The 144179-nt window shown below is 38.7% G+C and overlaps 2 protein-coding genes across 6 annotated transcripts in view; one reads left to right on the top strand and one right to left on the bottom strand.

The window, feature by feature from the left end:
• LOC139756364 (tetraspanin-1-like) overlaps positions 1 to 23263 on the top strand; it is a 109952-nt gene extending 86689 nt beyond the window's left edge. Inside the window, exons 2-5 of the mRNA XM_071675736.1 lie at positions 14873 to 15067; positions 15229 to 15402; positions 16703 to 16912; positions 19440 to 23263. Of these exons, the coding sequence (XP_071531837.1) occupies positions 14873 to 15067; positions 15229 to 15402; positions 16703 to 16912; positions 19440 to 19592 (732 nt within the window). The 3' untranslated portion in view covers positions 19593 to 23263. The remainder of the gene's footprint in view (positions 1 to 14872; positions 15068 to 15228; positions 15403 to 16702; positions 16913 to 19439) is intronic.
• Positions 23264 to 61549: 38286 nt separating this feature from the next.
• Positions 61550 to 140047, bottom strand: LOC139756362 (uncharacterized). Of its 5 annotated transcripts, none has more exons than XM_071675732.1 (10): positions 139653 to 140044; positions 131188 to 131306; positions 129462 to 129548; positions 120411 to 120512; positions 118011 to 118160; positions 104173 to 104214; positions 81545 to 81787; positions 74921 to 75108; positions 69786 to 69928; positions 61550 to 62986 (listed from the first exon to the last, which is right to left on the bottom strand). In XM_071675732.1, exons 1-10 carry the CDS (start codon positions 139931 to 139933, stop codon positions 62920 to 62922), a joined length of 1422 nt encoding a protein of 473 aa, XP_071531833.1. In that variant the 5' UTR covers positions 139934 to 140044; the 3' UTR covers positions 61550 to 62919. The 5 variants fall into 5 exon arrangements, with proteins under 5 accessions (XP_071531833.1, XP_071531832.1, XP_071531834.1 ...); XM_071675730.1 differs by lacking the exon at positions 61550 to 62986 and adding an exon at positions 67820 to 69450 and having other exon boundaries at positions 139653 to 140046; XM_071675734.1 differs by lacking the exon at positions 61550 to 62986 and adding an exon at positions 67841 to 68591 and having other exon boundaries at positions 139653 to 140045.
• Positions 140048 to 144179: the final 4132 nt, after the last annotated feature.

Here is a 144179-nt window from a genome sequence, read left to right as displayed (position 1 = left end):
AGGGGGAAGTGGAGAGGGGGAGATGAAAGAGAGGGAGAGAAGGAGGGTGAAAAAGGATGACGTGAAGGGGAGGAGAGTTAGTGTTGATGGGGAGACACTTCGCTATCATGATGGCAACTCTCTTTTTTTTTCGAGGGTTGAGGAGTCTAATGTGAAGAAGTTTTCGCAAGTTAAGATCTCAAACGTATTCATTATACCGAAAACGTCTCTCAGATCTCCTGTAAGTCACACTTACTGAGAGCATGATTTCATATCTAAGTCTTTCTCTATAAAGCGTATTTCTGAATGATGGCATTAGTTTTGCTGCTCTTCTCTGAATTCATTCTTGGTTTTCCTCGTCTTTCTTCATTTTTCGTGATCAGCAGTGGAACTGCACATACCCAGGGAGGTATGACTTGGACGGTCGCAAAGAGGGAGTGTAAATTGCATCTTCCATTCGATTAGTAGCATTTCTTGCAACGAAATCTAGCTTTCTATAAACATCCCTGTAAGCAACTTGGCGTTTTTTTTTTTTCTTTTTTTTCTGGTTGAGGTCATTTTATGATAATAACCCCAAGGTCTTTTCGTTCTTTTTCTTCTCATTATGGTTTAACGAGCAATTTAACATTCGGTGTTACTATTTTTCTCGTTAAAATGCATTACTTTGCATTTTTTCTACATTAGGGCCCATTACCCGTGTCTAACCACATCATTAATTTGCCTGAATTGCTTTGAAGTCAAGCAGTCGTCTTTGGACAGGGCTTCATGTCCTTATTTCGTGTCCTCGGTAAACTTTAATAAAAGTCTTGTGCTAAGTCCGGTGTTCAGGCCGTTGACGTAGATGAAAAGAGTATGGGTCCCATGACTGAGCCTTGTGGCACCCCACTTGTCACGTGGAGCCAGTCAGATGTTTCTCTGTGTAACATCACGTGTTGTTTCTTGTCTGAGAGCTGAGAGGGTAAAGACTTCCCTTATAGGAGAGGTAAGAGCTTTTCGTCGGAGAATGAGAACCCCTTATTGCAGGGTGAGGACTATCCGTATATATGGGAAATATCTTGCTTACTGGAGGATAAGGACTGGAGTATCCTTGTAGGAGGGTATCAATATGCCCTTCACCCGTAGTCATAGAAGTGCTTTATCTATACGTATCAATACAAACAAAAGTCATTACATGAGATCAGTCTGTCCTCTTACGAGGGGCTGTCGTGGTGTGCTGTGATGTGGTTTTAAATATCAAAGTTTGGAATGTCCTCTGTTTCAGGATTTGTGTTAGGGTTATATAGAGGTCTTAGTCCACATCCTCTTATAGGCGTGTATAAATACATAACTATGATAAAGATCTATTTATCTATATGTTCATTTATAATTACCTCAGGACCAATACTTGTGGAAGTGTCCTGGTGTTACCCAGGGCCTTTAGGAAGACTCTTGCAGTAAGCCATACATAGATCTAGCTGTATTTTCAAGTGCGACCCTGAAGGATGAGTCAGATCCTTTCTGTGGAGTCCTGGCGGTTATGTGGGTGGTCAGACCCCATATAGTGAGGGTATGAGATGCCTGGAAGACAGCCTCGTAGCGTCATGTGGTGGCAGTATTTATCGTCTGGTACGGCCAAGATCTTCCGGGTGTTAGGCCCTTAGCAACAAGCGATGGAGGTATGTAAAGGTCAAGTAGTTATTGTGGAGGGTGGGAGATGGTGGGGGAGGTTCGTCCAGTACCTCCCCCGCGCGTGTTACGTGGGGTGAGTTACGGTCAAGTGAACTTTGGCACCAAAGACGAACACAAGATTTCTTTCGTGCTTATGCCCTCGATCTTGGCGGCAGGAGCCCTTAGCACGACGGTATGAACCTTCATTATGACGGTACGATCCTTGAGCACGACCTGTACGATCTTGGAGCACGAAGGCACCTTCAGTGAGAGCCCGACCTTTGATTTGATGCAGAAGGGTTAGGTCTCTCATCGAAGGTCAGGACATCATGCCCAAGGGTTGTACTGTCGTGATCAAGGGTCGTACCTTCGTGCCGAGTAAGTTAAGGGCCGCCATACTCAAAGGGATGCTCACTCTTGGATACTGAACTGTCACTTGCGCTCCATAACTTGCAAGAACCTTGTTATTCTCCACATAACTCTGGACATGAACGTTGGCACTGTTGTACCTCAAGTCTTGCACTTGCACTCTTCTTAAGCACTAGCATGCCTTCCTTCACTCTGATGACTTTCCTTCCTTCACTTGTGGCATTCCTTCCTTCACACTGGTGGCATTCCTCTAAATCTGACACTGACGTCCCTTCCCTCACTGTGGTGTCATTAGTGTGAATCTGGCACTGGTATTCTCTCGTCACTCCTGAAAACCTACTGGGACAACATTAACCAGAAGCATCTCAGTCCTTGTCTCTACCGAGGGGAGTTGTGCTGTTCGCAGTTAGCCAGTAGCATTACAGTTCTTTCCATTGAAGTGAAATTAGCCAGTAGCATTACATTCCTTCTCTCTGGTCAGTAGAATTAGCCACAAGCAGTACAGTTCTTTTCTCAGTCCAGTGGGATTGGCCAGTACAGTCCTCCCTGGTCAGTGGAATAAGCCAATAGTATTACAAGGCCTTTCCATGCAGTGGAAATATTCTTTCCATTCTGTCAAATACGCTTTTCTTTCTTTGTCTTATAGTCTTCATATATGTGGCATATACTTGTATGTTGTAGGATACACTTAGAAAAGAAAATGTCTTGATTATCCTGAAATCTAGGAAAGGAGGTATGGGTTAGATCATAGGGTAAGCTCTAAGAGAAGGCTGGAAGGAGTGTTTCTTACATTTCTTTGAAATGAGAAGGTGGAATTATCTCTTAATGTGGCCTCTTAGCGCGTGCTTGCCCAAGAGAACTGTTTTCTTGGTACGGATCGAAATTCCGAGAAGTGTTGAAGAAGCAGAGTCGTTTTTCTTTGGCTGTCGCGTGTTCTAGAAACGACGAGAAACTCCTACAAAAGATACACGAATCGTCACCGTCAAGCCGTTGAGGACTCTAGAAACCTGTGTGTCCTCTAGACTTAAAAGTATGCTGGAGGGACGTAGAACACTCTTCTGGGTACGCCAACCCTAGAAACCTATCTAGATGAACCCAAGGCAGTACGTACTTAAAGACCCTACAACCCTGTCTTCTAAGAAGGGAGACAGTTTCGTGTTAGTTGTGTTAGTTTCCTCGATTTTTTTTTTCTTTTAACTGCCACTTGAATTCTAGAAATGACGTCATCCGGGGTTATGAGTTTAAAACCCCCAGGACTTGCCTGCGCTCATAACCTGTCAGAACTGGTTAGTCTTGGGTTGGAATTTGAGAACGAACACTGCTAGATTATCATTATTATTATTATTATTATTATTATTATTATTATCATTATTATTATTATTATTACTATTGTTGTTGTATTTCTTCACAGTGTGGTGGGTATAAGAGAGAAAATGCTGATGGGTATCAAGTGTGTGTGGGAGTGTACAGCTATGTTCACATAAATGGCCACACGCTACACTTGCTTACGTACTGACAAGTACACTGGCACAAGAACACACTACAGGAGTGTGTATCTGCTGAGTCCCTCTCCCATCTCTCTCTCTCTCTCTCTCTCTCTCTCTCTCTCTCTCTCTCTCTCTCTCTCTCTCTCTCTCTCTCACACACACACACACACACACACATTTTACACTATCATACTAAAGGTTGGTGAAGAAGGTGGATCTTCTGCCAGGAGTGAAGGAGGGGCTTCTTCTATGGACAGAAGCTTATCTTAGTGGAAGGAAACAAAGGACGCATACGAAGGGAGACTTCTCGAAATAGGTGGACGTCACCAGTGGCGTGCCACAGGGTTGTGTTCTGAGACCACTGGTTTCCTGAACCTATGTAAGTGACTTGCCAGAAGGATGGGAATCACACCTAAACATTTTTTTGTAGATGATGCCAAAGTCATGAGGAGATAGAGAGTTCGGGAAGTGACATCTACCTACAAAAGGGTATATAAATTCAACCGTGTGCATGTAATGAGGATGGTATACAAAGAAGGTCTCACTGTGAATTATTAAAGGAAACTTTGTGTGAGAGAGTCTTCCCTAACAGTATCACATAACAGATACTGACATATCTCGACTGGAAAAAGTGAAAGACCTGGGAGTAATCATATCTGGAGACCTTACCTTATGCGAACATAATGGTGCAACAGTTGCCCGTTCCAAAAAAAAGATGGCAAGATGGATCTTGCGGACTTTCAAGACAACAGAGGAAAAACCAATGACACTTCGAGGAGCTAATACTCTCACGAATAGAGTACTGCTGTGTGCTGACGTCACCCAAAAAATGCCGGGCGAATCTGCAGAATTATTAAGTGTTCTGAGAACTTTCATGGTCCGTATTGGCGTTGCAGAGGAAATGAAGTACTGGAAATTATTGGAATCACCGAGGCTGTACTTTCCGAAAATCCCAAAAAGGATGGTCCCCATCCTACACACAGAAATAATTCCCTATTGGCACGACGGGCATGAAGACAGTAAACTTTTTTATCTTTAAAATTAAAAAGAGATAAGACTTTGAACGTCTGGGACGCATGACTCTTCGACACGTTGATTGCAACCGTCAGAAATATAATGAGATGCGCTATAGAGAAATTAGGAAAACTCTGGACGAGTATTTACAGAGTGTACCACACCAGCCAGGTTATGGTGGTGGCTAACGTGGGCCTCCTGAACGAGGCCTCCAACAGCTTGGTCGACCAGTGACCCAACTCAGTGAGGAGGGATGCTCTAAGGACCAGTCTTTAAGATTTTAAAATATATGGATGACGCGGATGGCGAACAGTTAGTTCATCGAGAGATGCGGGAATAGAATAGCCAGAAGACATAACATGAAATTAAGTAAGTAAGAACCGTGTTAACAAAGACATGAATTAATACATTATAATACTAAAGAGTTGGATGAAGAAGACGACTGGGGACGTGATTAATGCAGACGGCCATACATAAACTGAAGAAAGTGTATGATGGTAGAGAAAGTTCAAGAGATGGGGCCTTACAAGCGTAAAACTCCCTCACCGTCTGGTACTAAAAGGTAATTACACACACACACACACACACACACACACACACACACACACACACACACACACACACATGGCCTACTTGCCTACACACGTACCTCTGAATATTTATGAAGTATTACCAGTCCGAACATAGGCAGAAACAGACGCGCTCAGCCTAGGAGAGAAGCAGACAGGTGTCTGCTGCAAAGAAGATAAACTGTCGAAGACATATGCAGGAAAATAAGACAGATCCCTGACCGTACTTAGACGGAGAAAAGACGGACACAAATGACGAAGACACAAACAGACGGAGACGGATGGACAGACAGTAAGTATAGAGGACAAGTGTAGATACACAGAGGGCAGTCAGACGAAGACAGCCTCAGACAGATACACAGAAGGCAGACAGACGAAAAACAGCCCCAGACAGACTAAGAAAGAAATAGCCAGAGGAAGACAGAAGGAGGAAGACAAGCACAGACAGAGAGGCAGTAGCTGAGCGGCCATATCTGCCACACCCACAAACATTCTGGGGCTCAGGGCTGGACGCGCCAGAGAGGGAGAGGGAGAGAGTCTGTTTCCCTCAAGTCTGTTGCCCTGGTCTGGTACTCCCTAAGCTCAGTAGTACACGCACACGCCTTCGTCACGTGCCTCCATCCTTGCCCAGGGTGGCGTAGGGACGTAAGAACCGGGGAAGGGAGGGAGGCTTTTTTTGAAGGGAGAGAGAGAGAGAGAGAGAGAGAGAGAGAGAGAGAGAGAGAGAGAGAGAGAGAGAGAGAGAGCGTGAGGGGTGTATGTGTGCCCGCGCACGGACGGGCGAACCGAACAGAGGGTATTGATCCAAGCGGCGGGGGAGAGGGGAGTGGGGAGAGGCAAGGGATGGTAGGCTGCAGCTCTCACAGCCTGCAGACCCTTGGGGAGAGCAGAGTACTACCAGCTGCTAACTAGGAGTAGTGGTAGTGGTAAGGAAGCCAGGGCGGGGTGGAAGGAGAGGGGAGTACAGGGAAGGGGTGGGGGAGATGTGAGAGTGATGCTGGGAGAGGGAGGGAGTGAGCGCCGATGATCAACAAGTGAGGGCCACACCCCATGGGGTCGACCAACCTCTCCACGCTGTCGCTTCTCCACGCATGTCGGCTCCTCATGTCCCAATCCCTGGCTCCTGATATCCCTACCCCTGGTTCCCTAATGTCCCAACCTCCGGCTCCTTATGTCAGCCATCAACCCTCGGCTCCTTATGTCCCAGCCCCTGACTCCTGATGTCCCAAATCCGGTTGCTGATGTTCCAACCCTGGCCACTATAGTCCCAAACCCCAGCTCCTGGTGTCCCACTCCCCGGCTGCTGATGTCCAAAACCCGGCTTCGAACGCCCCCATCCCCGGCTCCTGAAGTCCTAACCCCGGCTGGTGTAGGAGTGGCAGACGTCACCTCACGTCTCTTCCATGGGGGAGGGGGGGGGACTGACTGACTGACCAGTGTTGGACTAAGGAGAGGTCCGGCATGGAACAGGTCGACTCTCCCTCCCGTCCTACGTCAGCTCTTCCACTCTTCGGTCTCTGCCGTCCCACACCCCATCCTCCCAGTGCTGTCTGTCTTGTCCCACACATCTGCCGCTCCCCAATCCACCAGAAAGCTTGGCATTTTATTTTCTTTTAACCTGTCATCATTCTGGCTTGTATATATATCTCTCTGTATTTGTAATTCCCAAGATCTTTGTGTTACCGTTTTATTAACACGTTCTGGACGCACACAGTTTGTGACATGTATACACGTTGTTGTTCATACATGCGACTTGCATGGTGTGTTTCTGTACGATTATCTCCATCTATCATTTCACCTGTTCACTTTTTGTGTGATGTTTTCTTCGTCTGTTAACATTTTTCTTAAGTTCCTGTTCAGTTACCTTTTTTCCCAGTGTGTGTGTGTGTGTGTGTGTGTGTGTGTGTGTGTGTGTGTGTGTGTGCGCGCGCGCGCGCGGTCTATTTGTAATATCTATTTTCACATTACTGGGAGGGAGATTAACAATTGTTTAGCTCCCATGTATTAAACTTAATGGAAAGTTGTGCAGCTGTTTTAAACTAATGTACTTTTTCAGCTTTCGCAGCTTCGCCACAGATGATTCCGTTGACCAACTACGCTAGTGTTGTACACATACTTCTTTATATCTTATTCTTAAGAAGCTGATTGCTAATTTCTTGTTATAACATCTGCTTCTTCTATCCTTGAATCTTTCGAGGAACTCTTGACTGGCGATATCTTCAAACCGGTTAAGAAACTTGAAGGTTTTGATCATTTCACCCCTTATTCTTCTTTCTTCCACGGTGGACAAATTTATGGCCGCTGATCTGTCACTGTAATAATTGTTTGTAATAATTCTGGTACCATCTTTGTTTTCCTTTGGACCTTTCTATCATTTTTCTGTACTTCTTTGAGTAAACTTAGGGAAGCATATTCTAGCTTTGGCTTGATATCCACTGTGGATGATTTAGTGAATATTTCCCTCTCCATGTTTTCAATGCTGTTTTGATTATTTTTCCGGCCATCTGTGTGTGTGTGTGTGTGTGTGTGTGTGTGTGTGTGTGTGTGTGTCTCCTTTTACAATCCGTCTGAGTTAGAGCCGTGGCGACGTGTTAAGTCCCTCTCTCACACACAGAGAGTCCTGCAGCTCATTTTCTTCGCGATAACATTCGTACCGAGGCTTTGCTTCGCTCTGCCCCATCCTCATTACTTGACGTTAGCTTTGCTTGAACTTTATGAACCGTGAATGAAAATGAAAGAAACAGCGGATGAGTTTTCGTTTAGCTTCCCTCGGAAGGTAAAAAAAAAAAAAAAAAAAAAAAAGAACCCTCCATAACTCCACCTCCTGACCTCAGCATCATCTGCGAACGCGTGCAGGTAAAAGTCCAACCCTAAGTTGTTTACTCACTCGGGAACACAGCAGTGGTCCCAGGACTGAGCCTTGCGGCACGCCGCCGCTGCTGCTCTTGACCCAATATGAGAGGGGGTTCCCCCCCTAACGTACGTCCTCACTTCCCTTCCACTAAGGTCATTTCCAGTCCAATGAAGTAGTCTCCCCCCCGTTAATCCTGCCTGAAGATTTAGCTGTCATTACTATCTGTGTATTACGAGGTTATGCCCCGCCCGTCTGCTTGTCCAAAGTGTAGTGTATCTTGATAGTTGTTCGAGACATAAATATCCCATACGAGACATTTGAGAGAGAGAGAGAGAGAGAGAGAGAGAGAGAGAGAGAGAGAGAGAGAGAGAGAGAGAGAGAGAGTGTCCCTCATGAGCCCCAGAATACCCAATACTCCTACTACTACACTATAATATTGATTTCCCCCTCTAAGCTCACCTGGGTAGCCATTCATTCACGTAGAAAAAAAAAATAAATAAAAAAAAAAAGTTTCCCCACAGCAGTGTTTTGGGCCGACTATCCCCCACAAACATATGATATTACACATCGACACGATATGCGCGACATCTCACATTAGCCTGACCATTCACGTGAAATACGGTCCATAAATTACACCTGCATATCCAAAACTCTGAAGGTAACGTTCCCCCCTCCATTCTGGTCCAGATCAAGGGAATAATAATAATAATAATAATAATAATAATAATAATAATAATAATAATAACATAGTGACAGATAATAACACCAGTAATAATAATATATTTCTATGATAGATAATAACAGTAATAATAATAATAATGATAATAATAATAATAATAATAATGATAATTTTTTCAATTAGCCGCAGGCAGTATACGAACATATATAGAGAAAATACATAAAACATTACAAAGGAATTCAGACTGCAACAGACCACCGGGTTGTTTCGAGACTTGTTCGTGATAGCGAAAGATATCAGAATTCTACTCACAGATTAGTGCCGTAAAAGTTAGAAGACGTACAGATAAGATAATAATGTGCAAATTGCCATTGTGCCTAAAGGGGGGGGGGGGGTCGTAAATAAGTAACGTATTAAACGTAATGTGAGAAATAGGTGATCGAAAACGGGATGTTGAGAAAACTTTACACAAAGTCAGAGTTAATTATTGAGGATTTTCACGAATGTTGGGGTTGTTATTGTAGCGGAGTGTACGAACTCGGATGGGCACCATTGTTGTTATCTGTTGGGGTGCTCAAACTGCAAACTGGGGACGTGGGAGATGACGGTGCCGTGGTGGTGCTGGACTACACCCGTGGAGTCGGTGAGATTCACGTAGAGGGAATGTTAAGACCCAAAAACATCGCCCCAGACGCTTTAACATAACGTGAAGCTTTTTGATATAGGTGTTGCCTTCATCATATTCTCTTTTCCCTTTACTGAGGAGTATCTGTCACGTTCTTTATTCCTTAGGGGGAGGGTGAAACCCAGGTTTATTCTATGTCATTCGTATGTATTTATTGGTAATTACCCCATGGCCAATTCTTGTGAACGAGTCCTGGTGTTCCCCAGGACTTTCTAAAGGCTCCTGCGGCCCAAGGCAGCGCTTTATCCAGTCGCAGGGAAATGTAGAGTCCTTTGGGGTGAGAAGTTCTTTGGCGAGACTTTACTCCCAATGATACAGCTTCACCAAAGGTGACTTTTCACACGTATATATACATAAATTCGGTGCAATATACATGACAGTCAAAGAGCGGATGGGGCCACCTCCCCGTTCGCTCCCGGCGCCTCCCCAACAACGCAGGAAATGGCGAACATTACAGTCAGATTCATTTATTCATGTGTAACAAATGACAGAATGTTGAAAGAAGATCCCGGTGCATTATGGGAACCAGTACGCCTTGCCATCGGTATTCCGAAACGATGAAATATTCTCGCGATGTGGGAACAGACGCGGCCTCGATGCTCGCTTGTTTAATGGAGGGCGACAGGGCACCGCTGTGACGTCACGCGGCACGGTTGCCGGCTGTGTGTTTTCAAGAAGTGACGCAACCAACCCGCGCGCGCTCGTGTCCCGGAGTTGGTTGGTTGGTGGTGGTCGTCCACCGTCAAGTTTATTGGGCATGTAGACGCCAAGGGGCGGATTGGTGACGTCAATCAAGGGTGGAATGATGTCGGGGATGTAAAGGTACATCACAACATCAGGGGTGGGATGGTGATGTTGAGAGGGTGTGAAGGCAACATTAGAGGAGAGGGCGGGTGGCATCAGGGACGGGTGAATGATCAATTGATCTACATTTCTTCCCCCCCAAAAAAAAAAAAAAAATTAAATCTCCCAGATTGTAAGTAGTCACAGTGTCCGAGTGTCTGTCTGTTCTGTCTGCGGATGTTTGCCCCATTGTTCAAGGAGCTCTGTCCCGTCTCTTCCTGTCCGTGGACATTTGACGGTGTGTGAGGGTTTGTTTGTCCCCGAGTCCCGTCCCATACAGTCTCCGCATATCGTCCAGGTCGTACGCGTTACAGTACTATCTCACTCATGGGTGTTGGGAATTACTCATTAATTACCTCTCATTAGGGAAAATTATGCGGAGGGAATAATGGTGAAGGAATTGTGAACCGGAACGCGGAAGGTAGTTAGCATTATTTGATTTGCATTTTATTACAGTTTTCAGTTTTAAGTTACGATATTTTTTTGGTTCTCATTTTCTTCGTCGTCGAGTGTAAGGTTTGCCCGAGTGGATTTGGCGAGGGTGAGGGGCATCCTTGTACTCACGCCTCCACCTTGTGACTTATCCAGTGCCCTCTTGCCCCTATGGGGAGGAGGGAAAAGGGGAAAGAGGAAGGGGGGCTTTTGGTTTGGGCTGTGACAGGTACTGCGACACGTCCAGCACCCTGAATATTCGCCCGTTTTCTTTACTCCGTTTTTTCTTACCGTCATCCATTATTTACCTGTTTCTCGCCATCCTCCCCAGAATCGACCTTGAGACCTGGCCGTCAGTACGACCCCTTCCATCCCCCTTGGAGTCTCTTCCCTCTATCGCCCCTCTCCCCCTTATCGCACACCTAATCCCCTTATTTGCTACCCTTTAGATACTCCCCACCCCCCTCGTGTGTCTCTTCCCCGCACATCCCCCCCCGTGTGCGTGTCACCTGTAACCTTTCGCCCCCCCCCCCCTAACCCCGGGGAGAGCCACCAAACCCTGGGACCCCCCCCCCCTCACACACACACACCTTGAACCACCAGATTCTGGGACTCCCACGCCCTGAGAACCACACCACGGGACCTTACACACCCTGGGGCCACCTTGCGTACCCTGGGACCACCATATCCGAGGGCCCCACACCCTGGGACCACCTGTAGCCAAGAACCAGCTCACCAAACTTGTTACTGTGGCGTTGTTGTTATCTGGTCCTGGCCTGGTCTAGGATGAGAGAGAGAGAGAGAGAGAGAGAGAGAGAGAGAGAGAGAGAGAGAGAGAGAGAGAGAATCAAGTGGCTTTGGGAAGCTGTTCCTGGAGCAGTGGCACCCTTGTGGTCGGGTGGGTGTGCACCCGACGCTGTTTACAGCAGTCGGTGGCACCCTTGTGGTCGGGTGGGTGTGTACCCGACCTCCCGACACTGTCCCACGGTCAATAATTTCCCTCCTCGCCTCTGTGCAAGAATCAATACTTCTCTTAAGTGTCTGTCTTTGGCCATCAATACTTTCAGTATTGCCTATTGGCTCTCATACGAATATATATATATATATATATATATATATATATATATATATATATATATATATATATATATATATATATATATCCTATCTTCATTCCTTTACTTGGGTTGAATTTTACTAACCGTGTACCAAGGCCAATTTATGAGTCTCAAGGGATCGTACCGTCGTGTCCCTTCGTGTTCATGGGTCGAACCCTCGTGTTCGGGGAGTTCAGGGACTTGTTCTCGAACAGTCCGGGTAGGACCTGTGGTGTATGATAATCATAGTCGTCGCCTGAGAAATCATTCCTCGAGAGGACGAGAGTGCGTTAGGACATACTCTCGGGCCGCCGACGTTTCTCGACTGTCCTCGAGCACGCCATCTACCTCTTTAGTTACGAAGCTTTTGGTGAGCTGAGCTACGTTGTCAGGAATGACCCTTACACGGGGCCTCTGTTCTGATTTCCTCCTTCCACATTGTGAGGTCAATAACTTTATCGCCCACCGCTTATCAAGCGCTGGGTGTTATCACAATCTATTTTATCAAGCGCTGGGGTTGTCTGCTTCGGGTGCAGTCACAATCTATATATATATATATATACGTATGCTTCCGCCTGAATCGTATCATCCGAACATGAACTGGAAACAATTTTTTTTCCAGTGCTAACTAAGGAACCAAATATAATGAATATGGACATTTGAACAGATTGTGCATTAAGTGTATTTGTCGATCAGAACCCTGTATTGATCGATGGTATACTAGAACCCTGGATTGATCGATGGTACACTAGAACCCTGGATTGATCGATGGTACACTAGAACCCTGGATTGATCGATGGTACACTAGAACCCTAGATTGATCGATGGTACACTAGAACCCTGGATTGATCGATGGTACACTAGAACCCTGGATTGATCGATGGTACACTAGAACCCTGGATTGATCGATAGTACACTAGAACCCTGGATTGATCGATGGTACACTAGAACCCTGGATTGATCGATGGTAAAATGAAAGAATTAATCTTATGTCTTTCTTGGTAGTTGCTGGAGTCGAGCTCAGAGCTTCCTAGTGTAGGTGTGTGGGTGAAGGGAAGGCAGTGGGGGGGGGGGGGGGGTGCTACATGTCCGCGTTTAGATATACATGCTACAAAGACGCAGGTGTGAACACAAATGCGCACATATACACAACCCGAAGAAAAAATGTAGAGTAGTGAGAATTAGGACAGAGTGAATGAGGTTCTCAGTATGGTTATCATCTTGCAGGAAAAGAGCTTCAAGACTCTTGTGTGTGTGAGAGAGGAACTTGTTAGTCGTCACTGTCCTAAGCATGTCGCCAGTGTCCTGTGTTATGTGAATAGTCAGGAAGACAAACTGTTTTCTGGCAAATGTCAGAATAGTCTTCTTGCACATGGATTGAGGAAATATTTCTCAAGCTGTCTTCAGATTTGCCCACCATAGGAAAGAAAAGATTGAGGAGTAACCTGATCACAGTCTTTTAAGTTTTTGAAACACTTCAATCACTTTGAACAGTTCGCCGAGATACGTAGGGATAGAACAGCCAGAGGACTTTAACAAAGGAATAGCAAGAAGGTACGTAAGGAGAAAGCAACCAGAGGACTTAACACAAGAAAGGCAAGAAACTTATTAGAAAAAAAAATGTAAAGAAGTACTTTTATCGTATTATTGGTGGATGAATGGATTAGAATAACTGAGGTCACGCGTAACACACCATTTATTTAAATCTCCGGCAAGATAACCACACTTCTGTTAAATGCTTAAGGTACTGGTTAGCTATCCCGAGCGCTATATATTAGCAAGTAACGATTCTCTACCTATAAAGTCTCTCCCATCACCTGAATCTGTCCTTATAAACTGTTAAAAAACAATAATGAAGATAGTCTATTTGCGTTCATATGGTTAGCGACGCAAGATCCCTTCGTTTACCTCCCGCCTGTTCCCAAAACTCCCTGGAGTTCCTGAAATTGGTGCTTCCTGGTAGGCCAACTCGCTAGAGCTCAGTGTCAGCGCCAGGGGGCAAGTCCCTCTCTCGTCATTCTCAATGAAATAGTTGACATTGTATTACTATCAGCCTCACTCTCCTCCTGTGTCAGCTAACATTCGTGGCTGTTTCCGATCAGCAGGTATACCTGAGTTGGTGTCTCATCACGGTTGTCAGTCAGTCAGTCATTTAGCCACACTGGTGAGCTGACAACGCGGTCGGTCAGCTACAGTGGTGAGCTGACAATGCTGTCATCTCTTAACTTCGGTGGTGAGCTGACGGTGCAGCCAGATATCACCAGGTCAGCAGGTCAACTAGCAACTGTTAGCACCCAGATCAGCTGACGACCGAGCTGTATTGATCAGCCCATCTAAATCCGCTTGACCTCTCTAAACCTTCACGTGTCAGCAAGCCAGCTTCCACACCTCTAGTCTGACTCACTGATGGTGGGCTGTAGGTGTGATTACTATTTCTCTGTAGTGCGGGGAAGAGTTTTACACCATGTTGCTCCCTTTTCTTAACACTGTATGTACTCCTGTTTATCAATGCATGCACACACACACACACACACACACACACCCAGCTTAAGCCAAGTACCCATTTATCGACCAGCCCCGAGGGGAGGATGAACACCTGTGTTGAATGAGGGCCGAATGCCACGCCTAGAAATTGAACCCATGCGGGGCAGACCTGGTGGTCCGTGTTGACTCATGGTCAGTATCACAAACCAGGTGTGTGTAATTGTGTGTATGTGTTTTACCGTACTGAGCCAGCTCGAGGATCAACAAACCAATCAAGCAGTCTGGGTTGGGGAAGGGGTGTAGAAGACCAGCTTAGATTTTTTTCAAATTTGAGGCCTAAAAATGCAGGAGTGTGAAGTATGCAAGAGGTAGAGCAAATTGGAATGATACAGGGAACATATGCTGTCAATGTGCTGAACCAGAGCAAATGAAGTCATTAGGGGAAACTGCATACAGGTCTGTGGGGCTTCTTAACACCATTGTATCAGTCCAGCATGTTCTAGCATAAATTCTAATGATAAAGATGAGACCTTGAGACCTGTGCATAGCTTATATAGGATGAGGTACTGTTTCTGAAAAGAATCATTTTACTGAAGAATGAGAATTTTTCAAATATTAGCACTGTGAATAGGTTGCTGATGTAATGGTTGGATGAAAACAGGAACTGCCTGCTATGTGCTGGTATGACTTGCATTTTTCTTCATTCTAATGTTATTATGTTCTCTACTTGCAGCTCCTTGGTGGTACTCTGCTCGGCACATCACTATGGCTGTACTTGGATGGTGCTAACATGGCCCCAGTGACACAGGATATTCAGGGCTACAATTATGTTTTGTACTTCTTCATGGCAGTAGGAGCAGTTATGTTCATTATGGGATTCCTTGGGTGCTGTGGTGCCTTCCAGGAGTCCCAGTGTATGTTGGCCACGGTAAGTCATAATGGAGTATTTGGATGATGATGCGTGGTATTATTGTATCAAAAATTTAATATTTCATGACTGTAATGTTTTAGATTGAAGAGGTTTTATTTTCATGCATAGTTACAGTATAATATTACTGCATAGTACATGTAACCTTTCTTTCTCCACAGTTCTTTGCTCTAGTGTTTGTTCTCTTCGTTGGTCAAATTGCCGCTGGCATTTGGCTCAAGACTAATGAGGAACGGTTCACAAAATTGGCTATGGAGTCAGTGGCTGTGTCCATTAAACATGACTATAGCAAGAATGAAGTCAAGACTGAGGCCTTTGACATTATTCAGTCCAAGGTAAGAAACAAATGGTTCTTCACCATTTTCTGGGTGACAATAGGTTGATTTATGCATTATCATATTACTAAGTTGTATCATTACTGGAAGAAAGTATTGAAGAACATAATATCTTCAGTACAAGTAGAATTCAGAGGTAACTCACAAAAGTAACACAGGTGAGTCCACTTTATTATTGTCCTCCACGAAAAAACTTTTGAATTTATCATTAAGGTCCTTGCATATGTTGTATTTTCAGTAACCTATTTTTGTATGTGCTAGTGTAGTCATGCATGTGTGTGTGCATACACATGTATGCATGGGTTTGATAAGAAATATATATGTAGGTAATGGAACATATAGCTGAGGAGGACATCAAAGCTTATGTTGTTTTGTGGATGAAGACAAGACTGACATCAGTTTTCTTTAATGACTTAAGCAGGCACATAAATTTCCTGGGTTTTTGAAAATTGGGTATTCTTCAACTAAAGGGAAGAACAGTTTCATATGAAATGAAAGAATGTCATATGAAAATAAGAGAACAGAGAAAAAAGTGAAATAGGACTTAACATACCCTTGGAGAAATAGCCTCTGTTAATAGCTGAGACAACGATGACTTCTATGCAGCATAGTTTTATGACATGTCTCCACTATGTTACTGACATTTAGCTCATCAGTATCATTCTTTACCATAAAAGTTGTCAAAATAAGTTAATATCATAATCACAAGCATCCTCATTACTATGGAGCAAACACTGCCCAATTTCATATGCAGTTAGTGGTTTACTGTGGTATCCTCTCGTGCATAATTGTAGTGTTAAGAGACCTTGACATCTCACATTACCTCTTTTGAAGATTCAAAATTTGATTCCTGGCACAAATGCATGAATCAGTGATCTACATTATGTGAAGTCTCCTATACTGAGCACCATAGATCTACAAAAGATCTGGTTAAAGAGTTAAAATACTTTTTACATAAAATTTGTTTTCAGTATATGTCAATGAAATACTGGAACTGTAGTGATCTTTCACTCCACACTGCCTTACCCAGAAATTATGTTGGTTTCACAACTTGAGTGAATTATTATATTGTAAAGTTTATGGTACATAGTACTTAATGCTAGGAGAATATACTGTAATGGATCTGGAGTGAGACATATCTTTATCTGTACTATAAAAGCCATTTCATATGTTTATATTTGTTACTGGTATTGTTTGCTTCTTTACCCACTCATTCAAGGAAAGTGGCGTATTGAGAATCTTCCCCAACAATTGTCTTAAATTTTCATAATTTTTTGACTATTTTCATTATGCTTTTCAGCTGAAGTGCTGTGGCTCACAAGGACCGACTGACTGGGCTGAATCTCGCTATAATGGTGCTCATGAAGGTAACAGCTTGGAGATTGGAGTTGCTGGAGGCATCGGTATGTATGCCGTGCCTCCCTCGTGCTGTGTGAATCCGGGTACTGTTTGCGATACTGTTCGCCAATTGTCGATTTCAGGCATCATTCCAGGAACCATCCACACAGACGTAAGGCAATATTTTTTGTTATTTACTTGACTCAAACTTTCTCTAATAACTTTGGCCCTTGGAGATAAAAGTTGACTTGCCACACAGGATTGTGATTAACTTAATGGAACACTTCTGATTTTTACTCCATGTTTATTGGCCTTGGTTCAATTTCTTGAGCAAACAAAACTTCCATCTCTATTAAGCATGGTATTAACTTGGTCAGCTGTAGATTTTCATAACCTTCAACCTCATCATTTCCAAAACAGTTTGGATGCTATGTTTTTATTATGAAATGTCAGATATTCTAAGGCCATATTTTAGTTATAGGACTTAGAATCCAGCCCTAGGAAGCTGAATGTCTGTTGAGTTGCTTATAGTGTTGGAATATGATGCTTAGAGAGCTGTTTGAGGAAAAAAAGAGCTGCATATACTCTAATAGGTATGACATGGAGTTGGCTTTCTGCGGTCCACACTGCCATAGATAAGCAATATTTATGAGGAGGACTATGCATGTAAAGGGTAAAGAAATGTTTCAGCATATGTATATATAATGGGAATGAAGTTTAACCCTTCAATGCCAGGCATTTTCACATGAAGACTCCTTATGCAACATCGGGGGTCTTTTTATGAAGCACTAACATTTCATGGGCCTTGTTTAAATCCCCTACAAATATTTTGAAATTTGCTAAATGTCACCTTGCACTGTTGATGTTTTATTCAAGGAATATCATCCAACTGCTTGAGTGAGCAGAGGAGTAACAGCACAAATTAGTTGGAAACCAGGCAGTGGGACAGACATCCAAAACAATCGTAATGTGTAAGTTAAGGTATTACTTAAAGGTTCAAGAGTTACTGGTACAGTACAAGATGGCCCTTTAGGTTATATATAATGGAAATAATCATAATCAGAGGAAAAGATGCCTTCCCATTAGATTCAATAGTTTATAATCATCTGAAAAGCTCTATAAACCTGGTTAAACATTGTCAAGATAATCTAAGTAGATTTAAGGTGGTGCAGGAAGTAAGCCCACTTGATTTTGATGTTCTAGTAATGGTGAATATAGCACTAAAGGAATTAATGAAAGCATATATGGAAGAAATAGACATGGATGTAAAATTTAGTAGGTGTTCAGGCCACTACATCCCACTTATGTGAGAATTAGCAGCTTGAAGGTTTGATGATTTATTATCTATATCTCTCCCTCTATAGCTGTACTTTGGAACTCCTTTAACCCCTTACAGTTTTTTTACTCCTACAATCTCCTATTTTGAATAAGGCAGATAAATCATCACTTGAAGAGCTAGAGCCTTTTTTGATCATTTTTCATCAGGCCCAACCTTGATGTCGGTATCTTGGCTTTTTTCTTTTTTTCTTTTCTTTTTTTTTTTTGTAAAAGGGAAAAGGGCAGATGCACCATCACTATTAGATCTCATATGTACAACAGTATGGATGTTGGAAATATCAACTCTTGAACACAACTGTGGGAATGTTATTATGCAGTGCTTGTGTTTGAGTTTAGTTGGCAAGGAAATGTGAAGAAATATCAAAGAAATTATTAGAGAGGAATCAGAATGCAAAGGGAAATACAAAGAAGGAAAATTTACAAAACAGATTAGTCTTTAGGAACAAAAACCAGAACATGGATTACCATAGTCAGAGTATAAAACTATTACACGAGTTTATCTGAAATATAGTACAGTCTTGCAGATAAGTGTCAGTAGTGGAAAATGGAGAGTGGGATTTAGAGAAAAAGACATGTTCACTAGATTTCAAAAGATAATAAAGAAATAGGGAGTAAATGGCAGGCAACCACTAACTAGGGAAGAAGTACCTGTTGGATGTCCAGTAATGGCAGTAAAGTGAGCTAGCACTGTAGCAGCCATCACATTCCCCTTTCAGGCCCAAATCACTGTCTTTGCTATCTGCTATGTGTACCCATGGGTTACTGGCATTCCATTAAAAAAAAACAAATATTTTTCATCTCGCATATCTCTTGATGGCATATAAGACACGACTCTATTCATAACATAAGTTTTTGCATTTTCATTTACACAAACTGGCAGCCACCAAATTATATATCTCTGGCAGTGTACTGTAATGGCACCAATGGTCGAGGAGGTCTGTATAGTTCCAAAGGCCCCCATGACTATCATTAAATGAATGGGACCCACTCAACCACTAATGATAATGCTCCTAAACAATGATCTTTCTCTGTCCATTTTTTGCAGTACTTGTGACAACATATCTCATCCCCATTCTTGAACACCCTCTGACTACTTTCTAACCTGATGTCTCTCGTACCCAGCAGTTTACAGTCTAAGTTTACCTCACTTCACTTTGAGTTTACTAGAAACCACTCATCTCTCTCCCTTCCTTCATGCACACATGCCTTGCTCCCAGTAACATTCCTCACTGCATAAACAAATTTACCTATTATGTTTGAAGTACTTTCCATGCCTTAGTTAGATATATAACATCATTATACCCCTTTGAGATTTGAACTTGTCAAAAATTAATGTTACATTTATACTCTTTCCTCCACAGGGCTGTGTCAAGAAGATTCTGCAACTGATAGTGGCCTACAGTCTTGAAATACTGGGTGTTTTGCTAGCCATTCTGCTGATTGAGATTCTGGCAATGGTGTTTTCAATTGTTCTCTGCTGTACTGTCCGTCGCATTGACCATGTTAAGGCCTAGGAGGAAAACAGCTCCCCAATATATGACCTGGGGATGGAGAGTGAGGAAGATGATCCTACCGTCTAAGAAAATATAGCTTTGTTTTCCAACGTTAGCTTGAGAAAGAATTTTGATGCTTGGTTGAAATATAACCTTTTTTTATTATGTCATGCTAGGAGGATGTTTATCTCTTTCTGAATGCAATTTGGATATATATATATGTGCATTTAATTTGAAAGTTGTATGGTCTAAAAACATTTATAAGCATAAGAGTATCTCATGAAACAGCTCTACAAGACTACACAACTGAAAGGAACTGGAGTTCTTCATTTAAAACTTATGTCATCTGGTGTATGAAAATATTTCTTATTTCTCCAGATTTTGATACCAGTGGATAAAACAAGAATAGTCATTTACATTTTCTTGTAATTTCTTCATTGTGTCAGTATTATGAGTACATGTTAATAACAGTTTAATGAGAACATAGAAAATAAAATAGTAGTAGCTGAAGACAAAAACCTATTTTTATATTTACTGGATTAAAGAATTTATTTACAAGGAGGAATTCTTATGAGTAAGAAGCAGATGAACAGGTTTTATGACATGATTACTTTGCTGTCAGTTTATATGTAAAATGGTGGCTTGATTTCATTATTTTTGTGATCTCTTTCAATACTCCTATTTGTTAACATTTAATTGAAGCGCAAAAGGTTTTGACAACTGGTATGCCCTTAGTTTGCTGCACAAACTATTGTAACTAATAGGGTTGCTTTATAGGGCAAAACTTACTGGATTTTGTTCTTTATGTTTTGCTCAATCAAGGGGAATTCCTCTATGCAACTTAAATAACTGATGTACTGTACCTTTGTGGAGTGCTGTTTGAGATCATAATTGTTGCAGTTATTTATTGTTGACTCAAGTTAGATGATTTTAAGTCAGTTGTATTTATTTCATAATGTTCTTTAATAATGCTGAACTAGAAATAAGGAATCACACATCACTGTGGCTAAACATGATCAATCTATCAGGAAAGTAGCAGTACATTGGCTGGTTTGCACAGTTTCCTCCCGCCAGTGTTTTTATCTCAAACTGGCCATGCAAGAACCAAAGCTTTTAAATAATTTTCACTTCTGTTAGTCTTCATCATAAATATACCTCTGAGGACCTCTTTTGTTATGTTTAGAAACCCAGGAGTGAGTGATAGCATTGTGGTGTGTCAGTTATGGTCAGGAGGCCAGACAGTGACACTACTGCAGCCATTTAACTTTTCTGTAAATAACGAATACTAAAAGAGATGATCACATCAAACATGTACCATAAGACACAGTAATCCTCTTGCACACCCTGATAACTATCAGTGATAAGAGAAGGAATTTGACATTATGTACATGAATTGTGCACCAGTCATTAAGGAATGGAAATTTCATACTTCACTGTATATATGTAAGCATGTAGTTTACTTGTATACTGTACATATTGATGTACAGGTGCAGTGTAGTTACATATGTTGTACCTTGACATCTTGATATTTACACAGTGTACTTCTATATGCTGTACATGTGTGCTAGTATTCTTTGTAAATTTTCCAAATGCATACAACAGGGATATTTTGTGCTGTAAATGTGTGTGCACATTGTATTATGAATATTGAATGTGACTGTTTGTCATGAATTAGATAATAAATTACCATTTTTCCCATTATAATTACTGAAAATTTTACACCTGGGTAAGAAAAGTTCTGGTAATTATATATGTAAGTGGATTCAGTGATAAGATAATGTGTAAGTGAAGAATAAGTGTTGGATTAAAAACAGAGCTACTTCTGTATTTATGCCCATTTTGCCTTAACTCCAGTTTGACATCAGTGATAGATACACAAAAATTTGGACGTACAAGAAAATTTTATCAGCATTTTCAAAACTAAATCTTTTAGGGGACACCCTATTCATGTCTTTCGTAGTTCCACAGACGTCATATGTGAGGGCTGGTGATAAATGTCGCTCTGAATGTGTTCCCTACCATATATATGGATATTTGGATGTGTGTTCATGAAATGTTTTGTAATTATTGGTGTTACATTTTGAGTAGATATTAAAAATTTTGGGGTAGTAACTTTTATTTCTGAGATGTGCAGTGCCAAGCAAATTCATTTCACAAAAATAATTTATCAAATGAGTTATTTATGGGTACATTTAACGTCTTAGAAGATGGAAAATTATTTTTATTATTGTGTAACTGATATTTCTGTTAGGATGTAAGTTGGTAGGATAATATATCCTTATTTTGTTGGTATCCCCATATTAGGAAGATATACTTATTATTAGACAGTGCATCTTGGAATCCATCATTAAGGAAGATCATTTTACATAAGTTACTGAAAATTATAGTAACGGCATTTTAACATCAACTAGCGTTTTGACTGAAAGGACTTGGGGAGGAAGGGGTTTCTGCAGTCATACATTTTCTGAGAATAACTTGGGTGTTTAAAGACATGGTAAAACATAGTCTCAAATAGGATATCGGTCATTTTGTACAAAGATTTTATGTACCTAGTTCTTATTTAGACTTACATAGCCATTCAGTGTGTTCATATTACAACTTACTGTTCGGGAGTGATCAAGAAAGCATTAGAAGTCTGGGGTATAGCAGTTGTTAGCTTTCATATTACTGTATGAAGAAAATAGTCATACAGCTTGTAAATCTTTAATTCACGAACTACAAGTTTGTCACAGTGGGAGATGAATATATATTCCAGGGTGCACCTCTCCTTGTAAATAAAACACAGTCTCTGCATCAAACTCCATACACAGCATGTAGAAACCAAGTGAAGGATTCCTGTCTAATTTTTGGAGTTGATATAATAATGTAATGGACTTGTAAGAGAGAATCACAGCCCACATTTATGCATAAGATACCTAAAGCAGGGTGATTGAAATGAAGGAAGGACAAGTTTATTCTGACACTTTTTTTATACCATAGTTGAAATATGAAGAAATGTGCGTTGTGATCTCTCACCAACTCACAAACTGACATTTGTTCTCAGTTTGTCTCCCTTTCTCCATAGGGTTGCTATTGGTTGCACAAATGGATACTATAACTTCATGGTTGACATAACTTGTGGGTTTTGTCAGTATGTTGTTGATTTGTTTACATGCTTGTGAGAAGCAAGTTAACAGTCAGTAAACATCTGTTAATGGACAAACAAGTTCCATCATAAGCTTAGGAGTCATGAGCTCTAATCAGTTTGGTTTCACCAGGGTGTTTTAATTATATTATTACACAGAAAATGTCTCAGGGTGAAACCATATGTAAGGCTCCAGTATTCTAGGCTATGACAATCTGTGAGACCTTGAAGCACAACTTGGTGCTAGATGCTCGTGCTGATTACCTGCCACAGTGCTGACCCCCTCCATAAAGCCCAGTCAACAGCACTAATGCCAGACTTGCCACCAAAGTCTGGATCTTTCACAGACAAAAACCTTCATCATGTGTGCTATGTGCTGGGCTTGCTCTCTAAAGCAGATCTGTCAAAGTACTTTTTAATGTTATTGTTTGCAGCATTGGACTTACTGAAGGGTCAGTGCTGTCTTCATTGCTATTCCCATGTCAAGATTTTTTGTGATGTCTACTCATCAACTTGTGAAAACTTCCAAACTTGTTTGTAATCATGCTAGAATAAATAAGTAACCTCATGTTTATGTCTCATTTGTCAGCTTTTATCATATATAACACTAAAGTAAAAGTACTTCACTTGTTATTTCTTCTCCTTCAGTTAACCCCTGCACTCTTCCATGATTCCAGATATACTTTCTCCTTTTCCTATATAACCTTTAATAGTGTGATAAGATTATAGAAGGATCAGAAACTGGGAAAGATACACAAGTAAAAGAGTGATTTTTTTTTTTTTTTTTTTTTTTTTTATACTTTGTCGCTGTCTCCCGCGTTTGCGAGGTAGCGCAAGGAAACAGACGAAAGAAATGGCCCAACCCCCCCCCCCATACACATGTACATACACACGTCCACACACGCAAATATACATACCTACACAGCTTTCCATGGTTTACCCCAGACGCTTCACATGCCTTGATTCACTCCACTGACAGCACGTCAACCCCTGTATACCACATCGCTCCAATTCACTCTATTCCTTGCCCTCCTTACACCCTCCTGCATGTTCAGGCCCCGATCACACAAAATCTTTTTCACTCCATCTTTCCACCTCCAATTTGGTCTCCCTCTTCTCCTCGTTCCCTCCACCTCCGACACATATATCCTCTTGGTCAATCTTTCCTCACTCATTCTCTCCATGTGCCCAAACCATTTCAAAACACCCTCTTCTGCTCTCTCAACCACGCTCTTTTTATTTCCACACATCTCTCTTACCCTTACGTTACTTACTCGATCAAACCACCTCACACCACACATTGTCCTCAAACATCTCATTTCCAGCACATCCATCCTCCTGCGCACAACTCTATCCATAGCCCACGCCTCGCAACCATACAACATTGTTGGAACCACTATTCCTTCAAACATACCCATTTTTGCTTTCCGAGATAATGTTCTCGACTTCCACACATTTTTCAAGGCTCCCAAAATTTTCGCCCCCTCCCCCACCCTATGATCCACTTCCGCTTCCATGGTTCCATCCGCTGACAGATCCACTCCCAGATATCTAAAACACTTCACTTCCTCCAGTTTTTCTCCATTCAAACTCACCTCCCAATTGACTTGACCCTCAACCCTACTGCACCTAATAACCTTGCTCTTATTCACATTTACTCTTAACTTTCTTCTTCCACACACTTTACCAAACTCAGTCACCAGCTTCTGCAGTTTCTCACATGAATCAGCCACCAGCGCTGTATCATCAGCGAACAACAACTGACTCACTTCCAAGCTCTCTCATCCCCAACAGACTTCATACTTGCCCCTCTTTCCAGGACTCTTGCATTTACCTCCCTAACAACCCCATCCATAAACAAATTAAACAACCATGGAGACATCACACACCCCTGCCGCAAACCTACATTCACTGAGAACCAATGTAGAAGTGATGTAGAAGTGGTAAAAAAACAGTATCTTCCTAGATAGGTCTGATGAATTTCAAAATTCTCTGTACAACTTGTGTTCTCAATAGGGCTGGTGACAGTGTACTCAAGAGCAATTTCTTAACAATTATGGCAGTCCCATTTTATAGTTATTTCCAAAAAGAATATGAAATCAATGTAATATGTGTTTAGGCAACTGACATGAGATGTATCTTGCAATTGAAAGCTAAGCTACCAATGTGAGGCCAGACCAATGGGCATTTCTCAAAATCTTTCATCTATCGTATCATAATGTTTCATACAAAAAGTGATAAGAAGCTTTTTTTCCTGTGTGTACATATCTCTAATAATATGAAAAAGCCCTCTTTTTCATAGTAGGGTTGCTAAAACACCTGAATCCTTGCATTTTCCACACTTCCTTTCAAATGCCTTTGTCACAAATTTTGTCTTTACAATAACTTGCTGATCTATCCTTGCCTTACGATTCTTATTTTTTGTTGTTGTTGTACTGACTGGTCCCATAACGAAAATTCTCTCTAATAAGAAACACATAACAGGTGAGTATGAGAACAATTACTTCATCAAAGAGAAGGAAGCAAGAGACAGAGAGGGACAAAACCCATGCCCAATAATTATTCTGAACCTGACAAAATTATTCCTTGGAAAGAGCAATAAAGGGAGAATTCAGTTAATATGTCAAAGTAGGCCTGAATGCCCACAACCTTGCTCATTAATGCCTGTCGTGCCATTTCTTCCTATGAAAAGTCAAATTTTCAGAAGTGAGAGTGGTGCCAAACGTTATCCATGGGAGGTTCAAAAATAAAAGTGGGGATAGGGGAGAAAGAATACTTCCCACGCATTCCTCACGTGTCGTAGAAGGCAACTAAAGGGGATGGGAGCGGGGGCTAGAAACCCTCCCCTATTTGTATTTCAACTTTCTAAACGGGGAAACAGAAGAGGAGTCACACAGGGAGTGCTCATTCTCCTCGAAGGCTCAGATTGGGGTGTCTAAATGTGTGTGGATGTAACCAAAATGAGAAAAAAGGAGAGATAGGTAGTATGTTTGAGGAAAGGAACCTGGAAGTTCTGGCTCTGAGTGAAACGAAGCTCAAGGGTAAAGGGGAAGAGTGGTTTGGGAATGTCTTGGGAGTAAAGTCAGGGGTTAGAGAGAGGACAAGAGCAAGGGAAGGAGTAGCACTACTCCTGAAACAGGAGTGGTGGGAGTATGTGATAGAGTGTAAGAAAGTAAACTCTAGATTGATATGGGTAAAACTGAAAGTGGATGGAGAGAGATGGGCGATCATTGGTGCATATGCATCTGGGCATGAGAAGTAAGATCGTGAGAGGCAAGTGTTTTGGGAGCAGCTGAGTGAGTGTGTTAGTAGTTTTACTGCACGAGACCGGGTTATAGTGATGGGTGATTTGAATGCAAAGGTGAGTAATGTGGCAGTTGAGGGAATAATTGGTATACATGGGGTATTCAGTGTTGTAAATGGAAATGGTGAAGAGCTTGTAGATTTATGTGCTGAAAAAGGACTGGTGATTGGGAATACCTGACTTAAAAAGAGAGATATACATAAGTATACGTATGTAAGTAGGAGAGATGGCCAGAGAGCATTATTGGATTATGTGTTAATTGATAGGCGCACTAAAGAGAGACTTTTGGATGTTAATGTGCTGAGAGGTGCAACTTGAGGGATGTCTGATCATCATCTTGTGGACGCAAAGGTGAAGATTTGTAGAGGTTTTTAGAAAAGAAGGAAAATGTTGGGGTGAAGACAGTGGTGAGAGTAAGTGAGCTTGGGAAGGAGACTTGTGTGAGGAAGTACCAGGAGAGACTGAGTACAGAATGGAAAAAGGTGAGAACAAAGGACGTAAGGGGAGTAGGGGAGGAATGGGATGTACTTAGGGAAGCAGTGATGGCTTGCGCAAAAGATGCTTGTCGCATGAGGAGCATGGGAGGTGGGCAGATTAGAAAGGGTAGTGAGTGGTGGGATAAAGATATAAGATCATTAGTAAAAGAGAACAGAGAGGGTTTTGGATGATTTTTGCAGGGAAATAATGCAAATGACTGAGAGATGTATAAAAGAAAGAGGCAGGAGGTCAAGAGAAAGGTGCAAGAGGTGAAAAAGAGGGCAAATGAGAGTTGGGGTGAGAGAGTATCATTACATTTTAGGGAGAATAAAAAAAAATGTTTTGGAAGATGGTAAATAAAGTGTGTAAAACAAGGGAACAAATGGGAATATCAGTGAAGGGGGCTAATGGGGAGGTGATAACAAGTAGTGGTGATGTGAGGAGATGGAGTGAGTATTTTGAAGGTTTGTTGAATGTGTTTGATGATAGAGTGGCAGATATAGGGTGTTTTGGTCAAGGTGGTGTGCAAAGTGAGAGGGTGAGGGAGAATGTTTTGGTAAACAGAGAAGAGGTAGTAAAAGCTTTGTGGAAGATGAAAGGCGGCAAGGCAGCGGGTTTGGATGGTACTGCAGTGGAATTTATTAAAAAAGGGGGTGACTGTACTGTTGACTGGTTGGTAAGGTTATTTAATATATGTATGACTCATGGTGAGGTGCCTGAGAATTGGCAGAATGCTTCCATAGTGCCATTGTACAAAGGCAAAGGGGATAAAAGTGAGTCCTCAAATTACAGAGGTATAAGTTTGTTGAGTATTCCTGGGATATTATATGGGAGGGTATTGATTGACAGGGTGAAAGCATGTACAGAGCATCAGATAGGGGAAGAGCAGTGTGGTTTCAGAAGTAGTAGAGGATGTGTGGATCAGGTGTTTGCTTTGAAGAATGTATGTGAGAAATACTTAGAAAAGCAAATGGATTTCTATGTAGCATTTATGGATCTGGAGAAGGCATATGATAAGAGTTGATAGAGATTTGTGAAAGGTATTAAGAATGAATGGTGTGGGAGGCAAGTTGTTAGAAGCAGTGAAAAGTTTTTATCGAGGATGTAAGGCATGTGTACATGTAGGAAGAGAGGAAAGGGATTGGTTCTCAGTGAATGTTGGTTTGTGGCAGGGGAGCGTGATGTCTCCATGGTAGTTTAATTTGTTTATGGATGAGGTTGTTAGGGAGGTGACTGCAAGAGTTTTGGAAAGAGGGGCAAGTAAGCAGTCTGTTGTGGATGAGAGAGCTTGGGAAGCGAGTCAGTTGTTCGCTGATGATACAGAGCTGGTGGCTGATTCGGGTGAGAAACTGCAGAAGCTGGTGACTGAGTTTGGTAAGCTGGGGGCTGATTCGGGTGAGAAACTGCAGAAGCTGGTGACTGGGTTTGGTAAAATGTGTGAAAGAAAAAAGCTGAGAGTAAATGTGAATAAGAGCAAGGTTATTAGGTACAGTAGGGCTGAAGGACAAGTCAATTGGGAGGTAAGTTTGAATGGAGAAAAACTGGAGGAAGTGAAGTGTTTTAGATATCTGGGAGTGGATTTGGCAGTGGATGGAACCATGGAAGTGGAAGTGAATCATAGGGTGGGGAGGGGGCGAAAGTTCTGTGAGCGCTGAAAAATGTGTGGAAGTCGAGAACATTATCTTGGAAAGCAAAAATGGGTATGTTTGAAGGAATAGTTGTTCCAACAATGTTAAATGGCTGCAAGGCATGGGCTATAGATAAAGTTGTGCGGAGGAGGGTGGATGTGCTGGAAATGAGATGTTTGAGGACAATATGTGGTGTGAGGTGGTCTGATTGAGTTAGTAATGAAAGGGTAGGAGAGATGTGTGGTAATAAAAAGAGTGTGGTTGATAGAGCAGAAGAGGGTCTTTTGAAATAGTTTGGTTACATGGAGAGAATGAGTGAGGAAAGATTGACCAAGAGGATATATGTGTCAGAGGTGGAGGGAATGAGGAGAAGTGGGAGAACAAATTGGAGGTGGAAAGATGGAGTGAAAAAGATTCTGAGTGATCAGGGCTTGAACATGCAGGAGGGCGAAAGGCGTGCAAGAAATAGAGTGAATTGCAATGATGTGGTATACCGGGGTCGGAGTGCTGTCAATGGATTGAACCAGGGCATGTGAAGTGTCTGGGGTAAACCATGGAAAGTTTGGTGGGGCCTGGATGTGGAAAGGGAGCTGTGGTTTCGGTGCATTATACATGACAGCTAGAGACTGAGTGTGAATGAATGTGGCCTTTGTTGTCTTTTCCTAGCTCTACCTCGCGCACATGTGGAGGGAGGGGGTTGTTATTTCATGTGTAGCGGGGTGGCGACGGGAATGAATAAGGGCAGACAGTATGAATTATGTACATGTGTATATCTGTATATGTCTGTGTGTGTATATATATATGTATATGTTGAATTGTATAGTTATGTATGTGTGTGTGTGTGGACGTGTATGTACATGTGTATGTGGGTGGGTTGGGCCATTCTTTTGTCTGTTTCCTTGCGCTACCTCGCTAACGCGGGAGACAGCGACAAAGTATAATATAATAAAAAAGTAAGTACTATGGAACGACACTAGTTACTCCAACATATACCTCTGGTATGTTTCCTGTTACCTTCCACTCAATGTTTGATTCATCAAATGAGTCCAATGCTCGTGCATGCCTAAAAATCTGTCATTTTTAACTAGCCACGGGTGTGGGATTGTTTCAAACACCTTTGAACAGTACACAAACATAGTCAATCCTTGAGCCATTTATTTTTATCAAGCAGATAGTCGATGACAAAAGTCTAGATTTGTCATGCATAACACCAATGCTCTGAACACTTGCTGCCTTTTGCACATGTAAGTAATCATCTACTTATTGTTCAAAAGTCTTTTCCAAAGTATTACACACTGTGGTTCATCAGAACATTTTCCCTCCTTTTGTGAAAGCAAGCACAAAACTTGCCTTCAGTAGCTTCCTTAGCATATCATTAATTCCTTTCCCATTCCTATCATCACTTTCCAAGTCCTCGGGTATGTATGAAGAGCCCCATCTGTGAAGAGCCTTCATCTGGTAAATGTGTTTTATATGGATCAAGATCCTACAATATCTTATTTATACTTTGTAGCAATATTGATGCTTTCCAGTTTTTTCCCAAGCCCACATAATCATTTTGAGAGGTAAAATTTCCTCCATTGCAGATCCTCTTAAGAAACTGGCATTCAGTTACTCAAAGACTTTAAGAAATTGGTATTTAATTCCTCAGCTTTCTCTTCAGCTTTCATAACCCTTACTTCTGAGTCCTGGGGTTCAATAATTTGCTCGTGCTCTTGATAAATATGTGGAACAATCTGAATTATAATTTGCATTTTCCACAGTTTTTTTTTCATAAAGCTTCTGATAAATGTAACCATGATGACTTGGCTCATAAAATGGGAGTAAATGGTAAAGTATGAAGATAGGTCCACATCGTCCAACTATAGATAAATCATTTCATTAACTAGGCAATATTTGGTGTTTCCAGTGTAAAATGCTGTTCCTAAAGAACTTTACTTTTATCTCTGTTGCTTCTTATTCTCATATCTGACATAGTTAATGTCATCTACCTATTGTTACTTACGGACTGTGTTAAAAACATAAGTTTGGTGTGCTTGATACCTTATCGATGTGACCTATACAAGTTCCCCCAACAAAGCTAACTTATGTTTAGTGTGAGCTACAATTACAGTAAAAACTAACCAAACTAACCAAAGATGAAGATCCTTTCTGTATGAAACTCCCATGCAGAAGTTCCCTGAAAGAATGTTCATTCATAAAGTTCAAGTGGAAACTCCACTGTGAAGAGTTGAGCAAAGAGACTTATGAGTTTTAGTCAAGAATGCCTTAGTGACAGGTGAACCCCGCCCAAATGAAGCTGTGATGATAGCAAGCATATAGGACAGCTTAGTAACGACTTTCTAGTGGCTCCAACCCTGATGTCAAGACTGCATATACCAAAACCCACTCCCATGATTGCACTGAATTCTAGATCATCCCTGTAAAGTGCTTAACTGGTATAATACCTTAGGACCTCATCTTAGTACAATCTATTATCAGTAAATGAAATATAATTATGTAGAGTATTACACAATGATTTTTGAAGAGATTCAGTATAGCAATAGATAAAGTACCTAATGTGAAGGTTTTCTAAATATGACCATGAAAGAAATAAAAGGCTTTTCTCTAGAGAGAAGATTGTGTGTAGGTTGTTTAAAAGGGTGCATAACAGAAAGGACTGTTATAAGAAGATATGATAATTCCAACATTACTTCACAATGATGCATACATATAAAAAGCAAACAAAAAGGACACAAAAGCCACAAGATAGGAATCAAAGTAAATCTGTAGTTTCAAGTTAAGTTCGGACTGGAAATTTTGAGATAAATATTCAATAGGTAACACTCATTCCTTGATCATACCAATACAGCTTCATTACAAAGGTAATGCTGAACATGGTATTGGATTATGTCTTCTTCAATAAACAGCATGTTTCATCAAGGACACCACTTATGGAGTCCGTAGTCCCAGTGTCCACCTGGAGAGAGCAATTATGAGGGGAGAAAAGAAAACCACAGGTGATAAAGTAAACAGTCTAGTTGTTTGATCTGATTCCTAGACCGGAAACCATACGAGAATGGCCTCATCTGAATGAAGTCACAAGCAACTTTATGCCCTATATCAATGATGTGGAAGTTGGTCTCCTCACTGGGTTCAGTTGTATGCAAGTGATCAGCCTTAGGGAAATAATCCCGGGAAAAGATGAAGACCCTCAAGCTGCGAGGGTTGTGCTTGATTAGGGTGTTGTCAGCATGTGAATCCAAATTCCAAAATGGAAGTGCTTGATCTACTATCCTGAAAGTGTGATATGTTTCAAGAAGTAACATCCAACCATATATCCAGCACAAGTGTACAAAAGACTAAGACTGAAATGGAAAACTGGTAATCTTACCTTGTCTTACGAAACAACATTTTTAGGAAGAAAATAAAAGGGTTTCATCAGTTATCAAAGGGAAATCATGAGATGCCCTTCCGACGGAGAGAAAATGAGATGAAACAGTTAAGCTGCCAAACAAAAAAAAAAAACTCAAAGCCAATCAAAGAAGCATGGCAATATGTACCATCAACCATGGTATGCCAGATTTATGAAAAACATCAATAATAAGGGAAACAGAAAAATTCTAGCACGAGTTGTCCTCAATTGACAGTCTTACCTAGTATATCCAATACCTAGTTTTCAACATCCATGGAAGCCTGGTCAAATCAGTGGTATTCACCTGTACTGCTTGCTGCATTAAACATTAACACATCACTGAATCAGTATCTCCATTAGGGCCCACAACTAACTAACAATTCAACAGGAGTGTTGTGCACGTTCAGCTAAATGCCAGTGGCAATCATTTGTGACTTTAAAAAAGTGTTTCAAAATGTAAGAGTAAAAGTGGAGTATTGCTTCCCTTTTTTGTGGTGGAAGGATGGAAACAATAAAAATGATGTGACAAAATATAGAACAACTACATCATATTTGTGCAAAATCATCTCAAAGCACTACTAATTCTGCTTTTAATACTATTACTGGTGAATATGAAGGAAAGTAAGGAAACGAAGCGACCAACTTCATCAGATGTGGAGGTAGAAATAAACTTCCAAAACCTATGTAAATTAAGGTAATGTAAGGAGAGACTTTTTTCTGTAGTTTATCCGTCTATAGTTTTTACTCCTAAAACCTTGCTACAGTGTTTAAAGAATTTTCTTTCTAACAGATATCAACCAAATCTACAAAAAATATAAAAGTTTAATGTATGAAATTTTACAAATGCTAGGGGAAAAAACGAAAAATTCAAGTCACTTACCAGCAAGAAGGGAACAACAGATCATTATATGAGAGATGCATGAAATATTTAAGTGTAACAATGACATGACCTGTCTTGGATAGCAATAACAAAAAAGCAATTGAATCTACAAAGATCACACATTGGGTACTGATAACATTCAAAATGAAAAGCAGTGATGGCTGTTTAAAGTGCTTACTGTCTCCTACTTGGAATACTTACATGTGCAAACATCACCAAAGAGGGCTGAACAAACTGCAGAGATGGAAAAACCCTGAGGTACCACTCATACATTTAGTAAAATATCTCAACAACTGCAACAAGCCATAAGCTCTAAAGTTGTACACACATGTTCCTGAGATATTATGCATAATGCATCCAAACCATGGCCAACCATCTTCAGCTAAGCCCTACACACTAACCCCAGAGTTAACTTTGCTTCATATACTCAAGTTTAGTCCACTGATAGCACTTTGCTCCCCCATAACCTACCACCACCACATCATTCCATTTCATTTTATCCACTTGTCCTCCTGCCTGAAATGTTTAATACCCTGATACCCTAAGGCCTCCATTATTCTATCCTTCTACCTTTTTTTTGGTCTCTTCATACCCTTTATTGTGCATTACAACCAAATGACAGTACGATATTCATTACTTTGTTTTCTTCCCCCTTACTGCCTCCACTCTTGACATATCCTCTTTATCATGATGTCTCTTCACTCATTCTCTCCATGTGTCATCATTTCAGTTTACTCTGGTCCACCTCTCAATTTAGCCTGCACTCAGTAGCTCACACACACTTCCCTTACATTGCCCTTCCTTACATTACCAAGTTGCTTTACAACAAATATCTTCAGGCATTTCACAACATACCCTGGTTAAACGTATTTTTTATATATAAGTGACTAGTGGGAAATACAGAAAAATAAAAAAGTGCTGTATTTAAGACAGAACAAGCAAAATGATGTACTATCTTACATTAAAATGTATACTGTACTCACCCATCTGGTCTGTTGGTCGCCTTATGCTGACTTCTTATAGCACTGAACTAGCCACTGCCTTACACTACATACTGTACTCGCTTTGTTTTACTGCACTTGTATTTCTATTTTCACTCATATGAAAATCATGTAGCACATAAAAATGTACGAAAAACAAGTCATCTTACTGCACAGTATGTAACAAATTGACCAATGTATTTCATGTTAGTTCACTTAAAACTTCCAATCATCTGTCATTCAAGTTCTTGACAGAACAGCCGCAAAACTTTTAAAGAACTACAAGCTAAACTTTCAAATGATATCATTTACTATTGTCAAATTTTTCACCGAGTACACATGGATGACATGTTGTCCAATAAACAAATTTTCTCACATGAATAAAAGAACTTTCATTTTCTTTGCTAGCTATCACTCAACTTCTTCACTGAATACACATTTTGTAATATAAACGAGAAAGAACTTGAATTGTAAGTCGAAAAAAAACTTTTTCATCACACTTTAGAAATGAATTTTCCTCTTCGAGAAATTGACGTAAACACAATTCACTTATGTAATTACACTGTCAAATGTCTTCTTAAGGCAATGGTTTGCTGCATCTGCCTTTTTTAAGAATGCCATCTATATTATCCAGCTCTACGAATAAAAATCAGACGGTGTGCGGCCGAACGACATTGTGGGTATGGGGTTCGAACGACATTGTGGGTACGGGGATCGAATCCACTGAAAAAGTGAGACTGTTCGAGTCACCAAGTGCTGGTGGTATAGGGTTGGTCTCCCTTGGTGTAGAGCTGGGCTCCACTGAAGGTGTAAGCTTCATTATAGGTGTTAGGCTGGTCTCCAGTGTAGGTGTATGACTGGGCTCCAGTGTTAAGTGTAGTTGCTGAGTTCCAATGGAGTAATGCTAGGCATCACTGAAGGGCTCAGCTCACCCATGTGTGAGACATGGCTTCACTCTAGGTTTAGAAATTAACACACTGTATTTAGGACTGAACGATGATGACAGGGTGACAGTTGCTGCGTACTCTCAATATGCGGTCTCGAAAAGCCAAATATCTCATTGTTTTTTATAAAGGAAACCTGAAATATCAGTTATGGTATACTTTCGAAAAATGTAACAAACAGCTGTATTTTTATCAGCTTAATGCCGAGTAATTATCTTTTCCTGTGTTGCTGTATCTACCTTGGAATTTTCCTTTGATATCTCATTTCCACCAAGATTCATAATTCAAATGTGAACAACGTCAAGCTGGTCACCCACTCCTCTAAAGTCCGTAACAGGGTTGTTGGCAGAAGCAAATCGTAAAACGTCATTGACCTGAGTTACGTGTCTGACTGGCCTACAAATAAAACATTCATATTCTTTGTAGTCAGACGAGTTATCCGCGAACATACTAGGCCACAATTTTCCATCGTACACGACCCATAGATGCACCTCGAGCCATGTAATCTGCATCGTTTTTTTTTTTTTTTTTGAGTTAGTCACACCATGATCGAAGTCCACCAAGTGCAGCTGAAGGTCTCGTTTAAATGTATATTTTACATTTTGAATGATTCCCCGGTCCATTGGTTGGATAAGGGATCTATAGGTATCTCCTGAGATCAATTCAGTTTTAGGGTATGTGCCATACAAGTATCATGCAGAATTGCTATTGAGTCTAATGGCATATCAGTTTCTCTGAAGCCTGACGACCTCAAGCACAAAATGTTGCTTGAACCATTAACGAAAAATATCCATCCATTACCTTACGCTTTATCACGTACAAGTAAATGGGTTACACCTTTTGATGTTCGTGCCTAAAGTTCTTACCAAGGACACTGGGCCTCTGCTCGTGTTTTCGGCTGCATTAACAATCAAAAACCAATGATAGTCGATACCTGCTAAGTCTTGAAGCATTCTTTCCATCCAAACCTGCCAACGTTAATGTGGGCAATGTACGTCATAACAGCTCAGTTTCAACGCTGTTAATCTGTCCCTGTGAGAACATACTCCAGTTGGGCAAATATGATAAAAGTTTGTGTTGTGCGACAATACGATTGACTGATAGTTGCTTACCGGCTATATTCAAATGACTGATACCATTTTTTTTTTTCTTAATCTAGTTACCATACTTGGTCAAAGTTACACTTCAAGTCCCATCTTTTCATATAACTCCTTGACTTCTCGGGTAAGTATAGGATGTGATACGCACTCCTTCCGACAGATAAAACTTACATCATTCGTAGATCACTTCTCGAGGTTATCTAAGGCTTGCGTAGGCTCCAACTGTCCTGGTATGGGCGTCAACAATGAAGTTCAAGTGTAAAGTTTTGTCGCTTGATGTCATAAATCGTGGGTGAACTTAGACTCGGTCATTGTTCTACTCAACCGTATCTACATCTTTGTCTTTGCACTACAAAAGCACACTAATATCCTATGAAGCCATTTTGATGGGCAAAACAATAATGCAACACTCTGTTAAGCACTGAAACATGCAAAAATTACACATCCACGATATCGAGACACTTACAATGTCAAGACGCGTTTCAACAACGCTTCGATCATTTTGGCAAACTATTTGCTACGTACTGCAGTACATTAATTTCAGCATTATACTATACCAGTGACATATCAAATATATTTGCTCACTCTGTAGTATATATTCTTTGCTTTTAAAAGATCATATCTAATTTATAAGGGAAAATGCTAATTTGAATGGTGCATACCCTACATTTCTCCCGCCAATCCCTTGTTATACATTAAATTCAGCGGCATAGACCTTTTTTTTTTACATGTGAAGTGCGTCTTAAGAAAATTTCCTTATATATATATATATATATATATATATATATATATATATATATATATATATATATTAATATCACTATGTTACACATTTCTTTGATGTTCCCAGTACCTGAGACATATCAAACTATTATGGATATCTGTGGTATATCCTGAATGTATGTTGGACTCATCCATTGTTTAACTAAAAACTAAGATTTAAAAAAACAACAACGATAACATGATTTACCCAAATCCGACTAAATCCACCTAATCAAATTCACCAAAATTCAATTAATGCCAAATCTACCAAAACCTAAGTACAATTTGTTGCGTCCGCACATAGTCGTGGTAAATTCTAACGCAAGTGCAATTATTCAGCCATTGAGCAAGAGGAAATAAGACTGTTGTTGGAGAGAAACAAGTCGGCTTCTTCTGTAAAGTTTCTATTCACTAAAGGCGTCACCAGAAACAGAAACACATACATAAAGTTAAGCATTACTAATAGAGGAAGTGTTACATCGATTCTAGACAGTTTACCAAATGACACATTGAATCAATTACATATCAACGATGAATTTAAATCACCTTCTCCCTCTCAACATCAACTGTTTTTCAAGATGTCCTCGTGGGGCATCTGAGGCACTCAGACCATAATGGTAGGGGTGCATCTGGTGAATACGGTTAAAATGTACCAGTAGCATCTTCAGGGATTTCAATGCTCTCCACTATAGAAATGTTTGAAGTTACCTTGCAAGTACGTATTGAGTACAGAGTGGGAGGCTAGACTTGCCCTCTGCCAGTCGCCTCTTAAGGGTCAGGCACTAAAGGCTAAGAAGTGGCACTTGAGTTTGCTGGTTATGGAGACTCTGTTGCCATGGCCATCCCTTTGAGGGAGTTCCAGTTGGGAACAGGCATCAGAGACATAAACGGATGGATAGATGGCATGAACAAATAATATGTCCCAATCAAAGCCATCTCAGATGAAATAAAAAAGTTAAGGATGAAGAAGAAACTAATGATGCCTCTCCCAAGTGTTTGTAGACCTGAATCTTTAAGGGAGAAATATTATATGAAGAGGGAAAGAAAGAAGAAGAAAGAGGATTCCACAGCTTACCTGTCTGATGGAAGGAGGAGGTTGCATAAGAGTCAGTCCCCAAGTGTTATGCAAGTAAACATTGTCAGACTTTGAGAAGTTTTACTTGCATGCCCTGAATATACATGATAAACAGTACTAACTGATAATATTTATATAAAATAAGGTAGATTTGGATATATCAAATGATCTCTTACAAGATACATTTTGTAAACTGCAAAACTGGATTTGTACTTACTTGTTGATGAAGTTTCTTGCTTTCTGGATTCTGAACTGCTGCCATCACTTCTACAACATTCTCCATAAATCTCCATTTGAGTAAGGCCTTTCAGCATGATCAGTATTCCACAACCATGAAAAACTCATCAATCTTTCCATCAGTTTACTCTGAGGAGACCCTTTTCAATGTTGGCTGACTGTTAAGATGTCATTTCAGGGATGTCTTATCTTCCTCGCACATAATAAAAAGAGGGGGTAATATGAATTTTTCATGATTAACTTTGTGACATGGCTTATGTTACAATGCTTGCCTCTGTGTTGGTGATGCATTGCATTTAAGATACAAGTTTATAATTTTCTATTAAAGCAAGGTTTTCCATTTTTGAGACAAAATTATTTAACTTAAGGACAATTCATATAAGGAATAGCCTGGAGACCATTAAGAAAATCACAAAGACAATGAAAAAAGAAAACATCCCAACTCCAAAATCTTTCACTTTTCAATATGGATGCAAATTCATGTCAGAGTCATTAATCTGCAGTCTATTAGATAAAAGATGAAACAATTGACCTTTAAAATATCAGTGCAAGACTGTACAAGTAACATCCAATGCATCTACAATGTGGTTAAAAACACTATACACAAAATAGTATGAAGTACTCACACATATTCTGCCAAAATCAACAGACATACTTATCATCTAGATGATTATTCAAATTTTTCTGCTAGTACTGTCTGTGCTGCACACTCAACTCTTCTATCATTTAGTGTGAATTGTGATTGATACATAACTTTTAATCATTCTAGATAGAGCCAATGAGGAAAGCAATGATGAATCAACCTAATACTAACAAGGTGGGAGATTCTTTAACATAGTCCCCCCTATCCAAGCCTCCGATTAATAAGTTTTCTCAAGAAAACCTTCCACTCACACAAATGCTTCCAGGAAAGTTTAGAAAATAAGTATATAACGCGTCCTGAAAGTTTCAGGAAATAAGCATTAAACAACACAAGCAAATGAAGAATCCACTTTGATAGTGCAGCAAAAATGAATAACTAGTTTGTTTACATAGCGAGAATGGTTGATATTGCCAAGGTATTAAGTAAACTGATCACAATATTCAAAAGTTTTTGTTCCATCTATTTGGAACTTCCATGACTCATCACATGGGTTACAATTAAGGGTTTCAATGTTTTTTCTTTCTTAAAATGTTCTGCAAAAAGTGACATTTACACCACTGACACACATGGCCCCAGATTACACAGTATCAACATAAATCTAATGAGCTCATATCTCCACAATAAATGTCTTAAAAGTTGGTCTTACCTTCTGAACATGAACAGTGAAATGTAAAAAAAAGGATCATTCACATTTAGCTTTCGAATATCTTACATCTCACTACAATGGTTAACTTTTTGAAGTCTGGCTGGCATTTTTTAACATGTTAATTCTACCTATGTGTACCAAGTTGTAACTTACTGCTACTCTTTTTCCCTATCCATGTTTTTTAGGCACTCGTAAAGAGGACTACTATAAAAGATGATCATGTTGGCAGAATGTTAATATCATGGACAAATGGCAATTAATAGCAGTCTCAGAATTAAAAAAATATTCTTTCCAGTGATCTAACAGTTCCTTACTAAACATGTGGCTTTTATGCTGTTATATAGTGAGTTTACGTGCAATAACACTGAATATCGCTCTTACACCTCTGAAAACAATTAATAATTCCATTTCATCAATACATTGCACTCTAGGATATAAAACAATGGTAAGCTATTGACTTTATTAAAAATAACAGGTCTTCAGATTCTGAAGACACAGGACTATAAGCAAAGCATTTGTTACTAGAAAGATTAAACACTATAAAATTAGAATGCAATAAGCAACAATATTCAATAAAAATTAGTGAAATAATCACTAATCATAAAGTAAATAAATAAAAGGCAGTTTTAAATCATCTCCTTGCCCAAATTCCCCATACTAATATGATTTTAAGCATACTATATTAGTGGTGGGACTGGTACTAAGACACTTGGAACCCCGCAGGTAATGAAGAGGCAATTTTGGGGGTAAGGGAACACTTCATTTAAACTGGAGCATTTTATCAATTTCTACCTAATATCCAGTACTTAATTTACCTCAATTAAGGTTCAGTGGCATAAGCAGAATCTTACTCAAACACAGTGATCACTTTATAACTACCCACATTGGTGTGGATGACCCAACAGTAACTCTTGAAACATTTGCCATAAATACTTCCACACTTGGTATGTTGTCCCAATACAAAAACTATAACACACAAAGTCTGGTACAGTAATGTTATTCTCAGTACAGTAATATTTTGTTTATTTCTATTTCTTGATACTGTACTATCAAATCCATTATGTAATTTAGAAGCAATGAATCTTTAGGAACAGGAATTATCAACATGCATTAAATTCTGTCATAAAACTTCATCCAATTATAGTAATTTTTGTTTATGTAACACCTATGATCAAGGTCTAAAGTACAGCAGGAAACTAAAATACTGTACATACAAAATAACTGGTGTCTCCATACCACCTTCTACAGAAACAAAGCATAACAATAAAGCATGTATCTGGTAGATTATTTTATCTAAATTTACACCTAATTTTTTAAAGTTTAACTTATTTTTGATTAGCTAAATCATATTGGATATCTGGGGAATTCAATTCTGGCAAAATGCCTTGAGGATAGAGGTTCTTTTTAAAAGAAAGAAGTTTGATACAATTTCAGCTAGAATAAGTGTTCCATAGGTTCTTTCGTTTACATCAGGTGGGGGTTGAAGATAAAACATTCAAATGAGATCAAGGGCCACCAGTAAACTGGGTTTTACATGGCTGGGTTACATACAGTTTGGTTTAAACAGGTTTATTTACATTTAAGTCTCAGGCTCACAAACTTTGGGTTATATCAAAATTGGGAATTCTCATTAAGCTAAAAGGATAGCTAGAAAAGTGGTGCATAACTCTTCATCTTCAGGGGCTTACTTTTATTGATCACTGGCAAATTCTAATCTGCCTATCCTACAGAGATGATAGAGTTTGGGAGACAGTGAATGGTATTTAATGTCTAACTACTTCTTTTATGTTTCATTCTCCTAAAGTTTTATTGGGTTTAGCTTGTATTGATGAGGATTACACACATGAACATGCAAAATTGTCTAAATATGCATTATTTCAAATTAAACAAAATGTCAGATAATACTCTCTCAGATGTACATTCAACAACCAAGCCTGTTAGTGGGTAGAAGTATTAATACCTCGGTAAAGTGCTTTATGAATCTGGAAGATTGAAGGAGTTTATGAATGAATAATAAAAGATGAAAGACTGCAGCACCTTTGAATGAATAATAAAAGATGAAAGACTGCAGCACCTTTGAATGTATATTCAATATTACAGTATGTTATTAAGCTTGCTTAACATGCTTATGCTGCATGGATGAAATAAAAATCATGAAACAATAAACTTAACAATACATATATATATATATATTAAAACTTAATTTGAACTGAGGAAGAGCAGGGAAGGGGAAGGAAGAGAAGGAGGAAGAGTACATGGGAAGGAGAGATAACAGGAGACCTGAAGGTGAATAATGCAGTTATCTGTACAACAACAAATAAATATATATCTAAATATAGTGGTAAATACTGGATAACAAAGAAAGAGGGAGGGAGGGAGGAGGAATGAAAAGTTATATACTGTTGCATTCACATATTTTCCCATTTTTCATAATATCCAACTGCTTATAACTGAAAAATACATTAAAAAGTAAAATAAATAAATAAATAAATATATCTTGATGGAGCAGGGGGTAGCGATGCTATTTCCTGTGTGGCAGGGTAGCAACAGGAATGGATGAAGGCAAGTATGAATATGTACATGTGTATATATGTTTATGTCTGTGTATGTATATGTATGCTGTTATGTATATGTGTATGTATGGCCATTTATGTATATGTACCTGTGTGTGTATGAGTGGATGGGCCATGCTTTGTCTGTTTCCTGGTGCTACCTCACTGACGCAGGAAACAATGATTAAGTATCAAAATAAATTATATATATATATATATATATATATATATATATATATATATATATATATATATATATATATATATATATATAAAGATATGAATGTATACACACATGCACAAATACATAAAATTAATGGGAATATCATGATGCACTGAAAACACAAGCTTAGCTCATTTACTGTGACTGCACTTCATGTAAATCATTTCACAAGTATGAAATGAAGAATGTAAGTAGCATAACCTTAAATACTTTACCCTTTAAAAAGCATAACCTAAAATACTTTACCCTTTAAAATCTAGATGGCAAAAAGTTGGGTATTCATTGCACAGTGTATTTAAGTTTGTTAATATTGTAAATATAATTCTACTCTTTAAAATGAAAAGGTAACTACTCCCACTTAAGTAAGCTCTTTCCTCTATCTTGTGAGGATAGTCTTCTCTAAAAATGACTGGACTATACATTCTTCTAATCTCTGGGAAGCATTTCCAGATACTCTTCAAACAATGTTTCAAAATGGGTAAAATCTAGTGTTACCCATACCATTCCCCCTGATTGCCTTAGCCATCACACAGCAACACTGAAACAATGTTTTGATATATATATATATATATTCAAAACAGGCCTGCAGCTTCTGAACACAGAATGGTCTGACCCATAAATGCCTAACTATTAAGGAAAGAAGTAAAGGCAATAAGGGTGTACACTATTCACTTAATGCAAGAGTTTGGAAAATGGCTCAAGATATGTAAAGATCTTAACAAACCTATCCTTCAACTTTCATAAAATTCAAGTTCTAATGATAAATGTTCTATGTAGGAAATACCTTGCACTATTGCCAAATGGGACCACTATAAATGTCTTCGTATGTTTACTATTAGGACATACAGGGATGTAACATTACTAGTCCAGAAAACATATGGATTACTAATAATTTGCCATGACCTTATATCACAGGCTTATTTGGCTTTGTGCTTATCATCCTCAAAAATATGTAACTGATGGACTATCAAAGCACCATTGAAAGGGAAGGAAAATTACTAAATTCATTCTAACAATAAACAGGTGTAACAATCAAAAACCAAGTTGTTAAACTAACATGACTTCATCCCATTTAATCAAAGATCAACAAATACCAGTACAGCTCACCAAGGATCATCAGCATAACTCCTCATTCCTATAAAATATCCCAATATGTACACTTCAAAGTTATACAGATGGAATTAACTGACTCTTTCTATTTTAGGCCACATTGTGAGTGAAAAGTCAAGTTTGGTGAGGTTATATAATCAGAGTACAATCTCATCAAAGAGCTTTTCACATCAAAATTAATTTCTTCACTGCTACCAAGTGCAGCATAGCCTTCAAAGTGCAGGAGCTGCTTGGGGTTATAAAATAATCATAATGATAATTATACAGATACACATGAAGAAATAATTTTAGCATATTTGCAAAAATTTTTCTCTTAATACATTTAGTGCCTCTATTAATATATATATAATGGGGCTGATTGAAAGATGGCAAATTTGAAACCTGCACCATCATCCATAAACCATGGAGACTCATAAAAAGTTCGAAAAAAAAGTTTTATGGCAGAACCCTTGCTTACCCAAAGACGAAAGGAATCTGCCTGTGCAGCTGAGTACCTATAACTGTGAATGCTATAGACATACGTCTTTCATGACAAATAACCTAACATATTTGAACTTTGCTTTTCTGTGATTGGAGAATTGTACTTTTATGTCCTGTACTGATGTGTATAGTACAAAAATAATTGGAAAACCTAAAAAAAATACCAGTGACAAATACTGATATATAGTATCTTTAAAAGTTCAGAAAGTCTCATGGCATATCAATAGACTGCATGAAATCAACTGCTGACATATTTACAATAAAAACTATGTGGGATCGTAAGTTCCAGACCAGTAACCTCATTATAAGGGGTAAATTTAACCTTAGGCCATATTACCAATGCCTTTGACAAAACAAGATACAGTCTGCCCAAATACTATCCTGTAGTTAAAGATTCAACAATTGATATCAGATATTTACATGACCGCATTGGACTGCAAGATGAATATATCAAGAACAAGCGAAGGTAGTTGATGTAATCTGTAGGGATAACTCAAGATATGCTGGGTGCATGTGAAATAAGGCTGAAGTGTATAGGACTGTTTCATGGGAATGGACTAAAATGTGTCAAATCAGGCATTTGTGGAAGGTCCTGATGGTCATGCACATGAAGATGACATCTGCTAAATGATGGGTGGTATGAATAATTGGTTACATGAAAAATTGAGAAACTTCATAATTAGTAACATTATTGTGGACAAATGTTCACTAACTGTTACAATTATTTATACATCATAAAAAGACAACAACAAGAAAAAGGTTCAAGCTACATTATGCGATGAAATTGGAAAAACAGCTAGTTCTATGGAAAAGCTTATTATGATGGGTGATAAAAAATGAAGGGAAAGTGATGCTATGGTTGAGGGCAGTGATAGAAAGGTATTACTGAGGATATAATAAATACTTATAGTACCTCACAAAGAAATAATAATGGTGGAAGTACTAGCAGAATGTGTCAAAGTGTTAGGCATGCCTTTATTATTCATAACTAACTGCCTCTTCCATCTTGGCAAAAGAAAAACTACTTCAACATACTAAATAAGCAAATGCCTAACTTACTCAAAAGTAAAATTAGAATGAACCTGAGAAAATAACTGAATAAAAACAGTGACTACCCATACAGTTAAGGTGCAATAAGCAATGAAAAGTAAATATGAAAACTCATTCATCTATCTTTCCATATATTATATTCTCCATCCCCATTTCTATGGAGTGGATTAGGTACAAATACCATCTGAAAACATTCATAGTCATTCTTAACCTATGAATAAAATCAGTGGGCAACTCAAATAATCAAGGTGTAATAAGCAATGAAATGTAGTACTTTGAAATAGTTTGGTAATATGGAAAGAATGCAAGAGTTTACAGGGAGAGTGTATAACAGTACAATTAAAGGGGTAAGCATGAGAGGAAGACCACCTGTGACGAGAAGAAATAGAGCAGAAGAGTAATTCAGGGAGAGAAAGGGGTAAGAATTAATGGAATGATGTATGAGAAGCATGTAAGGACGGGGATAAGTGGAGATTCTTTTGCCGTGGCCAACCCCCTGACGGGAGTTCCAGGAGGGGTCTGGCATCAGAGATATGGATTGAAAGATAAACAAAAGCAATGAAAAGTAAAGTGGAAACATTATTCAGTTTCAGGACCCCCTGGGTCCCTGCAACATGAAGACTATCCTCCAGTCAAGAGCAGTAAAGTTCCTTGATGAGACTGCTTCTTATTTCTATTCACTGATAAAGATACAGTGTTGCTTAGGTGACTTTTCACTTACCATGTAACCTCATGAATGCAAAATTCATTCATTAATCTATCTATGTCAGTCTATCATCATTATATCTATTTTCAATGCCACAAGGTGGAATAAATACACACAACCTTTAAAAACACTAAAGCAAATCCTCAACCCATGCCCATTGTGTTAAAAAATGAACTTTCACATTTATTGAACCGCTTCAAACTTTTTTCAATTTGCACTAAAACTTTATATGTCAAGTGTGACCAAAACCTCATTCCACATTACCAGAAAACATAAAATGCTTCTATTGCATCCAGTCTCCAATTACTCGATCAGCATCTTCATTTGAACCATCCCTATTCCTAATCACTTCTCTCACTGTATTTAACCAACTTTTCTTCAGTCTACTTTTCCTCCATGTACCTTCAAATGTACTACTACATATGAATTGACCGGTTCACCATCTCTCAGTGTACTACAAGGATATTCTATCCTATTCTTTCATCCCCGGATCTTACTAAAGATCTTTTTACATATTCTTCTCGCATCTTTATGTTGTCTGTCCTATTCACATAGGCTTCTTGCACAGCTCTATGCTCAGATTTCTTGTATGCCTTCTTCTCCCTTGCATGACAATATATAAACTCATCCAAAACTAGCAGTTTCTTACCATGTAGGTGAAAATTACACAAAGACCATCTTCTCAAAACTTAGAATCTACCTTTATTTGCTTTAACTATAAGCATCCTTCTCATAAATACTGGTACAACACTGAAATGGCCCACAATTTCATCCAGTAATTCCTGATTCTGCGATCAACACAGCATCATCTGCAGACAATGAATAACTATGGTGACATACAAGCACTCCTACATGTATTTCCACTTACACTTTTTCTAAATCCATAAGTACTCCACACAACTTTTTCTCCTGAGCTTACTGCATTACCTGTCTAAATGCAAAGATTTGGTTTCCATACCCTATTTCCTTCCTAAAATAAACAGGTTTTCACCAACAAGGGGTTCGTCAACCTAATTAACACAATCAAAACTATCCTACCAAACAAATTTCCAATTTGAGTAAGGAAACATATTCTTCTGTAATTCTTACAGTATTTTTTAATACCTTTTTTCTATAAAGCAGAATCATTACAGCCTACATCCAGTCACCCTACACACTTCACCATCTCACTCACCATTCCATCTACACTCTTAGGCTTTCCATTCTTTAAAATCAGTTCCCTCTTCTCCCATATATCTATTACTGTCCCTCATCTCTAATTCTGCTGTAGCAACAGAAAAATAATTTTCACAATAATTTCCCATCAATTCTGTACAATATTCACTCAAACTCTTACAAAGTTCATCCTTTGTTAATAATTAGCATTCTCCCAGACTTTTGTAATACAACCCTGCTCCTTACACTAGTCTTAATTTATTTACCTCCTCCCATAACAATCATTTACTTTCCTTTAAGTTCTCATTGTTTTATCCTGAGAAAGCCTCATTTGCTTTCCTTTATTTCATGTACACTATCCTCAACTCTTTGCAACAGGACAAGATCCTTCCCATTCAAACCAATCCTTAACTAACCAGCAACCCGAAAACAGAAAAAAACCTACTCAATTCAAATTTCATCAACCTAAAAAAAAAATGCATTCCCCAAATCCCTATAAAAGCAAAAATTATGGAACACATAAACATTGAAATAACCTAACAAACATCAACTGCCCTTCCAACTCGGTCATAAATACAACCAAAAATACACTCATCTGAAACTCATTCAATTCAATATATCTCATGATCCTTCATGCCCATGATGCAACAACCGCAATGAAGACACAGAACACATACAGATCAACTGCCTCATACTCTACACTCAAATATACACACACATCACTACACTTCATGACCTGCAGTCCTATGTGGACATGATTATTTTCCCAAGAACTGTGGGAGCCCCATATACGATAGGAGGCAAGGTAGGCATACCAACCTTTGTCTTCTTTTCAGGAGTTTCTGTTCTCATCTATTCTATATCTCTGGCACCCATTTCCCTTCAGGAACTCCCATCAAGGGGTGGCCACAGCAAAGGACTCTCCACTTATCCCTGTCTTTGTGTGCCTCCCTCACATACATAATTTTATGCATTCTTCCACCATTTCTCTCCCTCTAGTACTCTTCCACTCCATTTCTCCATATCACAGGTGGTCTGCCTTTCACATCAACCCCTTTAACTATACTCTTTCTCCTTGAAAATTCCCCTTTTTGCATTATGTTTTGGCCTATCTATCACTTTATAATTTATTCCCTTTTTATTCCCTGCCATACCAAATCCCTCTTACTTTTCCTAATTTCTTTCTTCATTCCATCCTCTCATACCTGTGACTCATTTCATGTCCATGTTTCGGCTACATAGGTCAGGGTCAGACCTATGCTGTCCCCTAATCACTCCTTTTTTTCCATACTTACACCTCTAACCTTATATCCTGTACTGCTCTCTCTCTCTTATCTTTCCCTCCATATCACCAAACTTACCCAAGATAACTCCTATTTATTTCGATTCTCTCACTTCCAGTTTTTCACCCCCATATCTATAACAGCTTTGTACACTTTCTTGTTTCACTCTATAGCACTTTGCAAAATCTTTAATTCACTGTTTCATTTCAAACACCATTACTTTACTTTTACTTGCATTTACCTTCAATTCCCTATGCTTACACACATCATAAAACACCCTTACAACCTTCTGCAACTCATATTCACTCTTGGCAAACAACACTGTATCATCTGCAAACAGGCGTGTCATTAGCCAACATACCTCACCACTGCACTTCATCTCTGGAACCCCTTCCCTAATTTTGCTTTCATCTCTCTTATCACGCCATCCATACACGGTAACAAGCCTTGGTGACATCACACAGCCTTGCCTTACACCAACATTCATGACAAAATTTTCACTGAACTCTCCATCCACTGTTACACATGCATTTGCTACTCAATAGAAGGCTTTCACACCATCCTCAACGCATCCCATAAAACATTCCACTCAACCCTATCATATGCTTTCTCCAGATCGACAAAAGCTGCATACAACTTTTTCTTTTGTATGTTACTCTTTCACAGATACTTTTATCTTTTGCATGTTACTCTTCCACAGTCATTTCCACCACAAAAATCTACTCCACACATTCCTACCTTTGCTAAAAAAAAAAAGCCTTGCTCCTCATGTATTCTGCTTTCAGTCACTTCCATCACTCTATCAATCAACACTTGCATACACTTTTCCTTGTATACGTAACAGACTTATTCCCCTTTAACTGCTACATGCATCCTTGAATAAAGGAACAATATTAGCTTTTCCTAATGCTCAAGCATTACAGTCTCTGCCACCCATTCATTGCTACTTTCTGGCAGAATTAGCTTGTTGTAACTCTTTTCCTTAGTTTTTATATCTTCATTACACAGTTCTGTTCACCAATTCCACACCTATACAAACATTTATATATCAACAACCATGTAATTTCCATTAAAATTTAAGACATCAAGAAAAAACAAAAATGTTTTTATAGGAGTTTGTACAAAGATCTCTGAATGGCAACATGAGGAATAAAATTATTACTGCCTATGAGTGTCAACACATGAAAAGTACCAAGTTCTAATAAAAAAAATGAAAAGGAACACAGCTGTTGGTTCAGTTATGAAATAAACTTAGCAGGAAAGAAAGGCAGTTGCAGTCATCTTGTCACTTGCATATCTAATACTGGGTGAATGAACAACTATCAACTGTATGACAGAATGTCCTATCATTAAGAATATAACTAAAATAAGAGTAAGATATGGAAAGGCTTGGAAAACGAATATAAAAAGATCATCCACCTGCTTATCAGTGGGATGAAACACTCTTACCATGAGTATAAAAAATGATAAAACAACCCAACTGTAGCCAAGAGCTTAAATAAGTTACATCCAATCATCTAATAATCTAGAAATATATGATATCTTTTAATAACAATGGCAGTAACAGCTAGAGATGTTTAAAAACACCATAAAATAGGAGTAACTCAAACATATGGAAGAAACATTGGAACACAGTAGCTACTGAGTAGAAGGAACATAACTAGACATGAATGAAAGACAATGCTTGTCCATTCCCATTCATGTACAGGGTTGAAATTACATTACAGATGTTGCCAATTTTCACTTGACTTGGTCTTTACAGTGGTAGAAAACAACATAAATCATGTTCCTGAAATACTTGTACTGCATATATTCACTAAAACCATAATAACATTAATGGAGAAACCCTTTTTATAACAATGACTTTTATGGCAGAATATGTTGAGACAATATTCTCAAAGACTATTATCAAAAGATATGTAAATTACCACCCTAAAAGGACACATCACTTATCTGAGTGGGTAATAAATTGTGCCTGGAGCAGATACAACCATCTGCTGAAAAAATAAGTTACTTGTCATTCAAGAACAAAATGCTATGACTAAACTTAATGAAGATCTGAATTGGCTGAACTGATAAGTTTCTCCAAAATGAATTCCTATATAAGCCTAGAAAATCAAGAGTGAACTTATCAAGAGACAAATTGTATTTTACTTGAAAGAATACAGCTGAAAATGAATTACAACCTAAAGAAAAAATCTTCAGTTGATATACTATGAACAGTGTGGGTCATCTGACCAGTGGCATTACTGAGCAGCCCTGCAGATGTTAGGAGGAAGATAATTAACTAAGTTATGAACAGGTCCTTGAAGTGCACCTTAAAAAATCACATTGCAATTCCCAGAAGTTATAGTCAATGACGATAGTTTAGACAATGTACTGAATACAAGCAAAGGCGTGGTTATTTCCCAAAAAGAATCTGACCCCCTCCACACCTAGCAGCCTATGCCTATCCGTACAGGCAAACTACAAGATAACTGTTAAATGAAATAAAAAGCTAAAACCATGTATCATGAATGATGACCATGAGGACCAAGAAAATATCATTAAAGTAAAATTTTTTGAAAATTTTGGAAATTCCCTGTGAAGGGTGTTCCAAATGAGTATATAAACACCTGCAATTTGATCTAAAGTAGTACTGCAGTAGCACCTAATGTCTTCAGCTCATTTAACAAGACACTCTGGAGGCTAAAATTTCAAAACAAAGTGAGCAAGACATTTCATAAGTTCCACCAAAATACAGCTATCTACATATGCATCAAGCCTGGTTTAAAAGTTAAAGACAACATTCATAATACCACAGGGTACTACATGTGACAGCAATACAGAAAATGCTTAATAAAGTAACCCTAAAATCAAGCTCATATAATCAGTTCTACAGGAGGAGACAGTATGGATGTACAAAGACAAATATAAAACCCCAAAAGGGTTTCTTAGTACATCTCCACCAACTTCATCCACATTTATTGTTTCCCGTTACATGATGAAGAGCCAAGACACAAAAAACCAATACAGCAATTCACTCAAACAGGAGCTAAAATTAGCTATAGGCAGTTAGAGGAAAACGACAATCTGAAATTCTATAAAAAAGCTCTCCAAATAATTAGCTCAAGTATGTCATGTGATGGCTGTGACTACAAGGGTTGGTATCAGTTTGTTAAATAGGTACATTTTTCAAATGATGAAAGGGAGAGTGTGTCTGGCAACATTCCTCAAAACAACTTGCTGGATAAGTGGCCATGCCAATCTCAGGGTAGACCTCTTCAGCAATCTTTGGAGAGACTATGTGGATCTTGGAAAAGATAACTGTTATTACTTGGAAAAATGTGTGCATGCAGCATAACCAGACATAAATACTGCTGCAAGCTAGACTAAGATCAACCCAACATGGGCAATAATATGGTAGTCAAAGGAGAAATTGCTGAAAAGGATCTTAAGCACAAGTTCAATGTTATTGTTGGGTTTTCAACACCAAAATAGAGCTAAAGTGCACTGACTTGAATAATCAAGAAAATTTTGCAAGAGACAAAGGGTAAATAGGGTTCCTGAAATCAGATACATGTACAAATTAACAAAGTAAAAGTAGTGAACACAAGCTACTTGGTTAAGCAGTGTCTGAAATAAAAATTTCTTTAACTAATATGAAGGGAGTGACAATGAAATATGAAACATACATGGGAAAACCAAGTTAAACCATATGAGAGCAAGACATACTACTACACAATAAAAAAAAAAATCAAGATAAAATCTTTGCACAAAAAAAAGAAGCAAACCACAAATATCCATATTTGAATGACAACTCTTAATCTCAAATCATAATGAATTCATCATGAAGTTAAACAACTTTATTAAGGCTTAATGTGGTCTGTTCCCTTACCCTCCACCCCATCTCTTTGAGCACATGAATTTCTATTTTTTCCTTGATAAGAATTACAAAAAATTTTAAGTGTGATTCTCAACCATAATTGAAATAAATAAGCCACTAGCATGGCACTGAAATATGGAAGGTATTCATTTTCCTGATTAGTATATAGCACACCTTCACTTGCCTCTAATGACTATAATTAGCTGCCACTATAATAAATACTTTAGTTACAACCTTGTTAGAACTCTTGAAGCTGAAATAAACCACATATCATTCTGGGTTTTCTTACTACTTTGAACTTTTCCACTGTGATGTCTCTATATGAATATTTAATGCAGATTTTTTTAGTTTTTAGGAATTACGCTTACGATTCAAACTTTTACTTTTGGACCAAATTATCACATAAGGTATAATATCATTTAAAATATTTATTCTCAACAATCCTTGGTAAAAGGACTAAATATGGAAACAAATCATAATTACATTTTCCATATAATACAGAGAAAAGAACATACAACAATGCTGTTCCATCCTCTTCTACTCTCTTCACTCACACATCCACCTTATCAGGAACAATAATGCACTTACCTGCAGTATGGGATTCAGTATCAAGCATTGCAGGCCCCAAGGACAACAGTGGAGAATCAGTTTTGTGTATGATGTACATATCATTTGTGTTTTATCAACATCTACAGAGGCCTGGTTTTCTCTAGCATCATCCACACGTGACGAGACATGCTACCATTCTAAAACAGTTTCAACATACTCATACCAATCAATGGGATATCAACCATATATCTGTTACACCAACAATAATTGCATCGGACATTCATAATAAAATTTTCACCTAAGGCACAAATATCTATTGTACTCTTAATATCAAATTTATTTTGGAGCCAATACTCTACAATAACTTAAATAAAAATCATACCTCATGTACATTGTACATGTATCTACATAAAGAGATATTTTACAATCTAGGACCAAAATGAGTCACATTTCACAAAAATAATCATCCTCATGCACAGAGCATGAGGAGTTATGTAAGTTTGACACTCTTGGCACTTTGGATTCATTAGACTCAAACTATACAAGCAACAGGTGACAAGGTGTAAAAGACAAAGGGAATTTCTTTTTTTCATGCAAATCCCTATGAATCTACTATTACTAAAAAGAATGATATGAATTTCTGACAATAAATATTTTCTAATCATATCAATTTCATGCTTAAGGTAAGCTGGTACAATGTGGAAGATAAAAAGGAATGGTGAATGTGTTCTGTCTCATCCACTCCCCTCACAGGAGTGGAGTGACAACCTTGCACTGGCATAAGCCTTATCTTCTATGTACACAGCTACTCACTGTACCGGTACAGCTGTATAAAAAAAATACAACCATTTAAGCCTATTACTTAACAAATTAACTCTGGAGGGAAATAAATACTTGGAAAACTATTTAACATAATCTTGAATTTCCAAAAATGAAAAGAGAAACATCAAAATGATTTATCTAAGTTTATAACTCATACCAGTCCTTGCATTATAAAAATTGAACAAGAGAAATTTGAATCCAATCCATAGTCACCATCAACTTAAGTGATTTGTGCACATAATCAATCTATATCATAAAATAATAACCAGTCCAAGAAGAAGCATAAAAAATGAAGAAATATTTTAGCAGCAAAAAAGTTACAAGCATTTGAAGCTTCTAATGGTCCCAAAACAAAAGCTAATGCAAAAGTCATATTACAAAAGAAAACATAACCTACCAGTGATCAACTGGGGTAAAAATTTCACTCAGCAGCATCAACACAAAAACACTGTCCTGCCTTATTACAAATCCATATATGAATAACCCAAGAACAGCATGTTGGAGGATCATGTATTTCAATCGTACCAGAATACTTTCTGAGTATAAAAAGAAGAGTGCCTGACCAGACATATCAAAATTTTCCACAGGAGGGCTTAACTCACTATGTACCTCTATAATGTCATCAATTCTGTCCATTGCACTGAGCCCTGGCAGGCAAACTGCATCATCAATGATAAACACATACTTAAGGAAGATCCTTTTAAATCAGTCTATATGCACTATACAGACTATTATTGAAATATGGGTGGTTTTGACTACATAAAAGTACAACTGAAGGTTATCTGAGGGAAAGAGGAGTATGAGAGGACAATAAGGGAAGAGTTGGTACTGGAAGTGGAGAGAGACAAAGACTATATATATATATATATATATGTTTCCTATGGGGCGGGGTGGGGCCGGGAATGGATGAGGGCAAGCAGGTGTGGATGTGTACGTGTTTGTGTGTAAATGTATATATCCGAGTATGTATATATGTTGATATGTATATGTGCATGTTTGGGCATTTATGTGTATATATGTGTGTGCAAGTGGCTGGACCATTCTTTGTTTGTTTCCTAGCACTACCTTGCTGATGCAGGAAGCACCAATTAAGCATAATGAATCAATATGAAATAAATATGGGGAGCAGGGGGCTGGAAATCCTCCTCTCTCTTTTTTTTTTTAATTTTCCAAAAGAAGGAACAGAGAAGGGGGCCAGGTGAGGATATTCACTCAAAGGCCCAGTCCTCTGTTCTTAACGCTACCTCACTAACACGGGAAATGGCGAACAGTATGAAAGAAAGATATATATATATATATATATACAGAGCATCAGACTGGGGAGGAGCAGCGTGATTTCAGAAGTGGTGGAAGATATATGGATTAAGCATTTACTTTCAAGAGTGTGTGTGTGTGTGAGATACATATGGATTTGTGTGTGGCATTTATGGATCTGGAGAGGGCATATCATAGGGTTGACACATGCTTTGTGGAAGGTTTTAAGAATATACAGTGTGGGGAAAAGATGCAAGAAGCAGTGTAAATCTTGTGTTCGAATGGGAAGAGAGGAAAGTGAAGTTTGGTCTATATCAGGGATATGTGATATCACCATGGTTGTTCAGTTTATGGTTGGGGTAGTGAGGGAGGGAAATGCAAGAATGGGCCATGCTCAGCCCACTCTTCGAGAGTGGGCTGAGCATGCAGTCTGTGGGGTATGGGAGGGTCTGTCATTTGCTGATGATACAGCACTGATGGCTGATTCAAGTGAGAAACTGCAGAAGTTGGTGACTGAATTTAGAATAGTGTGTGAAAAGGGACAGTTGAAAGTGAATGTGTATAAAAGCAAGGTTCTTAGGTTCAGTAGGGTTGAGGACAGGTCAGTCAGGATGTGAGTTTGAATGGAAAAAAATTGGAGGAAGTAAAGTGTTTTAGATATCTGGGAGAGGACATGGTAGTGAATGGAACCAGGGAAGCAGATGTGCCATAGGGTGGAGGAGGGGTGAAGGTTCTAGGAGCACTGAAGAATGTGTGGAAAGAGAAAACATTATCTCAGAGGGCAAAAATGGGTATGTTTGAAGGAATAGTAGTCCTTAAAATACTATATGGATGCAAGGCATGGGCTGTAGATAGGGTTGTGCATAGGAGGAAGGATGTGCTGGATATGAAATGTTTGAGGACAATAATTGGCGTGAGATGGTTTCATTGAGTAAACAATGAAAGTAAGTAATGAAAAGGTAAGAGAGATGTGTGGTACTGAAAAGTGTGGTTTAGAGAGGATGTGCTGAAATGGTTTGGGCATATAGAGAAAATGAGTGAGGAAAGGTTGACAGAGAGGATATATGTGTCAGCAGTGAAGGGAACAAGAAGAATGGGGAGACCAAACTGGAAGTGGAAGGATAAAATGAAAAAGATTTTGAGCCATTTCCTGCAAAGGGGATACATGGGCAGTATTCCTCTCCCCTATCCCCAGGAATAATATAAATACATATATATATATAAGAGAAAGGCAGTAAATGGTATGGTAGGATTACAATTTAAATATGTTAGCAAAAGATAAAAAGGAGGTATATGGGCATTACTTATAGAGACGGAGCGTGAGTGATTGGGAGATGTACAAGAGAAAGCAGCACGAAATTGAGAGGAAGGTGCAAGCTGATAAAGAGGGCATATGAGAGTTGGGGTGAGCGAGTTTCAGGAAACTTCAGGGAAACTTAGAAAATGTTTTGGAAGGAGGTTCATAGTGTGAGAAAAATTAAGAATAAATGGGAACATCAGTGAAGGGGGAAAATTGGAAAATGACAAAAGGATGAGGTGAAGAGGATATGGAATGAGTACTTTGAGGGACTGTTGAATGTGTTTGATGACTGGGTGGCAGATGTACAAGCTTTAAGTTGGTGAGAGGTATGCAAAGTGTAAGGGTCATGGCAAGTGGTTCAGTGAAACAAGAGGTGGTGAATGCCTTGCGTAAAATAAAATATGGCAAGGTGGCTGGAGTGAATGGTATTGCAGATGAATTTCTTAAGAAAGAGGGTGACTGTGTTGTTGATTGGTTAGTTTGGATATTCAATATATGTATGGATAATGGGGAGGGGCCTGGTGAGAATGAAAGGGAAATAATGAATGGGTTGGAAATACAATGTTTGAGAAAGTTAATCAAGTATGAAATGATAGGGTAAGACAGAGTTGTGACAATAAGAAGAGTATGGCTGAAAGATTTGAAAATGAACTGAAAAAGTTTGGCCATATGGAGAGAATAAATGACAAAGATGGCTGACAAAAGGGTTATGTGTGTCAGAAGTAAAGGGGACAAAGAGATGGGGAGATAGAATTGGGGTTGGAAGGTAGTACCGAATATATTTTTAAGTGCTTTGGGTCTGAATATGTAGGAGGGCAAAAGGCATGCACCAGATAGAATGAACTGGAGCGATGTGGTATACAGAGGGCAAGATAGTGTCAATGGACTAAACCAAAGCATATGAAGCAGCCGGGGGAATCCACAGAAAGGCGTGTACCTCTTGACTGTAGATAGGGGGCTATGGTGTCAGTGCATTATATATTACAGATGGAGCAATGTATAAGAGCAAATGAGGCTGTTTCTTAATCTGTTCCTGGTAGAATCTTGCTAATGTGGGATATGACAAAATAGTATGAAAAAATAGCAAACATATCTAGTGGTTCAAAAATGATAAAACATAAAAGGTTAAAAAACCAAACAAAATGATACAATATATCTTCATCACTACAGTAGAAGATCTCTTGATGCTGCATTCGGCATAAGTTAATATGAATAAGTATTTTCTACACAATCCTTTCATTCTCTGGGTAACTTGTGTCATAATCTGCACAACTAAGAGATAACTTTGACCTCCATTATTATATCACAGTTTCATAAAGACATTCAATGTTAACCGCTTGGTTTTGCAGCTCTACAGTAATTCTGTGTCCTGACAAGAACTAAGTTGAATAACAATAAAAAATTTATATGTAACGGTCATTCAGCTTTGAATGAATAGATAACTTTGTAAACTATGAAAAAGTGACCTGTTCTCTTGAAATGCATGGTGCATGAAATGAAACATAACTAATATGAAGTAGAATAAAAGATAAGATAACTATCATAGTAAATAAGACACAGAAGCCACCATCAAACTTACGTTTCTTCCTATAACAATGACTTCTTGGTGACTTACATGTGTTATTGTTACTATGCTAAATGACATGAAATATTTTTTAACCATATACTGTTTTCAAGAAAAGATGATGAAATGAGGAATTTTACAGTGGCTTTGATCTAAATAAAGAATATATATATTTCTTTCTTTCTTTCATACTATTCGCCATTTCCCGCATTAGCGAGGTAGCGTTAAGAACAGAGGACTGGGCCTTTGAGGGAATATCCTCATGTGGCTCCCTTCTCTGTTCCTATATATATATTGATTCAGAGGGTGAAGGCATGTACAGAGCATCAGATTGGGGAAGAGCAGTGTGGTTTCAGAAGTGGTAGAGGATGTGTGGATCAGGTGTTTGCTTTGAAGAATGTATGTGAGAAATACTTAGAAAAGCAAATGGCTTTGTATGTAGCATTTATGGATCTGGAGAAGGCATATGATAGAGTTGATAGAGATGCTTTGTGGAAGGTACTAAGAATATATGGTGTGGGAGGCAAGTTGTCAGAAGCAGTGAAAAGTTTTTATCGAGGATGTAAGGCATGTGTACGTGGAGGAAGAGAGGAAAGTGATCGGTTCTCAGTGAATGTAGGTTTGCGGCAGGGGTGTGTGATGTCTCCATGGTCGTTTAATTTGTTTATGGATGGGGTTGTTAGGGAGGTGGATGCAAGAGTTTTGGAAAGAGGGGCAAGTATGCAGTCTGTTGGGGATGAGAGTGCTTGGGAAGTGAGTCAGTTGTTGTTCGCTGATGATACAGCGCTGGTGGCTGATTCATGTGAGAAACTGCAGAAGCTGGTGAATGAGTTTGGTAAAGTGTGTGAAAGAAGAAAGTTAAGAGTAAATGTGAATAAGAGCAAGGTTATTAGGTACAGTAGGGTTGAGGGTCAAGTCACTTGGGAGGTAAGTTTGAATGGAGAAAAACTGGAGGAAGTAAAGTGTTTTAGATATCTGGGAGTGGATCTGGCAGTGGATGGAACCATGGAAGCGGAAGTGAATCATAGGGTGGGGGAGGGGGCGAAAATTCTGGGAGCCTTGAAGAATGTGTGGAAGTCGAGAACATTATCTCGGAAAGCAAAAATGGGTATGTTTGAAGGAATAGTGGTTCCAACAATGTTGAATGGTTGCGAGGCGTGGGCTATGGATAGAGTTGTGCGCAGGAAGGTGGATGTGCTGGAAATGAGATGTTTGAGGACAATATGTGGTGTGAAGTGGTTTGATCGAGTAAGTAATGTAAGGGTAAGAGAGATGTGTGGAAATAAGAAGAGCATGGTTGAGAGAGAAGAAGAGGGTGTTTTGAAATGGTTTGGGCACATGGAGAGAATGAGTGAGGAAAGATTGACCAAGAGAATATATGTGTCGGAGGTGTAGGGAACGAGGAGAAGTGGGAGACCAAATTGGGGGTGGAATGATGGAGTGAAAAAGATTTTGAGTGATCGGGGCCTGAACATGCAGGAGGATGAAAGGCATGCAAGGAATAGAGTGAATTGAAACGATGTGGTATACCGGGGTCAACGCGATGTCAATGGATTGAATCAGGGCATGTGAAGCGTCTGGGGTAAACCATGGAAAGTTTTGTGGGGCCTGAATGTGGAAAGGGAGCTGTGGTTTCGGTGCATTATACATGACAGCTAGAGACTGAGTGTGAACGAATGAGGCGTTTGTTGTCTTTTCCTAGTGCTACCTCGCGCACATGCGGGGGGAGGGGGTTGTTCACGTCATCTGTGGAGGGGTGCGACAGGAATGAATAAGGGCAGACATTATGAATTATGTACATGTGTATATATGTATATGGCTGTGTGTATATATGCATACGTTGAGATGTATAGGTATGTATATATACGTGTGTGGACGTGTATGTATATACATGTGTATGTGGGTGGGTTGGGCCATTCTTTCATCTGTTTCCTTGCACTACCTCGCTAACGCGGAAGACAGCGACAAAGCAAAGTAAAAATAAAAAATATATATACATATATATATATGATTATTCAATTTTAAATAAGTGATATGACTAATCTGATATTGTTGAAAAAGATACTCTTGCAAACCCTTTATTGATGCTGGTTTTCTAACATGCACAAAAGACGTGGGTGCTATTCTGCTCTCTCCAGGTCTCTATGCTGTAACCATACCTATAACAAATAAGAAATCTTCTACTGCTTAGTGCTGTCAAACAGTTTGCTCTTGCTAATCAGTCAATCATACAAGTAAATGTCAACACATGATGCACATATCAACATTACAGGAGCTTGATGTGAATTTTAAAGCAGACTGTTCAGGGGTAAATTAACCATTTCACATTATTGATGCATCACTCATGCTGGTCAGCAGACTTTAATAATACTCTAATCATCCTCAAAGTCATAAAACATGGGCCAAAATTCTGAGTTATTGGCATAATTCAAATAAAACATCCTTATGAAATAAAATCAAAATGAGGAACTTGTCAAAAACTAAAATATTATTTACTATAACAAAGCCATATAACATTATAATTCCCAAAAACATACAACTTCTTCATAGTTTGCAAGTATGTACCCATCATACAGTTATTCCAAAGTAATAAAAACATATCACCTTTTAAAGCCTTTGCAGTATCATATAAACAAATGTGTGAAACATGCACAGAATAAAGGCTGATTTCACTAATGTTCCATACACACAGAATATCAAACCACATGAGATGTGAGACCAGGACACTCTAGGTTGTATGTAAAGGCACCAAACTGTATGAAAATTCTACATGGACCAATATGTACAAGCAGGGAAATGACATTTGAAAAACAAATTATTATGACTTTATCGACAGCAAATGAATGAAAATGTTGATATGATGCACTTTCTGAGGGAACTATATATTCACAGTAGCATTCAGAAAGAGGCAGGTAAAATAAAAGGGTAAAAAGTCTAGTGTAAGAGGATACTCTTCTTTTACTATCAGGAGGGAATAAGGACGAATTACTGAATTATCATTTCCTGAAGATTATTTAAACCTTTGTTCAGTCCAGTAAAAGGCTATAGCAAAAGCCTTATTTACAACCAAAAATGGGAGTAAAAGAGTCTTCATTTCCTTAAGTTTACTTTAATCACATGTTCACTTCTGTTTGAAAACTATCAGAATATTATGATTATAACCAATAACCAATGATGGGAGTGACAGGAAGTCTTATGTTAAAAACACTCTCTGAAGGCAAGAGTATGTGTTTCAAAAAACAAACAAAATTTAAATCTTTTCAACTATAGAGAGAGGTATGAAATCTGAAATTATCTTACATAAAATAAATATGCAACTCATAATTCAAGTAATGATAACAAACTACTATCATGATGATAATACACCTATGCCCCGACTTGTAACATTTCACAGTTGAGAATAAGAGTGACACGTACACTTTGTACTTGCAACAGATTTGAAAAAAGAAAATAAGTTTATATTTTCAATGGACAAATTAATATCTTTCAATAAGAAAATGTTTTAAAATATTTTAAGGTGTTTTTGTACTTATGCACAATTCAATGATCTCATAACAAATAATATTTGTTTCACATCCTACTAAATATAAAATATCATTCATATCCCAACCAATGGGGTCTGCTTGTGAAAAAGAGACTGTCTGACACTTGCCAAAGTTTGTGTACACTGCTGTAACTGCAACCCAATTGTCCACTGCCTCCAAAATAAGTGTATTCAATACGTCTGTAAGGAATGTTAAAATACTCTGCAAAATATAGGAAGGGCTATCACTCTTGAGGTGAAGTCAGAGGTACTTGGGAGGTTTGATGATGGTGAGAAACTTATCCATATTGCTTATGCATGTAAAGAAAAATGTAGAGGAAGGAGGTTAAAAGCCTAATGTATTTATTTGTATATCACTAACTTCATTTAAAAGAAAATATAAACCAAGATATTGAGCAGTAATGAAGAAAAGACTGCTCCCAGAATCACTACAGCCAAAGATTGTTTGATAATTTTCCTGGAAGGGAATGCTGAGGGAGATTTCAAGCTTAAGTCCCTGCTAGTGTTTCATTCAGAAAATACCAGGGATATGAAGGGTTATACAAAATCTACATTACCTGTGATTTGGCAACAGCTGTTGTATCAGATGATTCATGGGTGATACAGACAACCCTTGTGCCCCTGCCTCTCCCTCCTAGTAAACTACACTCCACCCCAAGCTACTCCACCACCACCTAAAGCCCTTATTACCATGATTTTCATAAGTTTCCATTAAATATCGTCTACATTACTTGTGGCATGGCAACAATTGATAAATTACATAACCCTGGTGGTGATGCAGATAAGCCTCTTAAAGTCTCTCTAGCTCCTACTAACCATTGCCTGAGCAGCCTCTCTAGCTCCTACTAACCTTTGCCTGAGCAGCACCTCTAGCCCATATCACCATCTTTTTCAACATTTTTCTCAGTTTTCGTTAAATATCATCTAAATCATCTTATTACAGTGTGGTAAACAGTAATAAGCTGTTTCTGGTAGAGTCCATCAAAAAAAAGTTAAATGGGGAAATTTTTTTGGTCAGGAGCGTAACGCCATTCATAACATGGGTTTCAATTACTAAGATATTTTGTCTTGCGACAGGTCTTCCTGGAACATAACCCCGTTGCAAGTCTGGATATAGGTGTACCAAGATTTGGAAATATAATCTACAATGATCTGTGAAATGTGTGAAGCATCACACTGCTTGGAATTCTTATATCAGATACTGTCATGTCAGTAAAAAAAAAAAAAAAAAAAAAATAAAAAAAAAAAAAAAAATAAAAAAAAATATATATATATATATATATATATATATATATATATATATATATAAAATCATTAACATAATCACTCAAAGAATTTTTTCTCAAAATTTGAAAAATAAATTACCTCACAGAACTCCTGAGAATCACAATTATCTTAATAATAATGAAAGATAAGGTATAACTGAGGCTTCCCACAAATATGAAGATCTGAAACATGCCTTCAGTGCTGCAATGGTAACTCTCTTCCTAACGACACATCCACAACTCTGATTCAACAATAGGTAACAGTTTAACACTTTGCCATTAACCTCATAAAAAAAATTACAAGTTATGATGGTAACAGTATGCTACATCATTGCTCGCATTCCATCCCTACAGCTTACAGCCAAACTATGTGGGTTCCTTACTGTTACTAAAAGCCCATTGGTCATTATGGTAAAAATTAGCAGGTACTATAATTGGTTGCTTAGTTTCACTAAAGCTCATTGGTTATGTTGGTGCCGGTGAGGATATGGCTTTGCATCAACTATCATTCACATGCTGTTCCAGAATTTGGTTGGAAGTCACAGGGAAATGTATTGTTTCTGAAGTTCTTTTATGTTCTTGCTATCCAAAACACAGTATGGATTAAAAATAATTATTGCTTAAAGCTTTATAAGAAGCAAAGTTATATAAGCCCCTAAACCTGTGTAATCAAAGACATATTGAAGTGAAAAGTTGCATCATTTCTGTCATCTAACAAGGACTAACAGACAGTCTTGATGCAGGTGAAGGAAGGCCTCACTATTGTCAGCAGCTAAAAGGGCCCGGCCTTTGGGCCAGGAAGAGAGGTGGAATGTGCGGCCAAAGACCACTAGGGTATCACAATGTTGCCACATTTGGGACTATTTTCTACTCCATTGGGATTTCATGAGCACTGGTCTGCCATTTATAGGATTTACCCATTCAAGGCTCAGACTATGCAATTTTCATTTTGTAGTCTGTCTCACGGTTTCTGTTTCACTATTATATCATACTATCAGAAATGATAAAAAGCATTTACCAGGTCATGGATAAGTACTATACAAGTGGAGAAATATTTCTAATAAAAGTACTTACAGGTGTGACCTATGCACCACTGTCCATCATGGCTCTCAGCCAAAGCACCAAATCAGCAGCACACATTATAATGAATTAATCAACCAGAGGGCACTTGACATTCATCTGCACATGTCAAAATTCTTAGAATATAAATTACTTTATGAACATAACATGCTTGCTAAATTTAACAGCTGCATTACATACACACTTTATGAAATATCACCATTAAGGTAATACAGTACAGTAATCTTGCATGTTTGGATTAGCATTTTTGCATCCTGAGTTTACAATAACAGCCTATATGAGTCCTGTGGCAGATCCCAATAGTCTTTGAGAGAAATCACATAACTTGGGTTGGGCTATTATCCAGGATGGCTCAGAAGCAACCATCTCTCCAGTCATCTTGGGCTGGTGCCTGGAATCTTGGCTGAGTTATACCTGACCTGGGAACAAAAATAATTTTTGAGATGTATAAAACTTGTTTCTGATTCTAGACAGGCCAAGCCAAGTTTACATTATATCTTCTATCCAGGTCTCATCTGGGCAATAAATCATATGGGAAAACTCTCCACATAGTCAAGTAAAGTGGCAAATGACCACAAAACAGCAATGAGCTACTGAAGCAGATTGTAATTAAAGTGCTACCATACTGATCAAGTTTGCTCACGAATGGCAGCAGCCTATGTCAAGTATTCTATCTCATCATCAGTATGAATGCATTTGGTTAAATCCGATGTACCTAGAGGTAGGTGAGATGGCAAGCATATTCTCAAACTACCCTGTCTAGGTTCATATACGATTACCTGAAAAAACAAAACCTACCACCTGAGTCTAATAATGAGCTTAGGATAATCATGGCTGAATCATAAGGTACATAGGTCTAATACCAGAGTGAAAGTCATTCATTCATCCTCTTCACTTTAAAGTGTCTTGAGTACTATAAAAAAAAAATTAGGTATCATACAGATTGTTTGCCTAGATCTAAGTGATCAACAATCCTCTTCTCAATGTTGACACATGCATTTGCAACAGATCCATATTAGTCAATGTGAGTGCACAGGTAAACATTAACTCAAATTCATGGTAAACAGAATCTACTTGAAAGGCTGCACCTGTCGTTGTCTGTTAATGGAAGAGCTAGAGTCTCTAACAAAATGGAGGTGCATCTTTCTTAAAGATATCAACCCCCTTTTCACAGCTTGATATCTATTCATTCCTCAACATGGATTTGTCCTCCCAGGTTTCTGTGCTTACATGGCAGGTTCTGGAATCATCTTTCAATATGTGTTTGTAGTGCCACATACACATACTACTTCTATCTAATGAAAGATATTCTGGAATCCTTAAGTTGTCCAATACCAACAGGAGTCCAGTCAAGTGCAACTACAGCTTTATGAGCCATCTTTCAATGATGGGTACGGGACAGGTCTCAAGAACCTCAAGGTTCGAAACTTTGTCCATCTACCAGTTGCAGATTTGTCATAGGAACCACAGACAGAATATCTTCAAGGACACAGAAAAGTTGTAAGGAAGACAGCAGGACATGCTGATCTTGATGTCAAATCTCATTCCATTCCTTGCAAAGGCAATGAGTGAGCTTGCTGAAAGCAAAACTGCCTTTGGAAATCTGTAAATTCCCATCATCCTGAGTCAATGTTGAACAGAACATTGCAAAACTAACATAAAATGTTGACTGCTTCGAGCATTCTTCTGCTTAGCAGAGCGGCTGGGTTAGTATATGCATCTGCAGGAGCTGGGCGATATATTGTTTCATTTGTCTATTAATCAGATGTTACATCCAAAATGCTGCACAGCAAGTGCAAAATTTTCTGTGATAATGATGTTCTCAATGATGTGGGCTACTATTACATTATCATTGTCCATGATGAAGAGAACATTGATCAGCTTTTTGGTGACCTCTATTCAAGCTTGCAGGGAATGCAGATTGAGCAGTTTGCAATTCAAGCATAAATGCTAAAAAGTAATGGATAAAACAAATCTCTTGGTAGAACATAAGTTATTCTTTACTAAATATGAAAAGCTAACTTTTCTATCAAAAAACTAGAAACATGTAAATCTATACATATATATATGGAAACCCTAAGCAAGCAGCTTATGCTGATGCAAGTTTATATAACTAGTGTAGAGAAATCATATAGTTAACATTTGGAAATGCTTGTCTTAGCAATTTATAACATAGTCATATGCATTACTACTGTGTAAGCAACATAAATTCACATAATCACATCACAAGTATCCAGTGTCTCAATAGAAGTACCTCATCCAGCACCTGGGCTATAATCTGCTGGTGTTTACAACTGATCTTACAATGCAAAGAGACATGTTAATGTTTCCTAGATTGAATGCAAATACTTCCAATTTCTGTTGAGAAAATAATCTAGATTTTTTTTCCTAGTAAATAAAGAACTTTTTATTTGTTAAGTTCCTAAGATGGTGTGCACGTATCACCAATGCTTGTCACTTTGGTGGAAAGTAGTATACACTTGTAGTAGTATTCCTAAGGATTCCAAAGTATCTCCATCAGTTTTTATAGTTATTCAGGGATAAGAAGAACAATTCTAAAGGCCTACCTGGAAAAAATGTAGCCTTCCCATAATAAACCTACTGACAAAAAATAAACGTGACAGCTAAAGAATGGATGTGAGCAAAAGCAGCCTTTCCTCGTATATTTCTTGCAATGCCTTACTATCGCAGGAAAATATGATTAAGTATGAAATATATATACATTGGGAGGTAAGTTTGAATGGAGAAAAACTGGAGGAAGTAAAGTGTTTTAGATATCTGGGAGTGGATCTGGCAGTGGATGGAACCATGGAAGTGGAAGTGAATCATAGGGTGGGGAGGGGGCGAAAATTCTGGGAGCCTTGAAGAATGTTTGAAAGTCGAGAACATTATCTCGGAAAGCAAAAATGGGTATGTTTGAAGGAATAGTGGTTCCAACAATGTTGTATGGTTGCGAGGCGTGGGCTATGGATAGAGTTGTGCGCAGGAGGGTGGATGTGCTGGAAATGAGATGTTTGAGGACAATATGTGGTGTGAGGTGGTTTGATCGAGTAAGTAAAATAGAAAGAGCGTGGTTGAGAGAGCAGAAGAGGGTGTTTTGAAATGGTTCGGGCACATGGAGAGAATGAGGAAAGATTGACCAAGAGAATATATGTGTCGGAGGTGGAGGGAACGAGGAGAAGAGGGAGACCAAATTGGAGGTGGAAAGATGGAGTGAAAAAGATTTTGTGTGATCGGGGCCTGAACATGCAGGAGGGTGAAAGGAGGGCAAGGAATAGAGTGAATTGGAGCGATGTGGTATACCGGGGTTGACGTGCTGTCAGTGGATTGAATCAAGGCATGTGAAGCGTCTGGGGTAAACCATGGAAAGCTGTGTAGGTATGTATATTTGCGTGTGTGGACGTATGTATATACATGTGTATGGGGGTGGGTTGGGCCATTTCTTTCGTCTGTTTCCTTGCGCTACCTCGCAAACACGGGAGACAGCAAAAAAAAAAAAAAAAAAAAAAAAAAAAAAAAAATATATATATATATATTGTTTTACTCCTGGGGATAGGGGAAAAAGAATACTTCCCATGTATTCCCTGCATGTTGTAAAAGGCTTTTTTTTTTTTTTCAAGTGGCAGAAGCTGGGGGGTAGAAACCCTCCCCTCTAGTTCTACATTTCCAAAAGAAGGAACAGAGATAGGAGCCAAGTGAGGAGTTTTCCTCCCTCTAAGGCTCAGCCATCTGTTCTGGAACGCTATCTCGCCAATGAGAGAAATGGTAAATATGTATGAATGAATGTTTTTTTCATACTTAATCACCATTTACCACATTAGTAAGGTAGTGCCAGGAACAGACGAAGAAAGTCCTCATCTGCTCACATCTATCCCATAGCTGTCATGTGTGATGTACTGAAATCACAGCTGCCTATCCATATACAGTTACCACACACCTTTCCAAACAGACCCAAGATATATTTCACAAATATTCTATTATATTTCACAAATATTCTATGTTTTCTCCCAGAAGCCACTGCCTGAAGGACTCGAAAATTACTAAGTGCACAAACTAAAATATCATATCTCCTTTCATTGCATCCAAGATGTTCTATGAATATAACCATGTCGATTTCTATTACTTAAAGTGATCTAAATGCCTTGTTACTTATGCTAATAGTTCAATGTCAGGATACAATATATCTAAACTGGGTATCTTTAGAATCTATATGTGGTGATGCAAACTTTCTAGATGACAATAATACACCAACTGAAATCCTGCCATCAGGTGGTAACTTCTGGTATATCCAAAAGGCACTAGGTGTAAATTACCAGCCTTAATCTCTGAAATATTACACACCAAGATCTGGATGGGAAAATTACAACCAATTGAGATCCTTTACCCTTTTAAAAGATTAATATGATTGCTATCAGCAGCAAAAAGGGAAATGGAGAACAGAGATGCAAAGCTTCTGAACGATTTCCCACCCACCACATTGCAACTACTGCTATTCCTAATGAATCTAGAGATGGGGACATAAATGAAGATTTAATAATTCCCCCCCCCCCCACAAATTTGCATAACTGCAATTAGGGACAGAAAATTTTCAAAAAATGGATATAATATATAAGGCCAAAAAGAAGTAGAACAGTGAATTCACAACAGTCTGTTGCAACAAAGATATCAATAAGGAAGAAGAGAAACTTAAGAATCCTGGAATCCCTCAATGCATTACATCTTACACAACCAATTCAGGTGTGATGTCCTGAACATATATGATTCTACTGGATGACTTAAAATGATCTCATACAATGTTAAAAGAGGGTTTGGCAAAGCCAGGACACCAGCAATGGAATACAGTTTCCTCATATCTGATGGATCTGCATGGAACCAAGGAGTAACTATAATATTTTGAATAAATAGCGAAGAGATGGTGTGAAACTGTGCAAATCCCCACCAACTACTGTAATATCCATTTCTAAGACAGCAACAAGCCCAGATGCTGCTGCCACTAAGAGAAATGCAAACTAGCCTTAAGCTCTAAGAGCTGAATCTTCTGAGTATTTTTGTTCCTAATGACTATCTGCACAAAACAGCCTTTCTATTTCTTAATGAGCTTTACTTACAGTCTTACAAAAATTACAAGGGAAATATGTATGGATTGCTATCTATTTCAGTAATTCAGCAACATGATCAAAAAGTGGAAAGTTGCTACATAACTGGATGATACTCAACAGTAAAAGAGCTGTTGAACTTCAACTTTACAACAATTTTAATGCACTCATACATTTTATTCTGATGCTGAAGACAGTGTGGTAATCAATATTGGGGTAATAAAAGTAAATTCACTTACATTCTCTTACTGTTTAGCAAAGGAAAATGTTTTAAAGTGGTAGATAAAAACACTTTTTGTTCTGACTGCCTTTTATTTCATACTCCAGTCACAGAGTGCTTGTCTTGAAAATTACAACAGATTTTGTTTATATCAGTTCATTCCTTGTATAAAATTTCTTTCCTCACAGTAGCCAATCTCACATTCACTATACAAGATTTGGAATTTTTCACTGCTTACAAAATTCTGTTTCCTCTTGGTATGTTTAACTCATTATCCACTATTCTATTCATAGAAAAGTAATTTCTCACATAATGCTTGACACTACTTCTGTTTGTTTCATGTTGTACCCCAATATGCACAAGGCTTACACATACACTGAAGAACTGTTTTATGATGATGTAATCATTATCATTATTATATAAACCCAGGAACACACTCTCTAAAGAAGCATCTACAACTTCAAGGCTGCACTACTTCCAGTAGCAGGGAAACGATGGACTCCTTTGGGGTGATAAGTTTCTCAACAAGATTGTACTCCCTTTTGTCAACAGATGATGATACAACCTCACTGACAGTGACTTTTCCCTCACGGTTTAACCACCAGCAGGTAGTCCAGTAATGCCATGATAATGTCACAATGACAATTGGTATATTCAAAGTACTAACCATGAATAGGTGGAGTAAAGCTGGCTATGGGGTATCAGCATCTGAACATTCAAATAGGCAAGAAATGTGTATTAGACAGAATGAACAGCAACGATGTGGTATATAGGGCAAAATGCCATTTATGGGTTGAACCAGGCCATATGAAGTAGTGTAGTCTCTGGTTTTAGTATCAGCTAGAGATTGGATGAGCAAATGCAAATGAGGTACACTTCATTTACTCCTGACACTACTTCAACAAAGCAAGAAAGGCAATGAGGTAGAAAGAAAAGACTAATCATGTCCCATCTATCTTTCTCATCTGTACAGAGAACAATCCTAATATTTCCATTCCCACCTTGTAGATTTTCTCTGTCAGTTTCAAGACTACCATTAAGAGTTTCACTTTACATCTTCGAATGTCACTTGGTGGTTTTTCAAATTAATTGATTAAACAAAAAGTCTGGGTCAAATGTAATAATTCTTGAACTTCTTTCCATGTACTTAATGGTTTTCTATATATTTACTAGCATATAATTGCTTCCCTCATTCCAATTCCTCTTAATTTATTCCTGCATCTCTAAAACTAATGCTTTATTTAAAATCTCAATTCACTGAGTTTCAACCTTACAATTCCCCAGAGACTATCCAACCAATCAGTTACTATTTTCTTACACATTCAGCATATTCTCCTTTATGCTACTATGATAAATTCCCTTACAATGAATAACCAGTACTACATTACATTAAACAGCTCTATCAAGAGTAATGCATTCTCTTTATCTTATGCTTAATTTTCTGCATTTAAAGCATGGTAGGACATGAAAAATCTTTTCTAAATCCCAGGTTCCTGCACACCTTGGGTCCACACATTCATCCATACTTACCCTCTTCTTCTCATTAATGTTAGAGTTAAAAAGTAGGCTGAGGGGTACAAAAATTTTCAGAGTTACTTTGGCTCTATCTTCTACACTGAATAACATTATAAGTTATATCATCATAACTGCTTCAGTCTTTATTCCAATACTAACTCCAGTTACTATATTGCATGCACACAACTGGTTACCATGTCATGACAGGGACTTAGACTCGTACAACTTTTCTTACCTATATGTCAATTCCACTTACAGTACCTACTGCACACTACTGTTTATTGTCATGAGAAGCCAATTCATTCATGTAACCCATCCTACAGAGAATATAGTATGTGATCTGCAAGCCCTAGGAATAACTGTCTTATGAAATGCAGTATAACTCACCTTGCTTTCGGGGGTTGGAGTCGTGATCCTGGACGTGGGATACCTGTTGCTTTAGGTCTTGGGATTTCCGTTGGTTGTGGGATTCCTGAAGCCCCACCCATTGGTATACGTACAGGAGATGGTGCGCTTAGCCGGCTTCGTGTCTAGACAAAGATTGTGGATTTATTGCCTTAAAATGTATAGAAACAAAACAATAACAAAGCATACTACACATTGAATTCAATATTCACTCTATCAGGATATCCAGTGTTCCTTTTAGCTGTATATTGCAAACAAAAAGCATCTAAGCTAATCATAATAGAGAGGCTAGTACAAAATACAACCCAATGCCAACTGTTTTACTGAATTATACTTAATCATCTGCTCACACACACACCACACACACACACACAAAAAAAAAAAAATCAAACTCATCATTAAAGTGTGTTTACACAATCAACCTAGAATCTAAAATGCATAATATCTATCCTGTACATTGGAATATCTGGGTATGACACAAATCAGAAGTGGCATGAAAACAACACAACTGGCTATGAAATCATTACTAAAGAGCATTCAAATGAGGATAGTAGGATGAGTTTTGAGAGATGACAGACAGCTAGGTAGATAAACATAGCAAAAGAGTGAGAAAAGTGTCCCCAAAGAGTGAGGGTGCTGAATGTGTGCTACGTTTAAGTATTTAAAAGTGGTGTGAAAGGAGCGCTCAGCATACATGGATAAACACATGAATCTGCAAGTTAACTGAGGACAGTATTATTTCTATGGGGACTGAGAGGATCAGAAAAATGCCAAAACCCCTGTTAACCCTTTTGGTGCTACTGACGTCACTCTATGCTTAAACAACATGATGCTACTGATGTTAATATAGCCAGGTTATTCCCTGCCACTTGTTGAATTCTGCTTTCATTGTAGGTTATGTTGGTTGGCCACAGATGGCAACCTAAACAAAGAATGAATCACTGAAGCTGCCTGGAGGCCTCAGTAACCTGCTAGAAACAACAGTGGATGGCTACACACTTTTTCTTTTTTGAATTGCCATACCCGTGGCTCCCACTGCTTCCCATAACATCAACAACTGTGTCCAAACTGCTGATACTTAGGACTGGCCATTCCAGAGATAATTTGTTTCTCCAACATTCAAATGCTTAACTCTTAATTCATAAGAAGAAAACAATGGTTTTGATAGTTTATCTGCACCTAATCATACATGTAAAAATTTCATATAATAGAAGTAAATGCATGTTGTGTACTTAAGATAAGTCAATCTGATAGAAAATGCGTATTTTCTACATTAAGAATAACTTTCTTAATTCTAAACAAAATAAAGGTATTTATATAATGTGCATACCTTTCCATAAACAGGGAAAAAATCTATTTTTTGAATATAATTTATATGGGAGGCCAAAGTACACCAATGTGCACCAAAAGGGTTAAGGAGTAAAATGCTTTAACCTCCCTCAAACTAATAACTACTCTAAAACGATGCAGTTACATCACATATTGCTACTCCCCATTTACAAAATAGGATAATGCAAGCAGAATCTTACCCAAACACCATGGATTCTAAGCCCCCAATACCTAAACATTTTGAAGACAAGAACAACATCTAAAAAACAAGTTAAAAATTTCAGTACACTGATCTGACTACCACTATGACAAGACAAAGGCTCAACACAGGATAACATACAGTGAATATAATTTTTGCATTCAAAGCTATGTGTCACATGCAGAATCTTCCCTTTCACTTCAGCCTCCAACCATTTTCACACTTTCACATGTCAGTGAATTAATAATGATGCTTGAAACTTTTGCTAAAAGAGCTTGCATTTTGTATTACTTTAGACAGATGAAACAATTGCCAAATGGTTGCACTATATTAAAAAAGAAAATGTAATAAGAATTGTGGGTGGTCTAGTACGTGTACAATTAGGAAGAGTAAACAAAAAAGTACGAACAGATGGAAAAGGATAAAACTATAGGGGTGCCAAAAAAGAGAAAAATGGTTAACAGGAAATTATGAAGGCTTATATTGTGGTCTAGACTGTGTGGCAGATCTCCAAATGATGATATTTATAGAATGGGGTACAAAACCAGAATAACTGGAAAAGACATTTTCTTTATTTTCTTTAGATGAGAAAACATATCACCAAAGTTGCCCTAGAATCCACAAGTGAGGATAACTGAATCAAATATCCCAACATAACTGAAAAATACCGAAGTGACTTCACAGCAGTATGATGAGAACCTATCTATGTGACGAAATCAGTGAGATTCAAATGAAAGTGTGGCCTTTCAAAAGCAATGTAAGTATCAATGACCTATGCCTCAGTGATGCTTGCCTTGGTGAGCAAACATCCTAGCTCTAAGGAGTTGTAGGATGTTAAAGAATAGCATGGCAATGGAAAGAATGCTTAAGAACAATCGCTTGCACAGAGAAAAATACCAGCAGAGCCTTCTTGCATCAAAGAAGACTGCCCATATCAATCAGAACAGTAGATAAACCATCAACATTTATCCATCTGCATTCTGATAATCTTTTCCAGTATCTGACAAACTACACTCATCAGGGAGATTGGTTTGTTGTTTAGCACATCCTACCAGTCTTCTTTCTAACAGACATTTGCCCTCTTACTCTCCCCTGACCTTTCACCTTTCTCCATCAACATCTTGAATAACATTTCAAGTGATGTGGCATGTGTAACTACACACATCTTCAGCAAATATGGAGAAATCTCATCAGGACCATAGGTCTTATTTGGGTCAAGACTCTATACTATTCAGTTTATGTCTTTTAGGCATTTCCATGTTTTGCAAGACCTCCTCCTTATTCCACCTCAGTGGTGTGAGGGATACTGTGTCCTCTATTGTAAAAACACTTTTGAGACTGTCATACATTTCCTCACATATCTTCTACAAGTCTTCCCTACGAAACCCTTCTATCTTATTTGCTTATCAATAACTGACAATTCATATAATTCTGAGGAGCCTTTGGTAAAGTCTTAGATTATCCCATGCCTTGCCCAAAGTTTCTGTTTGTTCTTTCTTATCCTGTTATAGTCTTTCCTTGATCTTTTATACCTTAAAAATGCTGGTGTTACCTACAATCTTCATCACAGCATATTGTGAGGCTCCACCACTTCTTTTACTGAACCACTCCTCCCTCTTTCTAAGCCTTCCTTCTTTATCAAAGGCTACAAGTTCTCATGCTCCTACTCCTTTCCTGCAAATTTCACAAACTTTTCTTTAATAATACCATTAGTTCATGGCTACTGAACTCCACTTCCAAATTCACATTACTAAAGATTACTGTTATCTCATTACACTTGATTGCCGTTTTCTGCATTAGCAAGGTAGCACCAGGAAACATGAAGAAACACCTATCCACTATCATACACATAAAAACACATATATGCTAATATTTTAAAATCTCTGACAAGTACATATTTTCCTGCTTCATACACCATCCTGAGTGTTCCTTCGCCATTAACAGTGTATATTCTTCCATTTCATCAAAATTCTTTGGAAGATTATAGAACATCAACACCCCTATGTACTTCTTTCCAACCCTTATTCTTTCCATCATGAATTGTGTGAATAAGGCATCTTCCAGTATTTCTTAAGACTATCTCTTATTAACAATTTAATGAACAAATGACGAAGCTTCATTAGCCAAAAACTTGTGTAGATGAATCACTGATGAGTCTATCATCATGGCCTTCAAAAATTCACAAAAAAATATCTTTATTCATCAATCAACTTTTATGATGGTTTACATGGGGAGCATGATGCTACCCATTCTCTCTGTGAGTAGTGTGTCCATAATGGCTCAGAGACTAGCCAAGATTCGTCAAGCTTTATACTTTATCTTCCACCAATCATGACATATAAATCATCATGGCTTTTGAAAATTCACAAAAAATACTCTTATTCATCAAGTTTTTCATATTTGTTTAAATGACATTTGAACAATGAGTGCATAAGTGTTGGCTTGGAGGCAAGGCAAAATCTGTTGTTTTATGACCCATCCTTATTACTTTACTCTTACTTAGGTTGACCTTCATCACCCATGTACCAACCAATTTTGGAGTCCAAAGTTCTCTTGTAACTTGATGCAATCCTCCAAGTTTTCCACTTCCATCAAGACCTTTGGATCATCTTCAAACAAATTCAGTTAGAAGTCCATACCTTCTGGAAAGTCATTCACATCAATCAAATAAGGGTCCCAGAGCAGAACCCCTGTGGCACTCCAGTGGTAACCTTAACCCATTCTGAGAAGACTCCTCTGTTGCCTTCCATCAAGATGATTGTCTACTAATTGAAGGAGTCTTCCCCTTATTCCAGACTAGTAATCCAGGTTCTTAATCAGCTTCCCATGTGGTAATGTCAAGTGCTTTCTGGAATTTCAGATACAAATAATCCACCAAGCCTTCCCTTTTGTCAAAGATAGAGCTCATTCTCTCATAGAAAGATAAGTTTTGTGTGTGTGTGTGTGTGTGTGTGTGTGTGTGTGTGTGTGTGTGTGTGTGTGTGAAACTAAGATGTGGAGACATCTTCAGCATGCATTAAATGAAGCTGCTACAAAGGTGTTCAGCAGTATATGTACTAGTTGTGGGAAATGGGAGGGACAGCAGGGTGGAATAAAGAATAGAGGAAGTTGGCTGAGTAAACTAAAGGGTTTGCAAGGTGGAGTTGTATCTTCCACAAAATAGAGAACTGGAAGTTAAGACTGCAGAACACGAATTCCCAAATAAAAAAGTAGAAATATATGGTGCATACAAATTAAAAGGAAAGCAAATGAAGATCTCAGGAGAAGAATGACTGAAAATTTAAAGGAGAATAACTTCTTGGTGGAGATAAAGAGATTTATAGCAAAGCCTACCCAAAAAATTTCCATCCTTGTTGTAGGTACATTCAATCTTGTCCTGCTGGGGCACAAGGGCAACAGATGTGACAGTGGGAGCAGCAAGAAAAAAAATATATATATATTTTACTTCTCCTATGGCAATACTTCCATCAGTCACTAAGGCCAACCAGTCTATATCTTAAAAGCAATACCCAATACTAAAAGCAGGGAGGGGAAGTATGCATTATTTTTCATTGTGCATCCACCAATTTTCCAGGATGCAGCAACCAACCTGAGGAGCTTGTAGTCTAGAGGTTCTGGGTCCTTGACGAATATCTGTTTGAGATGCTGAAGGTGAATGATGAGATCGGGCTGGAGATGCCCCACGACTACTATTTGGGGTGGTGTGATCTAATAACCGAGGATCACTGCCACCCAAACCTCGGTGCATGCCACTTGGTTGACGAAAGCCACTCCTACCTGTTAAATGAAAAATCCCTTTATTTTCATAAGAATCTTGAGATTATTTGACAAAGTATTGTCAATCAAGAAATTGGTAACACTGTTAGAGTAAAAAAAAAAACATTAATTAGTATGCTTATATAATGTATGAATGATTGTAACTGAGCTGGTTGTAGAAATCTGATGATCAACCTACATAAAGGAGACCATGTTGAGTAAAGGAATATCTTGGCTATCTATCTATTTCCAACCTACAAAGAAACACGATACATGCAGAATCTTTCTACAATATATTAAACTACAATAAAACCACTGTTATTTGAAAGGTCTGGGGAACAGACTGTTTCGGATAATAAAAATCCTGATTATTCATTTTTTTTATATCAAACAATTCAGAAACTGCCCGTCCCTCAAGAAAAGCCAAACTCATTCACATCCATTCCCTTGCTGTCATGTGTAATGCATCGAAACCACAGCTCCCATCCACAACCAGGCCCCTCAGACCTTTCCATGGTTTACCCCAGACACTTCACATGCCATGGTTCAGTCCAGTGACAACATGTCAACCCCATTGTTCCAATTCTCTCTAAATGCTTATAAACCTCATAAAGCTTCAGACCTGAGCTGAAGGTTACTAAAGCTGCTTTTCTTCTTCATTTCATGTTCTATGTATTACTAGGGCATCTTCTCCATAAGTGGAATTCAAACCCTTGTGGAGTAGAGTGGACCACAGCACTTAGAACATTCTCTGCATTCTTCTTTATGTTGTGGATTGTAGTCAACCAGGCTGTCAGCACACCTGAGCACTGACATTCTCTCACCAGCATCAGTGCATTGTAAAATATCTGGCTTTGTTTCTAAGGTCAGTTAGGTTCTCTTCTGTGTACTACAGGTTCTGGGATAGATGTTGTTGGATGGTTGGATGCCACATTAACAATCACACCCACAATGGAGTGTAGGAAAATCCCATTATCAGGTATACCCAAATCACAGTAGTAGCATAGACCAGCACACAATAGTGGTAACTGTGAAACTGACCTGCTGGAGGGAACATAGCACACTTCACTCAGAACCCTCACTTACTCCAACCACCAATCCCCACAAGTTCTATTCATATCTCTGACACCTGTTCCAAATGGAACGCCCTCAAAGGGGTTAACTCCAGTGCCACTTCTTTAACAGGCCACTGGCAGAGGGCAACTCTATTGCACTTTCTACAGCACAATCATTTTAAAATATTTTACCTATTTTTAATAATTTTACATACAGGAAATACTATTATATGTAAGCAATTAAGCACTACTAAATGCCTCAATCTTCTTTTGCTGCCTGGCGATGTCATAAATAGATGTCATGCTGAGAGTGAAGTCCTTTATATGTGCCACCTTGGACTTACCCTTAGTCACCCTCTCACACAACTCAATCTTTTTTCTGAGGCTTAAGATGCTTGTTTTGTGCTTCATGTGACTCAGAGATAGCTTTGAGGAGTTGTTGGGCAATTCCTGAAGATGCTTGAAAGAGGCAACTGTCCACAAGTGATCAAGGGTGCAAAAAATATACAAATGTGCAAGACCAGTACACAACACCACACTAGAAAGTACATGGGAGACAGTAAACAATCACCAGAGCCACAAAACACCATGTGGTGTCTGGCATGTTGCATGTGCAATTAGAAATATTTCTATATATGTATATTTTTTTTCCAAAGATTGCCAACTGATACTGGAAAACATAAGCTAGTCTGAACATTTAATTGTCTTGAATTAAGGATAACATAGGCTTTACTAAATGCACAAGATATTCAAGTTCATAATCATGCCATGGTGTTCCACACAATAGTCAAAAAATGATAAAAAAATGTCCCTTCCAGCACTCAAGTCTTAAAGTCACATAAGAATCTTACAAAACTTTGTCTGGATATTCTTCAAAATACCATGGAAAGGTCTGTGGGGCCTGGATGTGGATAGGAGCTGCAGCTTTGCTGCATTAAACATAACAGCTAGAGACTGAGTGTGAACGAATGTGGCCAATTTTTGTCTTTTTCCTGGCACTACCTTGCTGAAGCGGGGATAGCAATGCTATTTCCTGTGGGGCAGGGCAGCGCCAGGAACGGATGAAGGCAAGCATGAATATGTGTATGTGTATACATGTATATGTCTGTGTATGTATATGTGCATATGTTGATATGTATATGTAAATGTATGTATGTATGTAAAAAGATGTTCTGGAAGGAGGTAAAGTGCGTAAGACAAGGGAGCAAATGAGAACTTCAGTGAAGGGCGCAAATGGGGAGGTGATAACAAGTAGTGGTGATGTGAGAAGGAGATGGAGTGATTATTTTGAAGGTTTGTTGAATGTGTTTGATGATAGAGTGGCAGATATAGGGTGTTTTGGTCGAGGTCGTGTGCAAAGTGAGAGGGTTAGGGAAAATGATTTGGTAAACAGAGAAGAGGTAGTAAAAGCTTTGCGGAAGATGAAAGCTGGCAAGGCAGCAGGTTTGGATGGTATTGCAGTGGAATTTATTAAAAAAGGGGGTGACTGTATTGTAGACTGGTTGGTAAGGTTATTTAATGTATGTATGACTCATGGTGAGGTGCCTGAGGATTGGTGGAATGCATGCATAGTGCCATTGTACAAAGGCAAAGGGGATAAGAGTGAGTGCTCAAATTACAGAGGTATAAGTTTGTTGAGTATTCCTGGTAAATTATATGGGAGGGTATTGATTGAGAGGGTGAAGGCATGTACAGAGCATCAGATTGGGGAAGAGCAGTGTGGTTTCAGAAGTGGTAGAGGATGTGTGGATCAGGTGTTTGCTTTGAAGAATGTATGTGAGAAATACTTAGAAAAGCAAATGGATTTGTATGTAGCATTTATGGATCTGGAGAAGGCATATGATAGAGTTGATAGAGATGCTCTGTGGAAGGTATTAAGAATATATGGTGTGGGAGGCAAGTTGTCAGAAGCAGTGAAAAGTTTTTATCGAGGATGTAAGGCATGTGTACGTGTAGGAAGAGAGGGAAGTGATTGGTTCTAAGTGAATGTAGGTTTGCGGCAGGGGTGTGTGATGTCTCCATGGTTGTTTAATTTGTTTATGGATGGGGTTGTTAGGGAGGTGAATGCAAGAGTTTTGGAAAGAGGGGCAAGTATGAAGTCTGTTGTGGATGAGAGAGCTTGGGAAGTGAGTCAGTTGTTGTTCGCTGATGATACAGCGCTGGTGGCTGATTCATGTGAGAAACTGCAGAAGCTGGTGACTGAGTTTGGTAAAGCATGAGAAAGAAGAAAGTTAAGAGTAAATGTGAATAAGAGCAAGGTTATTAGGTACAGTAGGGTTGAGGGTCAAGTCAATTGGGAGGTAAGTCTGAATGGAGAAAAACTGGAGGAAGTAAAGTGTTTTAGATATCTGGGAGTGGATCTGGCAGCAGATGGAACCATGGAAGCGAAAGTGAATCATAGGGTGGGGGAGGGGGCGAAAATCCTGGGAGCCTTGAAGAATGTGTGGAAGTCGAGAACATTCTCTCGGAAAGCAAAATGGGTATGTTTGAAGGAATAGTAGTTCCAACAATGTTGCGAGGTGTGGGCTAGGATAGAGTTGTGCGCAGGAGGATGGATGTGCTGGAAATGAGATGTTTGAGGACAATGTGTGGTGTGAGGTGGTTTGATCGAGTAAGTAACGTATGGGTAAGAGAGATGTGTGGAAATAAAAAGAGCGTGGTTGAGAGAGCAGAAGAGGGTTTCTGAAATGGTTTGGGCACATGGAAAGAATGAGTGAGGAAAGACTGACCAAGAGGATATATGTGTCGGAGGTGGAGGGAACGAGGAGAAGTGGGAGACCAAATTGGAGGTGGAAATATGGAGTGAAAAAGATTTTGTGTGATCGGGGCCTGAACATGCAGGAGGGTGAAAGGCGGGCAAGGAATAGAGTGAACTGGATCGATGTGGTATACCGGGGTTGACGTGCTGTCAGTGGATTGAATCAGGGCATGTAAAGCGTCTGGGGTAAACCATGGAAAGTTGTGTGGGGCCTGGATGTGGAAAGGGAGCTGTGGTTTCGGGCATTATTGCATGACAGCTAGAGACTGAGTGTGAACGAATGGGGCCTTTGTTGTCTCTTCGATGTATATCAACTGACTGTTATATTCCTCTCTTGTGTCTCCCTGATGATGTGATTATTACACGAAAGTGCGCTTGGGAACTTTTCGTGTTTCATTTTCCCCGTGGACTCATAGGAATATCTTGATCACACGCAAAATTGTGATCCTTTCCAACATGTATATGTGTGTGTATGGGCGATTATGTATAAATATGTTTATATCAGGGGATGGGACATTCTTCGTCTGTTTCCTGGCACTACTTTGCTGACGTGGGAAAAGGCAACTGGGTATAATGAAAAAAAACGATAATCTTTTTTTATATGTGGAAGTCCACATCATTTTTCCAATGTCAACAAGAGCTTAACACTATCATGCAAGCTGCAACCAATTATGAAATGGGAAAGACATTTCTTGAAAAATACATATGAAAATCTGAATGTAACATTTCACAAAATTATGAATAATTCATGATCTGCATTGATCATATATGAATCTATCACCTTATGGAACAGGTAAAGAGACACACTGACCAGTTCAGGTGTCCTTGTGCACCTAACAAGCTTACATAATTGAGGAATATATGTTATTCCCTCTTACACCACCTTACAAGTGGCACTAAACATAGATCCTTTAAAGATTCAAAGATGAAGCAAGAAGCCACAACAAGAAATTAAGAAACTTGTGAGATAAGATGTAAAGAAGTACTTTTATAGTATCACTGTTGTGGATAATTGGAAAATAATATGATGAAAGTGAGAATGCTGGGAATATACAATCTAAAGAACTATATTAGCAGAAAAAGTTCAGGAGATAAGGGATTATGATTGTAGGACTCCCTCCCAATACAATACAAATAGGTAATTACAGTGATTCTCCAACTCTCTCATGTAACAGTTTAAAGAAAAGTTACTGATCCACTCTTGTCTCCATCAACTCCTGCCACAAAAGATCCCTAATCCCTAAGTTCCACTTCAGCAACATAGCCAAAATGAACCCGAGTTTTAACACAATGTTAAAAGAGCAACCCTAACACAACCAATACTAAGTACTCAGTAGATACACCCAGTTAGAATCCAGTGCTCTTACTACTGGACAATCAAAGAATACAAGTGCCTGGAAAATATATGAACAGACTTCCCAAACAGAACCTAGTGCCCCAACTGTTGGACCATCCTTACACTCAGAAAGATGTTACTGAAGTCCACACGTTATAGCTATTTCACAACCAAACATTATATGAAGAACATTCTCAACCACTATAATGTCAGTTCAAAAGAATCAAAATTTTCACCTTGACAAGTGTTCCCTTTGGGCATTCCCTTCTAGGGGGTGGCCATGGCAAAAGTGTCTCCATAATTGTTAAACTCCAGTGCCCCTTCTTAGCCTACAGTGCCACATCCTTAACAAGCCACTGACAGAGGGGCAACTCTAGCACATTGTTTTCAGAGACTCCTACCTAATGTTCCTATCAACTACTTCTACCTAATGTGTCTATCTAATGTTCCTTTCTAATGTTCTAACCTATTACTACTAACTAATACTTCCAGTCAATGTTCCTACCTACTACTTCTACCTAACATTCCTAACTACCATTTCTATCTGTTGCTCCTATCATTTTGCCAAAAGACTGGGCTAGTATAAAGCACTCACAGCAGGAAAATCAGGAGTTGCAAAGAATGAGTTGTGCGAGTTAAGTGCTGTCAAGTGTTATGCATGATACGGAAAAATTGTATGTTTGCAGACAGAATGCCAGCAGTCCATGTGTAGGTGAGGCAGAAAGAAAACACAACTCCCTGTGTCAAAGGAGGACAACCTGACAACCACTGAACTGCTGGCTCACTACACAGCTGTCACTAACCCTCCAAATACCCAGGTGGGTAGTACTGATAATATACCTCCCTGGTTAGTGGCTGCCTACCAACAACTACCTTCTATGATTTTCACTTGAGTATATAAAAGCTAGTGCCTGGGAAGGATTCAAGACCAGCTTGCACAGTCAAAATACTAGGCCTTCACTTGATGAACTAACTACCTCACAATTCCAACCAAACATCTGTGTAGCTTTTGTTCTGGTGCTCACCTTTCCCTAGCCCATTACACCAAGACTATTGCTTTCCTGAAACTAATGATAAACATAATCAGGCATAGGTAAAAATTAATAGCTGTATCTGCAAATAGAAAACCTATCAAGTTTTGTTAGTAAGCATTTATTCTAGATACCTACTGTCCCATAATAAATGCCAAACAGGAATGAGTCCCACAGAAGGGAGTCCTGGGGCAGGTAGGTACTTAAAAGTAAATATAAAACACATAAGAAACTTCTTTAACCTTCTACCCTGACAATACGAGGATAAAGATCTCACCATTACAAACTTCAAGGTTGTGCTGAGAATTATAAGGGCTATCTGGTGGTGTAGATAGGTCAGAGCCCTCTCGAGATGGGGTTGTGTTTGAAGAGTAACGCGTTGGGGGTTGGAGACCTCGGGCAGGGCGACGAGGACTTGCTGTGGGATTGGGGGCAGCTATGAGGTCCTCCTGTGAACTTGTTGCTGAACCTCCTGAACCAGCTGACATGTATGGTATGCCAGTAGTCCCTGTGCGAATACCTGTGGGAAAGTAAGGAAATTTGCTATTTGTCATAGAGAACATAATCTGACTTTCTTAATTTTGTAATTTTTTTTTTTTTTCATACTATTCGCTATTTCCCGCGATAGCGAGGTAGCGTTAAGAACAGAGGACTGGGCCTTTGAGGGAATATCCTCACCTGGCCCTCTTCTCTGTTCCTTCTTTTGGAAAATTAAAAAAAAAAAAAAAAAACGAGAGGGGAGGATTTCCAGCCCCCCCACTCCCTTCCCTTTTAGTCGCCTTCTACGACACGCAGGGAATACGTGGGAAGTATTCTTTCTCCCCTATATATATATATATATATATATATATATATATATATATATATATATTTATATTTATTTTATTTTATTTTTTTTTTTTGCTTTGTCGCTGTCTCCCGCGTTTGCGAGGTAGCGCAAGGAAACAGACGAAAGAAATGGCCCAACCCACCCCCATACACATGTATATACATACGTCCACACACGCAAATATACATACCTACACAGCTTTCCATGGTTTACCCTAGACGCTTCACATGCCCTGATTCAATCCACTGACAGCATGTCAACCCCGGTATACCACATCGATCCAATTCACTCTATTCCTTGCCCTCCTTTCACCCTCCTGCATGTTCAGGCCCCGATCACACAAAATCTTTTTCACTCCATCTTTCCACCTCCAATTTGGTCTCCCACTTCTCCTCATTCCCTCCACCTCCAACACATATATCCTCTTGGTCAATCTTTCCTCACTCATTCTCTCCATGTGCCCAAACCATTTCAAAACACCCTCTTCTGCTCTCTCAACCACGCTCTTTTTATTTCCACACATCTCTCTTACCCTTACATTACTTACTCGATCAAACCACCTCACACCACACATTGTCCTCAAACATCTCATTTCCAGTACATCCATCCTCCAGCGCACAACTCTATCCATAGCCCACGCCTCGCAACCATACAACATTGTTGGAACCACTATTCCTTCAAACATACCCATTTTTGCTTTCCGAGATAATGTTCTTGACTTCCACACATTCTTCAAGGCTCCCAGGATTTTCGCCCCCTCCCCCACCCTATGATCCACTTCCGCTTCCATGGTTCCATCCACTGCCAGATCCACTCCCAGATATCTAAAACACTTTACTTCCTCCAGTTTTTCTCCATTCAAACTTACCTCCCAATTGACTTGACCCTCAACCCTACTGTACCTAATAACCTTGCTCTTATTCACATTTACTCTTAACTTTCTTCTTTCACACACTTTACCAAACTCAGCGGGTGGCTGGAGATCCTCCCCTCTCGTTTTTTTTTAATTTTCCAAAAGAAGGAATAGAGAAGGGGGCCAGGTGAGGATATTCCCTCTAAGGCCCAGTCCTCTGTTCTTGGGAAGTGAGTCAGTTGTTGTTCACTGATGATACAGCGCTGGTGGCTGATTCATGTGAGAAACTGCAGAAGCTGGTGACTGAGTTTGGTAAAGTGTGTGAAAGAAGAAAGTTAAGAGTAAATGTGAATAAGAGCAAGGTTATTAGGTACAGTAGGGTTGAGGGGTCAAGTCAATTGGGAGGTAAGTTTGAATGGAGAAAAACTGGAGGAAGTAAAGTGTTTTAAATATCTGGGAGTGGATCTGGCAGCAGATGGAACCATGGAAGCGGAAGTGAATCATAGGGTGGGGGAGGGGGCGAAAATCCTGGGAGCCTTGAAGAATGTGTGGAAGTCGAGAACATTATCTCGGAAAGCAAAAATGGGTATGTTTGAAGGAATAGTGGTTCCAACAATGTTGTATGGTTGCGAGGCGTGGGCTATGGATAGAGTTGTGCGCAGGAGGGTGGATGTGCTGGAAATGAGATGTTTGAGGACAATGTGTGGTGTCAGGTGGTTTGATCGAGCAAGTAATGTAAGGGTAAGAGAGATGTGTGGAAATAAAAAGAGCATGGTTGAGAGAGCAGAAGAGGGTGTTTTGAAATGGTTTGGGCACATGGAGAGAATGAGTGAGGAAAGATTGACCAAGAGGATATATGTGTCGGAGGTGGAGGGAACGAGGAGAAGTGGGAGACCAAATTGGAGGTGGAAAGATGGAGTGAAAAAGATTTTGAGTGATTGGGGCCTGAACATGCAGGAGGGTGAAAGGCAGGCAAGGAATAGAGTGAATTGGAGCGATGTGGTATACCGGGGTTGACGTGCTGTCAGTGGATTGAATCAAGGCATGAGAAGCGTCTGGGGTAAACCATGGAAAGCTGTGTAGGTGTGTATATTTGCGTGTGTGGACGTATGTATATACATGTGTATAGGGGGGGGTTGGGCCATTTCTTTCGTCTGTTTCCTTGCGCTACCTCGCAAACGCGGGAGACAGCGACAAAGTATAATAAAAATATATGATAATAAAATAAATAAATAAAATATATATATATATATATATATATATATATATATATATATATATATATATATATATATATATATATATATATATATATTTTTTTTTTTTGCCGCTGTCTCCCGCGTTATATCTTTCTTTCTTTATTACTATTCGCCATTTCCCGCGATAGCGAGGTAGCGTTAAGAACAGAGGACTGAGCCTTTGAGGGAATATCCTCACCTGGCCCCCTTCTCTGTTCCTTTTTGGAAAATTAAAAAAAAACAAAAAAAAAAACAAGAGGGGAGGATTTCCAGACCCCCGCTCCCTTCCCTTTTAGTTGCCTTCTACGACACGCAGGGAATACGTGGGAAGTATTCTTTCTCCCCTATCCCCAGGGATATATATATATATATATATATATATATATATATATATATATATATATATATATTCTTTCTTTTTCTTTTAAACTAATCGCCATTTCCCACGTTAGCGAGGTAGCGTCAAGAACAGAGGACCGGGCCCCCTTTGGAACATCCCCACCTGGCCCCCTCCGCTCCTTCCTTTGGAAATTAAGAAAGAAAAAAAAAAAAACTCCAACATCCACATTAAAATCTAAAATCTCAACAAATTAGAAAATATCATCAAATATAAATAAATATGAATAATCAAGGATCATAACCATTATTCAACTTAACTCCCCAAAATCAATTTGTTCTTTTTATGCTTAAACTATCACATTAAATATGCTTGTGTTTTGCATCAGGAACACATGGACAATCATCTCATTTCCTCACATCCACTCTCCAGCTGTCACGTATAATGCACTGAAACCAGTCCCCCAACCAGTCAAGCCCTGCAGAATATTCTGTAGCTTTGCCTGACAGCTCTGTATATCTGGTTAAGCCCACTGATAGGATCTCTCCCCAAGTATACCACATGATTACAATTTGCTCTAGCCCACCCATGCCTCTCATCCTTTCAAATATTCAGGACCTGAAAAAGCCTTCTTCACTATATCTTTCCATCTTCCCCTTCTTCTTACTCCCTTCACTTCTGTCATGTATATCCTCTTTGTCAATCTTTCTCAACTCATCGTCTTCAAATATCCAAACCATTTCAATCTGCATTTAGTTACATTGCCCTTACAGCTTCCTCATTCAGTTTATGCCATTCATCCACCTTTCTCATTTAATCAAAATACTTTTTTACATCCTTTCTTCTTTATTTCCATGTTGGCCTCTGGTTGTTGTGATCAGTCATCCTTCATTCTTCTTCCATGGTTGACAAAATTAAGGCCTCTAGACTTTCCCTGCAACTGACTTTTCTGAATTCTGGTACCATCTTTACTGCTCTCTATTAGTTTTCTGTGCTTCCTCAAGTGTGGTGACCTAACCTGGCAAGTATACTTTGGTTTTGGCCTAATGTAAGACATGTGTAGGATGTAGGATTGATAAGTAATAAATAATAAAGAGCTGGAATTCAAGGGCGGTATTAGAGTACACACCAGCTGCTTCTGTTGTGAAAACAAAGCTTAATAAAGAGAAAAATCTTACCTCTTCTGTCAAGAAAGGTACATGATAGCAAGAACAAAAAAAAAAAAAAAAAGACAAAGGGGAACAAGTCTGGCTTACCTAATAAGTGACAGCCTTAAATTTTCGGAAATAGCAGAAGATGCCCAATTCAGATAACACATATTGGTAAAGGTAATTGCGGGAAGAAGTGCACAGGTGTTGATATTATCATTTAAAGAATTTCAATAACCCATAAACTACAACACTGATGAAAATGAAGGAATAATCTGGAGGGTACATGAAGCAGTAAAACATGCTCTTCTCAAAGATGGTAATACACTAATAAGGGGGATTTTAATGATAAAGATAGACTCAGGCAATTTGGTGTCTAATGGTGACAGAGTCATGGAGACAAGTTCTTAAGACTGTACACATGAAAATTTTCTAAACCAGCATGTCAAGAAACACACTAGGATCAGAGGAAGTGGTGTACCATTACTGGGTCTTATCTTCACATATTCTAGCATGAATATTGACTGTACCATATATGATACTATTCATACAGTGCTAAAGATTGATTACAAGAAAAAAGAGGATGTACAAAAAGCTGAGGAGGCAATAAATAACTGTTGACAATAAATTGTGTGCAATTACCCATCTGGGGAAGAAGTGTCACACCCATGGAGCTCCATCTCTTGAAGATTCACAACTATCATACAACTTTTTAAACTTCTGCATGCTTGCCTCACTTACCATGACTTCAATCGTTTTCCTCCATTTATCCACTACTCTTATACTATAAAAAAATTCTTCATATCTTTCTTAAAAAGTTTCCTCAATTTCATGTTACATCCTCATGTCATTCTATCCCTACTTCACACAAAGAACTGTTCACTGACATCATCAAATTTTCTTTCAAAATCTTAAAGGTTGTGATAAAGACCACTCCTCACTCCCTTCTAAGGCCTTACTCAAGGACTCTAGCCTTTCCCTGTAACTTAATTCTTAATTCTGGTAAAAACTTTATCCCTCTCCTCAGGACCTCTCTATTAGCTCTTTGTATTTCTTTAGGTATGATGAACAAACTTGAGAAGCATCTTGTAGATTTGGTCTTATGAGGGATGTGAACAGCCTTAAACCTGAATATAATTCTAATATCTACTAGCAGACAGCTGGTCTCCTCAACGATTCTCCAAAAGTGGAACACTGATGACAAGTTAGGCACAGGGTCAACACCCAAGTCTCTCACACACATAGACTCCCACAGCTTATTTCCTGTTTGATCATTATTAGTAATGAGGCCTTTTTTCAGTAACCCATACTCATTACTTTATATCTACTTGAGCTGAATTCCATCAACCCCATACATGACAAACTCATGAGTTTGTCTGATCCCCTTGTATGCTAATGCCATCTTCTCTGCTTTTCACATACTATAGCACAACCTTAGCATCATCCATGTACACACTCAAGCAGGATTCCATTCATACAAATCAAGAAGAGCAGAGGTCCTTGGACAGAACCCTGGGTGGCATGCCTCTGGTGACCCCAACCTAATTTACAGGAGGCTCCCCTGATAAGCGTACTTTGGTCCCTTCCACTATGATAATCTATCCATCAAAAGATTCAGTTCTTTTACAGTCTCCTGTGCAGTATAGTGCTAAATGTTTTCTGGCAGCAAATATAATCACAATCAACCCACCTTCTCTCTCCTACACCAGAGATCAAGTGCTTGCAGAAATACAAAAGATTCATTATGCATGACTTCTTTTCCCTGAAGATATGCTGTCTCACACTTACGTGCTTTCTCCTCTGCTGGAAGTTATCCATTTGCTTTCCTTTTCCTTACAGACCACTTTCACCAGAGAAAGTGGTTAGTAATTCAGTGCCTCCTTCCAGTTTCCTTTCTTGTGGATTGGTATGATGTTTGCTGTCTTCCACTCCCTTGACATTTTACCTTTTCCATTGATAATTTGACCATTTCAAGTGGTTTGTGAAGTGTATCTGCACACAACTTTAGAACAGAGAACTTCACCAGGACCATGACCCATATGTGAGTTGATCCTTTACTGTTATTACCTAGTTGTACTGAGGAGGGAGTTCAAAATCTGAGTGTGTAAGTACCTATTTGTACTCTTAGGGAGGGAGTTTTATATTCATGGGACTCCCATCTCAAAACAATCTCTACAATGTTACAACTTTTTAAATTTCTTTGTGGTCTATATATACCATGTCTTCATTCATTTTATTCCATTCATCCACCACCCTTATACTTCAAAAATAATCAATATATTATTCACATATTCTTAAAACTTGCTCAATTTCAAGCAATGTCCTCTGATGGTTTTAACCACATATTTGAAGATATTTACTGTTGATTATCAGTTTGTTTCAAACTTAAAAGGTTGAGATCAGGTCATCCCTCCACCTTCTCTTTTCCAAAGTGGGCAAATCTAAGGCCTCTAGCATTATTGTGTACTTTTGCTCTCTTAATTCCACTTCCATTTTTGTTAATCTCCTCTGGACATTCTCTATTAATTCTTTGTGCTTCTTTAGGTGCTGAGATCTAACTTGAGAAGGATGTTCTAGATTTGATCTCATGTATGGGGTGAACAGCATATTATTCACATATCCATGAATTTGAAAGCTATTCTAATATTTGCTAGCAGAAAGTATGTCTCCTTCAATATTGTCTGGTGACAGGAACAATGCAAACTCTCAAGTCACCAATACACAGATTCCTGCTGCTTGTCTCCTACTGAATGATAATCACATCAAGGCCTTTTTGCTATGGCTCATCCTCAATACTTTACATTTATTTGGGAAGAAATTCATCAACCATGTATCAGACTAACTTTAGTTTTAACTATTAAGGTCCAGAGTTCCCTTGTAAAGTGATGCAATACTCCCTGCTTTTCACATTCCTCATGAACTTTTGCATCATCAGCATATTCAGGTAGGAGTTTGTACCTACCAGCAGGTCATTTACACAAAGATAAGCAATGGTCCAAGAACAGACCCCCTGAAGCTCTCCACTGGTGACCCCTTATTTTGAGAAGACTCTTCTGACATGCATCCTTCAGTTCTTTCCATTTGGATATTATTCTATCCATAGAATGAGTTTTAACCTTATTCTTGCCTGGTGATTCAGCTTCTTAATCAGCAGCCCAGGTGGTGCAGTCTCAAAAACTTTCTGGTAGTCCAGATACAAAGTCCACAGAGTCTTCCCTTTTGTCTAAAACAGACCTCATTCTCATAGAAATCCAGGTTTTTACATATGACTGCCTTTCTTTGAAGAAGTAATCTCTCTTCAGAAAAAAAGAAAATGCTTTCTAACTACCTTTTTTCGAACCTTACAGAACACTCATTAGTGAGACCAGTCTGTCAATCAGTGTTTGTTCCTGGTCTCCTTTCTTATAGAGGTATTATGTTTGCCACTTCCTTGGCACTTTGTACCTTCCCAGTGACATCCTGAACAGTATTTTAACAGGTTTCTCTTAAGTATTTGCACACACCTTCAGCATATATGGTAAACTTTCATTTGGCCTATAATCTTTGTATTGGTCAAGACCTTTCAGTATTTTGTTAACATCTTTTCTAGATATCTCAATGTGTGTGTAATTAATTACCTGTTTATCCTGTTAGGGTAGGAAGTCTTACGTATGTTAAATGTTCTCTACAATCACACAGCTTTTTATGTGTGTTGTCTGCATTACCCATGACCATGTTCAGGCATTCTTTTCCATTCATCTACCACCCTTATATATCAAAAGCACATCTTTACATCTTTTTTAACTATTTTCTTGCTTAATTTCATGGTATCTCCTCTGGTTGCTCTATCCCCATATCTTTCAGAAACTGGTCACTGTCTACAACATCAATCTGTTTTAAGAAGTTGAAAGGTTGTTTGTGATCAGGTCGTCTTTCACTCTTCTCTTCCAAGGTGGGCAAATGTAAAGCCTAGTTTTGGCTTTATTTACGATATAAACAGCCTGCTAAATATTCCCTTATCTATATACTTGAAAGCTATTCTAATATTTGCCAGCAGACAGCTTACCTTCTTAACTATTCTCCTACTGCAGAAATTGCGTTATGCTAAGAATGATGTCTACTCCCAATTCCTTCTCACACAAAGAATCCTAAATCCTATTTCCAGCTAGATAATCATCATACTTTATTTCTCTGTCCCCTTCCTATTACTTTACATCTGCATGTGTTGAACTTCATCAACCAAGTATCAGACCAACTTAGAAGTATGCTTAGGTCCCATTGTAAGTTGATGCAATCCTCACTTCATTTTCTCATGACCTTTGCATCATCTGAAAACACATTGAAGTTAGAGCGCACACACATTTGGAAAATGCTCCTCTAACATGCATCCACTGTTCCCTTCTACTGACATATTTCCAATGAAGTGGTTTCTCCTCTTATTCCTGCCTGGTGATCTAGCTTCGTCATCAGCCTCCCCTGCATGAAGTAGAGTGGAAGAGTGCTGGAGGGAGAGAAATGGGTAAGAATGCATGGAGTGGTGCATGTGAGGGAAGCTTATAAGGACAGGGATAGGTGGAGACTCTTGCTATGGCCACCCTCTTGATGGGAGTTCCTGGAAGGAACGGTCATCAGCAATACAGATAAACAGACAGAAAACTGTTGGAATGGGACTTCTCTGTGTTATTACTTATTGGTAGGTAATAGCTGGTAGGAAGCCAATGACCAGGGAGGTATATTGCTAGTATTACCCGCCAGGGTATCTGGAGGGTTAGTGACAGCTGCGTGGTGAGCCAGCACTTTAGTGGTTGTCAAGTTGCACTCCACTGACCTAGGTAGCTATGTTTTCTTTCTGCCTCACCTGCACATGGCCTACTGGCATTCTGTCCACAAACATACAATCTCTCCTTATCACACATAACACCCTTAACTCACACAGCTCATTCTTCATAACTCCAGATTTTCCTGTAGTGAGCGCTAAGTGCTAGCCCTGCCTTTTGGCAAAATGGTAGGAGCAATAGACAGTAGTAGTAGGCAGGAACATTTATGTAGGGGCATTATGTAAAAATACTAGGTAGAAGTAGAAGGTAGGGACATTTGGCTGGAGCACTAGGTAGTAGTAGTCAGTTGGAACATGATGTAGGGGCCTCTTAAAACACTCCTACACTTGCTATCTGGACGTGGCCTGTTCTACGTGGGGCACTTAAGGCTATGAAGTGGCACTGGGGCTCACCAGTTATGGAGACTCTATTGCCATGGCCACCCCCTTGAGGAAGTTCCAGAAGGGAACAGGCATCAGAGATAAAGACAGATGGACTGATATCTAGATAGATAGATAGTACTTATCTTAGCCAAAGCTATATTATTTCCCATACAGTCTGATTCAAATGGGTAAGGATGAAAGCCAGTACTCCACATTACAGAATAACTTTTAGCTCACCATCAGGCTCAAAACAATATTACTAATCAAAAGGACCACCCTTTCATTATTTATCTAATCTAATTACCCCAGGACCAATTTCTAAGGAAAAGCTATGGTATAAACAAATGTCTCAACGAACAGTGCATGAATTAAACAGTCATAATCTATAACAACCACATACGCTGCTGAAATCCTAAAAATAAATGTGAAGCAAAATCTATACAGTACAGTATACACTTAAGATATCACATGATGGCTTTATGGTGCTCAAAGTAGTGAAAAAGATGCAACATACATGAGGATTACAGAATTCAAATGGAATGTAAACTAATGCAGTGGATTTCCTCATAATTTTACAAAAAGCGTAAGAAACGTATGCTATCTATGAAATTCACACGGAACATCTAAACTGAAAAATATACAGGAATATACAATAACCAAGAGACATGCAAACTTTATAAGTGAGTGAAAGGGTAAAAGGAGGGAGGACTACAAATAAAGCAAACAGAGCTTTGACCAAAAGAATTTTTGAGTGCAAAGAAGCCCAAAAAGTATATGGAAAAAAAAAGGAATATGTTGACATACTATAAACATTTTGAGGGAAACCTATATTACAAGATACATAACTGGCTGATGTGAAAAAGTAAATACTTGAAAAAGCAAAACTACAGGTGAACATGTTGAGATGACGACAACTAACCGCAGTTTTTAGAGAAGACTCAGTAGCCCATCTGCTGGACATGCATGAAACAGTAGACAGGATACAAAAAGTTTCTTATTCTCAATAAAATCTGTGAAATTACCCAACTTGACTAAATATTCTCAGCAAAATGCCTCACTCCACAATCTCATTTTACATCTTGCTTTCAACATTAGCTCAGGTATATAACTGCTACTTTATTAAACGTCTAACATCTCAATCTAACATCTAATCCCTATTAAACCTTAAAATCTTAACTGTGTTCACAGCGCACACAGATGTCAAATGCTTAAGCTTATGAAAGTAAGCAAGGCTTTTCACTGCATACTTTGAGTAACAGTTACAGGACATTTTGCTGTTAAAAACAGAGCGAGATATGGTAAGCCGTTAGCTACACCACACAATTCAGGAAGCCACTGCATCAAATGATTACTTAAAGACTGATGGCAACTCAAGGGCAGCCTGTTCCTTTCCCTGTATTATCAAGCTCTGGAACTCAGCCTTTTCATGTCTTTCCTAACGACAATAACCTGCTCTTTTTATATTTTTCCTATCATCTCAAAAATTGTAGATTCTTTTTTCTTCTCTAGTACTTCTGCACTTGTTTATGTTTCATTCTAGGTCTAGGCTCTTATCTGTGACTGGAGCTTTTAGGGATGATGAAAAAATCTGGGTTACCTTTCTAACTTTGCTTTTAACCCTTATTTTGCAACTACAAGTAAACCTGGCTACCAACTGTCTGAGAAATTAATGTGACAGAAAACTTGAAATATCATATTTTTGTAAAATTGAAGATATGCAAGCAGAAGTACAAAAAAATGAAAAAAATATTTCATTATCTACCTCTGATTTGCCATGGAATGCTGAAGTTTACAAAAGCTACACTTGGCATGTAATTCAAAAGTGACATGAAGAGGTAAATTTCAGAACATACACTCTTATATGATTAAAGATATACATGAAAAAGAAAAATGAAAAATAAATCTTTTATCTACCTTTGTTTTGCTTTGGTGGACTGCTGAAATTTACACTTGGTGCGCAATTCAAAACTAAGGAATGGGAATCTTGTCTAAAATGGTGTATGCCTTAACTGACTGATTAGATACAAATGATATATATGTAGCAGTTCTAAGGTTTACAGCATGAGTTAGCACAATAAACAAAGAAATGAGGTGACCAAACTACATTTTAGAAAATGTTTGGCAGTCTTGACAAGTTAATCGTGTAAATTACAGAATAAGTGGCAGACACAAAGTAATGAACATGCTAAAAAATCAGAGTTGCAATCAAATGCCCATTAAGGATGTAGACATAACCTAAACCAATACATTAAAACCTGCGGTCTTAAGTTATGTGTGTGTCTTACAGAATAAGGGGGAAGCCAAGGTAATGAACATGCTAAAAGATAAGAGTTGATATTAATTGCTCATTAAGGATAAAGACATAATCTAAAACAATATACTAAAACCCCAGTTAGTGCTACCCTGTAAAGCACTGTTCTATCACAGTGCTCTTGCTTGCATCTTGGAGCTCTAGTTTTACTAGATGAAAAAGATGAAAATACATAAAAGAAGTCAAAAGTCATAAGTCTGAATATACAAAATGCTGAGAACAGCTCTCTTTGTTTATACTCACTTGGCCAATCAAAGTGCCGTACACATATATGCTCAAATCCAATCAGCACCGAGTACTCTCCTATGTAAGTAAAGTATAAATTTTGCCATGCTTACCCTGTTCACACATTCTTGCTGACTCGTTGATCTTTCAGTATTATTGAGGCTATTCTCAACCCATCATGTCTGTAAGAAGGCCTGCAATATCTAGGGCATCTAAAGCATCAAGGAGGAGCCTCTCCTTTGATGTAAAATTGTAAGCGTTGAGGCATTTGGAAGCTGGTGAATGTTAGTTTGATGTTGGTGATGCTTTCAAACTGGCTATATTGATGGTTAGGACCATTATTAAGAACAGAGATAAGATAAAAGCTTTTGCCATGATAAACATGAAGTTGAAAACAACAAAGTTGACTCATTCAAGAAGCAATCTGTCAGAAAAAAGAGGTTAGCTAAGCAAGCTAGGCTAAGTGGCAGCTATAGTGGTGGGTTGACCTTCAGCTATTGTGAGAAGCACTAGGCAACACAACCGGGGCATGTTACTAAACCTTTCTGCTTTCTCACCCCATATTTTATAATGTTATATAATGTTCCTCATTCACACTTGCACTCCATATATTTGGCATACATTAGCCGTTCAAAAGCATCTAGCAGTGCTGCAACCAGTGTTACCACATAAACCAACAGATGCATCATCACCTCAACACTTACCACAATTTCCCTCACCACCACCACCTCCATCGTCACCACTACCTCTATTATTGCCACTTAAATCATAATTTCAGCAATGCACAAATGGACTAGCTTTACTCAGAGCAAATCTGTACGATACCCACTGCCTTCCACCACCATCTCATCTGATGTGTCTCACCGATACACTTTGCTTCTCACTCACTCTACTACAATTGTCACTATTCATCAAATGACACATTCATGACACAATATTGTACACTGTTTATTTGTTATTCATCAATCAGTAAAGATATGCTACTGTAATAACCTATGTTTATCAATACCTGTAACCCTCACATACAGTACTGCACATATTTCAAAGGTAAAAAACAACACCACAAATGCATCCCATCTATGCAATGGTATAATGATGCTGATGGGAGCTGTTTCGCTAAGCACTCCATTTTCTAGTAACATACCATGAGCACTAATCAAGGTATTAGAGCATTTTGCTCAACATTAGTGTACATATAACTTATTTCATTTTTGAGATGGAAGAAGTGTCTTATATTTCTTCTAACATTGTAAACTCATATCTGTATTTAAGTCTTAAGGTAAAAAGCTACACTAAGAAAATGTGAAAGAAGTTGCCATAATCATGTCAACATATTCGGAATGGAAACTTAGTGATAGTTTTCATCTAGTTTTCATCTGAGTTCTATGGAATTCCTGCACCACTGCCTTTATCAAATGATTTACCATGAGAAAAACAAATGTAAAACTAATCCAACTCACCTAATTTAACATACCTACTGTACCTAACCTGATATAACCTATTACTCCACATGGTATCTACCTATTGTAAAATTTTTTACTGCGACTGGAACTACTGTAACCTGTATCTTTGTAATCCCTCACTTACATCAGCATTCTTAGAAAAAAATTTATCATATTCAAGGTGGTCAAAATACTTTATAAACATATTTTGAAATGAGACTTTGTGTTTTTTATCTTAATCATCCAGTGAAGTATGCACCACAGAAACCAGTAAGTGAATGCCATACACTATCAAACAAGTAATATGAATCAAACCTCTTACTTTATATCATATCATACCTAATTGCTGTTTCCCACAGAGTGAGGAAGTGCCAGGAAACAGATGAAGAATGGCCCATCCATTCATATACACATCAACATTTCTTTTTTTCTTTCAAACTATTCGCCATTTCCCGCATTAGCGAGGTAGCGTTAAGAACAGAGGAGTGGGCCTTTGAGGGAATACCCTCACCTGGCCCAATTCTCTGTTCCTTCTTTTGGAAAATTAAAAAAAAACGAGAGGGGAGGATTTCCAGCCCCCCGCTCCCATATATTCATTTGCAAATATAATAATCGAAAGGTAACGAATATTAAGTTACCATAAATAATGAGAAATCAAAAAGAATAAGGATCTTCATCTGACTTGTCCCTGTTCGTTCTCATGGGATGTAATAAAGGTTGGGAATATTTCCAGTCTCCCACTCCTGCCCAACGTATCTACTTTCTTTGACATGTAGGAGGTATGTGTGCAGCATTCTTTCTCCCCTGAATCCAGAGATAGTACTTACATTTATCTGTATATATATTTACATCAACATAGACATACATATACATATTCATACACAGACATATATAAATACATACACACATGTACATATTCATACTTGCTTGCCTTCATCCATTCATGATGCTACCACGCCACACAAGAAATAGCATCACTATCCCCTGCTTCAGCGAAGTAATGCCAGGAAAACAGACAAAAAAGGGCACATTCATTCCCACTCAGTCTCTTGCTCCTGTATGTTCAGGCCCCGATTACTCAAAATCTTTTTCACCCCATCCTTCCACCTCCAAGTTGGTCTCCTACTTCTCCTTGTTCCTTTCACCTCTGACACATATATCCTCTTTGTTAATCTTTCCTCACTCATTCTCTCCATATGTCCAAACCATTTCATCACATCCTCCTCTGCTCTCTCAACCACACTCTTTTTATTTCTAGACATCTCTCTTACCCTTACATTACTTACTCAATCAAACCACCTCACATCAAATACTGTCCTCAAACATCTCATTTTCAACACATCCACCCCCCTCTGTACAAACCTATCTATAGCCCATGCCTCACAACCATATAACATTGTTGGAACTACTATTCCTTCAAACATCCCCAATTTTGCTCTCCGAGGTAAAGTTCTCTCCTTCTACACATTCTTCTCTCTCCCAGAACCTTCACCCCCTCCCCTACTCTGTGACTCACTTCCACTTGCATAGTTCCATCCACTGCTAAATCCACTCCCAGATATCTAAAACACTTCACTTCCTCCAATTTTTCTCCATTCAAACTTATCTACCAACTGACTTGTCCCCCAACCCAAATGAACCTAATAGCCTTGCTCATATTCACATTTACTCTCAGCTTTTTCCTTTCACACATTTTTCCAAACTTGGTCACCAACATCTGCAGTTTCTCACCCAAATCAGCCACTAGAGCTGTATCATCGGTGAATAACAACTGACACTTCCCAGGCCCTCTCATCCACAACAGACTGCATACTTGCACCTCTCTCCAAAACTCTTGCATTTACTTCCCTCACCACCCCATCCATAAACAAATTAAACAACCAAGGGGACATCACACACCCCTGCCACAAACCAACATTCACTGGGAACCAATCACTCTCCTCTTTTCCTACTTGTACACATGCCTTATATCCTTGGTAAAAACTTTTCACTGCTTCTAGCAACTTACCTCCCACACCATATACTCTTAAAACCTTCCACAAAGCATGTCTATCAACCATATCATATGCATTCTCACACCAATAAACTCTACATACAAATCCATCTGTCTTTCTAAATATTTCTTACACCCATTCTTCAAAGCAACACCTGATCTGCACATCCTCTACCACTTCTGAAACCACACTGCTCTTCCCCAATCTGATGCTCTGAACATGCCTTCACCCCCACAATCAATACCTTCTTATACAATTTCCCAAGAAAACTCAATAAACTTATGCCTCTGTAGTTTGAACACCCATCTTTATCCCCCTCTGCCTTTGTACAATGGCACTATGTATGCAATCCGTCAATCCTCAGGCACTTCACCATGATTCATACATATATTGAATATCCTCACCAACCAGTCAACAACACAGTCACCCCCTTTTTAGAGAAATTCTACTGCAATACCATCCAAACCCGCCACGTTGCCAGATTTCATCTTCTGCAAAGCTTTCACTACCTGTTCTCTCTTTACTAAACCATTCTCCCTGACCCCTCTCACTTCACACACCACCCTAACCAAATATGTTATAAGTATTTTTTTTTTTTTTTTGCTTTGTCGCTGTCTCCCGCGTTTGCAAGGTAGCGCAAGGAAACAGATGAAAGAAATGGCCCAACCCACCCCCATACACATGTATATACATACGTCCACACACGCAAATATACATACCTACACAGCTTTCCATGGTTTACCCCAGACGCTTCACATGCCCTGATTCAATCCACTGACAGCACGTCAACCCCGGTATACCACATTGATCCAATTCACTCCATTCCTTGCCCTCCTTTCACCCTCCTGCATGTTCAGGCCCCAATCACACAAAATCTTTTTCACTCCATCTTTCCACCTCCAATTTGGTCTCCCACTTCTCCTCGTTCCCTCCACCTCCGACACATATATCCTCTTGGTCAATCTTTCCTCACTCATTCTCTCCATGTGCCCAAACCATTTCAAAACACCCTCTTCTGCTCTCTCAACCACGCTCTTTTTATTTCCATACATCTCTCTTACCCTTATGTTACTTACTCGATCAAACCACCTCACACCACACATTGTCCTCAAACATCTCATTTCCAGCACATCCATCCTCCTGCGCACAACTCTATCCATAGACCACACCTCGCAACCATACAACATTGTTGGAACCACTATTCCTTCAAACATACCCATTTTTGCTTTCCGAGGTAATGTTCTCGACTTCCACACATTCTTCAAGGCTCCCAGAATTTTCGCCCCCTCCCCCACCCTATGATCCACTTCCGCTTCCATGGTTCCATCCGCTGCCAGATCCACTCCCAGATATCTAAAACACTTTACTTCCTCCAGTTTTTCTCCATTCAAACTTACCTCCCAATTGACTTGACCCCTCAACCCTACTGTACCTAATAACCTTGCTCTTATTCACATTTACTCTTAACTTTCTTCTTTCACACACTTTACCAAACTCAGTCACCAGCTTCTGCAGTTTCTCACATGAATCAGCCACCAGCGCTGTATCATCAGCGAACAACAACTGACTCACTTCCTAAGCTCTCTCATTCCCAACAGACTTCATACTTGCCCCTCTTTCCAAAACTCTTGCATTCACCTCCCTAACAACCCCATCCATAAACAAATTAAACAACCATGGAGACATCACACACCCCTGCCACAAACCAACATTCACTGGGAACCAATCACTCTCCTCTTTTCCTACTTGTACACATGCCTTATATCCTTGGTAAAAACTTTTCACTGCTTCTAGCAACTTACCTCCCACACCATATACTCTTAAAACCTTCCACAAAGCATGTCTATCAACCATATCATATGCATTCTCACACCAATAAACTCTACATACAAATCCATCTGTCTTTCTAAATATTTCTTACACCCATTCTTCAAAGCAACACCTGATCTGCACATCCTCTACCACTTCTGAAACCACACTGCTCTTCCCCAATCTGATGCTCTGAACATGCCTTCACCCCCACAATCAATACCTTCTTATACAATTTCCCAAGAAAACTCAATAAACTTATGCCTCTGTAGTTTGAACACCCATCTTTATCCCCCTCTGCCTTTGTACAATGGCACTATGTATGCAATCCGTCAATCCTCAGGCACTTCACCATGATTCATACATATATTGAATATCCTCACCAACCAGTCAACAACACAGTCACCCCTTTTTAGAGAAATTCTACTGCAATACCATCCAAACCCGCCACGTTGCCAGATTTCATCTTCTGCAAAGCTTTCACTACCTGTTCTCTCTTTACTAAACCATTCTCCCTGACCCCTCTCACTTCACACACCACCCTAACCAAATATGTTATAAGTATTTTTTTTTTTTTTTTGCTTTGTCGCTGTCTCCCGCGTTTGCAAGGTAGCGCAAGGAAACAGATGAAAGAAATGGCCCAACCCACCCCCATACACATGTATATACATACGTCCACACACGCAAATATACATACCTACACAGCTTTCCATGGTTTACCCCAGACGCTTCACATGCCCTGATTCAATCCACTGACAGCACGTCAACCCCGGTATACCACATTGATCCAATTCACTCCATTCCTTGCCCTCCTTTCACCCTCCTGCATGTTCAGGCCCCAATCACACAAAATCTTTTTCACTCCATCTTTCCACCTCCAATTTGGTCTCCCACTTCTCCTCGTTCCCTCCACCTCCGACACATATATCCTCTTGGTCAATCTTTCCTCACTCATTCTCTCCATGTGCCCAAACCATTTCAAAACATCCTCCTCTGCTCTCTCAACCACGCTCTTTTTATTTCCATACATCTCTCTTACCCTTACATTACTTACTCAATCAAACCACCTCACATCAAATACTGTCCTCAAAACATCTCATTTTCAACACATCCACCCCCCTCTGTACAAACCTATCTATAGCCCATGCCTCACAACCATATAACATTGTTGGAACTACTATTCCTTCAAACATCCCCAATTTGCTCTCCGAGGTAAAGTTCTCTCCTTCTACACATTCTTCTCTCTCCCAGAACCTTCACCCCCTCCCTACTCTGTGACTCACTTCCACTTGCATAGTTCCATCCACTGCTAAATCCACTCCCAGATATCTAAAACACTTTACTTCCTCCAGTTTTTCTCCATTCAAACTTACCTCCCAATTGACTTGACCCCTCAACCCTACTGTACCTAATAACCTTGCTCTTATTCACATTTACTCTCAGCTTTTTCCTTTCACACATTTTTCCAAACTTGGTCACCAACATCTGCAGTTTCTCACCCAAATCAGCCACTAGAGCTGTATCATCGGTGAATAACAACTGACACTTCCCAGGCCCTCTCATCCACAACAGACTGCATACTTGCACCTCTCTCCAAAACTCTTGCATTTACTTCCCTCACCACCCCATCCATAAACAAATTAAACAACCATGGAGACATCACACACCCCTGCCACAAACCAACATTCACTGGGAACCAATCACTCTCCTCTTTTCCTACTTGTACACATGCCTTATATCCTTGGTAAAAACTTTTCACTGCTTCTAGCAACTTACCTCCCACACCCATATACTCTTAAAACCTTCCACAAAGCATGTCTATCAACCATATCATATGCATTCTCACACCAATAAACTCTACATACAAATCCATCTGTCTTTCTAAATATTTCTTACACCATTCTTCAAAGCAACACCTGATCTGCACATCCTCTACCACTTCTGAAACCACACTGCTCTTCCCCAATCTGATGCTTCTGAACATGCCTTCACCCCCACAATCAATACCTTCTTATACAATTTCCCAAGAAAACTCAATAAACTTATGCCTCTGTAGTTTGAACACCCATCTTTATCCCCCTCTGCCTTTGTACAATGGCACTATGTATGCAATCCGTCAATCCTCAGGCACTTCACCATGATTCATACATATATTGAATATCCTCACCAACCAGTCAACAACACAGTCACCCCCTTTTTAGAGAAATTCTACTGCAATACCATCCAAACCCGCCACGTTGCCAGATTTCATCTTCTGCAAAGCTTTCACTACCTGTTCTCTCTTTACTAAACCATTCTCCTGACCCCTCTCACTTCACACACCACCCTAACCAAATATGTTATAAGTATTTTTTTTTTTTTTTGCTTTGTCGCTGTCTCCCGCGTTTGCAAGGTAGCGCAAGGAAACAGATGAAAGAAATGGCCCAACCCACCCCCATACACATGTATATACATACGTCCACACACGCAAATATACATACCTACACAGCTTTCCATGGTTTACCCCAGACGCTTCACATGCCCTGATTCAATCCACTGACAGCACGTCAACCCCGGTATACCACATTGATCCAATTCACTCCATTCCTTGCCCTCCTTTCACCCTCCTGCATGTTCAGGCCCCAATCACACAAAATCTTTTTCACTCCATCTTTCCACCTCCAATTTGGTCTCCCACTTCTCCTCGTTCCCTCCACCTCCGACACATATATCCTCTTGGTCAATCTTTCCTCACTCATTCTCTCCATATGTCCAAACCATTTCATCACATCCTCCTCTGCTCTCTCAACCACGCTCTTTTTATTTCCATACATCTCTCTTACCCTTACATTACTTACTCAATCAAACCACCTCACATCAAATACTGTCCTCAACATCTCATTTTCAACACATCCACCCCCCTCTGTACAAACCTATCTATAGCCCATGCCTCACAACCATATAACATTGTTGGAACTACTATTCCTTCAAACATCCCCAATTTGCTCTCCGAGGTAAAGTTCTCTCCTTCTACACATTCTTCTCTCTCCCAGAACCTTCACCCCCTCCCTACTCTGTGACTCACTTCCACTTGCATAGTTCCATCCACTGCTAAATCCACTCCCAGATATCTAAAACACTTTACTTCCTCCAGTTTTTCTCCATTCAAACTTACCTCCCAATTGACTTGACCCCTCAACCCTACTGTACCTAATAACCTTGCTCTTATTCACATTTACTCTCAGCTTTTTCCTTTCACACATTTTTCCAAACTTGGTCACCAACATCTGCAGTTTCTCACCCAAATCAGCCACTAGAGCTGTATCATCGGTGAATAACAACTGACACTTCCCAGGCCCTCTCATCCACAACAGACTGCATACTTGCACCTCTCTCCAAAACTCTTGCATTCACCTCCCTAACAACCCCATCCATAAACAAATTAAACAACCAAGGGGACATCACACACCCCTGCCACAAACCAACATTCACTGGGAACCAATCACTCTCCTCTTTTCCTACTTGTACACATGCCTTATATCCTTGGTAAAAACTTTTCACTGCTTCTAGCAACTTACCTCCCACACCCATATACTCTTAAAACCTTCCACAAAGCATGTCTATCAACCATATCATATGCATTCTCACACCAATAAACTCTACATACAAATCCATCTGTCTTTCTAAATATTTCTTACACCATTCTTCAAAGCAACACCTGATCTGCACATCCTCTACCACTTCTGAAACCACACTGCTCTTCCCCAATCTGATGCTTCTGAACATGCCTTCACCCCCACAATCAATACCTTCTTATACAATTTCCCAAGAAAACTCAATAAACTTATGCCTCTGTAGTTTGAACACCCATCTTTATCCCCCTCTGCCTTTGTACAATGGCACTATGTATGCAATCCGTCAATCCTCAGGCACTTCACCATGATTCATACATATATTGAATATCCTCACCAACCAGTCAACAACACAGTCACCCCCTTTTTAGAGAAATTCTACTGCAATACCATCCAAACCCGCCACGTTGCCAGATTTCATCTTCTGCAAAGCTTTCACTACCTGTTCTCTCTTTACTAAACCATTCTCCTGACCCCTCTCACTTCACACACCACCCTAACCAAATATGTTATAAGTATTTTTTTTTTTTTTTGCTTTGTCGCTGTCTCCCGCGTTTGCAAGGTAGCGCAAGGAAACATTGGTTGAAAAGGTAAACAGTCCTACAACAGTTACTAATGATACAAGAAGAAGTATACAAAAGGAGATACGGATATATGCCATGAAAGAACCAATCTCGACTTAAGATAATTTACATGATGATGCCTGAGGAGTGCTTGGTGGTCAAATGCAATGGAAGCATTTTGTATGCAGACTTGGCATGAATCAAATTAGTGTGCAAAATGAAATAAAAAAGTATACAGCACTTATGTAAGGATGGATGTTCATGTTTCATCACACTGGGCATGACTGAAGATGTGCATGACAACATTGAGTGACTGTATGTACCTGATTTACACCACAAATCATGTACTGTATTTAATAATAAAAAGAAAGATAAAGGCAAAACAAAGAATGCACCTAAAGTGTATAGATGCATTTTACATTTACTACAAAATGCTTCCACCCCTAATCTTGGGTGAAGAGCAGAACTCCCATGGAGGTACAAGTTATGGAATACTCATCTATAAATACTGTCATGTACAAGTTCTCAAAATTAACTCTAAAAATATATAGGTACAAGGGGTGTTTTAAGCAAAGAGGTGGTGTGACTGGAAACATTGGTTTCACTTATTGAATAAATGTGATGTGCAAAGTGATAAAGTGAGAAGCACTATTGCAAGTGTGGAGTTCAAGTTTTACTTTATCACAATGGGCATGAGTTAAGGATGTGTATGACTTATATGAAAGGCTGCTGAAAACTGGGAGCAGATTTACTGTTGACAGGCACACACACACAGAAGCATAAAAAATGTGACACTAAATTGTTTAGCTGCACTTTGAATTTATAACAACAAAGCATCTAGGTCTGATCTTAGTGTCCAGCAAGACTGCCATAGTGTTATGTCTTAGGGAATACTCTGCCATAATCATTATGTTAAGCATAAGGCCAAATGGTAAGCTAGCTCTTTTCATCCAGAAGGATGCCATGGTATGTTGCAATGTAACTGAAAATTCCTAATGTTTACTTTGACAATGCCTGATAACTGAAAATAGAAATATTTGGAGTGCAGTTACTCATACTAGTTAGTACTGTGTTATATTTCAGTGGTGGTACTGTATGAAAGCCTCAAACAACATGCACGCCCAACTTGAAGTACAAAGCTTATGGATGCCCCAAGTAATAATCATGCATACACAAAGCTCAAAGGTGGTTCCCTCAACAATGCTCTTAAACGCAATCAACTTTAAAGTGAATCCCTTGAAATATGTACAATAATTACAGACTTCTTTGAAACACATAAAAAAAATCTAACAAACAAAACACCCTTGAGCCAAGTTAAGAGTCCCAAAATAAACTTAAACCCCAAGCGAGTCATTAAGCCACATACCTGGTAATCTTGAACTTCTTCTTGGATCAGGAAGCTTTAAACCTGCAATTTGAACCCCTGTTCAGTTAATAGTTGGAGACAGAAAAAGATGGAAAGGACGGTAAGTGCACCATAGTAGAAACAATAAGAGTGTATGTGCATCAGTATTGCAGTAATGTCAAACACTTCCTCAAAAAAATGTTGACTTAAAGAACAGTTATAGCTTTTCATGGATGAACCAGGTCCTGTCCAGACTGATGGACCAGCACTTGCTACAGAAGCTATAAAGTTGTCAAAGAAGTCAGTCAAAGGGCATACACTGTCCCTTCACAGAAAATTTATAAAAGCTTGTTGATACTGCTGTTAGCCATCTGTTTCAGCACTGGCATGAAACTGAAAGAGTAAGAATTTAACACTCTAGAAATAAACACCTAAGCAACTGATCATCCTTGTAACAAAACTCTCTTAACTGAGGTACTTTACATTTTCAAATATACCAGTGTGCCAATAAATACAATCTTATGATCCACAAACAACATCAGGATGGGTATCAGATTCTGAAATCCTAGATAATCAAGAATGTTGTGTGGAGCAATGCAATATCAGAAATGGTACAGAAGTTAATGAGGAGAGTGATGTCATCAGGATAAGAACATGTTTAGGTCATACTGCTGTATGGTGCTTTAAACTTCAAACCAAATTTGAATCTTAAATACTCTGCTTTACTAGTGTAAAGTTTAAAGCACAATATAGGAGAATAAGCACAAGTTATGCTCTGTGAAATCAGTTTCCAAATGAATTTCTTAACTGTTTCTAATACCTCAATACCCTATTCAAGGCAATCTTAATTAACTAGAACTCCCATCTCAACATCATTTTCTTTTTCTTATGACATTAATCAAGGAATGGACAGTGCTACTGATATGAACAACCTCTGGTGTTTACCACAGTTTCAGACCCTTGAATGCTATAAACATACTTTGAATTCTTCTGCCAATGTGCAATCATTTTGGTGAAATTATCAGCTATTATACGTAAAAGGTTCTGCAAAAACACTGTACTTTAATGTACACAGTGAACAAACTACCACACAGTGGTCACATGGGGTTTTAGAGGTAGCACTAATTGCATGGATAATTTACTTCGAAGAAAAAATCTAAGGGTAAATGTATACGAGGTATTCAACATTTAAAAAATGCTAAATAAGGCTATGGCATGTTTAAAAATCATAAGATTCATATGGAGCGTTGTGTGTTACATGGATTAACATGTCCCTAAGTTTCATTCACTGCTTTCAAAATCTGCCACAAGAATTTATGATATCTAAATTCCTTTAAAATAATGAAGCAGAACTTACAACAACATAGGACTGCAAAATACAGGTAGACTATGAAAATCTATAATAAATGGGACCAAAGAATATGCCAATTTTTATTTCTATGGATTTTAGAAATATAAGCTACAGACTGTGGTCCACATAGATCGTAACCTAACCAAGTGTGTTTATATCCAAAAAAAGGTTCCTTATGTTGACTGTACTACAGTAGATGTACATATATCCCTGAACATTGGGGAAAAAGAATACTACCCACATATTTCCTACATAAAGTACTAGGTGACTAAGATGAGAAAAAAATACAGGGTTGGAATTCATCCCCTTCTTTATTATCATTTACTTTAAAAGAAAAAAAAAAATCCTCAAAGGCTTAGTCATCTATTCCTGATGATACCTCTCTAAGGTTGGAAAGACAGGAAGGTGCGAATATATAAAAATGTATGACAAATAACATCTAACAAAAGTTTATGAATAGTATCTACTGGAAACTCTTACTCCATGCTGGCAGTAGTATTGAATACGCTGGACTAAAGATACAGGGAGTTTGCAGATTTTACAAACAGATTCTTGATATTCTACCTGTACTTGAATATATGCTCATCCTAGTGATACCTTCTTCAGTTGAAATTATCATTTCAAACATACCAGTGCCCAATTTAACACTCCTCTCTTTATTCTGAACATATAACGTTTCATTTATTCTATATTTTTACCACAAACTGGATGACTGCTACTGAAAAAGTTTATTCTCTTTGACTTGATATTCTGGTCAATTCGCTGACTATATGAATTTCAGTTAGGTGTTTCCACAAACCTCCGTACAAAAGGGAAAACTATTGCCACAAAAATAAATAATTCAAACTAGAAAAAGTCAACAAAGAAGGCAAATAGCCATGTCAGGTCTGAAACTTCAGTCAGCTGGTTCAACTGTAATTTTCTTACTGTACCTCCACATGAAAATACCATACCTGTGTAGTGATTTGTAATAAGCTCTCAAGAAAATTTGTCATTACTGCAAGTACCATGGCAATACTGGGTTACTATCAAGTATTAAATAGTAGTAAATGAATTGGTCATCAGATAAGAAAGGGTTATGGTCCAACCAATCCAGGCTGAAAAGATTTCAAAAGGTCCTAAAATCTGAGTTCCGAAATACAAGAAAACCAATTTGAAATCTGCAGTAAGTTTCTTTGAGTTACTCTTAACAACTTCAATGGCAGGCAAAATGTAGGGTAGATGAGTATGAAGACTTATCAAAGACTGCCTAAGACCCAATCACTAATAACCAGTGTGACATTAATCACTATCTTGATTATCCAAAACAGGCTTAGTTTATAATGCTGATGACCAAATTAGCAAGAACCTTCACAGTCAAAAGAATTGATTTTATCAAGCTACTTTATGAAATCTTATTATATATTGCTATGCAATCAATTCATCTACATCTTGTATGCCTTCATTCACACTTAAAGCAGGAGAGGCCATGTAGCAGCTTCCCCTAAAAAGTTTCAGTTGCTGAGTATCTTTACATTTGCAAGAGGTAAAGAGCCATCAGCAACCCCAAAATATTTCTTAGAAAGTTTTTCTTATACTTATGGCTATCAAATCACCACTTACATACAAATGAAAATAATATTCAACAGCTTTCACTTTTCATGAATTTAAGGTTCTCACTAATAAGATTTTCAATAATCAAGGTAGAGGAATATCAATAAATAAAAACAAAAAATAGTTATAGCAAAGTTATTTAAAGTGAAAAGTAGGAACATGCTCAAAAGATTTGATCTGGCTCAATTCAGTTCTTTTTTGTACAAATGTTTTTATCAATTATCAATAAAAGTAATACCATTTTAAAAATCCATGAAAGTATTATCTTATTCTAACAGTTTACACTTACATTATTGTACTTATGAAAAGCATTCCTTAAAAACATAATAAAATCTAAGCATCACCTTGTCAATTATAATTCATTTTTTAGGATCAAACTTCAAGCTAGAGTTCCTTAATACAAAACAACCATAGTCCAAATATTAACCAATCTTGAAAAATGTAGTTATCACAGCTTATTCTGACTGCATATCTTTCCACTGATTATATTCACACGGATAAGAATTTTAATGCAAAATACTCTATTTAGGAGAATATGCTACAGTGAGGTTCTAACTGGCATACCAGGGTTAAAAGCACACCATGAAATTCAAATGTATATAGAAAACTTCTATAAAATTTATTCCAGATCAGTACACTAACAACAAACAATGTCAGACTTTAAACATATCCCAAAAATTTCATGAAGAAATATGTATGTGGCATTATCTAATTTTCATGAAGGAAGAGACTGAAAAAGGTTGAAGAAAAATTGCAACCTGTGAAGTTTGACGATGTATGAAGTGAAGCCTTTGTAAGTGACTCTTGCTTGGAGGCCAGTTATGAAAATGGCTTACCACTTTTTGTCATTAAGCCAGCTACAAATGTATGCATGTATGTGAGAGGCATGCAAGGAATAAAGTGAATTTGAAGGATGTGGTATACAGGGTCGAAGTGCTGTCAAATGACTGAACCAGGTCATGTGAAACATCTGGAGTAAACTCTCCCCATTTACACACTTCCAAACCAAGTCACCAACTTCTGTAGTGTCTCATTCAAATCCACCACTAGTGCTGTATCATAAGCAAACATCCCCTACAGACTGCACATTTGCTCCTCTCTCTAAGACTCTCGGCATTGACCTCCCTGACTAGCCCATCCATAAACAAACTGAACATCCATGGTGACATCACACAACCCTGCTACAGACCAGCCTTCACCTGGAACAATTCACTCTCCTCTCTTCCTATTTCTATACAAGATTTACAACCTTGCTAAAAACTTCTCACTACTTGTCGCAGCTTTCCTCTCATTGTATATTCTTAAGACCTTCCACAAATCTCTATCAACCAAATCATATGCTTTTTCAGATCCATAAATGCCACATACAAATCCATCTGTTTTTCTTAGTATTTCTCAAAGCAAACATCAGATCCACACATCCTTCACCATTTCTGTAACCACACTGCTCCTCCCCAGTTTACTGCTCTGTACATGCTTTCACCCTCTCAATCAATACCTTTCCATACAACTGAACAGGTTTACTCAACTAACTTATACCTCCGTAGTTTGAACACTCACTCTTATCCCCCTTGTCTTCACACAAAGACACTACATACATTCCTCCAATCATCAGGTAACTCACCATGATCCATACATACAATGAAAATCCTTACCAACAAATCAACAATACAATCACCCCATTTCTTAATAAATTCAACTGCAATACCATCCACTCCAGCTGCCTCACCACATTTCATCTTACACAAGGCTTTGATCACTTCTCTCTTCACCAAACCACTCTCCATGACTCTCTCGCTTCACATACAACCCAAATCAAAACACTTGCCACTCCATCATCAAACATTTAACAGTCCCTCAAAACTCTAACTCCATCCCCTCACTTCATCACTAACTGTTATCACTTCCCTTTTGCTCCCTTCACTGATATTCCCATCTATTCTCTTGTCTTCTACACCTTATCTAACTCCTTCAAAAACATCTTATTTTCCCTGAAGTTTACTGATACTCGCTCACCCCAACTCTCATTTGCCCTCTTTTTCAACCCCTGCACCTTCCCCTTGATCTCCTGCTGCTCACTCTTGTACATCCCCCAATCATTTGCACTCCTTCCCTGTAAGTACTGCTGAAATGCCTCTCTCTCTCTCTTTTCTCTTTCATCAGCAACTTTACTTCTTCATCCTACCACTCACTACCCTTTCTAATATGCCCACTTCCCACCTTTTGCATGCCACATGCATTTTTTGCACATGCCATCACTTCTTCCCTGAATACCTCTTATTCCTCATCCACTCCTCTTACTTCATTTACTCTAAACTTTTGCCAATCTACACTGCATCTCTACTGGTACTTCACACAAGTCTTTTGTTCTAAGCTCACTTACTCTCACCTGTCTTCTCCCCAACACTGTTCCCTCTTCTTCCAGAACCTTTACAAATCTTCCTCTTGCCTCCACAAGAGTGATCAGATATCCCACCAGCCCCCCCTCTCAGCACATTTACATTCAAAAGTCTCTCTTGAAGATGGCTATCAATTAATATGTAATCAGCAACGCTCGCTGACCATCTCTCATACTCACAAGCATAAACTTGTGTATACCCCTTCTTAAACCATGTATACCCAATCACCAGTCCATTTCCAGCACAAACTGTTCATCATTTCCAATGATAGTACTGAATAGCCCATGCCCCTAATTATACCTTCAACTGCCACATCACTCACCTTTGCATTCAAATCATCCATCACTAATACTCAGTTTTGTGCATCAAAACTGCTGACATACTCACTAGGCTGCTCCAAAAACACTTGCCTCTCATGACCAGAAGCATAAGCACGAATCTCATCTCTCACCATCCACTTTCAGTTTTGCCCACATCAGTCTTGAATTCACATTCTTACACTCTTTCACACACTCCCACAATTCCTGCTTAGGAGTAGTGCTAGTCCATAGCTCTTGTCTTCTCACCAACCCCTGAATTTACTTCTCAGACATTTCCATACCATTCTTCCCCTTTACCCTTGAGATTTTTTTCTTACAAGTTATCTCTTATCTCTTCTCACCTTGGTGACTTCCACACACAATTTGACATTCCAGACTGAGCCTTCAAGAAGGATGAGCACTCCCTGCTTGGCTCTTTCTTTTGTTCCATCTTTTAGAAATCAAAATACAAAAAGGACAGAGTTTTGTTGTGGTAGCTGCAATATGATCACGAAGGGTTTTGAGATACTGGATGATGAACTGATGTTTGTAGTGTAAAACAGTTGGGAGTGTGCATCACTTGTTTAAGTCTTGCATGTGTTTCAGACTGGTGTATGTCTAGTAAAGTGATGGTTAACCGAGCTGCAAGAGCAGTTGTTTTGTTAGGTCACTTCAGTATGTCTGTGTTTTGTCAGCAATGTGTTTGTTGGGAGTGGGAGGATCAGTGGGAGAGGTTGCTGAAGTGTGAGGCAGAGAAGCTGTTCATTTCTTTTGGGGGGTTGGCGGTTAGTTGTGGAGTAGTCTGGATGGGACAAGGCGAGTGTTGCCACACACAAATAAGTGTCATACATGTTGAGCTCGGAATAGCTTGGGAGGATATCTCATTTCAGAGGTGTTGGAGGTTTGGAGTTGCTTGGCAACTACTGTTTAAAAAAGTTCTGTTGTGTGGTCTGAAGTTTTGTTATATTTGCATGTTAAGCTAAGAAACTTAGGATCAGGTAAATAGACCTTTGAGGAAAAGTTCCTCATTTGACTTCTGTTCCTTCTTCTGGAAGTAATACAAGAGGGAAGAATTTCTAGGCACCTCACAAACCCACCTCTCTAAGTCACTTCAAGAGTATCCAGGAGATATATGAGCAATATTCTTTCCTCCCTGTCCTCTGGGACAATATACATATAAATATCCAAGGTTCTCTTGTACAGACAGCTTGTAGAATGACATTTCACAACACTAATGCCTTGCAATACCAACAAATTAAAAAATATCTAATTTCCTATTTCAATAATTCTTTTTAACAAATAATTGAATCATTACAAAGATTGCAAGGTTCTACAATCAATAATGCCTTTTTATATTAGTGTAAAAGCTAATTATTATCATATTCATAACTTAAAAGCACAAGGAAAGTAATTTAGAATCAAATTACCCCTGTTGATAGCCTTCTTATATGGAACGCCAACTGTAATCATAATCATAATTAGCATTCTTAATGTGCCATATAAGTGAGTCCTACTTGATATGAAAACATTAAATACAGTATCACATGCTGAACAGAACACATTTACTTTGGCTTACAAGTGACCTGTAAATAGTGGCATATGCTGAGTAAATGCTAAAGATGTTTCTATTGGGATATGAATATAAACTTATTGTGATAATGATTTTGGGAGAAGAATCTTAAAAGTATTTTGCTTTGCTGTCACTATAAAATAGGTAATGAGTAAAAAATCCTAAACATACCCCTTTATCATTATCTTATCATCAAAGGAAAGGATTACTGGTACAGTATACCTCTTTCTTACCTTCAAACTTAATTTCTGATTCCTCCATTAGTAGGTTAGTGCCAGAAACAGACAAAATAAGGCTGCATCCGCTCACATCCACTCTTCAGCTGTCATGTGCAATGCACCAAAACCACAGCTCTCTATCCACAACCAGGACCTTAAGATCTTTGCATGGTTTACTCAAGATGCTTCACAAACCCTGATTCAGTCCACTGGCAGCACATCAACTCCAATATACCACATCGTTCCAATTCATTCTATCCCATGCAAGCCTTTCAACCTACTGCATGTTCAGGCTCCAAACATCCCAAATCTTTTTCACTCCATCCTTACACCTCCAATTTGGTCTGGCCTGATCTCCTTGTTACCTCCACTTCTGACACACATCCTCTTTGACAGCTTTCCTTCGCTCATATGTCTAAAACCATTTTAGCAAACCCTCTTCAACTCGATTACCATACCTCTCTTACTCTTTAACTACCTCCTCGATCTAACCACCTCATACCACATACTGTCCTCAAACATTTAATTTCCAACACACCCACCCTCCTCTGCACAGTCTTATTTATAACACATGCCTCACATCCATATAATAATGTTGGAACTAATATACCTGCAAACTTACCCATTTTTGCCCTCCCAGATAACAAGTCTCTCTTTCCACACATTCTTGATTGCTCCCAGAATCTTTGCCCCCTCACCTACCCTATTACTCACTTCTGGCTCCATGTTTCCATTTGCTGACATGTCCACTCCCACGTTTAAAACAATTCCCTTCTTCCAATTTTTCTCCATTCAAAATCACATCCCAACTAACCAGTCCCTCAACTCTGCCAAACCTTATAATCTTGCTTTTATTCACATTTACTCTCTACTTCCTCTTTTCACACACCACTCCAAACACTGCCAATGACTTCTGCAGTCACTGTATCATCAGCAAACAACAACTGACTATCTTTTCAGGCCTTCTCATCCCCTACAGACTGCGTACTTGCCCCTCACTCCAAGACCCATGTATTTACCTCCCTCAACACCCCATCCATAAACGAATCGAATAACCATGGTGACATCACACACCCTTGACAAAAACCATTCATTCTCCTTTTTCCCTACTCATCCACATGCCTTACACTGTTGACACAAACTTCTCTGCTTATAGAGCTTTCCTTCCATGTCATATATATATTTTTGAGCTTCTACAAGGCACCTCTATCAATTCTATCATACACTTTCTTCAGATCCAAAAATGCCAAACACAAATCCATCCTTTTCTCTGAGTATTTCTCACTTACATTCATTAAAGCAAACACCTGATCTACATATCGACTACTGGTCTCACTGTGAGGAATCATTTACCCCTACTGGTCTCACTGTGAGGTATCATGTACCCCATCTCAATGGTCACTTGGACTACTTAAAAATAATGGTACATATGTCATATCCTGTATATGCCCAGCATACTTAGGAATCTTCTTAGTGAACTCATGTAGGAAAAGGGAGTCACAGAAGGAAGAGAAACGCAAAAACTCTGTCTTTTCAAAAATGAACAAAACCTGTTATATGTTTTTTTGTAATGTTAGCCAAAATGGCACAGGCAACTTTGGTCCTAATCAAAGCCACCTCATTATCGCTCTATATATATATATAAATATATATATATATATATATCCCTGGAGATAGGGGAGAAAGAATACTTCCCACGTATTCCCTGCGTGTCGTAGAAGGCGACTAAAAGGGAAGGGAGCGGGGGGCTGGAAATCCTCCCCTCTCGTTTTTTTTTTTCTTTTTTTTAATTTTCCAAAAGAAGGAACAGAGAAGAGGGCCAGGTGAGGATATTTCCCCAAAGGCCCAGTCCTCTGTTCTTAACGCTACCTCGCTGTTGCGGGAAATGGCGGATAGTATGAAAAAAAAAAAAAAAAAAAAAAAAAAAAAAATATATATATATATATATATATATATATATATATATTTTTTTTTTTTTTTTTTTTTTCTTTTTTTTATACTTTGTCGCTGTCTCCCGCGTTTGCGAGGTAGCGCAAGGAAACAGACGAAAGAAATGGCCCAACCCCCCCCCCCATACACATGTACATACACACGTCCACACACGCAAATATACATACCTACACAGCTTTCCATGGTTTACCCCAGACGCTTCACATGCCTTGATTCAATCCACTGACAGCACGTCAACCCCTGTATACCACATGACTCCAATTCACTCTATTCCTTGCCCTCCTTTCACCCTCCTGCATGTTCAGGCCCCGATCACACAAAATCTTTTTCACTCCATCTTTCCACCTCCAATTTGGTCTCCCTCTTCTCCTCGTTCCCTCCACCTCCGACACATATATCCTCTTGGTCAATCTCTCCTCACTCATTCTCTCCATGTGCCCAAACCATTTCAAAACACCCTCTTCTGCTCTCTCAACCACGCTCTTTTTATTTCCACACATCTCTCTTACCCTTACGTTACTTACTCGATCAAACCACCTCACACCACACATTGTCCTCAAACATCTCATTTCCAGCACATCCATCCTCCTGCGCACATCTCTATCCATAGCCCACGCCTCGCAACCATACAACATTGTTGGAACCACTATTCCCTCAAACATACCCATTTTTGCTTTCCGAGATAATGTTCTCGACTTCCACACATTTTTCAAGGCTCCCAAAATTTTCGCCCCCTCCCCCACCCTATGATCCACTTCCGCTTCCATGGTTCCATCCGCTGACAGATCCACTCCCAGATATCTAAAACACTTCACTTCCTCCAGTTTTTCTCCATTCAAACTCACCTCCCACTTGACTTGACCCTCACCCCTACTGTACCTAATAACCTTGCTCTTATTCACATTTACTCTCAACTTTCTTCTTCCACACACTTTACCAAACTCAGTCACCAGCTTCTGCAGTTTCTCACATGAATCAGCCACCAGCGCTGTATCATCAGCGAACAACAACTGACTCACTTCCCAAGCTCTCTCATCCCCAACAGACTTCATACTTGCCCCTCTTTCCAGGACTCTTGCATTTACCTCCCTTACAACCCCATCCATAAACAAATTAAACAACCATGGAGACATCACACACCCCTGCCGCAAACCTACATTCACTGAGAACCAATCACTTTCCTCTCTTCCTACACGTACACATGCCTTACATCCTCGATAAAAACTTTTCACTGCTTCTAACAACTTGCCTCCCACACCATATATTCTTAATACCTTCCACAGAGCATCTCTATCAACTCTATCATATGCCTTCTCCAGATCCATAAATGCTACATACAAATCCATTTGCTTTTCTAAGTATTTCTCACATACATTCTTCAAAGCAAACACCTGATCCACACATCCTCTACCACTTCTGAAACCGCACTGCTCTTCCCCAATCTGATGCTCTGTACCTGCCTTCACCCTCTCAATCAATACCCTCCCATATAATTTACCAGGAATACTCAACAAACTTATACCTCTGTAATTTGAGCACTCACTCTTATCCCCTTTGCCTTTGTACAATGGCACTATGCACGCATTCCGCCAATCCTCAGGCACCTCACCATGAGTCATACATACATTAAATAACCTTACCAACCAGTCAACAATACAGTCACCCCCTTTTTTAATAAATTCCACTGCAATACCATCCAAACCTGCTGCCTTGCCGGCTTTCATCTTCCGCAAAGCTTTCACTACCTCTTCTCTGTTTACCAAATCATTTTCCCTAACCCTCTCACTTTGCACACCACCTCGACCAAAACACCCTATATCTGCCACTCTGTCATCAGACACATTCAACAAACCTTCAAAATACTCATTCCATCTCCTTCTCACATCACCGCTACTTGTTATCACCTCCCCATTTGCGCCCTTCACTGAAGTTCCCATTTGCTCCCTTGTCTTACGCACCCTATTTACCTCCTTCCAGAACATCTTTTTATTCTCCCTAAAATTTACTGATAGTCTCTCACCCCAACTCTCATTTGCCCTTTTTTTCACCTCTTGCACCTTTCTCTTGACCTCCTGTCTCTTTCTTTTATACTTCTCCCACTCAATTGCATTTTTTCCCTGCAAAAATCGTCCAAATGCCTCTCTCTTCTCTTTCACTAATACTCTTACTTCTTCATCCCACCACTCACTACCCTTTCTAAACAGCCCACCTCCCACTCTTCTCATGCCACAAGCATCTTTTGCGCAATCCATCACTGATTCCCTAAATACATCCCATTCCTCCCCCACTCCCCTTACTTCCATTGTTCTCACCTTTTTCCATTCTGTACACAGTCTCTCCTGGTACTTCCCCACACAGGTCTCCTTCCCAAGCTCACTTACTCTCACCACCTTCTTCACCCCAACATTCACTCCTCTTTTCTGAAAACCCATACTAATCTTCACCTTAGCCTCCACAAGATAATGATCAGACATCCCTCCAGTTGCACCTCTCAGCACATTAACATCCAAAAGTCTCTCTTTCGCGCGCCTGTCAATTAACACGTAATCCAATAACGCTCTCTGGCCATCTCTCCTACTTACATAAGTATACTTATGTATATCTCGCTTTTTAAACCAGGTATTCCCCATCATCAGTCCTTATATATATATATATATATATATATATATAAGGGAGAAAGAATACTTCCTACGTATTCCCTGTCGTAAAAGGCGACTAAAAGGAGAGGGAACAGGGGGCTGGAAATCCTCCTCTCCAGTAATTTACTATTCCACAAGAAGGAACAGAGAAGGGGGCACTACCATATAATATACAAACCTCCAACAGCCAGAATCGAACATGGGTCCCATACGGAGGAGGCGGGAGCACTATTGCTAGGAATGGGGTGATCATACCCTAGCAGTAGTGCTCCTGCCTCCTACGCAGGGGACCCGGGTTCGAACCTGGCTATTGGAGGTTAGTATTTCATTTTTTTATCATTATACTTTGTCGCGGTCTCCCGCGTCAGCGAGGTAGCGAAAGAAAACAGACAAAAGAATGGCCCAACCTACCCACATACACAAACACGTCCACACGCACATATAAATACCTATATATTTCAACGTATACATACATATACATAAACAGACATATACATATATACACATGTACACAATGTACACTTGCTACCTTTATTCACTCCCATCGCTACCCCACCACATATGAAATGACAACCCCCTCTCCCCGCATGTGCGCGAGGTAGCGCTAGGAAAAGACAACAAAGGCCACATTCGTTCATACTCAGTCTCTACCTGTCATGTATAATGCACCAAAACCACAGCTCCCTTTCCACATCCAGGCCCCACAAAACTTTCCATGGTTTACCCCAGACGCTTCACATGCCCTGGTTCAATCCAATGACAGCACTTCGACCCCGGTATACCACATCACTCCAATTCACTATATTCCTTCTCACAGTTCAAACTCCAGTGTTGCTATCCTCAACAATGAACTCGATATCAGACAAGAACTATGACACATGGAAAAATATGAAGTGATTCATTTGAAAGCAATGCTATCAATGTTGACAACAAGTTACTGCTTCATTGGACTGCTTACGGGGAAAACCCTCCATAGATATGTCACTCTCTTGCAAATATGAAAAGCTGAATGACAGCCATGTATTAACAAATAGTCATCTTAAAAAAAAAATAATATAGGTATATATACATACAAATTGAGCCATAGGAGACTGGGACTTGGACCAAACATTCCTGTGACAATCATGTTGGCTGACTGCTTTGTTTTAAGTTCTTTTCACTGCCTTTTCCAGTAAAACTATATAGTCATGAAAACCCATAACCTTTATGCTGAGGGAATAAATGATGCACACTCTTATGTGTATTCAATAATCATAAACAGCCATGATAAATTTCCCATCCATGATAGCCAAAACAAACATTCTTCATAATTTGGATACAAAAATCTGATGAGCTTGTGTGTGACCACAGCTTGACTGGCCTGAAATACTGATTATAGTAAATGTTGATTTTGGGAATTCAGCGACAGAACAGCATCAAGTTGTTGGTGATTATATGGTCACTACATTTGGATAGTATGGCTTTGATTTCAAATGACTTCAGAAGTTGTCTTTACAACTAAATTATGAAGGCAAATATCTTCACTGCTCATAATGAAGTGGAGAAAAGGCAGAAATTTCTAAACTAACCAAACACTTAATAGTATACTATCACCTGAACCCCAAACTAAAACTAGATTTAAGAAATGTTAGGTGTAATTATCATAAAAAGTAAAATTATAAATCATTAATATAGTATTCATGTCTGTTTTTACTTAAAACAATTAGATGATGATCCTCTATCTTTCTATTTCAAGTAGCCCCAAAACAGGAGATCCCCGGTTTAATACTCCCACCAGAAAGCCTGCTAGGAAGACACCCTCCCCAAACCACCAATAACATTAAGCATCAGTCATACTGACTCTCCTCCTGTAGTCGAGCCAGAGCATTGACATCTGCCACATCTGTCAACTGATAAGAAAAGCTTCCTTCTGAAGCTGAGCTGAGACGGTCATCCTCCTCTGATCCCAGTGATCCACTCGACCGTGCCAGGTACTCTCGGGAACTTCCTTCTGCAAAATTAAATTAATTCTTAATCTGAAGTACCTATAAGGTTTCGCTTATCTTCTTTAGTTTACAGATTTGTCTTTCAACCGTACTTTAAAATTTCCTCACGGAAGAAAAATATGCAAACACACTCTCATACACAAAGACATAAAACAAAAGTGAGAGAAAAATTAGGAACCATTTCTTCAACAACAGAGATGCAGACAGGGATAACATGTTTTCTTTACATACTTGTACATCATTTCCCAAAGCGAGGTGGAGCAAGGAAAGCTAATGTATGTACACAACTGAAAATTCAAGTCTGTGTGACAGAACTGAGGTTAAGAGGCAGTGCCCCATCAGTATAAAGCTCCCTCTCCATATATATACACACACACATATATAACCAGAATGAGAATGATGATATAGATAGTTAAGAGTTCTTTGAAAGATATAGTTATAGGACAACCAGAGTATATAACATGAAATTACACAGGAATTTTGATGAAAAAGATGTAAAGATTTACTTTTACAGTGTGAGTGATGGAGGAATGGAATGAAGTAAAAGAGGGTAAATTAGACAGCACACATTAGTTAATAAGGCTGAAAGTAGAAAATATTCACTTCAAGAGATGGGAGTCCAACAAGTCTAAAACTCCCTCCCTCTGCTCTGCAAATCAGTAATCATACACGCATAGTATTTACATAACAATGAAATAGTGAATGCTAAGTTTCCAAAGGCTCAAGAGGGTACCTGATGGTATACAGAGTTCAGATTAGAACTCTCTCCCTAAACTTTTCAAACTGGTAATTTCACAGGTCTGGCCACTGCAGCTAGTAGAGAAGGTTCACAGAAGGGCAACAAAGATAGTAACAATTAAAAGAGCTGAGTTACAGGGAAAGGTTAGAGGTATTAAATTTTCCCACCTTGAAAGACAGAAGAGTGAAGGATGACCCAATCACAAATCTTTAGTCATTAAACCAGTTTAATGATACAGACACTGAACAGCTCTATGAAAGATGTAATAAGAAAACAAGATATAAAGCAAGAAACATATCAAAAAAGATACAAGGAAGTACTTCTACAATAAAAGAGTGTACAAATGGGATACAATGACTGAAGATATGGTTAATGCAAACAGCACAAAGAAGTTTAAGATGTATGAAAGTAGTGAATATTCAAGAGATAAGGTCCCATTGAGTGTAAAACTCCCTTTCTATACAGTACAAATAGGTAATTACCCAAACCCTAAGAGAAAATAGTCACCACTACTATGAAGAGATGATGAAGTTCTCTGAGTCAGGTTGGGAAAAGAATTCTACACCAAGAGAATATATATGAGTGTGTATAAGATGAAGTTCTTTGATTCCAGACTTGGAAAAGAATTCTACACAAAGAGTGAATATAAGAGTGCTAAAGGAGGTTATGTGAAATCTACTAAGAAGGAATCAAAGCATTGGTACCATGGAACACTAAAATAGGAAGAAGAATGCAATGGAAAGATTCATCATTATATGCCAAAAAGCAAGAGAACTCAAGGGTCCACTGTGGAAGAGGTACAAATATCACTCTAGCTGACCAGCATTAGAAGATGAAGAGCAAGAAAAGTGTACTACATGTTAGGGAGGGTGGAGCACAGGAGTACCAGCTTTTGTATAAAAAAGAAAAAAGATGTAAAGAAATGATGCAAGCAAGCAAAGTGTGTTTGGTGAGCCAAGGCCTTCAAAGTCAAAAATAATGTTAAACCCTTTCATACATAAAACCACCCCACTACACAAAATATCATTCCTCTGGCCTCCTCACCTGAAACACCTCTAACCTTACTCATTTCACTCACTACATTCTTCTATTTCTTTACAGAAGTGTTGTGTTGTTGCAGGCTAATGGAATACTATGCTTAGAAAAAAAAAAAAAAAAAATCTGTGGGACATTTAAAAAACAAAATACTGCATGTGAGAAAATGCTGTGTGTCTATGGCCATACAATAGTAAAGAAATGGTACAAGATCAGTAAAGTGGAGGTGAAATAAATAAAAACAGAAACTTTTAAAAATCTTATGATGAAATGAGAAGCAGAGATGGAATCCAACAAACAAACACACATACAAATGCAAATGAGAAAACCTTCTGAATTTTCTATTTATAAACAATGTAAAATCAATCAGCTAAAATTTTTGTCAAATTGTCATTATTTCTATCTCAAGCACTTTCCAATCTTAATTTAAAAAAGACATTAATGTAACTAGCTGGAGTACAATGCAAATATTCATACAAACCTCTTTTCAGTAAAGAATTCCTGTTTTCATCATTTACAGCATCACCAAATACTAGAGACCTTTTCTTCTTTGGTCTCACAAAGGTTCTCGTATCTATTTCACCTGAAAGTATATGCTCTGTCAAAGCCACACACTCCAAAATCAAGCAGCAAAAACTTTGAGAGCAAATGTTAGAACAAACATTAAAGTTAAATGGGATGACTTTGAATGTCAATCTTAACACATCTTACCATAGCAATACCCTCAACTACATATATATATATATGTATATATGGAAGGTGACTAAAAGGGGAGGGAGCGGGGGGCTGGAAATCCTCCCCTTGCGGTTTTGTTTTGTTTTTTTCCCAAAAGAAGGAACAGAAGGGGGGCCAGGTGAGGATATTCCAAAAAAGGCCCAGTCCTCTGTTCTTAAAGCTACCTCGCTAACTCGGGTAATGGCGAATAGTTTAAAAGAAAAGAAGAATATATATATATATATATATATATATATATATATATATATATATATATATATATATATATATATATATATATTTTTTTTCATACTATTCGCTATTTCCCGCGATAGCGAGGTAGCGTTAAGAACAGAGGACTGGGCCTTTGAGGGAATATCCTCACCTGGACCTCTCCTCTGTTCCTTCTTTTGGAAAAAAAAAAAAAAAATTAAGAACAGAGAACTGGGCCTTAGAGGGAATATCCTCACCTGACCCCCTTCTCTGTTCCTTCTTTTGGAAAATTAAAAAAAAAAAACAAGAGAGGGGAGGATTTCCAGCCATCCGCTCCCTCCCCTTTTAGTCGCCTTCTACGACACGCAGGGAATACGTGGGAAGTATTCTTTCTCCCCTATATATATCTATTTATTTTGCTTTGTCGCTGTCTCCCGCGTTAGCGAGGTAACGCAAGGAAACAGACAAAAGAATGGCCAAACCCGCCCACATACACATGTATATACATACACGTCCACACACGCAAATATACATACCTATTCATCTCAATGTACACATATATATATACACACACAGACATATACATATATACACATGTACATAATTCATACTGTCTGCCTTTATTTGTTCCCATCACCACCTCGCCACACATGGAATAACAACCCCCTCCCCCCTCATGTGTGCGAAGTAGCGCTAGGAAAAGACAACAAAGGCCCCATTCGTTCACACTCAGGCTCTAGCTGTCATGTAATAATGCACCGAAACCACAGCTCCCTTTCCACATCCAGGCCCCACACAACTTTCCATGGTTTACCCCTGACGCTTCACATGCCCTGCTTCAATCCACTGACAGCACGTCAACCCCGGTATACCACATCGCTCCAATTCACTCTATTCCTTGCCCTCCTTTCACCCTCCTGCATGTTCAGGCCCCGATCACACAAAATCTTTTTCACTCCATCTTTCCACCTCCAATTTGGTCTCCCTCTTCTCCTTGTTCCCTCCACCTCCGACACATATATCCTCTTGGTCAATCTTTCCTCACTCATCCTCTCCATGTGCCCAAACCACTTCAAAACACCCTCTTCTGCTCTCTCAACCACGCTCTTTTTATTTCCACACATCTCTCTTACCCTTACGTTACTCACTCGATCAAACCACCTCACACCACACACTGTCCTCAAACATCTCATTTCCAGCACATCCATCCTCCTGCGCACAACTCTATCCATAGCCCACGCCTCGCAACCATACAACATTGTTGGAACCACTATTCCTTCAAACATACCCATTTTTGCTTTCCGAGATAATGTTCTCGACTTCCACACATTCTTCAAGGCCCCCAGGATTTTCGCCCCCTCCCCCACCCTATGATCCACTTCCGCTTCCATGTTTCCACGCCTCGCAACCATACAACATTGTTGGAACCACTATTCCTTCAAACATACCCATTTTTGCTTTCCGAGATAATGTTCTCGACTTCCACACATTCTTCAAGGCCCCCAGGATTTTCGCCCCCTCCCCCACCCTATGATCCACTTCCGCTTCCATGTTTCCATCCGCTGCCAGATCCACTCCCAGATATCTAAAACACTTCACTTCCTCCAGTTTTTCTCCATTCAAACTCACCTCCCAATTGACTTGACCCTCAACCCTACTGTACCTAATAACCTTGCTCTTATTCACATTTATATATATATATATATATAATTTTTTTTCAAACTATTCGCCATTTCCCGCGTTAGCGAGGTAGCGTTAAGAACAGAGGACTGGGCCATTGAGGGAATATCCTCACCTGGCCCCCTTCTCTGTTTCTTCTTTTGGAAAATTAAAAAAAATTGAGAGGGGAGGATTTCCAGCCCCCCGCTCCCTCCCCTTTTAGTCACCTTCTATGACACGCAGGGAATACGTGGGAAGTATTCTTTCTCCCCTATCCCCAGGGATAATATATAGATATATATATATATCCCTGGGGATAGGGGAGAAAGAATATTTCCCACGCATTCCCTGCATGTTGCAGAAGATGACTAAAAGAGGAGGGGGTGGGGGCTGGAAATTATCACCTCCCGTTTTATAATTTTCCAAAAGAACAGAAAAGGGCGCCAAGTGAGGATATTCCTTCTATGGTTCAGTCCTCTGTTCTTAATGCTACCTTGCTAATGTGGGAAATATGTATGAAATATCAAAGTTCATTCTGCCTTTACAATCCTTGAAACTATGAATTGTGCAGGGTGGGCAAGGTATTTTTTGTTTATGTTTGTGTACACCTTTCATTACAAGGCCCAACATAAGAGTTACTCTTCTTACCTACAAGCATATTTCCAGCAAAGAATACTTTCTTTGCTAAGCTTTTTCATGTATGAATGCAATCCTAAAAATCCCATACTAATCTTCTACAGCAACTCTTGTTTCATTTATCAGCTTTTTATATAATCCCTCAAAACCACTTACCTTTCATATTAAATAAACAGTTCTATATATTTTACATTAGTTTTCTACTTATCTTCCTTCATACTAAACAACAGTCAAAGTGTCCATCAAACCCTCTGGAGCTACTTTTTCATTCTGGGCTCTGAAACATACTGAATGAAAGTGGTTCCTTTTTGATATTTTCTCTTCTTGCATTCCCTTTCATGTTCTATCTTAAGTCATAATTTTCTTAACTCTTCATGTGCATTCATTTTCAGCCAAATGAGAATACCCTAACATTAAGGGAAAAAGCATCTCACGACACAAAAATGCATATGTCAATCTCCATGCATGATGATTGACGTGTGGAGCTGGTGTGCATGTGTCTGTATGTGTGTTTTGACCTATGTAATAGTCCTGATATCTAGCCATTATGCTAATAACCCTTTTACAATGGTACTCGTAATAACACAAGCGTTATCAAGCACCATGCGGATAGAGTGTAGAATATCAATCAAGGCATTTACAAATTAGATCCATTTATTGTAGTAAATGTTGTTAAAAGCTTTCTCAATTTAATCAGAGCAGTATGTCAAAACTGTGGCCCCCTCCCGTTTTCTTGTAAGGTCAGGTCAAGACGCAGGAAAAGGGAGGGTCAGGGTGATACCTGATTCAAGCTTGTTTCTTGCCAATCATAAGGTCCTTAGGTCCTTGTTCCTTCTTCTCTGTGTCTGCGTCCATATGTTTCACATGCCATGGTTCAATCCACTGACAGCACATCAACCCTGGTATACCCCATCGTTCCAATTCACTCTATTCCTTGTGCGCCTTTCACCCTCCTGTATGTTCAGGCCCTGATCGCTCAAAATCTTTTTCACTCCATCCTTCCACCTCCAATTTGGTCTCCCACTTCTCGTTCCCTCCACCTCAGACACATATAACCTCTTTGTCAATCTTTCCTCACTCATTCTCTCCATGTGACCAACCAAACCATTTCAATACATCCTCTTCTGCTCTCTCAACCACACTCATTTTATTACCACACATCTCTCTTACCCTTTCATTACTTACTTGATCAAGCCACCTCACACCACATATTGTCCTCAAACATCATATTTCCAACACATCCACCCTCCTCTACACAAACCTATCCATAGCCCATGTCTCACAACCATATAACATTGTTGGAACATATATTCCTTCAAACATACCCATTTTTGCTCTCCAAGATAACATGCTTGCCTTCCACACATTCTTCAACACTCCCAGAACCTTCGCTCCCTTCCCCCACCCTGTGACTCACTCACTTCCACTTCCATGGTTCCATCAACTGCTAAATCCACTCCCAGATATCTAAAACACTTCAGTTCCTCCAGTTTTTCTCCATTCAAACTCAACTCTCAATTTACTTGTCCCACAACCCTATTGAACCTAATAACCTTGCTCTTATTCACATTTACTCTCAACTTTCTTCTTTCACACACTTTACCAAACTCAGTCACCAGCTTCTGCAGTTTCTCACCTGAATCACCCACCAGTGCTGTATCATTAGCGAACAACAACTGACTCACTTCCCAAGCCCTCTCATCCACAACAAACTGCATACTTGCCCCTCTCTCCAAAACTCTTGCATTCACCTCCATAACAACCCCATCCATAAACAAATTAAACAACCATGGGGACATCAGATACCCCTGCCACAAACCAACATTCACTGGGAACCAATCACTTTCCTCTCTTCCTACTCGCAACACGCTTTACATCCTCAATAAAAACTTTTCACTGCTTCTAGCAACTTACCTCCCACACCATACACTCTTAATACCTTCCACAGAGCATCTCTATCAACTCTTTATCATATGCCTTCTCCGGATCCATAAATGCTACATACAAATCCGTCTGTTTTTCTAAGTATTTCTCACATACATTCTTCAAAGCAAACACCTGATCCACACATTCTCTACCACTTCTGAAACCACACTGCTCTTCCCCAATCTGATGCTCTGTACATGCCTTCACCCTCTCAATCAATACCCTCCCATATAATTTCCCAGGAATACTCAACAAACTTATACCTCTGAAATTTGAATACTAACCTTTATCCCCTTTGCCTTTGTACAATGGCATTTTGCATGCATTCCGCCAATCCTCAGGCACTTCACCATGAACCATACATACATTGAATATCCACACCAACCAGTCAACAACATAGTCACCCCTTTTTTAATAAATTCCACAGCAATACCACCTAAACCCTCTGCCTTGCCGGCTTTCATCTTCTGCAAAGCTTTCACTACCTCTTCTCTGTTTACCAAATCATTGTCCCTGACCCTATCACTTTACACACCATGATCAAAACACCCTATATCTGCCACTCTATCATCAAACACATTCAACAAAACTTCAAAATACTCACTCCATCTCCCCCTCACTTAATCACTGCTTGTTATTACCTACCCATTTGCCCCCTTCACCGATGTTCCCATTTGTTCTCTTGTCTTACACACTTTATTTACCCCCTCCTAAAACACCTTTTTATTCTCCCTAAAACCTAATGATACTCTCTCACCCCAACTCTCATTTGCCCTCTTTTACACCTCTTGCATCTTTCTCTTGACCTCCTTCCTCTTTCTTTTATACATATCCCAGTCATTTGCATTATTTCCCTGCAAAAATCGTCCAAATGCCTCTCTCTTCTCTTTCACTAACAATCTTACTTCTTCATCCCACCACTCACTACCCTTTCTAATCTGCCCACCTCCGACCTTTCTCATGCCACAGGCATCTTTTGCGCAAGCCATCATTGTTTCTCTAAATACATCCCATTCCCCCCACTCCCCTTATGTCATTTGCTCTCAACTTTTTCCATTCTGCACTCAATCTCTCCTGGTACTTCCTCACACAAGTCTCCTTTCCAAGTTCACTTACTCTCACCACTCTGTGTGTGTGTGTGTGCGTGTGTAAGGCGAGAACGTTATCTCAGAGCAAAACTGGGTATGTTTGAAGGAATAGTGGTTCCAACAATGTTATATGGTTGCGCGTGGGCTATAGATAGATTTGTGCGGAAGAGGGTGGATGTGCTGGAAATGAGATGTTTGAGGACAATATGTGGTGTGAGGTGGTTTGATCGAGTAAGTAATGAAAGGTAAGAGAGATGTGTGGCAAAAAAATGGTGGTTGAGAGAGCAGAAGAGGGTGTTTTGAAATGGTTTGGTCACATGGAGAGAATGAGTGAGGAAAGATTGACAAAGAGGATATATGAGTCAGAGGTGGAGGGAATGAGGAGAAGTGGGAGACCAAATTGGAGGTGAAAAAATGGAGTGAAAGATTTTGAGTGATCAGGGCCAGAACATGCAGGAGGGTGAAAGGCATGCAAGGAATAAAGTGAATTGGAGCGATGTGGTATACCGGGGTCGACATGCTGTCAATGGATTGAACCAGAGCATGTGAAGCATCTGGGTAAACCATGGAAAGTTTTGTGAGGCCTGGATGTGGAGGTGGAAAGATGGAGTGAAAAAGATTTTGAGTGATCAGGGCCTGAACATGCAGGAGGGTGAAAGGCGAGCAAGGAATAGTGAATAGGAACGATGTGGTATACTGGGGTAGACGTGCTGCCAATGGATTGAACCAGGGTATGTGAAGCATCTGGGATAAACCATGGAAAGTTTTGTGGGGCCTGGATGTGGAAAGGGAGCTGTGGTTTTGGTGCATTATACATGACAGCTAAAGAATGAGTGTGAACGAATGTGGCATTTGTTGACTTTTCCTAGCTCTACCTCGTGCACATGTGGGGGGAGGGGGCTGTCATTTCATGTGTGGTGGGGTGGTGACAGGAATGAATAAGGGCAGACAGTATGAATTGTGTACATGTGTATATATGTATATGTCTCTGTATGTTTATATGTATATGTTGGGATACATAGGTATGTACATGTGCGTGTGTAGACGTGTATGTATATCCATGAGTATGTGGGTGGGCTGGGCCATTCTTTCGTCTGTTTTCTTGCGCTACCTCGCTAACGCGGAAGACAGCGACAAAGTATAATAAATAAATAATATTCTTCTCATACATACTTGCCATTTCCCGTGTTTGCAAGGTAGTACTGAGAACAGAGGACTGAGCCTACGAGGGAAAATCCTCTTTCTTCTTTTGGAAAAGTAAAAACTGAAGGGGAGGATTTTCAGCCTCCCACTCCCACCCCTTTTAGTTGCCTTTAATGACACGCAAGGAATACGTGGGAAGTATTTTCTCACCTAGAAGGTGACTAAAAGGGGAGAGAGCAGGGGGGCTGGAAATCCTCCTCTCCAGTTTCTGCTTCTCAAAAAGGAGGAAGAGAGAAGAGGGCCATGTGAGGATTTTCCCTCTTTGCCTCAGTCCTCTGTCCTTAGTGCTACCTCGCTAATGTGGGAAATGGTGAATATGTACGAAAAAATAGCGTAAAAGTGAAAAATCATATTTATCGAATGTAAATACTTCCTACATTTCACTCCCAGATTAGGTTGAATCAACAAAGTCTCCAATCACACTTCCATGAACAAAATTTCAGTGCACGTAATCCACTTAAAAGACTGATTCCAAATCAGCATATGAGTCAATGCATGAACATGACACCAATACATAGTGAGCTTTGGAGGTCAAATACCAAAAAGACCACAGAGGTAAATGACCTGAAAACTTTCAAACACAGAATAAATATTCTGTTCTTAAACACACTTTCAACAGAAGGCTCAAATTCTCTTTGACCTGAGGAAAAGAGGACAGTGTATATACATTTTTCATACATACAGAATAACTGGTTCTGGTTTTTGTATTACTGTAAAATATGCATAATATATACCTTCAATTCAAAGTCACCCATTTTACTATAATGTTTAAGAAAAACTATTAGTATGGAATACAAGCAATAATTATTACTTCCATTCCAGAAGTTATACATTTGCACCATCTTATGTTGTCAAGCAAGCTAAAAATTGTTAGTAATTTACAAGCATAATGTTGTAAAGCTTTTCAACAAATGCTATTCTAATACCTACACCCCTAATAAAACTACAAATATAACGGGGATTCAGTAAAGCTTGAATTACAAACAAAATTTCAAGGTTCTTAGAACTACATCCAATTGTATATTATACAAGGATGACCAAAGTAACAGAAGGAAAACAAAATTATAAAGCACACGATACAGAAAATACTACGTTCTTCAATAACTGCAAAATAACGAACATGTCTGATTTCTTCAGCTGCTATTAGTGGGATTTCAGGCCATGAGAACAGAGCAATTTTGGCAATATTTTCTACTCAGTGCATTTTCCCAGTTAATTCAAAAGCAATTATGAAACTTTTAAAAAAACTTGTAAAGAAGTAAATGAACACAAAACATGAAAAACATTTATCGATGAAAATCAGAATAAGAAATATTACACATGTAACAAATGAAGGTATAAACTGAGATTCAAATAAGATAACAGTCAAACAGAAAGGAATAAACTAATTATGCAGATCATGATATAAAGTACCGTACATCTTGTAAATAACTAAACATACGTAAAATAGAAAAAATACCACAGTATGTCTCGTACTCAAAGATCATCTTGAATAAATCCTCTTTGAAACAGACTAAGGGATAGCAAAGCTGTTAATTCAAGAGCAAAATTCATTGCCTGGTTATTAGAAAACACTGCAATCAATATGGTAGAGCACTGTCAGTTCAAGGTATTTCTACGTCATGGCCCCAACCTTCTCTTGAAAGTTATTTCTAAGTTAAAGATACATAGTAATATAATCAAAAAAAAGCTTAAATCACTGACAGTTAACAAGAGCAATAAAACAGATTTCTTTTGATCACGAGTAAAATATTCAGTTTAATGGCAATATTTCATATTTGCAATTTTAATCACAAAAAAAAAATTATACAAAACTAAACATAATCTCAACAAAAGTCCCTGCAACACGAACATTCTCAAGATCCAATTTCTTAACACTGATATGATGATCTAAAGACAGGGAAGGTCTGCCAGATAAGATTACAGCAATTTGATTCTGCGATGAATAAAACAGGACTCAGTACTGCCACTGTAATCTCTAAATCTTTACAAACTACAGAGGCTCTACCATACATAGCATGCCAATTAAGTGTACAAGTAACACACATGTTAGACTATCAATGTGCCTGTTTCCAAAATCATTCAATGCTCACCTCGAGAAGAAGGTGGAGACTCTGGAGACAGGACCCCAGATGATGAGCAAGGGCTGAAGGAATGCCGTGGAGAATGGTGTGGAGACACTGTGAAATAATGATATATGGAAAACAGCTCTAAGCACCTTAATGTTTGATGGCATAACTTTTCTAGCCAGCCAAATATGGTTTGTATACAAAAATCATGTTCACAAATATGGTGTTATCTGGGTCAATGAGTGGAGGGTGAAAGGGTAGTTTTTAAGATTAACCACATAAGTTTACAAGTTTGGATAAATCCTTAATACTTTAAATGGATTTACAATATTCACTGAAATGTCAATTCCTAAAATTCTTTTCAATATCTTCTCAAGATTCCTTTTAGATATTCTGATTCTTTTAATAAGGCTCAAAGAAGAAATTAATCTCTTCTACAACAGTACTAGATTAAAGTTAAGGGCAACTACTTAAAGCAATCCTGAAAGTCTGATATTGCAAAGTTTCTAATACTACTATATAAATCAGATAATGATGTATCATTAAATTTACTAAAGTACCAATGTTTGCAATTTCAAAGTTGAAAGTCACACATAATTCTTTAAGTACCAAGATTATATAAAAAATGGATATTTGCTCATAAAATTCACTGCCATCCACTTACTATGCAGAAAACATTGAGCATGTAGGGATCAGTGTTTCAGAACATTTACTTAAGGGTTCCCATAAGAGTTTGCATACATTAAAGAGTAAATTCAAAAGGTAGTACACTTACAACTGCATACATAAATTCTTTAAGAGTCTTATAAATCCCTGAAGGCATATGATCTTATTTGCAAAATTATATTAAAACCCTTAAAACCAGTAAAACCCTTTAACAAAAAAGGTTGAATGGGTTGTATCAATATTCTTTTTAACATCTGAGCCAATAAGATGAACTATCCCTTCAAGAATTCTTTTCCCTAGATATTTTTATAGGTACAGATGACAGCTATTTCATTTGTATTCTGGCTTAGTCAAGAAACAAGACTATCATTCTCCAATAGTGTAAGATGATGTTTGGGACAAAGTCCTTGATGAAAATTCATTGTTCATTGACAATAGTGTAAGATGATGTTTTGGACAAGTTCCTTGATGAAAATTCATTATTCATTGTCATAAATGAGCTATGAACCTGCCAAACAGATGGGAACAGCAAGGCCCACCTTTGGTGAGCAACTGTGCCTTTGGCATATATTCCTGGGGGAATCAACAACCAACTGCACTACAAGCAGGAATAGCTTGGGGCCACCTTTGGTGAACTAGAAACTGAGGGTATAGGTCATTACTGGAGGAAGCAGGTTGGTATCAAAAAGGGGTAAACTAAGGGGGGCAGCCCTGAATTCAAGGGGGGTTCCCTGGAACCTAAAGAGGCTGGTTGGTACCAGAGGAAGGAAGGTCAACACTTGAGGGGGGATTCCTAAAGGAGTAGCCCAGAACCCAAGGGAACCTATAAAATCAGTTCTTAAACTTCCATTAAGTTTCATTGATATAAATAAATAAATACTAACATATATGCACATTTCATTCATTACAGTAAGAATACAAAGAATAAAAACACAGATAAAAGGTTTTCATTCATCATGCAATCACATTCCATTTCAATGGACACTCAGTACAGTAATCAATATTTGATAAAAAATCTTAAACATCTGAACTATTGGTATTGCTAAAAATTCTTATCTAACCCTTATAAACAGTAAAAACTTACATGCAATTTGATCTAATTTGTTTATCAAAGACTTCCTGGTGACCAATAATGCTGGGTCATCAACATCTTTCCGTAACCAATCAGAGTTATGAGGTTTTGCTTTAGGTGACTCAAACAACCTGGAAAGATATAAAGATGAAGAAATTAATTATCTATAAAAGGCCTAGGAGGATTATCTACAAATCACCAAAAGCTTGCAAGCAAAATTGTAAAATAATGTTCTTTGCACTATGTATTACCTGTGTATAAGATTTGAAAATAAAAACACCGGCTGGTAAGGAAACATTAATGGAATTTAACTACAGAAGACAAGATGGGGCATTAACTTAAAAGTCCAAATCTACATGTAAACTAACACAGTAGGTTCATAAGACCACTAAGAAAAGGAACATTAACTCACACAACTAATGGAAAAGCAACCATCAAAATTCAGGAATTCCAATGTAAGATCTGTGAATGAATCATCTCATATAAGAATAAAAAATATCATCTTCCCAATTATCATACCTCCATAAGATGCATCCACGGAAAGTATCCTAGATTTCCTAAAGAACTTGATTTCTATAAACTCAGCCTTGGTTAGTGTGTGTGTACTAATAGAGTGGAATATATGTATAATTTTCAGATAATTTGTTCTTACATCCTACTGTATATGGCAATTCATTATCATTATTTAGGAGTCATGGTCTGTAAAATCATAGTTATTTAGAACTGATACTATTCATATTGTTTATATTCTGTATCATAGTTATTTAGAACTGATACTATTCATATTGTTTATATTCTGTATAAGGTTTTCTTTGGGGAACACTACCCTGAAGTTGTCCTCTGCCAGTGGCCCATCAATGGTGTGGAACTAAAGGCTAAAAAGTGGCACTGTAGTCCAACAGTTATGGGAGTAAAAGGCATGAGTGTCTGAGGGTGATAGTCCTGAATGTTATTGGGATGGTTTGTGAGAGTAAATGGAGGAGCTTGTGGAGAATTCTGTGAAGAATTCTATAAGTTATAGTTTGGATGTGATGGGGATTGGGAAAGCCATATTGTTGGGCAGGTGTGTACTGAGTGAAAATGGAAATGAAGAATGGAAGTTGTTGAAGGGCATGGAAGGAGAACTGGTATGAACAGCAGTGGGTAAAAATTATCAGGGAGAGGTAAAGACGGATGTGTAACTGTGCTATCACCAAAAGTATGGGCAGGTATCACAGAGAATAGATTTGAATGGATCAAGAACAGTGTGGGTGAAAGGAAAGGCTGAAATTGTAAATCATGTATGGGTATGTGTGTATGTGCCTGTGAATATAAGTACTGTGCAAGCTAACGATGAAATGAATCATTTCTGGAGAAATTTAAATGACTGTATAAATGGGTCTGAGGAGAGGAAGATGGTCATAATGGGTATAATGAACACATAGACAGAATGAAATGAAACTGGCAAGATATTAGGCAAAAAGGGAGTGCCTAGAAGAAATAAGAATGGAAGTTATCTTGTGGATGTCTGTGCTAAGAGGGATTCATTCCGTGCAAACATCTTTATTCAGCACAAGGTAAGTCATAGATATATGTGGATGAGAAATAATGGAAGAGAAGAAGAAAAGGGTTTAACTGAATATAAGGCAGCGAATAAAAGGCTGAGAAGTTATACTGGATTCTAAAGTTGTGAGAGGATTCTTAAAAGATTCTAACCATTTTACACTTCTCATGGAGTAAAGATCAGAAAGAAGTGGAGTTTTGGTACATTCTAGAATGGAGAAGTAAAAAGATTGACAAGGGAGATGATGAATCTGAAAGAATGCAAGGGGAGTAAGAAAAAAAGGGTGACCAAAAGTTTAGATGAGAGTGCAGTAGGGATGGGCATGTGTGAACGAGATATCTAAAACAGTTACAGAAAGACTGTTAAAGGTTGTAGAATTGATAGTTGCATTCAAAGTTGTTAGATACAAAAATAAAAGGGGAAATGTATGGTGGACAGGTGAGATTAGATATGCTGAAGAAAAGAAGAAAAAGGAACATGGTAGACTGCTCGAAAAAATGTACCAGTGGAAGTTCATCAAAGGAGGGGGAAGAATAAGAGACGAGTAAGTGGAATATTAAGAAGCTTTCCAAAGAAAGATTCAATAAAAATTATGAAAGAAAATTGAAGTAAAAAGTTTAAGGAAAATAAGAAATTGTACTAGAAGGTGAAAAAGGAAAGTGATGGAAGCAAGAAAGGAAAAGTAAATATGAGAAACGAGAAAGGGAAGTCGCTAAATCAAAAGGAGGAAATGACAGGAAGATGGAAAGAGTATTTTGAAGAACTGATAAATGTGGGATAAGGAGGCAGCAGTTGATATATGTATGAGTATAGATGAAGGAAGGAAAAGGATAAAAGTACAGGACTCTATATGCTCAGGCCCCCATTGCTCAAAATCTGGGGCCAGAACATACAGGGGGGTGAAAGGCGTGCCAGGAATAGAGTGAATTGGAGAGATGTGGTATAAATATATTATTATAATTTTACTTTGTCGCTGCCTCCCGTGTTAGTGAGGTAGCGCAAGGAAACAGACAAAAGAATGGCCTAACCCACCCACATACACATGTATATACATACACGTCCACACACACACATATACAAACCTATAAATCTCAACATATACACATATATACACACACAGACATATACATATATACACATATACATAACTCATACTGTCTGCCTTTATTCATTCCCATCGCCACCCCGCTACACATGAAATAAAAACCCCTCCCCCCGCATGTGCACAAGGTAGCGCTAGGAAAAGACAACAAAGGCCCCATTCGTTCACACTCAGTCTCTAGCTGTCATGTATAATGCACTGAAACCACAGCTCCCTTTCCACATCCAGGCCCCACAGAACTTTCCATGGTTTATCCCAAATGCTTCAGATGCCCTGGTTCAATCCATTGACAGCACGTCGACCCCGGTATACCACATCGTTCCAATTCACTCTATTCCTTGCACGCCTTTCACCCTCCTGCATGTTCAGGCCCCGATCACCCAAAATCTTTTCCACTCCATCTTTCCACCTCCAATATATATATATATATATATATATATATATATATATATATATATATATATATATTTTTGCTTTGTCGCTGTCTCCCGCGTTTGCGAGGTAGCGCAAGGAAACAGACGAAAGAAATGGCCCAACCCACCCCCATACACATGCCTTGATTCAATCCACTGACAGCACGTCAACCCCGGTATACCACATCGCTCCAATTCACTCTATTCTTTGCCCTCCTTTCACCCTCCTGCATGTTCAGCCCATCACACAAAATCTTTTCACTCCATCTTCACTCCAATTTGGTCTCCCTCTTCTCCTCGTTCCCTCCACCTCCGACACATATATCCTCTTGGTCAATCTTTCCTCACTCATTCTCTCCATGTGACCATACCATTTCAAAACACCCTCTTCTGCTCTCTCAACCACGCTCTTTTTATTTCCACACATCTCTCTTACCCTTTCTACTTACTATACTCTCACAACCACACTTGCCTCAACATCTCATTCCACAAACATCTCATTCCACAACTCATCCCTGCCACACCTCAACCATACACATGTCGAACCAACTATCCTCAACAGTAACCACTTTCTTTCCAAAATCGCTTCTTGACTTCCAACATTCTTCAAGGCTCCAGAATTTTCGCCACTTCCACCAATATCCGCTACAGGTCCACCTCCATAATCATATGTAAATATATCTCTTCTTTCAACTATTCGCATTCCGCATTTGCGACCGGTAGCCGTTAAAACAGAGATGCCTGAGGCTTATCCTCACTGCCCCTCTGTTCCTCTTGGAAAAAAAAAAAAAAACCATAAATACAATATATATGTAATCTCCCCTCTCTTTTTTTTCCAAGAACAGGAAGGGCCGGTGAGAACCTAAGCCAGTCCTTCGTACCGCTAGCGGATGTGATATATGAAAAAAAAAAAAAAAAAAAAAAAACACAAAATATATATCTCATATCATATATTTCATTAATATATATATATGAATCAATTTTGAGATGATCATATATTCTGTATTATGGAAAATATATAATAGATAATTATAATATATATGATTTTATTAATAATCAATTTTTTTTGAATACATAGTGCATTCCAAGCGTTGCGAGTTACCAAGAAACGCCGTAGCAAGGAAGCCACTTCCATAAACATGTAAATTGTCAGGACAATAATAATCAATAAATAACCAACTCTACACAGTTTAGTTTACCGACTTCACATGCCTTGACAATCATTCACAAAGAAAACACTGTAACACATTGACTGTCAAATATAATCTTTTCCTATCCACTGTCACCGTGCTTCCATCAACTCTATAAAAAAGTTCCTTTACTATTTCTGAAGTAGTGCTCGATTTGTCCACTCTTCATCTAGTTCCCAACGTAACCTCAAATGAATAATTTTGGTATCTTTCCTACCTCTTCTCCATGGACCAACTTTCAAAACCATCCAGTTTCTGCTACTCATCAACAGCCTTTAATTTCACCATCAAATACTATCTTTTAACTCACTTAGGTACTTACTCGATCAAACACCTCACACCAACATGTCCTAAACATTCTATTTCAGCATGTACACCTGTGTCGTAAACTCTATCCTAAGCCACAGCTCGCAAAAACAACAAACTGGAAAATGATTATCTTCCAAAAATACCCTATGTGCTTATCCGATAAGTATTGTACGACTAACAATTCTATCAAGCTGCCCCACAAAATCGCCCCCTCCCCCACCCTATGATCCACTTCCGCTTCCATGGTTCCATCCGCTGACAGATCCACTCCCAGATATCTAAAACACTTCACTTCCTCCAGTTTTTCACCATTCAAACTCACCTCCCAATTGACTTGACCCTCAACCCTACTGTACCTAATAACCTTGCTCTTATTCACATTTACTCTTAACTTTCTTCTTCCACACACTTTACCAAACTCCGTCACCAGCTTCTGCAGTTTCTCACATGAATCCGCCACCAGCGCTGTATCATCAGCGAACAACAACTGACTCACTTCCCAAGCTCTCTCATCCCCAACAGACTTCATACTTGCCCCTCTTTCCAAGACTCTTGCATTTACCTCCCTAACAACCCATCCATAAACAAATTAAACAACCATGGAGACATCACACACCCCTGCCGCAAACCTACATTCACTGAGAACCAATCACTTTCCTCTCTTCCTACACGTACACATGCCTTACATCCTCGATAAAAACTTTTCACTGCTTCTAACAACTTGCCTCCCACACCATATATTCTTAATACCTTCCACAGAGCATCTCTATCAATATATATATATATATATATATATATATATATATATATATATATATATATAAATATATATGTAAATCCTCCCCTCTCTTTTTTTTTTTTTTTTTTCTTCCAAAAGAAAGAACAGAGAAGGGGGCCAGGTGAGGATACTCCCTCAAAGGCCCAGTCCTCTGTTCTTAACGCTACCTCGCTAATGCAGGAAATGGTGAATAGTATGAAAAAAAAAAAAAAAAAAAAAAAAAAAATATATATATATATATATATATATATATATATATATATATATATATATATATATATATATATTGGAAAGGATCACAATTTTGAGCATGATCAAGTATATTCCTGTGAGTCCACGGGGAAAATGAAACACGATAAGTTCCGAAGTGCACTTTCGTGTAATAATCACATCATTGGGAGATACAAGAAAGAAATATAAGTAAGCAGATATACAATGAAACGCCGTAGCTAGGATGCCATTTGATAAACATGTGATTGTCCAGGACAATTAATTAATCAATAAATTAACCAGAATGCATCTATACAGAAGAAAGTTTAGATTTCAACTATGTAAACTGGCAGCTATTCACAAAGAAAACAATGTAGACATATAGTTAGACTATGTAAGCATATAAAATCTTTTTACACTAAACACTGTTCAGTTGCTTCCAATAACTTTTTACTAAAAAAGGGTACGTTTACATTAGTAATTTCTGAAGTAGTGTGGTTGATCAAAGCACTGTGGTTCAATACAGTAAGTCTCCCAAGAAGTAAGCTACAAATGAATGAATTTTGTGTATGTGTACCTGCACAGCAAGACACATTAGCCCAACCTATGTCAGGGTAATTCAGTGAATAATATACAGACAGACAGAACCAATATGTGAACCATTATGAAAAATTATACTAGTCTTTTGGTAACTCTACTTTTGGGGTGGGGTAGGGTGACAATAACTTATAAGTACAAAAATAAATCAAATTATAGAATATTTGGTTATGTACAGCTAGTGTAGGTTAATATTTTTTGGTTGGTAATGTATACATATGAAAAGAAGACAACACAAACCTAAAAAAATCTGATCTAACATTCCTAAAAATTACTGCTACAGGCAGAATAAAGTTCTAGTAATTGTAACAGAGCTAACAATATGATTTTCACTGACACAAGACATTAAAATTGCCATGCCCCAACAGGAAAAACTACCATAATTTTCTGACAACTGGGAAATTTTTCTGTGAATTTCACTTGGTAATGTACCAGTTTTGGGTTACCAGAGAATTACATGAATTATGAAGAAATGCATACCACTGAACTCCTTAAACTTAGTACTGATAGGTGATCTGGACTAGTGCTACATTACACAGAGAATTATCTTTTATCCTACAATAGATAAGTGATAGGAAAGGGCTATGAAGATCATGGAAAATATGGATGAACATAAGAGTACGCGAAACAATTGTAGAAATCAACAAAATCTGTAGAAACCTCACCTAACTTTCCTAGCCACCATGATTTATCATAAATATAATGTGGTGAGCTGCTGGGGAATTTGCAATGACTCCTTGTGGAGAGGCTTGGCAGCAGAGCCAACAGCCACAGTGTGCCGTCTGCAATATTTAAATTTTTTGAAAGATGGCGTGATATGGTAATCATGGGTGTGTCTGGTAATTTTGTCATTAAAACTGGAAAAAGATAAAAATCTCAGCTGTTACATAAATTACATGAGGTTTACACAAATTCTGTTGATTTCTGCAAAAGCTTTACCCATATTTTCCACGTTCTTCACTCCCTGATATTAATGAAGTTATTTACTATAGTGAAATAAAGCATAATTCTCCTAATAATTTGGCAAGTCTAAATTACTTCTATTTCGCATAATAGGTCCATTTATGTTTCTTCCAAACCCATAACCTAATATAGTGAAATAAAGCATAATTCTCCTAATAATTTGGCAAGTCTAAATTACTTTTATTTCTTGGCAAGTCTAAATTACTTCTATTTCGCATAATAGGTACATTATGTTTCTTCCAAACCCATAACCTGATATTTTTTGGACCATCCTAACCTTATCTAAGCAGAGCTAACTTTAATTTCTCTTAATCTAACCTAACTGTAGAATACCTAGCTAATATTAAGGTAATTTATCAATTTAGCACTGTATCAAAAGGAGCTTTGGAAAATTATTCCAGATGTTTTACATTTTCTATTTTGTTTATAAAAACATCAGCAGATAATGACTTGGAGCATGACTATTTACCGACCTATATAAAATAAGGCAATACAAGTTATGTTTATCATGAAAAATATGAGACTGATCAGTGTAAATGTAGGTACCAGAAATATTGTAGAGTATGAACAGAATCTATAAAAACCACTTAAACTCTCTTAGTCAGTGAAATGATAGCAGAGATATACCAGAGGATCATTCCAATGTATTTGTTTACATCCACATCATGCTGGCAATGAACTTTCCTGTGTAACTGGTAAACTTTGACTAGAATGTTGAAAATGAAGGTAAATCTTGATTGCTAAGGAGGATAGGTGAGGCTTTCATGTTATGCTGATATTTTGAGTAACAAACCCCATATCTTCTTGGGTGTGCTACTCTCATCTTTCGTAGTATCGTGCAATAAATGTATTGTTCTAAATCATGTCCTACAAGTATTTCTGTAATGATAACAAGCTACTGGCATCCAATGCACCTAATACTTATGTGATCATTTCATAGATATTTCCTAGATAATTTCAATGTAGAGCTAAATGGATAAAATACCAATTCAACAGAATGGATAGTTCATACCAAATTTTTCTGATAATCAAACTAACAGCTATAAAAGTATGTGCAGGGCATGGGAAAGGAATAAAAAAAAATTCTTAAAGCAAATTTTAAGCCTGAAACTATGTAGTACCAAACAAGTGCTACTTATGTGACAGCCTGTTAAACACCACCTAATAAGACAATGAAAAAAAAATTGACACAATTGCTCTCAGTCAAAAGAATGAAGACAAGGCCTATGACTATAATAATATTTAGCCCTATTTCTAGTCATATAGCAACTTCTATCTCTATAAACCTTGAAACAATATATCTGACCTCACGTTTTGACCCTCGAATGAGGTTGCTACCTTGAAGTTTCCCCCGACACAAAGAGCCACTTACCACGTCTCCTCGTCGGATATGTTGCTCTCCTCCAGGCCTATGGGTTCCATGGCATCCAGATTAGTATCCTGGAGTCGTTTCGGCGTGCTTGGTGCAGAGGGGTCGTCCTTGTCGCCGCCCACGGGAGAGCCGCCCCCACCACTGCCTTCCTTCATCAACTGCTGCCGCTCTGACCGCAATTCCTCATTCTGTAATTCTAACTGTTTAACTAGCGCCTGTAACTTTTTCACCTCGGCCTCTGTGTCCATCGTCTCTAGCCTATTATCCATAATAAGGCTCATCTTGGTGTCTCACCTCCAACTACAGTAAATACAAATAAAGGTTCACATCTGTGGTTTCACTTGGCATTGTAAACCCCGAAACTGATTTCACTGTCAGGAAGAAAAACAGAGCGGCCTGCCATCTGTTGGCGGCCGCCGCAACTATCGCGCCCCGTCTCTTTCCCCTCCTCAGCGTAGGGGGCACTCTGGAAAAACATACGCACGGTTACGCAAATTGGACAGGAATTTGCATTCAACACTCAAAGTAATCTTAGGAAGTAGTGCATACGGCAGATCTTATCATACGTACTACTTTTCAGGATTGTTAGCCACAGGAATTCTCAGCAGGGATCACTAGTCCTGTGCCATCTTCCAAGGTTTTCTTTTCCATTCTAGTTTCCTCTATGATTTTTCGTAATTTAGGTAAGCTAATGGTTGCGGGTTTCACCTACATTGATGTAAACATTTGTGACAAAAATCAACAAACAGAGCAATCAAGAGGATCTAAAGCAAATAAATGCTTCGATGAATTATTCGATATATTATATTAATCTGAAATCGAGCTCTTCTTTAGTAAACTAGTAGACTAGCCTATCACTTTTAATCTAAAGTTTTACATAAGTGCTCTGGAGGGCAAAGTTTCTTTGATTTACGTAAATTCAATCTGCAGAAATTAGAGATCTTTTAGACAGAAAAAAGTGAGACATTCTCACTGACCTTAGAGAAACTGTGACATCTGAGTGTTCACTTAAGTTCTATACAGTGTGAAAGTTATTTCCTACCTCAACATTCAAAATTCGTTTTAGTGCATGTAGAATAGTAGAGACCATGAAAAAGTTTGCACTCGAAAAGTGATCAGTAGTTTGCATAACATCCACTGATCATATATTTAACATACATATGGCATGATATCATTGGTGTATGTAAGGATGGGGTCTACTGACAGTGTTCGATACCATTGCTTAAAACTACTTTTGACCACAATGAAAAATAGAAAAAAAAACATAGTAACCCCTCCCTCCAATCTGGCTCCATAATATATGCCCCTGGGACATTTATAACTGGCACAGCCTGGAGAGGACATATTGCAATGTGAATAATTCAAACTTGTTTTCATTAGCTACTCTGCTCCCTGACTGTATGTACCACATTCATTTTCTACTCAATTCTAATTCAAAGTGAGACCTACGCCGCTCCCTGACCGTTACCACATCCAATATCTAATCAATTCTTCATCAAAGTAAGAGACTTTAGTCAATATACATGATATCTGTGTATATCCCTGTAATCTCATAATCTATTGTCATGAAATCTAAATACATGAAAATGTAACATAAAAGGCACATTTGAAATAACTATACACAAATACTGAATACAAGAAAATAGAATTCAGACGACATATTAGAGATAACTGGAAAGAAAATTGAAAAGCAGTTATGATACAGAAGGCACACTGCAATAACCACAATGTGAACAAAATCAGGAAAACAAACTCAAACGCTTACATGTACAACAAAGGCACCGTAATACTATTCTAATGTACTATAAATATTACTTGTGAACGAAAGCGGCATCCCTGGAACATGACTAGAAGTGTACACGAATGAACTGATAACAATTTGCTAGTAAAAGTAACCGTTGTTTTTTCATATCGTAAGCCATCTTCCGGCATTAAGCCAGTGACAGATGGCAAAAAATGTAATTCTTATGAGATCAGTGGTTACACATGACACAAATAATAACGGAGCCCAACATACAACACATGACACAAGAGAGAGTTTCCGGAAATCATTTAGGCAATAGGACATGAACAACACCTACGAATAGTTGCAAGTCCCTTTACATACTCTTAAAGATGGCACCGACTACGGGAAAGCGAAAAGCTCACAAGTTCTGGTGTGGTAATTACTGAATAAATATAGGCAAGAGCATCCTCTTGCGGCTAATTACATACACACACACCACAGACTCTTCAGTTAAGCACATCTGTGGTATTTATATATCTTAGTAGAGAGGCTTTCAAACTGATTACAAACGATATTTGTATCTTTACCTCCTTGGCTTTTGTGTGTGTGTGTGTGTGTGTGTGTGTGTGTGTGTGTGTGTGTGTGTGTGTGTGTATATATATATATATATATATATATATATATATATATATATATATATATATATATATATATATATATATATACATTCCTATGAGTCCACGAGGAAATGAAACACAAGTTCCCAAGTGCACTTTCGTGTAATAATCACATCATCAGGGGAGATACAAGAAAGAAATACGTCAGTTGATATACAACGAAGAGACGTAGCTAGGACGCCATTTGGTAAACAAGTAACTAGCTACGTTTCTTCGTTGTATATCAACTGACTTATATTTCTTTCTTGTATCTTCCCTTGTGATGTGATTATCACACGAAAGTGCAGTTGGGAACTTATCGTGTTTCATTTCCCCGTGGACTCATAGGAATATACTTGATCACGCGCAAAATTGTGATCCTTTCCTATATATATATATATATATATTATCCCTGGGGATAGTGGAGAAAGAATACTTCCCACGTATTCCCTGTGTGTCGTAAAAGGCGACTAAAAGGGGAGGGAGGGAGGGGGGGGGGGCTGGAAATCCTCCCCTCTCATTATTTTTTTAATTTTCCAAAAGAAGGAACAGAGAAGGGGGCCAGGTGAGGATATTCCCTCAAAGGCCCAGTTCTCTGTTCTGTGTTCTTAACGCTACCTCGCTAACGCGGGAAATGGCGAATAGTTTGAAAGAAATATATATATATATATATATATATATATATATATATATATATATATATATATAGTGGTTCCAACAATGTTATATGGTTGTGAGGCATGGGTAATAGATAGGGTTGTGCGGAGGAGGGTGGATGTGTTGGAAATGAGATGTGGTAATAAAAAGTGTGGTTGAGAGAGCAGAAGAGGGTGTATTGAAATAGTTTGGTCACATATAGAGAATGTGGAAAGGGAGCTGTGGTTTCGGTGCATTACACATGACAGCTAGAGACTGAGTGTGAACGAATGTGGCCTTTGTTGTCTTTTCCTCGCGCTACCTCGCGCGCACGCGGGAGTAGGGGGTGTCATTTCATGTGTGGCGGGGTGGCGGCGAGAATGGATGAAGGCAGCATGTATGAATAGGTACATGTTTATATATGTATATGTCTGTAAATGTACGTATACGTTGAAATGTATAGGTATGTGTATGTGCGTGTGTGGGCGTTTGTGCATATTTATGTGTATGTGGGTGGGTTGGGCCATTCTTTCGTCTGTTTCCTTGTGCTACCTCGTTAATGCGGGAGACATCGATAAAGTATATCAATATAATATATATATATATATATATATATATATATATATATATATATATATATATATATATAGAAACATCTTAATATTTACTAGGTAAACATAGAGTACAATCACAGTTTACAACAGTCTTTGCTGCAAGGAAAACTGCGATATCACACAAAACTACTCTCATGCAACACATTTTCACCCAGCGAGTGTTTACTGACACAACGTTCATCTTTTTTCATTGCACAACAATCATGCAGCCTCCACCGCTCCCCGGGAAGTTAAGCCAGGTCTTCCAGCAATTAATTTCTATGGAATGGCGAAGCCGGTTTCAAACTTAAACGAGCTATGTCGAAGATTTTTCTTTGTTCTGGGGTAACAACGATTCCTACGGGGTCCATTACTAATTTCTGAGTGGAATCTAAATTTTGGGTTTGTGTGAGGGCTCATACTTCAACAGACTGATGGAACAGTGTAAGAAACGATATATCAAATGTGAGGTATAAAAAAAAGGGTGAATATGTTCATACTGTAATCCTAAACTAACACTGATAATTCTGAAGGTATGGAAGAGAAATATGACAACATATAATAAAACTCACACACACACACAAAAAAAGATCAAGCTCACCCAGGTATATACATGCAAGGAAGGGTATCATCTCCTCAAAAGGTTGATTGACGTCATCTAAGCACAACGGATTCTCTTTCTCTCGATATTTTTCATCGTTTTTGTTTGGATAGCTTTGGGCTCGACAACAGAACCAAGGCTTAGACCGAGCTGACACCTGAAACTACATTAGGGGATTCAAATAATGATAGAATCTGAAAATTATAGATTCACCATATTACATATACACTTAATTCAATGTTGAGAATGCTCCTAATTCATCAGGTATCCGCAGATAGTGAAAACTACGTAATATACAGAAAATATCAACATACA

Source organism: Panulirus ornatus, chromosome 21 (genome assembly GCF_036320965.1).
Source record: "Panulirus ornatus isolate Po-2019 chromosome 21, ASM3632096v1, whole genome shotgun sequence".
NCBI classification, from domain to species: domain Eukaryota; kingdom Metazoa; phylum Arthropoda; class Malacostraca; order Decapoda; family Palinuridae; genus Panulirus; species Panulirus ornatus.
Note: the sequence above shows the minus strand (reverse complement) of the source record. Positions and strands in the feature narration are given on the sequence as shown.

What these genes read in the sequence shown, in the direction of transcription:
- LOC139756362 (XM_071675730.1), bottom strand. Translation starts at nt 139,933, where the DNA reads ATGAGCCTTATTATGGATAATAGGCTAGAGACGATGGACACAGAGGCC. An exon ending in CAAATTAGATCAAATTGCAT is followed by an intron (nt 129,549 to 131,187) that starts GTAAGTTTTTAC and finishes ATTATTTCACAG; the next exon opens with TGTCTCCACACCATTCTCCA. An exon ending in CAACCTTGAAGTTTGTAATG is followed by an intron (nt 75,109 to 81,544) that starts GTGAGATCTTTA and finishes TTCATTTAACAG; the next exon opens with GTAGGAGTGGCTTTCGTCAA.